At 42.1% G+C, this 103,806-nt stretch overlaps 3 protein-coding genes and 2 long non-coding RNA genes across 7 annotated transcripts; 2 read left to right on the forward strand and 3 right to left on the reverse strand.

The window, feature by feature from the left end:
• The first annotated feature begins 9,355 nt into the window (after positions 1–9,355).
• On the forward strand, positions 9,356–16,520 carry LOC112989774 (uncharacterized). Of its 2 annotated transcripts, XR_010391083.1 has the most exons (4): positions 9,356–9,451; positions 11,214–11,380; positions 13,811–13,893; positions 15,618–16,520. It is a non-coding gene; the product is annotated as an uncharacterized LOC112989774 (long non-coding RNA). The 2 variants fall into 2 exon arrangements; XR_010391082.1 differs by having other exon boundaries at positions 13,811–16,520.
• Positions 16,521–22,684: 6,164 nt separating this feature from the next.
• LOC135329566 (uncharacterized) lies at positions 22,685–28,801 on the forward strand. Its single transcript, XR_010391084.1, has 3 exons — positions 22,685–22,809; positions 24,375–25,575; positions 27,214–28,801. It is a non-coding gene; the product is annotated as an uncharacterized LOC135329566 (long non-coding RNA).
• Positions 23,254–42,858, reverse strand: HPRT1 (hypoxanthine phosphoribosyltransferase 1). Its single transcript, XM_064518323.1, has 9 exons — positions 42,697–42,858; positions 40,409–40,515; positions 38,840–39,023; positions 33,229–33,294; positions 32,142–32,159; positions 29,719–29,801; positions 27,011–27,057; positions 24,777–24,853; positions 23,254–24,124 (listed from the first exon to the last, which is right to left on the reverse strand). Exons 1-9 carry the CDS (start codon positions 42,721–42,723, stop codon positions 24,077–24,079), a joined length of 657 nt encoding a protein of 218 aa, XP_064374393.1. The 5' UTR covers positions 42,724–42,858; the 3' UTR covers positions 23,254–24,076.
• Positions 42,859–54,844: 11,986 nt separating this feature from the next.
• PHF6 (PHD finger protein 6) lies at positions 54,845–81,661 on the reverse strand. Of its 2 annotated transcripts, none has more exons than XM_064518325.1 (11): positions 81,381–81,661; positions 76,007–76,186; positions 75,710–75,811; positions 72,602–72,735; positions 72,280–72,323; positions 62,536–62,702; positions 62,214–62,357; positions 60,860–60,964; positions 59,930–60,063; positions 59,146–59,275; positions 54,845–58,852 (listed from the first exon to the last, which is right to left on the reverse strand). In XM_064518325.1, exons 2-10 carry the CDS (start codon positions 76,142–76,144, stop codon positions 59,146–59,148), a joined length of 1,098 nt encoding a protein of 365 aa, XP_064374395.1. In that variant the 5' UTR covers positions 76,145–76,186; positions 81,381–81,661; the 3' UTR covers positions 54,845–58,852. The 2 variants fall into 2 exon arrangements, with proteins under 2 accessions (XP_064374395.1, XP_064374396.1); XM_064518326.1 differs by having other exon boundaries at positions 62,536–62,699; positions 81,381–81,660.
• Positions 81,662–91,820: 10,159 nt separating this feature from the next.
• CCDC160 (coiled-coil domain containing 160) lies at positions 91,821–92,637 on the reverse strand. Its single transcript, XM_026111040.1, is given in 2 exon segments — positions 91,821–92,504; positions 92,506–92,637. Coding segments are annotated over 2 exon segments (816 nt in total).
• Between the last annotated feature and the right edge of the window lie 11,169 nt (positions 92,638–103,806).

Below are 103,806 nucleotides of genomic sequence, written 5' to 3' on the forward strand. Positions count from 1 at the left end.
TTAAACCATCCAGCACCTTTTTAATATCAGCGCATGCCGGGAGTGAATTCCTCCGGGCTGGAGGGGCAAAGCCCGCCCGGCATGGGGCTGCTTGCCCCGGCACCGCTCTTCCTCAGCGAGCAAAACCGGGCGCTGGGCACTGCAGCGCGGATATAACCGCCTCCGCTGGCTGTAACTGGCCGGCCAGGCTGTTTTTATTCAAATATAGCTCGTGGTCAAAAATAACTCCATGCACTTTGCCACGGTGTTTTTGCGCGGAGCAGACTCGGAAAGGGCTCGCAGCGCCGCGGCAGCGTGTACCGGGCCACGCAGCGATGCAACGCGCACGGCCGGGGCCGCGCTGGGGCTGCAGGTGACTCCACCCGTCTGCACCAGTGCAGCCCAGTGCAGCCCAGTGGGGCCCAGTGCAGCCGCAGCCAGGGCCCCCAGCTCCCAGGTGGGATTTCTGCACTCTTGTGCTCCCTCTGCTGGTCCTCGACCTGGCACGGCCGGCACCGCACCGGCACCGCACCGGCACCGCCGAGGCCTCGCGGCTGCTCGGGCACCCGGGATGCCCCAAAGCACCTTTGGGGACACCCGGCTCAGGCTGGGGCATTGCAATGCTCCACCCTCACACGCAACCCACCCATTTTCTGCCTTTGCAACACTTGCCAGCTTTGCTAGAAACCTCCTCGTTGTTTTAAGGCTGCTTTATAGCCGTTATCAGCAACGGGGGACCGAGGCGGGGAGCCAGCCTGCAGCCGCCGAGCGCCGGGGAAACCGAACCTGCCCACAAGTTTCGGCAAGGAGAGGTTAAAACCTGCGAGGCTGGGAAGGGGCTGGAGGACGCGGGAATTTCTTCCCGCAGGGAAACAGCAGCCGGTTCCCGCGCGTGGCCGGGCTGCTCCCGCGCATCGCCAAACCGCCGCTGCCCCGGTCTCCCGAATGCCTCCCCGAGGCCCTGCTTTGCCCCGGCGGCACTGCTCAGTGCCCGGCGGTGCTCACCACGCTGTCCGAGAGCATCCCTGGTGAAACGAACCCGGCTCCCGGGCCTTGTGCAGGTCTTGCTTTGTGTCCTTCTGCTTTGCACCGCTCATTAAGCAAAATACTTTCCCCAGACAAATTCCTTGTGTTTCCCAGCCAAGCTCTCTGCTTTCTGCCCCATTTTTGTAGATGCAAATAAATGGTTAAAAACACATAGTTCTCTGCTGTTTAAACTTTCTTCGGTATCATCAACAGCTGCTTTCCCCTCAGTGCATGAAACCACAGCGCTGCAATGAGTGAAAGTGTGAAAGAACCAGCGCTCGGATAGTGAAACTTTCCCACTTGAAGGCACATAAAATGAAACAGGGAAAGCTTTCCCAGGGCTGACCCCAACGTACTACCCTATAGCAAGAAGCACAAATAAACTTCAATACCGTTGTTAATCCTTCAGCAAAATTTTTTTTTTTCCAAATCTTCCAAAAAGCGGAGGTGGAAATACGATGCCACCCCTGTGCCCCCGCGGCTGCCCCCGGCCCGCGCGGGCTTGCTCTGCCCGTGGAGGGGGGGCGGCGACCGTGAGCAGTTTCAGCGAAACTCATGCTGGATTTCTCAACTCATGGTATCGTTTACTGACATCACCCAGCTAATTTGGGCTTTTTCTTCTGTCTCTTTACGGCGAGGTATTTTCCCCGAGAGGCTGAGATCTCTCTTTCTCTAATACCAAATTGGATTTCTTTCCTGTAAGAGGTGCAGCAGCTCAGGTTCCCAGAAGCAAGGTTCAGGAATCGTTATTTTTGTTATTAAAATATTTTATTAGCTGTAGTCAGCACGCTCTCGCAGAAGAATAAAAATAAAAACGCAGCCGTCCTGGTAGACCGTCCCGTTGCTGCCTGTCCCAAATTACGGAGGAGCCCGGACAGGGTGGAGGGGGGCACCGGGCGGCTTCGCCCGGGCCGGCACGGCACTCAGCAAGGCCATTCCTCCCGCGTAATTGTGCGGGGAGCTCGCTGCCACGGGATGCTGCCGAGCTGGACCAGGAATCAGCGCCCGGAGGAGAGCAAGGCCCGAGGGTGGCCACGGGAGCCTCAGGGTTTGCTCGCCCTGGGGGCCCGGCGCACGGCCCGCCGCCACGGGAATCCCGCTCCCAGCGGATTCAAGCTAATTAAGCGCACTCGGGGTGGTCCCGCTTCGGCACGCTGCCTCCGGGCTCGGACCGGTTTGGCTGCCGCTTCCCTCCTCCCCGCGTTTTCCCCCATCTCGCTCTCCTCCTCGCCGGGTGCACTCATACCGGCCGGCCCTGCTGCTCCCACCTGGGCGCGGGGGACGGTTTTTTTCCCATCGTTTTCCCAGGCATCCCTAAGGGCACCATTTTGGATGGATTTGCACAGCGGTGCACAGTGCAATCGCACCCCATGGTGCACGCGGGCTTCGGTCTCCCCTTTGCACCTAAAACAAGGTGAGAAATGCTATTCGAAGCCTGCTTTACTGTCGCCACTCCGCTGTGCCTTGCTGCATCGATTCCTGGTGCGAGCCAGCAGTTTTGCATAGAAAGTCAGGTTTGACTGTGTGGTTTCGATTGCAAGGTCAAGCCTGAAGCCTTCAAGCGAGGGAAGACGGGAACAGCGCGAAAGGTCGGACCCCGGGGCCGCCTCTCTGCCGCAGCAGGTCTCAGGATGAGCCGGGGCAGAAGGTGCTTTCGGAGAGGAGCCGGCTTTTCGCTCCGGCTGCCACCCAGCGTGCCGACGTCCGTGCTAGCGGCAGCAGCCGTGCTCCTCTCCAGCTCCTCCCCGGGGCAGAAAGTGCTGCTGGACGGTGTGCGCAGCACACTGCTAAATAATTCAGGATAAAAAGCATTTTATTGTGAAAAAAAATGTAAAGGTGTACAGCACCCTGGCCGTCTGGAAATCTGATTAATGTTCATCCCAGAAGCGACGCACGTCGTCCTGCTCAAGCTCAGCTAAGGGGACAACCAGCTCGTGGCCAACCTGCTCCAGCAGCGCTGTGATTTCCTCCTACCCTCTAGCGCGAAACAGTCGGACAAAGCGGCGACGACCGTCTGAAACCAGCCTGTTACCAAACAGCCCTTTCGCTCGGGAAAAAGGATGAGGAGAGTGGGCAGAAGGGCCTGGCGCTGCCTGGGAGAGCCGGCAGCAGAGGCTGCCCGCGGCGCCCCAGCCCTTAGCCGGTAGCTCGGTGGATGTCAACAGCAAGCAATGCATGGCCTCACCGCTCAGTTTTTGTTTTCACCCATCCTACCTGGCTTTTAGGAATTAATATCTGCCCCAGATAAATAGCCACTGAGCAGCCCCTCTTTCCCAGGAGGACAGTGTCTGAGGACAAGCACTAACTCACTGTTTCAGATGCCTCACGTGTCTAAGGGTGTCTCCCGGAGTCGCCAGCCCCACTTGGGCAAAATAACTCGTGGACAGCACAATTAAATCCTACGTGGCATGCGGCGGATGTCCACGGGATGGTAAAGCAGCTTGATACAAAAAATATTCCGCTGAAAATATCGGTTTTCCTACTGTATCAGCATAACAAGGACTTTTGCAAATGCCTGATGTCAGGACTGATTTGTATTGCAAATGTCCCTGTCTGATCAACGGCCCTGTATTAAATAACACATGGTGTTATCATGCTGTTTTGCTTTGCCAGGAGGGTACAGTATTTACACACACATGCCCGGAGCAGTGTATTTCTGACGGTATCCTGTATTAATGACAAACTGCAAGTTTGGTAACACAAGTCCGAAAAAGCTCCAAACCTGATGGTTTTAGGGAAGTAACACAAGACTGTTTAGACATGGAAAAACTGTGATAGCAGACAAAGTTATTGGGTGCAGCTTGAGTGAATGCTCATCTTCGCAGCTTTGCAGCCGAGCTGGCGTGCTGCTACGCTGCCTAACGCCTCGAGGCCATCTCATGCGTGCGGGAGCTGCCTTGTTTCCAGGGTGCAAAAGGCTCCTGAGTCCCGGTGCTCGCCCGTCCTCTGCCAACGGCACTTTCCCACTCTTGGTTGATTTTATTTTTGTGTCTGGAGGCTCCTGAAGAGAGACCACAAGTTTCCAGGGGAGCAGAGGGGAGCTGGGGCCTTGGCACAGGTTTTCCAGCAGCTGGCCTCAAAAAACAACAGAAAAAAACTTACTTTTTTGACAAAAATAGGCATTTCCTACAAAAATAATCCGGAGGGGGAGCATGGCACGGCCCCGCGCCGGGACGACACGGCGCAGCGGGAACCCAGCTTTGGCCCAGCAAACGCGGAGCCGCTCTCCGCCCCGGACAAGCAGCGACGAGACGGACCGCCTGGCAAACGGGGCCGCAGCGAGATGCTAAACAGGCAGCAGCTATGCGTGACGAATGGCAATGACAAGGTCGCGCTGGCAGGCTGCGCGGCGGGGAACGAAACCCCCGTCCAGACGCGCTGCGCTCCGAGTGCTCCTCGAGCCGCGGGGAGGTGAGCGACGCTGCCCGAACCCCCTTTCCACGCTGCGGAAAGGCCGCGGCCGAGCTCGTGAAAGCCGCGCTCGCGGCTGCCGTGCAATGCCCGGAGCCGGGGAGCTGCGAAACGCCGAGGCTGGTGCCGAAGGCCCCCAAGCAGAGCAATGCGGCTTTTGAAGGAGACCCACGAAGAAACCGAGCGCGGAAGCAATCCTCCGGGCTGGCTGCGAGGAGCCGAAACGCCGCGGGAAGGGTTGCTGCGGCAGCAAGAAGAGAAGGGCATTTTATGTCTCTGCATGGAGTAACGCAACACATAAAACACAATCCTCCCCTTGCTGCACCGCTCTGGCCAAAGGGACACCGAGGGCAGCGCTTGTGGGATGACTCTTACAGACCCAGCCAGCAGCTTTTTGGAGATGATTCCCCCTGGGCCTTCGTCCCCTCCAGTGCCACCTGTCCCACCAGCCTTCAGAGCACATGCAACTCCCGAGCTGCGGGCTGTATTCGCTTTGCATTTGCTGCTAGCAAAGGTGAGCCCATTATTTGGGCTGGCAGAAGAAAAATCACTGCAGAAACGGCCTTGCTCTCTTCAAAGGAGAAGTTTCCTGCGTTCACCGTTTCACCGGCATTTTGCCTCTTGCGGCTGCTCCCCACGGTCCCGGGGACCCGCCGGCCGGCCCTCACGTGGGTACGAGGAGGGAAGCGCTTCAGCGCGCCACGTTCAGCTCCTGCAGCACTGAGCCGCTTATCTTCCACCGCAAAGGCATCGCGGCGAGCTCTGTGCCTTGTAAAGCCGCAGCGCGGCCGGGCAAGGCGGTGGGGCAGCCACGCTGCCTCGGGCGCTCTCCCCCGGGACGGGATGGGACGGGTCGGGGCCCGCGCAGGTGTGCACGTGGGAGGGCAGCATCGCCGGGCGTTTGGGGCTTTCTGCTTTCAGCCCGAGCGGTCGGCAGGGCGCCCGGCAGCTCCGCAGAGCGCCCATCTGCACGAGCGCCGCGGCGATCCCGCTCCCTCCCCCCGGTCTCTGCTAGCAGCCTCCACTCTTGCTCTCGCTGCAGAGCCGGCACGCCGAGTCCTCGCTCCCCAGGAGTATTCTCCCTTTACAAAGCACGATCATAAAGCAGTGACATAATCCAAGCTTGGCAAACACTTTTGCTGATGTTAAGCCAGTGCCTTTCGTGGGTCTCGCTGCTGCTTTTTAGTCTGTGATATAGATGGCGCAACCGGCTGATTAAATGTGCAGGAGCCTCCCCAGATACCATTTCATTTGAAATGCTGACATTTATATTCGACATTCCAATAAGTGTGGGGCTTGGGTTTTTTTTTTTAATTAGTTCTTGCAAGGGTGCGGGTCAGACAAAGCTACACAACAAAGTTTTCCGTAGACGAGGCATGATTCAAACAGATGACTCCTGGCCAGACTTCCTACCCTATCTACCTTGCAGCTGAGCCTCCGAGCCAAATTAATCACAGGCCACCCACAAACAGATGTGAGAGGTAGGTGAATCTTTTTGCCCATTCATTCCCTGCCACATCTGTCGAGATCTCTTCCTACAGGCTAAGGGTGAGTGGGAGGGCTTCGGCGCTAAAAAACGACTGATTCATTTCGTTCTGACACCAAAGCGCCGTCAGGCAGCCAGGAGAAGTAGTGATAGTAAACAATAGTAGTAATGCAAAAAAAAAGGAAAAAAGTATATAAGATGCCTCAATGAAGAGGTGTGATTGTTGGCAAAATCAGTCCTGTTTTAGTTTATGGGATGTAGAGAGTCTTTTTATTAGGGATACTTTTTGCTATTAGCGTAATAAAAAAGGACCAATTGTTTCTGCCATCTGAGAAAACTCTTGGTGGAACAGGCAGAAATCCAGGAATAATTAAGAAAATAATAGTGCACACCCAACAAGAAAAACATTATTTGTTTAAAGATGAAGTCCCTCCAGACTACTTGGTAGTGATTGCATTTCTTTCAAAAGGGGGGGAAAAAACCCTTCTAAATGAAAAGCAGCAGTCATCAGCTAGTTTCTAAGATCTTGAGTGGAAAAAGCACAGAGCTGTAATACCCTTCGGTGGTAAGACTTTTTCCGTTTTCACTGCTGTTATCAGGCTTTGCAAGTTGCAAAATAATAGTGTTTTGCCCTTACATGTTTCCATCAGAGGATCAGAAGCACTTCACAAAGCATAATTAATTGAGCTTCACTGCTCACCTGTGAGAACAGAGCAATTATTTAGCACGGGGGTTTTTTTTGGTCTTTTTTTTTTGAGGGGGGAAGGGTTGGTGGGAGTAAAAACTGCAAGAGCAACATCACGAATCCTCTGGACTCTGCCTAAGTGAGCAGAGACTTTGGTGCCGTGCCCACTCCAAAGGACACATGTGACAAAGCTGAAAATCTCCATCCTCCAGACCTGCGTTTTTTCCTTGGGGAAAAAGAACTGCTTCAGTAATACCACTTTTACCCGGGCTCTTGGCTTGCTGGGCTTCCCACCAGGACACACTGCCTTTCCTCCAAGGTCTCTGACAGCAGCACATCGCAGTAGCAGCCCACACCCAGTACACATGCAACGTGGTTCCCAAAATAATCCTGCTGCGGGTAAGGCGCTAGGCAGAGGGAGCGGGGCTTGACTCTTGTGCAACTTTGGGCAAGTCACTGAAGCTGTACCGCCTGCACGCAGAAACACGGAGAGCGTTTCCTGAGCTGGCGGGCCGGGGAGAGGAAGGTCGCGAATCACTGTTTGTGGAGAACTCAAGTCTCGCAGTAACGGAAAAATTAAAAAAATTGCAAACCCCACTCTGATATCCTGTGCTGTGTTTGGACAGAGCAGTAACTGATGCACACAACCACACACTGAATAACAAGAAACAATCTTTCACTCAAGTTGTGCTGAAAAAGCATCAACCGCTCTCTGTCCCAATCGAGGCCATAAACCATCGAGGGAAGTGGCAGAGGAATGAACCAATTTGCACCCAGGGTAAAGCTAAGGTTACCCACTCAATATCATGCAGCTTTTGTGACATTTTTTCCATTGAGATTCTTCCTCTGAAAGCAACTTTTAGCTGGTTCCAAAGTGCAGAAATGCCAGATTATTGCACTTCCATGCCAGAAATGGCATCTCCATTGCACTGGAGCAAAGCAGGTGACTCTTCTCCGGGTTCCTCCAACATCCTGCTTCCACAGAGCTGCTGGCACCTCAACCTCTGGATCCTCCAACCCTTCTGGAATGAAATCCCAGGAAATCCCACCAATCCCCTCGGCACACAACACAGAAATCCTAAACTGAGAGCACAGGACAAGGACCGCTGGCCTGAAGGCTCCATTTGTAGCTGAGGCCGCCCATGACACTACCAGCAGTCCTGCTGCTGCTGGCCACCAGTGCTCTCCCTGCAGACCGCAAACCACACGCAGGTCCACTCTCTCTCCCCCGCAGCACAGGAGCTCTTCAGGACTGGTGGCCGATGTCCCTTATCTGGCCCCACTTTGCTTTTCCCTGTTTACCTGCACCATGCTCTGTATTTGAAAGACTCTGCTTCAGTTGTGCTAAAGGACCATATTTAATTATTATTTTCACTTCCTACAGAAATATCAGAAGAAAAAAAATCTGGCCCACCACTGAAGAGGCTTCGCCTGGGGAGGACAGAAATCAGCGCCAAACTGCAGCTGCGTGAGCTGTCCGGCACGTCAGGTGAGGAGCCAGCGGGGGCATCTGGAGAGGGACCTCATTGCAGGCTAGCGCAGCCCGGTGTCATGACACAAGCCAACCACCCTCAACCATCGTGCCACAGAGCTGCTGCCCTGCTGCAGATCTCCTGTCCCAGCCCTCCTGCCCTGACCCTGGCCCTCCTCATCCCATCATGGTGTCCCTGCCCTGGCTCTCCTGCCTCATCACAGCCCTCCCACCCCACCATGGTGCTCCTGCCCTCCTACCCCATCATGGTGCTCCTGCTCCAGCCCTCCTGCCTCACCACAGCCCTCCTGCCCCCTCCATGGCCCTCCCACCACACCATGGCCCTCCTGCCCCCACCACAGTGCTCCTTACCCCACTACGGCCCTCCTGCCTCACCACATCCCTCCTGCCCCACCACAGCTTTCCTGGCTCCACCACAGTCCTCCTGCCCATCACGGTGCTTCCTGCCCCACCACGGCCCTCCTGGCTCCACCACAGTCCTCCTGCCCATCATGGTGCTCCCTGCCCCACCACGGCCCTCCTGGCCCCACCATGGCACTCCTGCCCCGCCACATCCCTCCTGCCCCGCCACATCCCTCCTGCCCCACCACGGCCCTCCTGCCCCACCACGGCCCTCCTGCCCCACCACGGCCCTCCCGGCCCCCCTGGCCCCACCACGGCCCTCCTGCTCCATCACGGCCCTCCTGGCCCCATCACGGCCCTCCTGGCCCCATCACGGCCCTCCTGCTCCATCACGGCCCTCCTGGCCCCATCACGGCCCTCCTGGCCCCACCACGGCCCTCCTGCCCCGCCACATCCCTCCTGCCCCACCACGGCCCTCCTGCCCCACCACGGCCCTCCTGGCCCCACCACATCCCTCCTGCCCCACCACATCCCTCCTGCCCCACCACGGCCCTCCTGGCTCATCATGGTGCTCTTTGCCCCACCACAGCCCTCCCGCCCTGGTCCTGGCCCTCCCGATCCCATCGCAGCCCCGCTGCCCCCGCCCGGCCCTGCCGCCCCCTCACGGTGCTCCCGCCCCGGCCCCCTTCTGCCCCCGCCACCCGCTGCAGCCAGCCGCGGCCGGGCCGAGCCCAGGGCGGCGGGGCGGCCCGCCCGGCACCCGACCCTGCGGGGACAGCGGCACCCGCCCCCGGTGCCGGCCCAGCCCGGTCGGTACCGCCGCGGTGGGGCCGGACCGCGCCGCGGGGCCGGGCCGGACCGGGCTGTGCCGTGCGGTGCCGTGCGCGGCGCCCCGCGGCCGCTCCGCCCCGCCCCGCCCCGGCGGGCGGTGCCTGCCCGCCGCCCCCGCTCCCAGCAGCCCTTGCAGCCGCCTACAATGAAATTTGCGAAGTTTTTTCGGTTTCGGCGCCATTTTCGAGTGGACTCGGAGGTGAGGAGGGAGGGCGGGCAGGGCGGCGGGGCCGGGGCGCCGCGGGGGGCCGCCCCCTCCCCCCCCCGGCGCCCGCCGCCCCCGCGGGCGGGCCGTGGCGCGGGGGGTGCCGGCTCCGCGGCGGCGGCCCCGCGGCGGGGGTCGGGGCGCGCTGCCCGCCTGCCCGCCCGTGCAGCGGGGGGTGGCACGACGCGGCCCCCCCCCCCCCCCCGCCTCCGCCCGCCTTCCCTGTGCCGCCGGGGGCGGCGCTGCGGCGAGCGGGAAAAAAAATAAAAAAAAGGCAAAATTGCAAAAAAGGAAAAAAAAATGGGGGACGGGAAAAAAAAAAAAAAAACTTTTTCGTGGGGGGGGGGGCCGCGGTGATAAACACCCGCTGCTCCCTGCCCCCCCCCCCCCCCCCGCGGCACAAAGGCGGCCCCGAGGCGGGGGGGTCCCGGCGGCGCCGGTGCCCGCGGTGCCGCCGCGCGGGGCAGCGGCTGCTGCGCGGCGCCGTGACGCAGCTGGGAAGTGACAGCGGGGGGCGGGGCGGGGGCCCCCCGCGGCCGGACCGTTAGGGCGGGAGCGGCGCGAGGCCTCCGCGCGCGCGGCGGCGGCGCCCGGCCCCCACGTGCGCGGGCCGCGCAGCCCCGCGCGCCCGCCGCGCCCTGACAGGCGGCGGCGCCCGGCCCCGCCGCCGCTCCGCCGCCGTTTCTCCGCCGTTTTGTTTTGTTTTGTTTTCCTCCCCGCGGAAGGCGGCTCGCCCTCCCCGCCGCGGCGCAGCCCGGCGCCTCGCCGCCCCCCTCGCGGGGCCGTTCCGCCGCCTGCAGGTGTGTTTCCCCGCGGCTTTTTTCGTTTCGGGCTTTATTTTTCTTTATTTTTTTTAATAAAACTTTTAATTAACGTTTTTTTTGCCGGCCCCGGGCCGGTTTTCGCCTCCGGCCTGCACGCCCCGGCGGCGAGCGCCGAGTTTGGGTGAGCTCACGGGCCGCGGCGCGGCAGAAATCACGCGTGAGAAAGTATTTTTATATATATAAACGTATTTTAAGTAAGCGCAGAGTAATTTAGCTCACTAATTTAAAATAGTAAAATTTGGCGCCTATTTTGGGGGGTTTAGTTTGTTTGTTTGTTTGGGGGTTTTTTGCTCGTTACTTGCCTTGCACAGGAAATTTGAATATCCTGGCGAACGCAAACTCCCAAGCGGAGCTTTTTTTCGTTGAATTAGCCCCGGTTGCGCATTCGCTGTGATGAGATGCCTGTGGGTTGTCTTTTTTTTTTCTTTTTACTTTTTTTATTCTAAATCCATCGTTTTTACCACGTGTGCGTCAGGTACATGAACACAATTTTTTTCTGGTTTAAGGAAATCAGCTTTCCAAAACTAAAACACAAAATATTTGGGAGGAAAAAAAAACGCGCTTTTTTGTTCTGTGGGTACGTATGTAGGTGAGTGAGCATCTGCCAAGTTTCATCGTCGTCTGCTCGGAAGAAATCAAAAGAAGTCGCCATTGACTGTAAAAGTCTGCATTTAGTTAATCCACTTTGGGAAATACAGTAAAACTGAACTGCTAATACAATGAACATTTGTGAAATATAAGAGGGAAGCTTCAAGTTAATGCTTCAGACGAACTGACCCATATCTATCTATATATCTTTATATATAAAATATATATATTAAACATATATATATATATATAAACTAGTGCATGATTGTTATGTTTTGAATTAATGTTCATCTGACCAAAAAAAAACCTTTTTTTTTCCTGTTCTTAACAAATGAACTTTATAGGATTCGGACTTCCAGATCTGTCCTGTGTTGTTTAAAACTGGATGAGATGACAATGCAAAAAATGGAAGTAACAAGAAGCATCATACTTTTCTTCTGTTCAGCAGTGTTGAGAAAAAACTGTGGATCCTGGAATTTTACTGTGGATTTTACTGGTTTTCTGGAGTACTGTAAGTCGAAGTCTTATCCTGTAGGCCTTTGCAAGTACAAGTAGCTCCGTGTCATGTTGATAGACCCATCTTGATACAGTCAAACTACTAAGATTATTTGGGTCAAAATCAAAGTTAAGTAAAATTAACGAATTAATTTTGTACATTATTTGAATTTGCCCTTTGTAGTAGTAGTTTGGTTTCAGATGTTCTGTTCCATGTAAAGGCATGTTAAAGTTACGTGATTTAACATGCAGAAAGTTTGCTATGCTAAAATTTAAATGTAGCTCTAACGTGCTTTTATTTATCTAAAATGCATGCTACTCCTCTAATCTTTTTCTAAATACGTTAGTGAGGAAGGAATATTTTTAATGAGGTGTATGAGAAATTATCCACTCTCATATAGCTTTGATATACGAGCGTATATTAAAATATATTTTATGTATTTATTTTCTGCCACTTGGGAAGAAGCCTTAGCTGCATAAAATGTGTGTAGCAGCAATTTTCATGTGGTATTTGCACACTGAGGAGATGCGCTATAGATGCCTGTGCAAATGAAAGTAACTTTGCTGTGTGCAGTTCCCACATCTGACTGTTAGTGCTGCTTAATAGTCATTTCTCTTTACACCGCCTTAGCTTAACTTCGACAGACTTCTGAGTCCAGTCGTATCAGAAATGTAATAGCTGGAAACATTTGGTGGTTGTCGATCAAACACTGGGTCTGATTCCAGCTATTAGCCACATCTGTAAATATTAATACATGACCTTGTTTAAATTTCATTGTTCAAACGAAGGCAGAAATGAAAGCAGCGTGATTTTTTTTTTTTCAGACCCAGTCAGATACGAAGTGTTTCAGTGGGTGCTACTCGCCCCTTTGCTTTTGTTTCGTTACCATAATTGCAAACATCTCACTAATGTCTGGGACCTTCAACTGTAATGAGATGATTTATTTTAGTCTTTTTGTAAAGTAAATGCTTTTTTTTTTTTTTTTTTAATTCTTTCAAAAAAGAACAACGTCTTCAGGATTTGTTGTGCCTTTCTCTTGAAAAACAATTTGATAGCAGGTTTTTTTCCTGTGCCTAGATATCTAGGAGATGCTTAATATTGATTTGTCTTTGAGTTTACCTAGCACTGAAGTGGCGAGTGTGCAAGTCAGTGAAGGCTGTGTATGCAAATCTGTCCTGTCATGGGCTCGTATATTTATTTCCTTTCCTTTCCCATGGTGCTTTTTCTCATTTTTTTTTCTTTTCTTCTTTTTTTTTTCTTTTTTCTTTTTTTTTTTTTGTTTTGTTTTGTTATAATGTCAGTAAAGAGGGACTGAGTTGCATTTTAAGGGAATCCTCTATTTCAGGGTGAATTTGTTTGTGTGTGTGGTTGGGGGGGGATTGTTTTCTACTTAATTGCCCAATATACTTTGGCAAGCAGAAGTCACATTGTTTTGTGCAATGGATTTCTACGTGTTCAAATTCCCCAGTTACCGGGAAGATTTAATTAAACCTCTGTAGATATCTGGCTTGTGTATGTGACAGGTAGAAGTCTTAATTTCTAGAAATAACTGGTGGGTAAACAGCAGGCCTGGAGCCCTCGTTTGCTCATGGCAGAAGAAGAAATATGCATGTGACTCACCTCTGGCACTCACTTCTCGTCCATAGGGTAGAAGTGAGCAGTGTGTTTGGGAAGCTCAGGGTTTGTGGAATATTTTGATGCCTTTGCACTGAAATAGAGCTCTCGAGGCTGCCGGAGTGGGGCACGGTTCCTGGGCAGCGGGTGCTGCTGGAGGTGCCCCCAAAAACTGTTACCCCAAATACTCTGTATTTTACCTGCTTGTCCGAGGGGTGGTTTATCTTCTGAAGCAATGTGAATAATACATTTCCCTTCCCTCTGGACTGTTGGTCTGCCGGATCGATAGGTCCCTCTTGCTATTTTAACTCCTTCGGAGGAGGAGGTGTGTTAGGAGGGGGGGGTTGCTGCTCAACGAGCTATTGTGCGGCAGCTTTTCCCATGTGCTGCGCATGGGACCCCGCTCGCCCACAGAGCTGCTGCTGCTTTCGGTGCTGCTTCCGCACAGGGGCCCGGTGGGTGCTGTGTCGGCGCTCCTCGGCGCTGCGGACTGCTGGGGCTCCCAGCACCATTCGTGAGGAACGTGCTGCTGGCAGCCGGCTCGCTCTGATGGTGCCCCTGGCCCCGGCTGGGGAAACAGGGAGAGGGATGCAGTCACTGCTTAAGTACTTCTTTGTGGTCTGGCCTATCTGGGGGGTGAAAATCTGATTTCACCCACCCTGTTCAAAAAGGTTTGTGCCCGTCAGAGCCTATGTATATTATCTTTGTCCTTTGCTTGCAACCAGGCTGGGGGAGAAGATGCTCTGTGGCTGTGCTACAGCACAGGTCACCCCTCTGCAGCACGGCGCCTGTTGGCATGCTTTGTAAACTCTTCTTTTTGTTGTTTTCTAGTTCCTGTTGAAACAGAAATTGCCCTGTGTCAAGCGAGAATCACTTGCCAGGAGGACCTGATGCGTCTTTGCGCTCAGTCAAAGGTGAGTTGGGAAGGTGAGTTTACGTGCCTGCCCACTTGGAACTGCTTGTAGTATCCCCATTCCCGGCACTCTGGATAAATGGAAAGCCCTCAGAAGTGCGTATTCTCTTTGGGTGCTGCGGTTAACACCCAGAGGAGGCAGAGAGAAAACTCTTAGATCATACTTTTCAGTTACCATCGCTCTGATTTTAATACTGAGGATCCAAAACGCAAACAAAGTTTGAAAAAATCCTGAAAGAAACTGAAGTGTGAAGTAGAATGCTTCAAACACATAGCTTTGTATTGTTTAAAATAGTTACTCTCTTAGCATAAATTCACGTATTTTCTCAGATCTATATTTTACTGCCTATCCCAAATTGCCCATTGCTCAATATTCAGTGTGAGTGTTGGTCTTCTCTGTGTCGGAAAAAAGGTTGGTGAATGTGTATTGAACCCTCACTTTGGAAAGTCACGCTTGCTTAGGAGAGAGCTCTTTGCCCCCCTTGTCGAACTAGGTGAAAGACTGATTGTATATAAACATTCATTAAAACATGAACCTCAAACACAATCAGAATGGATTATAGAACTAAGCTTGTTTGCTGTTGCCTTTTTTCTTTTTTTAAGTCACTTTAAGAGATGAAAGAAATAAGACTACACAGGTACAGTCAAGTAGAACATTGTTACAGAAACAAAATGAAGGGTAAAATTATGTGGAGGCTTATTTTGTTTTAGCTTATCCAGGTTTAACTTTCTCTTTGTACTTGTTTGTTTCTTTGCAGTAAGTAGCAATTGCTCTTTAGAGAGCTGGAACTGGTGCTATCAGTATTGAGGACACTGAAGTGGAGAAAAAATAGTGCTTTTTTTAGTTGGCAAATATTTAATTTAAAAACTTGCAATAATCTGGCACAGGTCATAAGAGCTTTCGAAATTCCTATTTTTAAGTTTGCTAAAAGGCAGAGACTAGGAGGTGGACAAACTGAAACTCGGATAACCAGTGTGTTCAGAGACAGCACAAACATTTGAACCCAATAGCACCATTTCTGACATTGTTCAGTTTTTTGTGATGCTGCTTTTTAAGAAAATGAATTGAAGGAAGTTGTCACATAACTGAAAAAAAAGTCAAAAGGAAACACAAATATGTCAGGCTATCTGCTTCTGTACTGGTACTCACATGCTGACGTGTAACTGCCTCTGTTGGCCCTGCACTTGAAAGTTACAGCCTTGTTTGTGCTCTTTTCTGCCCTGCAGTTATTTTCTTCCCTTCTGGTATGGGCAAGGGAGGCAGTGAAGTACCAGGGTATTTTCCATTTCTGGTAACTTGAGTTTTGTCATTCAAACAGGGAATGAGCATGATCTAATCTTAAAAAAAAAAAAAAAAAAAAAAAAAAAAAAAAAGTTGGGGTTTTTTGATTTTTGTTTTTTTAAGATGTCTCAAAAGTCAAAATGATCCAAATCAAAATAACTTTTGGAAAGCATAGAACAGTTTTGCACCGTAGGAATTTGGACTTGTGTTCAGCAGCCCCAAAGAGGGAGGTACAAGGTAGCATTTCCCAAGAGAGCACTTGGAAGGGCCAGGAAGGTCTGCGAGATCTTTACAGTAGATCGGCACATCCGCTAGATCTGGAAGTGTAGGTTTGCTGGAGCCCAAGTGTTAAGTATGTTTGGGGGCTGGGGATAATGGCTTATTTCTGATTTTGTTTCTGAAACCGGTTTGTTTACTCTGTGTAACTGCTTGTTCTTTTATAGTTACAGACTTTCTGATAGCACCCGTGAAGAAAAAAAATGTCCAGTGATGGTAATGCATGCACATTAAATATCTTCATTGTAGAGTGTTCTTCAGTACCTTATATCATGGTTTAAAAAAAAAATCAAAATACCATTTGGAATGTCAACATTCAGTGGGCTTTGAGGAGATGTAGCAGCACATCATGGTTTGTAGGGACAAGGAGATACAGACCATTCTGGGCTGCCTCATTACCTCAAGGATAAGACAAGAAAGTGAGCTTCTGGTTATCATAGATGTGGAAGCTAACACATTCCCCTGTATCTCTTTAGTTCAGTTGAACAGGTACGTGTAGATAAGTTTTCTCGATGCTTGTGTCTGTGCACTTCCTTTGCAGCTGCAAATACATACTGTATGAATTTGTGCTTGTGTGTGTCTGAACGGGGCTGGGCCTGCAGGCAGGAAGGACTTTCAGCTCCTTTTTGTTGTTTTCCAACGTGGGCATGGCTCGATCTTGGCTGGAGCACAATGCCTTCAGCTGGCTTCTTACCCCTCGCGTATTGTTCGAGGTAGCGCTCCTGCCGGCCCGTCCTTTCCCCGGCAGAGGGTTTGCCAGGTACTGCGTTACCCCGCGTGCAGGGGGGTCTGGAGGCCGCGGAGAGGCGCTAGGATGGAAAGCTGTCAGCAGTGCTCTAGCAGCACGTAAATACTGGAGTTTGGGATTGCCTGTTGCTCTCCAGTATTGCATTGCTGCTTTAGTGAGGCTGGAAATCGGTCCCTGCTGCAGGAGCCAGGGCTGCGGCTCGGGGGGCGCCTGGGGGCCGCGCAGCCTCCTCGACGCAGTGCCCGGGGCCTTCCCTGCTGCTGGTCGGGCCTGGGGCTCCCCTCTCCCTGCACGAATAAACCACTGCGGAGGCAGCAAGCAACGAGGGCTCGGTGTCGTTCATGGGGACGGGGTGGGGGCTGTACCCTGGCACTGCCAGGCTGGGGGCACTGCTATGGGGCTGAGCCCTTCCCTAGGGAGGGAAGGAGCAATTGTACTGGGGGTACAGGGATGATGTAGGGCTGGGGTCTACCCCATGGGGTGAGGGCTTGTCCCCTGTACCCTGCTGCAGCAGCTGGGGGGGACCAGGCATATGGGGGGGATGCAAGGGCTGGTGGCAGCCCTGGGGTGAAGCCTGGATGGGGCAGGAGGAGAGATGGGCCCCCCGCCCTGCGTTCCTGGGGTGCTGGGAGCTGCTCCAGCTGCAGGACCCTGCCCTATGGGGCTGGGTGACCCCTGTTCCTCACTGGACAGGTTTGGGGCTGGAGCTGCTGGTGCCTTATCCCAGGGGGTTAGGGAAGGGAGGTGCTTGTCCCGAGAAAGCCGATGCTGGGGGTGGAAGGGCTTGTCCCAGCTTTCTTGTGGGGCTTTCAGGGGTGGGAGCCCCAGCCTGAGCAGCACCTGCTGTAGGGCAGGGATGTGGTAGTGGGTGGGGGGCTCAGCCCCTGCCTGGGTGCTGATGCTTGGAGGCTGGAGCAAAGTCACCTGTGCCATGGGGAGTGGTGTGCTGTGGACTGTCACGATGCTGCAGTCTCCTGTTTGGTGGAGGGGGCTATACAGCTTAGAATGCTTCCCCCCCCCCCAATTATTTTTAGGAATTAATAAAGATCAATAGCTATGGGGGAGGGAGGGAGAAATGTCATCTTGCAGATTGACGGCTTAATTGCTGCTGCTGGTCTGCAAGGTGAGCATTGGTACCACCAACAGAGCAGTGTGAACAGCCCACCAGCATGCAAATACTGCTTAAAGTGTACCGGAGGTGCAAAAGGAGCGTGTGGGGTTAGGACCGGCTTTTAAAAAGCTTGTCTGACCTATTCACCGGGACGACGTGCTTCCACAAACTGTTTTAAGTCACAATATTTGGACACCCAATTAACCTATTTCAAATCAAGACATCTGTATTCTTTCGCTTGCATCTGTAAAGTGGCACGTTCCCACTTTCTACAACTCAAGCCCTTAATCACCATAAAAAAATACTGCTTTCCCACAGGAATAATGAATAGTGACTTAATGAAGAATGACTTGTTTTACAGCGAAATTGGTCAGGAAAGCGATTAATTCCATATTTCTATACTTTAATTTCACATTAGATTTTTTTTTATGTGACCAGGTAAGTTTTACATTGGTAGCATTTATATATGGAGTGTAAGAGCTAAAAAAAATAGGCTTTATAGCTTTTTTTTTTTTTTATAAGACTTCTCTGTTGCGATCAGCTTGATTCTATTCAGCTGCAAAAAGAGATTTCCACCTCATTTGCAGTTAGGAGACTCCTGCTTTTGCCCACTCCAGACTATCGCCTCCAGCCAGGATGAAAACGCTCCGGCGGTAACGGGGGTAAAACCGCCCACGCTGTTTCAGGAACCGCGGGCGAGCGGAGACTTTCGAGGTTAAATCAAGCCCGGGCAGCGCTCTCAGGCACACACCGCTTGAAGAAAAAAAAAGAAAGAAAGAAAGAAAAAAGGAAAAAAAAAAAGGTGGCCCCGCGGGAGCCCCCGGAGAGGAGCGGAACTCCGCCGCTCAGGGCGCGCACACCCCGCGCGGGGCCGCGGCGCTGCCGAGCCCAGGGCGCCTCCAGCCGCGGAGGCTGATGCCCCGGGAGCGGCGGGACCGGCACCGCTGCGGAGCAAGAGCCGTCGAGGCTCCTCCGTGGTTTTGCCGTGATTTTCGTAAAGAAACTGTCAGGCTGCGGTTCCTGGCGGTAAGTACTTACATGCATCGCCGTACGTCTCCGCGTAGCTGCTGGGTTTAAAAGGTAGAAGCTGGACAAAACTATTAATCGTACGCCTTTACACCAATCCTTTTTTTTTTTTTTAATTTCCCCCAGACCGCAACCCTCCCCCTCACCGAGGGTGAGGGTATGTGATCCCCTCGCAGCACCAGGTGCCTCCGTCAGGGAGCCAGCGCTGTGGGAGCCAGGCGAGGTGTCGTGGATTCCCGTAAGCACCAGAAAAAGCAGCCCCCAAAGCCACCTTATCTACCTCCAGGCTTTTCTTGCTCACCTCCTTTGATGCCGAGGGAATTCTGGCAGTGGCCAGCAGCCCACCGTGGCAGCCAGCGTTGTCTTGCTTTCCTTGCACTTCTCGCCCACCCACCGCATCTGCTCTTCCTCGTCTCGCCGAGCGCGCGCGGAGCCGGGGCGGGGGTTGCGCGTGTCGGTGCAGCGCTCCGCGCAGCGGGAGCTCCCCGTGCGGGTGCTGCCAGCGCCAGGTCTGCTCCCCGCACCAGCGGGCAGGCGATGCTTCCCGTGCCTCTCACCAGAGCGATCCTCCCGGCTCAATAACGCGACGCGAGCCGTGTGCCCAGCAGCAGGTGTTAAGCCCTCGGCTTCAGCGGGAAGCGTCCAGTGTCCGCGATGCAAAGCTGCAAGAAGGACGGAATTGCCTTGATTTCGGCGAAACGCGGGGCAGGAAGGTGCGCGGGCGCCGCTCACCCCGCGCAGCGCAGCCCGACGAGGGGAGCAAGCGGCGCGCCCGGCGCCCGCGGACTCGGTGGATCGTGGCAGCAAACTCACCGAATGGACGGAAAAGCCACAATTTCGAATCGCCTCATTTCTGAAGCGAAGTACAATGAGCTGCTGTCAGGAAGCTCTCACGTAAAACCATCCTTGTGTTCTGCTCAAACAACCGACCATGGAAAACTTCCCAAAATACAGCGCAAGAAGAGCAGCCGTTGGCGTATGGACGCTCCGAGGGAGCGCTCATGCCGTGCACGCTGCAAGAAACCCTGCACGCTGCAAGAAAATACCCTGCTCGGCAGGGAAACGCTTCTGATTCAAGTGTGCGTGACTGGTGGGGAAGGTCCGACGGGAAGGAGGAGACGGGGTGTTATGGAAGATGTAGCTGGAACAAGGCGGGTGTTTTTGTTGTTTTTTTTTCCCCTCTTGTTCTTTGCTAGAAAGCCCAAGACGGTTTTCTAACTACAAGCGTAGGGAGTTCACGCTGTAGAGCGCACGGCTGCAGGGCATTTAGTCGGCTTCTCAGATTCCTCCTGGGCACTTTGCATTTTGTGAATGGGAGAGAGAAAAGTGCCAAGAAAGGACTTTAAGGAGAGAAGGGCGAGTTCGCTGTATTGCACAGCGCAGAGCACCGCTCTGTGCCGGGAGGGGAAGTCGAGGCAGCACCCAGCGCTCACGGAAAGCCCTTCGCGGCCGGGCAGGGGCGGCGCGGCTCCCCCCGCCGCAGGGACACCGCAGCGGGGGGGGGGGGGGGTTGCCCTAATTCTCTGCCAGACGCTTTGCCGCTGGCCGCACGTCGGGTGCGGAGCGGCTGCACCGCCGCGGGAGCCCCTGCTCGCCCGACGGTCCCTACCTATCCCCGCACAGGAGCATTAGCTGTTCAGTTATACTCCTGGCTACGCTTGTGCAAGGGGAAGGAAAACAAAATCGCCAGCTGCAGGAGAGCACAGACCATCTGGGAAAGCAAAAGCTACTCTACTGCCCAAACTTGCAGGCATCATGTACCTCGATGTGCCCTGGGCAGCCCGGAGACCCGCGGGAGGCAGCGGCGGGTTATCGTCCTGGTTGTAGTGGGGGGAAAACTAGCCAGCAATAGCAGCCCCTGAAACCGGGTCATTTACCCACAGCTCGATTTACTCATCACAGCGGCGTATCTCACCTGCCAGCTTCTGCCCTGATTTTCACGGTCAGAGGTACTGCAATTCACCAGTCAGTGTTTTAAGAGTGAGGAACAGCGTGGAAGAAAAGGTATTTACAGAAACATCATCCTAATGTAGCCCCGCTCCCCCCTTCGCCAGCCTCGTAACGCCTGGCAGCTCCCAGCGTGGTCCCTTTCTCAGCTTTCGGGGATTAAAATCCTCGCTGCCATCTCCCAAGGTCTCGCTGAATCTTCCTGCTGCTGCTGCACTTCAACTCCACTCTCATCACCTTTGGGTCCACAACAACTGTACCCTGCTGGCTCTGGCATGCTGACGGACTCAGAAAGCTGTTTCCCCATTGAAATAGTTACCAAACCTGTGACTTGGGAAATGCAACAAGTTTCAAGTTCTCGAACGCTACAAAAAGAAACAATAAATTGACCAAAGAGCAATATGACTTCTCATCTGCTAATAAAAGTAGCTATATACAGCTGAGACTGATCTTGCAAGGTGCAACCTTGAATGGGAAGTAAAAGCAGTCGGACACGGCAGAAACGGTCCTTTAATGAAGCATGTGTAACGAGCTCCCGGGAAGCGGCATCAGCTCTTCACCACTGCTTTAATGCATGTGTAACAGGACTTTCAGAGCATGATATACAGGGATACAAAACCAATGTATAATCAGTCAAGATATACAATTACAAGGCAACTTAAAGGTTCTCATTTAGCTAAACTTTCAAAACCAGAAGATTTCTCTTCAAATAAAAAAAAACACAGAAGTGAACTGCCAGCCCAGCTTGTATAAAGACCTTTTGTCCACTCTCCAAGCTCTGCTTAAACCACTTTAGAGTCCAATCAGTGCAAACTTAAAGCAAGACGAATAACTAGTCCAAAGCAGAGCTACACGTTTGTGGTACCAGCTCAGTTAGTGTAAATGGCCTGTGGCAGGCTAGAATTATCAAAATTCCAGATGTCGCAGGGTGAGAGAGTGTATTAAAGACTATAAATATTCAAAAATAATTTTTTCAGCACACATTTGTGATTCATAAAATGTGGAACTATAATGAATTTCAAATGCCACGTAAGTGTTCAAATACAAGATTTTCTTTGTGCTTTCATAATGTTTTAACAATATATGGCTGGATTGCATAAAGTTTGCATTTAATTTAAGCTGGTGTAACAATAACTCAGTCTTTTAAGCTAGATTACTGAATTTAAAATGAAGAGGCTATTTTCAACTCTTTTTAAGTGAGAATTTATCTTCATACAGTGTATGGGCAGGTTCTGCAAAAGTAAGCTGCAAGATGTTAGAACTGTTCTAACAAGAGTAAAATAGTATATAATTTTTTTATTTCTGAACAAATTTAATGCAAAGAAAATAACATAAGAGCTTTTTAACAGGGAACCACTTTGGGGTGATAAACTTCACCTGACAAATGCCAATGTGTAGGAAGTGTGTCCCTCCCCCCCAAAAAGCCCATTCACCAGTATTTCAAATGTGGTAGCACTCAGTAAGACTTTTTTTTTTTTTTTTTTTAATCCACTTCCCTCAAATTTATCAAACTTTTCTATGCGACACAGCTGAGGTCTGCTAGAAGGCAGCCTCTGCTCCTGCAGCACCGCTCTTGTGGGCAGTGTAACGCAAGAGCTCTTGATTTGAGCCTTGCCCAGCCTCCTCCCTGACTGCCCCATGTGCGATTCCAAACATTCCCATCCCCAAAATGCTGGTCATTTCCCTGCTCAAGGTAGTTTTGGAGGATAAATCCATCACCTCTCCTCCATTTCCCAAACCACAGCATTTGAATAACCTTTTTGACTAAGAGAGGAAAGCATTTCAGGACAAACTGCTTTAAAGGTTTAGTCCTAAAAGATACTGAACATCTCAGTTCTCCCTATTTTCATGTGTTAGGTAGGTATTTTTATGCCATCTTTGGCAGCGTAATCTCTCCACCACAGATTTCTTTTAAAAACACTTTTGTGAAGTAGGAACTACTAAGGGCAGGGAAACAGTGCTTCTGGAGACCAAGTCTTAAGTTCAACCAGGCCTAATGAAAGCATGAACAAATGTAATGATTTTGAAGTTCATTTATATTTTTCTGTGTTGATTTTGCTCCTCTTCTTTTGGAGGTGCACCATACATCTTCCAAAACACGGTCCCAGGGACAGTACATGTTCTTGGAAAGGCATATACACAAACAGCATTTAGGACATACAGAAATATATTCAGTTTTTATAGTGCATTTAGAGAAGCTCTTTGGAACATTAACTATAAAATATTAATTATAGCTTAATTATGACCAAGTAGATCTTCTACTGATTGTGGTTATCTGATATAAATAGTGTTGCATAAATTATTCCTATTTCAGGTCTGCCACTAACTACTACAGTTGCAACCGAACACACCGTGGATGAACAACGATGCGCAGTAATTGGAAAAACAGGGAAATGTGATCTGAACTTCAAAAGCAGACACACTATTCAAAACAGGCTGGCAGAAACTTAATTATGTGTTAAGCATCGAACAGCATTAAATCCCAGCATATAATGGAAGAATCCACACACAGCAGTACACAAACGAGGTAAGCCAAGCACCTGAAAAACGTGGCAGAAGGGCAAGGTGTGAGAGGGGCTGCCGCGTTTAGAGTTAAACTCGATGTGAACAGAGATGTTAGTGAAACAAAACCAAATGATTACTTACAAAATGTTTTTTTTCCCACATGTACACATTTAATGAACATATTATCTTCACTCTTCATTTTTTGTCAAAACAGAACAAACAACAGTGCTTAAACAACATTTTCTCTGGAATCTGGTTTGGTTATTGAACATGAGTGTTTTGGTATTTTTTCCCCTCAGCACTTTATCATCTCTCCTATGGACTGCATAATGTTAGCCAAAAGGCCTTTGGAGATGAATGCAGAGAGTCTGCCTTCACTGATAGAAACACTTACGAAAAATACTAGTGGGAAGCAAATTCCAAGAGCACTTTAATATATAGAATGAGTGGCATAGATGTATGGGGCTTATTTTAAAGAGTCAGCCTTTATTTAAAGTACTTTGTTTCGTAGATCTTATAAAGTAAACATTACAATACTTTTTCACAAATATATTAAAATTGTTTAGATTTAAAAGGCAATTCCACTGGCTGATGAATATTTTCAAACAAAAAAAAAATCTAAACAAAAATGGGCAGCTCAACTAAAACTAGATTTTAAACATTCTGTTTTGTCATTCCGTCTCCTTATAGCTCAAAAAAATGAAAATTTTCACCCAGATTTCCTTTCCAGCAATAAGGCAACTCCAGGAGATTTGGATGAGCTCCTCAGAGATTACAGATACTGTAACTGGCTGCTCCTCATGCTTTATAACACCCAAAGGTGCAACTATCCAATAATCACAATCACACTTGTGCATTAAAATATAAAACTTAAATTACAGATTTTAAAAATATTACTAATAGACTTCCCTATCATAAAATGCTTTACATTTACAGTACTTGAACTATTTCAGTTCTGGGTTGATGAGGTTTAAGCAATTTACCACTGCAAGAGTTAGACTCTGGAGCTCACAAACAGCACAACCCAACCAGGGGCAGCAACAGTCGGTAGAGTCATAGTGCAAATCAAAATAAGGAGTGCAGAATTGCACTAGTTGTTTACATTTCTAAAATATAAATGAACAAGACAAGATTCTTATATTGTACATGCAATAAGTTATAGCAAGTATATGACAATGGGGCTGGGGCATTCTACAATTTTAGCTGGTGTACCAGAGTTGAAGCCTGTGAAAGATAGGACTCAGTAAACAAAACAATTCAAAGCTCTGTTGTCACAGCACTTGAAGCTTTCATGCTTTGTACTTCTGTTTCCCCGTCTCGCTGATCACACAGATATGCTGAAACAAAATAAAATAAAAAGCTTCTGTTAGAAAAGTAATGTCTATGAATAAGAGACTGATACTTTACATACTTACTCAATAACACGCTTTTGAAAAAAATTAAAGCATGCTTATATATTTCAGTATTAAATGCAATAATCTTGTGATATTGTTCATGCAAAATAATTTAAGTCTTTTATTGGTCAAAAATCTGAACACTGCCTTCTTTCTCCTCCCTCATAATTATCTCACCCAATGTCTGCCACAGGCTTCGAGAGACCAAGCTGAAGAAATTAATGACTTAGACTAAAAAGTGGACCCCTCCTTGAACTTACAAGGTGTCTCTCCTCTAACCCACGTATAACTAAGCAAATGCACTTATTTGTTGTAGACACCTGGTAAGGTGAGAAACTTTACACAAATTGCCACATTATTTCAAAGACAGTTCATAGGAGCTGTGTAGGCTCCATTCTCTATGAAGCTGAAAACAGAGTGTTAGTTTAAGAGCTCCAAAATACTGTCCTGGTGCTCTAGGGTTTGCTCTCATCGCTGCATCACTAGCAAAACAGATTTGCACGAGGCATGGTTTACACCGAGGAAGGAGTGTGGTGTGAAGAAACTTCTCTTTCTTCCTCCTCCCTAGTTTTAAATGTACAAAAACATTACTTACGTTCAAATCTCTAAAGTATTCATTGTAATCTAGGGCGTATCCCACAACAAATTTGTCTGGCACTTCAAATCCAACAACTGAAAAAGACCATAAGTCACCAGTATGTTAGAAAAAACTTCCTAAAATGCATTAAACCTTTTTATAAAGATAATCTGAAGTTTTATAAAGAAGTAGATATCCTAACTATGTTTTTTTATTCCACCCAAGTATTCTAAGATTAATAATCAAGCTATTTAAATTTTTAATTTAATTCCTTGATTTCATTCATCAACTAAAACAAGATTAAGTAGATTTATTCACTGGCTCCCAAGCAGCAGCACGGTGCTAGCGTGCAGTCTGCAAGAATGAATGAAAACATTTAATCTGCAGACAGGCTATTCTCATCAGAATGTGCAATTCTTTTAAATTTTTCTGCAAATTTGTAAATATATAAAAGAGCCGGTATTTCCCAACACTTGCTGTATCTTTGAAATGCCTTTGCACAAGCAGTGGAGCTGGTGTGCACAGCACGCGTCACCCTGGCACTGTCATTCAAAAGGCTGCGCTTTGGGGAGGTCACTGCCCTTATAGTGCTCTCTATCCAAGGGAATAAGGGGAAGGCATGGTTTAGCCCCCAGTTCCTTCAGAACTACAAATATGCAAGTCCAACAGGACCCTCTGTGAAGAGCTAAGAGAGTGAGAACTGAATAACACAAACATCGTGAAGAACCACCGTTACTGCAGGGAAACCGATCCCTCTTCGTTGAGTAACCATCCAGATGGACTCTGCTCTTGTGACTCACAGAGAGAGACTGGAAATGTAAGAACGTGCTACGTGTATGTATGTGTGTATATATATGTGTATATATATTTTTTTTTTTCCAGAGAAGCTGCCTAAAAAAAGAACACATTAGCCAGTCCACAAATTCTCTAAATGGGTATAACCCTAGCAGGACAGTTTGGAGATGGTCAGGCAGTATCAGTCTGACCCATCCACAAACACTGTAAAACAACCTAGGGAAATTTCCAAATGGCTTTGTTGCCTCAAGCTAAAATTAAAGACTCCTGACCACATAAAAGCTGGGGTGTTTTTCTCTTCTTGGCTACAATGAGGGTCAGGACAGAAAAGATGCAGATAAATCATATAATTCTAAATCATATAATTCAAATGAAAGGCTGTATCCTCTCTTGGAAAAATGAAGGTGACATTTAGAGGCTACTTTGCCATCCTGGGTTAGGGGATGAAAGCTAGGCCCAGCCATAAATGCCTCATTGTCTCTCACTTTTGGAGATCACATGTTCTGTCCTAAACAGGTTGTTGCTGTGGGCAGATGGCAAAACAACCCATCTGCTTCGAGGGGCTCAAAAGCAGACCCATTAACCCAGCTAAGCCTATAATAAGATTTCAGGGAAGAGGAACATCCTTAGCTGGGGAGAGCACCTGAATTAAGCTTTTAAGGCACCTAGAAATTTGAGTTTAAGAATATTGTACAACCTCAGAAAAGAGGAGGAAGAGGATGTGATTCTGCTGCTAAATTCACTCCACTTCCTCACCGAAAGCGCACGGTCCAGGTTAGTAGGGATTCAGGTCTCTGGGACAGGGACAGATCGCACAGCTCTTGCCGAGCCAAGAGCGGCTGTCACTCTGGTAGAACTGTCTGCTCTGGATGCTATCCCTTTCTTCAGAGTCTTGGGACACATAGGAGAAGACAAGAAAGTGTAATCTGTAGTTAAGCATCTGTAATTCAGATGCTTAAAAATAACTGTTTTAGTGCCATTTTAGACACCCTTTCACTATAAAACCTGTGTCAGACCCGCTACCCATTCTGTCCATCTTAGGTACCTGGGGACATCCAAATAACATCAGGCAGCTATGTTTAGGCACCTGAATCACTCCCAAAAGTGTCAAAGGTGAGTTCAGCAAATTCTGCTTGCCAAAAGCATTTTACTACATGCAAGTTGGGAGAATTTCCACCAGAAAAGGGATTAACCTGGACCAAAATATCAGTTTTCTTTTCATATAGTAAAATATGTTACCCCAAAAAACTTAAAAAAAAAAAAAAAAAAAAAAGACTAAACCCATGTTAACTCTGTCAAAATATATTCCAAATATTTAAATCCCCTAAATAAAAGCAATAATCAATCAAGATCATTAGTGAAAACTTCTTTGGAACATTCCTGGACTTTGACCAAACAGTACACAACGCATTGACATACTTTTAAAAATTAGTGATGGTTGTCAAAAAGTCACTTACAGTCTGGTCGATATCCCACACTTCGAGGAGTTCTTTTTACCAACAAACTGTCAAATAAAACCAACATAAAACTGAGACATGGAAAAGCAGCAGGACAAAGATTTGACTTTTAATGACAGGCTGAATTTGGCCTTCAGTGAGACTGAATATGTACAATTGAAAGCATAATTATGTACATCTTAAACATACTATTTTATTTGCAGATGCAGCTGGTCATAATGACAGAATCAAGACTTCTTTAAATCATGAACACTTTACAGCCTAAGAATAACTAATGGGTCTGTGAGAAAGAGGCTAGGAGCTACTGCTCTGGACGGACTTTCATTGTGAAAAGTGACTTAATGAGGTTCTGTGTGTGTTTAGAAACTGCAGGTACAGTCATTTTAGTTTACAGGTGACAACTTGGGACCTGGCCTGAACCTGAAAAGAACAAAGTTCTTTGCAAAAGCATGAGTATTACGAAACAGAAGGTCAGCTGGTTAAAGCATCCTCAATTGCACTTGTGCAATGTGTCCTCAACTGTTTTTCACTGGCAGTACTAATTACACCCATAAATAAAATGTAATCTGTTTTGAGGATAAAGTGATACAACATTACACCAGTTCCACTTTCCCAGAGTTAATAGTTGGAGAAGTAGAAAAAAATGGAGATGTACAGTTGGGGGTGCTGTAGTAGGGAGAAATGCCTTGCCAGTTTAATTTGACTCACTCATTCAACTGAGCATTTCTACCTTTTATAAGAAGTTCCCACATGCCTGACATTTGCCTTTGAGACAGGGAGACTTTGGGAGGAAAAGAGAAGGTGGTTGATGGCTAAATGTAAAGACAGCTTGAGCCGATCCATATTCTCAGATAGCCATCTGTTTAAGGGAAGGGGTCCCTATTGCTTAATCAGAGTATGTTCTATCAGTCTCTGAAATTTAAGGTACTTCCATTTGTGTTTTCCACCGTAAGCTACTAAGATTATCCCGTCTCCTTAAGGGGGCAGGGAGGAGAATCTGATACTCTCAATGCAGATATTCTCCTCAGAACAGAGTCTCTTAGTCTAGAAAACAATATTCATGAGTTCGGAGCTAGCCAGGAGCAGCTGTGCTAGCACAACTCTGCACAAGCACAGACCTCCTTCCCTGCTAGATCACCACTCCAGGTCGGGGGGCATTCATCGGGTTCCTGGTTTCAGTTTTAGACATGCAGAAACTTCTATCAGGAAGACTTAATTTTTGAGTATCAGTGTAGGATTTCATATAACAAACGACAAATCACGTTAGCATTAATTGGCATCACCCTGCTACAACTGCATCACTTGTCAGAGAGCAAATGAAAATGAAAAGCAAGGCAAGTGAAGTAACTAAGAACATCCTTATACTTAAGACTGTCTACAATGATCACATTTACTTTGCTCAGGTCTTTGACAGACCCAAATTGCTGCAACAGGTTTTAAAAATAGGAAGCTGGACTTTGCTCATACTATATTCTACTCAGGAGGTACACTGCAATGACAGGGCACTTCTCAATGACAAACATTTAAAATTTGGCATATTTTTCAGACCAGGGAGAAATCCGAAACGATTTCACCTTCAACAGGTCACCACCAGATTATCAGCAAGAAGAGCTGTTCTAGTAGCTCTAACAACTGTTTTGGTATTGTTATGGCAACACAACTGATTAGATATTATACTCCACTCTGGTTTATCTCTAATCCCCAGCAATCATTATGCTTTTATTGTAAAATACACAACCACAGCATAGCAGTGTGAAAGACGCAACTTAAAAAGAAGTAGGAGGAATGTTGATATTGGTTAATAATACAAAATTATCCTCTACGTTTCTTATTAGTTGTAAGTTATTTAATTAAAAAATGTTTTGAAACTGTTTGATTAAAAGATGTAACTAAGTAGAAAAGCCTGGAAGACCATATGGCTGGTTACTCTCATAGCATGACCTCTAAAGCCCAGCTACACTATGAACACTACACAAACAGTAATGTTAGAGCACAAATTAGTTTAATTCTACAATTAAATCCAGCAAGGCAGACCAAGAAAGATCTCCATCGCACAGGTAAACAACTGCAGTATACAGAAGTGACAAATAAAAAGAAAAACGTTCAGATAGATGCTACATAAAAGACAGCCACTGATATTTTTCTTATCCCAGTTGCTAGGAAGAAAGTCTATATTTATGAACTAATTTGGGGAAATTTGAAAAAGCCTCCACCGACTTCAAGTTTTTGTTTTTTGTTTTTTTAAGCCTGAAAGATTTAAATTCTTCTCTATACTTCTAAACCTAAGCCAGAGTTCAGTGGTAAATTTAAGTTTATAGCTGAGGAGGAACTTCATATTGCCATGCTCACAAAAGATAAAAAAAAATAAAAAAGACAAGAGAAACCCCACAAACCTTGCCATAATATGATATGCCAGCAGATGTACCAGACATGCACAAACCACTCCCTTCTGAACATGCAAATCCTTCCAGTAATAGGATTGGAAAGAAAAGAATATTGTTTCTGCCAGCCTAAATGAACACATATTTTCGTAACAAGCAAAAGTGCTTTTGGAGTTTAAACAAAATACTAAACTCCAACAGATGATGTCATATAAGACTCCTACAGAAATGTTCCCTCCCATTTCTGTTGTATGGAAATGTATTCTATACTATTTTTTCACACTGTGTGTCATTTTTAAGGTGAAATACTCATAATTAAAAGTTTACCTGGCTACTTTCACCATCTTTGGATTGTACTGCTTAAGTAGAGACAGCAATGTTTTCATTGTTTTACCAGTATCAATTATATCCTGAAAATAAAAATCTCACGTAAGAAAGGATATTAAACCTGTCAGAGTAGCATTTTCAGGTTCTTACCAAAGAAATCTTTCAATTGTAATAGCATGAGAATATGCTAAAATACTATTCATAATCAAATATAAGGTGAGATATAAAAGACCATATTATGCTGATGTGTTATGCCCAGCAAAGTGATCAAACATTTTAACAACAGTTTAATTGCTGTGGGTAACAACTTGTGCTACTGCTTTGAAAACAGTTACTGAACTATGGCCTTCTCAGCTCCTTGTGGAGGTTATATGTCTTGTGCTGGTGGCAGCTATTAGACAAAAAAAGTTTAATTGTAATATGACACGAATAATATTAGTCTTGCAGTTGAGTCCAGTTACACAGACAGATGTATACGACAGAAAGAAAAGGAAAGTAAGAAAAGGGAAAATATTTAGAATAATCCATTAATACAATTAAAGAAAAAGCAATGGAATTTACATTACGGATCCAAGAAGTAGCCAAAGAAACTGCAAAGAGCCTGGTGTAATTCTAAAGTCTATTTTCAAACATAGTAAAATGAAGCTTGACACATCATTTTAATCTCATCCACTGCACATAGAAGCAGGAAAAAATAATATACAGGTTAAAGACTGAAGCATCAGAATTACTCTGAGTCTCCCCATTTGAACTGAAATAATCACAAGATGTTTGGAGGGACAGGCCTCCCTGGCCTGAAATCAAGGCCTTCAATATGTGAAGTGATGAAGTGGATAACAGCGAAGCAGTAATGCCCTTGCTTCAGGTTATCTTCCCATGACTCACAATTAAAATAAAATAAAATAAAATAATTCAACAAAACACCTGTCAGCTATATCATCTCTAACACTTAATGCTTCTAGTCATGGCTATAAACTCAAGCAAAGATAAAGATATATAAAAAAATAAATTTAGTGTATTAACAAAATAGTTGCATTACATTTGGTTTACATAAATTTGGTTTACATAAAACCAAAATAAAACCTATTACTGATCTTGGCATTGTTTGATTCTCTGTTTATTGGGGTGGATCTCCACTCGCCAGAGATTTTTTGCCCATCAAAGGGATGCCGTATAGAAAATCCCAGCACTCTGGTGCACAAGATATTAAAGCTACAGTAAACATGCATTTTTATTGTTTGACAGTTAAAATGGTGATATGTAAAAGGGTTCATATTAGACAATGTATAAGACACGTCACTGAATAGATGATTCACTAACAGATGAGAAACTAACCTATTTAGCTGCCTGGGACTTTAAAGACATACATTCATCTGAAATGGAGCAGATACATAATTAAATGCATCTGTCTATCTGAAGCAAAATGCACCCCAAAGGACACCACTGGTCACACAGATGACTGCTGGACACGTACTACTTTGGTAGGAGTTTGAGAACTGAATGTGTTTCCTGGGGAATAAGATAACCTTCTAAAATTAAAAAAGACATGCATAAAAACACACTTGATGACAAAAGGAAGCACTACTCCCTTTTGCTTGCAGAATCAGCTGCCATAGTTGTTTCTCAGCTCAAGAACAAAGTTATTTCCATTATTTGAAACCTTATGACATTATTAAATTGCAAGTCCATTTCTCCTGTCTCTGCTTCCCTATCCTGAGATGAGAAATCTTACTCAAGAACATCCTTTGAAAAAGTAGTACTTACTGAACATAAGTAACACTGTCCATCAAGAAAGAGATATTAAAACACAAATTAAGCAACAATATCCAGCAGAAAATCAAGCTGAGGTGGACTGTACCTGATAACGTCCAAAGAACCACAACAAGCTAGAGGAATAGCAATTTAGCAATAGCATAATGCTAATTAGGAATTAGCATTCTCTGTGTAAACAAATTATAGGCAGGGACATTGGGCTTAGCTCTGTTTTTCACATATTTAAAGATATTCCTATTAGGAAGCTCTTCCTACCCCTGCAGTTGAATTTCCCAGCCTGCCATTATAAATCCAGAACTTAACATGCTTAATTTCGTTTTGTTCAAACTACTTAAAAAAAAAAAATTAGAATTTACATAATCAGAGAAAACTGAAAGCAAATGCAAACAGCAAACCATTTTAAATGGATATTTTCCCTTGTTACATTTGGTACAGTTGGACGCAATTTGAGAATTCAATTTTGGGTTTTAAATGCCCCTAAAAGTAAGAAAACAGATCATTTCAAATTCAGAGACCACTTCCAATGCTCAGACCTGGAATCAGATTTCAAGGCCTCCAGAAAGTGGAGGTTTTCTGGTTTAAGAACAACGTCTATTTGAACTCTTTCACGAGTCACACATTAAAACCACAAAGTGAAACGTAATACTTACTTCTACAATCAAAACATTCTGGTGGGAAGAAAAAAAAAGATAAGAAAAATCCATTAGTGTTTAGAAAATATGCCATTTCTTAGACATGTTATTTTCTGTAACTTATTACTTAATTAAATTTCTAATGCAGTTAAACATTTGTACCATCATTTACATATGTTCACACATGTAACAGCATATTCTATTTAGTTAACATTCCTGATGCTTCAATAACAATTAATTGGCAATGACATTCTCCTCATTATCTCAGGCTGACTACAAATTGGTCTTTAAACTATTCAGACTTGGAGAATTATAGATCTGTGCAAAAACAGATCACAACAGAATCTACACAATTCATATGCTTTTAATGCATGGCCTGTTATTGCAGGGTGTCACACTACAAAGACATGTACAGTTCTGTCAGAACTACATCTTATATATTGAAATGTGATATATATGCCTTAAAGATTGCTTATGTGTAAATTGGGGGAAAGTACTGTGTTCTGACAGAACAAGAGGCATTCATGTTCTAACTGTAGATGTCTAGCTCAACGCTCTCTGTGCACTCAATGGAGAAAAGCAGATTCCCAGTTCACATTCTCTTAATTTCCTTCTCTCTTCATTGCCTTTTAACAGGAAACTCAGCTCCTAACTAAGGCCTGCAAGTTACTCGTCCAGGCAGCAGGAATTCCCTTCACTATTTTAGTGGAGCACCAATACAAATAAATAAATGAAGCCACTCACTTTTACAGGTAAAATTTGTAGACAACAACCCACACAAGTTTACTCTTTTGAGGCACTGCAGAAAAATAAATCTCCTAAAACTTGCTGATATTGAAGACAGTGAGTAGTTATTTTGCAAGTTCAAACTAAACTGATGGCTTTGATGGGGCATATCCACCCAGCTGGTATAAAGTGGACACTTCCAAGTTAGACTTTTCTTTTAAATTTTTGCCTGATAGCAAAACTCTTCAGTTTTCATTTTTTAAACTCTATATAATCTCCACATAACAAAAGAGCAGCCTTAAAACCATACAGGTATTTCTGTTCTTCAGGGCTTTTTGGTTATTTTTGCTTTTTTTTTTAAACATACAAAGAGTCATACCTTCCCGGTCAAAGTTGAAAGGTCATCCCCACCAATGACTTTTATATCTCCAGTTGACTGATCATTCTAATAAGAAAGAAGAGGGGGAGCATTAGCATTACCGCAATTAAAATAACTTTGCAGTTTTGATCATCAGTGAAGAAAAGATACATAATCAGTGAACATCAGGGAGAAGGAACTTCATGCCTTCAGAAATACAGCACCACCGAGTATCTCTCTAGTAACTAAGAAATTACAAGTAATCAAGTTCAAAGATGTTATTCTGGATGAAAGATTGTTTGGCAAGAGATATGCATAAACACAGACACCTTCTCTCATCTGTGATCACTGCAGATATGCATATATAAAAAAGATATTATGACCTGCTACACGTTCACTAAAGACAAGGAAATAAGAAAAGAAACACTTCCGTTTCCAAGCTGCATGTTACTATACAGCAGGCAACTTGCACTTTAAACTGTAATGCTTTATAAAGCCTTACTCTTTGAATAAAAATAGGCAATCATAACAGTAACAAAAATAGCCAGCAGACAAGGCATCCATTAATAATCAGAAATACAAGCTACAAAATGGTCAGAAAAGTTAAGGTTTGCCTACTTCACAACAAATATTAATAACGATCACACTAGTTATTACAGTAACTAAACTGCAGCCTAGGTACACGATCCTATCACTACAGTAAGGCATTTTGCTTCAGTACAACGAAGCTTTGATACAAACGTCAACGAACTGTTATATAAGAAAGTTTTAAAAACTGCTGGGAGAGCCTCACAGCTAAATTCGTGCAGTTAATTTAAAAGCATTCAAACGATTTTAAACCTCGAAGGGGTCTCATAGTTCATATTATATGTATTATATTCATTATGATGTTACTTAGAGATGAGATGTCACAATCCTACAATTTAATCATTTTAGGCAAAGGTTAATATCACATATAAAACCCTATTCTCTTACCACGTATCTTCCTTCTGGAAAACCTGCAGTATTTACCTTGCTGCTGCACCTTAACGCCCGAGCTCCACACTGCCTAATTCTGCAGACACAGAGCTAAACAGCAGCTCCTTCCCAAAACCCGAAGTGGTCGATACAACAGAACGGGGACCATGAGGGAGCACAGAGACAGGTACATGCAGCTTCCTGTTTTTACAGCCGCGTGAAGACAGATACGCACACTACATGAACCGTAGGCAAGAACTAAAAATGTTATCGCAAAAAAGGAAAAACAAATTATTTAGACACACACTGAGTACACGACAAGACGTGCTGGGATGATATTAAAGAGAAAATGCATTAAAATCCTTCGGAGAGTGATGTCAGCATTCTAGGATGAACTCCATAAAGAAGCAGTGACAGCTCTAAGTATATAAAAGCAGATGGGAAGACTAACGGATATTTCCCATTTAACATTTCTATGACACAACAACAACAACAAAGTTATTATTGTATCTTTTCGGTTTTACCCCATGTATTTTAAAGAAAACAGTAGCTCTACCACTGCAAAGCTGCACTGAAATACTATGTTCCGCTACTATAAGGAACATTCATTTTTCAGAAACATTCCCTGTTTCAGTGCTTCCATAACTGCGCAAACAGCAACTGAACTGAAAGCGACCACACCACGCTGCTGAAACAATCCAAAAAAGGATGTCCAAAATGACTTGTCACTACTTGACCCAGCAGACATGCACACCGCTACTGAATGCTTGAGATATTGGTTAGATTAACCACAAAAACGTGATTCAGTTAAGCACTGCATTCATAATGCTAAAGTGCATTTCCTGTGCTCACCCTATCTTAAAATTATCTTAAATGAAAGCTTCTTCTTTAAACTTATCCTTGTTTATATGACAGGATTCTCTTATCTATTTCTACACTAACATGGATTTCATTTTCCTCCATGAAAAGATGTAAAATGCATCATTCTTTACAAAACAATGATGGAGAAAGATGTTGCAGATATTTGTTGCTCTAAACCTATGTGCAGAGATGGCAGGCTGGCACTCAGTACACGTATAAGATCAGGTTGCTAATGATCTGTTTGGCTACAGAGCAACACACCATGCTCAAACATAAATACCGCAAAATTGCAGATTACTGTAGACCTTTGGCTTATGCATATTAAAGTATGATGATCAGCAGAGAAGAACAATCTAACTTGCAAAAGCTTTCCTTCTCCTTGCCACCAACAACCATACAAATTACTACGCTTTTTAATGCAAAGCATAGATCTTCATTGTCCTGCATTCCTGCGTAGGTACTAAATTCCTGAAAAATTAAAGGATAAAAAACAGTTAAAGAATTTCCAACACTAGCTGTAACCAGATTCCACTGGAAAGAACTTTGTTTAATAATTAAGCAATGTTTTAATTATCTTAAGGAGCATGATTTCTGATTTCAGTACTGGTAAGACCTTAATGCTTCACGTTTTAACACACAAGAGATTTATTGTTTAGATCTCTTTTCATGGCCTCCCTGTTGTCACTGCTGAAAAACAATAATGCTTTACAAGATGGTAACCCCTGACAAGTGGCTCAAAAATCACCTTTTAAAAAGACATTTTAAATTCCTTACAGTATTTGCTGTAAGGCATGGCTATCACAAGATCTTTCAGAACACGGTATTGACCAGCCTAGCTAGATTTTACCTCCAAGCAGCAGTATCCCACCAAAAAGCTCCATTTCCCTGAATGACAGTGCAACACACCCATCGTCTTTTGGCTGCCCTTCCTGACTGCACAAGCAACTTTTGCTCATTTCCAAATTTAAATGCAGCAGACTGGTGATATGCAATTCTTCCAGCACGTACAAAATAAACTGTCCGTCAAGAATACAGAGCTCCGGTTTTGTTCACGATTGCTACCTTTCCGTTTCTTAACAGAAGATCATTAAAATTCATGTGTATGGACTCCAGAAGCAAGAGGTATAAGCAAAGTTTACTCATAGCTTCATCATCTCAGTTATCCTAGAGGATCATTTTTGGGTGCAGTCACAGTATGAACATTGCATTCCAATACACAAAGCCCACACAGTTGTAAATATTAAATGATAATTTGAAATAAGAATAGAACATTAATTTCAGGATCATTGCAAAAGTTCAGCTGCTTTGTTTATGCAACCATGGTATTTTTAACCTCTTTTTATCCAGTCTCTAAAGGCAGGCAACATGATCTAGTACTTGTATTCAAAGACAATGACAAGAGAGCTAGCTCTGCTTTCAACACTCACTATGTTTTGTGAGTTTTCCCATCATTAAAATGTGGATTCCTTCATTTAAAAGGACGCTGAGAATCTCAGCTAAAAACTACAGAGAAGGATTTAGAGTGCCAACACCATTAATAACAGAAAACCTAGTCAATCAGTTACACACATGTTCGTGTTAGAACAATCTTATCTAGTCCATCATGTTACATAACCTAACAAACGTAAGTCTGGATATTAATAACCACCAAAGAGTCAACAGAAATGAAACGCTCATAAATACTGTACTAGTAGAGGCATCAGGTAACAGGAGCTCCTCACTCATCTAGAACAAGAAAACATTCTTTCACATAACTGGCTGACAAAACCAAAACCCCTGAAGCCAACACCTCAAGGAAAAGATTCTGCTTACAAAGCTTACTGCCTGAATTTCTCCACATTTCTCTCCACTTACTCCTTATTACGACAAAAGTGTCAGGAAAACAGACCTTTAACTTCCACAAAACTTACTTTGCTGCTTACTCCGCTGTTAATACCAAGGTACCATAGTTCTGGGGTGTAATAAACATGAAAAGCAGCAGTAAAGAAATAAATACAAACATGCCCACAAAAAGATTAATACAGAAAACATACTATGTAAGGCAGCCTTGCTTTTTAACAAAGTAATTTTTCCAAGTTAGTTGGGAGGTGGAAAGAGCGATGGTGGAGAGAAGGTGTAGTTTTTATGTCATTATTTAAGTAAGCCAAATAAGTTAATTGAAAATGTTTCTGCAAGAAAGCAGAAGATAAGAAGTTTCCTGACCAAAAGAGGTGGGAGTCACCATTTCCTATTCTTTAACATATTATTCTGTAAGAGAAACATTCGGGTTTCTATTTGTGGCTTTTACAGGCAGAATATATGTGTATGTGGTGGCTTAGTGGTTAAATGGACTAGCAGGAGGAGCCAGAATCCTTTGGGGTGGAGCAGAAGGAAAGCACTTCGAGCAGCTCTTGCCCGTTATTTGCAAACAGGGTGCACGTGCACCGAGAGTGTCTTATGAGATGCAACAAAAGGGTGGCATGTCCCTTTCTGCCCAACCTTGCCTTCCCTTTAGTGAGTGTAGCTAAACCAGCTGCTGCCTCATGTTCAGCAAATGTGAACGTGGTTTCCAGGAAACCCCTGAAGGGCCAGCCGGGCACGTACCTTGGGGGATCAGGACCACTCTCTGCAAATAGACTAGAGCAAATCCTACCCAATTTTGAGCCATGCTTTAAAGTGAAATTTTAACACATCACTCAGCAGCAATATCCGAATTTATGAAGTCCCTCTACAGTCAAAACTGACTCTTGCAAATAACTTTATCTCTGGTTTCGTGGTTTAATGAAATGAATGATGAAGCTGAACTTCCAATTTAGTAATCTCCCTTTTTTCCCACTGGACTAGGCACTCCTCCACAACTGAGACAAATAGTTTAAACTGCTAATTGGAATACAAAGTTGCTGAGACACAGAGCTAACAGCATAACCTTGTGAAACAATTCATTTCAACGCTATAAAGTGAAACGAAAAAATTGTAATTATTTGCACACTACAGATAGTTTTATGGAATAAATCCAAAATACCTGCAGATACTACTTTGAAAACACACAACTAGGCTTCTGCTAAGTCAGGAAGCATATAGTACTTACATACATCTACTTCTTCTGTTGGCCTGCCTGGCATAGCCTCATGCTTCCCTTTATAAAAGTTATACGTTACCTCACGTTACTGAATGCCCCATTTCCCTGTAAAGTCAAATCCTTCTGTTTAGAATGAAAATGAATTCTTTTCCAAAAACACAAAGCCAAAGCAACCTACATCTAGTCTCTAGAAGTCAGCACTGTATTCACTGGCCACTAATCATAAATCTAGTTTTATTGGTTTAGTATTTCTTCAAGGCCAAAACCATCTGTCATATTATTCATTATTTGATTGAGCCAAACAAAAAACAAGGTAGGGAACTCAGGTATAACTGTTTTTTGCAGCTTTCAAGTCTTCCTATCCAATAAATGATGTCTAAGCCATATAAAATCTCCTAGAAAAAACTTGCAGGAGAACCCTCTGTATTATTCTAGAACAACAGCTTTAGACTTTGGGTAGTGGCCAGCAAGGAAATTGCTAAATAAGGAAAGGGCATGGAAAGGATCTCTTTGCTCTAGAAAAGGGTTTTACTAGGCTGAGGAAGAGAACAAGGTTTGAAGGAAAACAGACAGAGAAACAACAAATTAACTTGTGACTACTTTTTCATAATTATCCCTCCCCCATCCTCTTAATTCCCTTAATTATTCATATAATATTAGCACATTTAGGCAGTAACAATATTAAACCATCTCTCTCAATAACTTTAAGTTGGTCAATTTTATATAAAAATTGCACAGCATTGCAGATATACTTACACAGTAACTCTTCAACCTAATGAAGTCCACGGTCATGGGGATTGATTTGTCACTGTTTCTGTTCAGTGCTTTGATGTAGTCTAATAAATCAGCAAAAAACTTATAGCCACCCTTGAGTACACAGAGAGCTACAATGTGGTGTCCTCCCATGCCCTTCATAATTTCTCGTGCCAGTCTTTCCGTCCTATACAAAAACAAGAAAAAGTCAGCTGTCATAACACATTGTTTGCTTACTAGAGCAGCCCTAGTCTGTATTGTGAACCACAGCAGTAAACATAGGCACCAAGCTCAGAAACAACCTTCCTCTGAAATATTTGCCCACCATTTCAGCTAATTTTAGTCATTATTGGTCAACAAAGTTTTGCTTTTCAAGGTTAATCTAACAGTAACACTGCCAAACTCCCTTGTTTTCCTATGTCACATTCAGCCAAAGCAAACCTGAACACCCTGAAGCTGTTTTACTGTCAGATATGGGACACCTGAAGGTGTTTTCTCCCCTCCAAAAGATAGGTTCAGTTTCCAGGCACAGCGCAATGTAAACTAATACAATGAAAAAGATAGTAGCCCTTAACTAACTGAGAAGAAGTAAGACAATTCTCAAATTTTAAACTAGAGCTCTATGTTATTGCCAAGCTAGAATGCCAGAAACTTGTCCTAAGTCCAAAATGTGATACCTGCAAAGCAAAGCAAGAAAACACGGTGCTGTTTTTCTGCAATCATTGTTTCTAAATTTATCTTGCAATTTATTTTAGAAAGCATGGTATGTATTTACTGTGTATCAGCCAACAACTGGTTTCTCACAGCAAACAATTATAAACTTTACATCATATTACTTAACAACTGTACTTTGTCCATTTTTTTCTATACATGGACAAAGGTTTTACAATAAACATTCCTATAAACTGTTTTTTATTCTAATCAGCTAGCACCATGCAAAATCTAGATGCATTCCCATTTGCAAGATCTCCTGGAAGATCTACTCAGAACCACTTTTTAATTGTCCTTTATCTCCAATAACTCCTCTACTGAATTTGTTTTCACCCTGTTAAGAGGAATTAAGTAACTATCAAACAGAAAGTAAAACCAAAAATGCCTTATAGGCTTTTGTACCCATTTCTGGTAACATGAGATGAAACTGTGAGAGCACATAACAGATTTCAGTGACCAAAGCAGTGACAGACTGGTATTTGCAAAGACTAACATGTTTCCTAGAAAGTAGGGGAATGCTGGATATTACTTGTCTACTATACTAACATGAAAAAGTCTAAGATGATGTGCTTAATAATTTACTTTTATTGCTATCCTAAGGAAATTCAAGACGCTATAATTATTTTCAGACTAAACTAACTCAATAAATTATGACAAATTTCCAAACAATAGTATGACAGCAAATGTACAAACTCTTAGAAGCCATACGAGAAAGAGTTCATTAACACTTGCACATCTTAGTCTCTAATTAGGAGTAATCTATTTAAACAGTCACCAGGCAGCAAAACTGTCACTGGAAGATCGTTTTTTCCAGCGTCATGGAATCAGCTGGAGCAGTGTGCTGTCTGAAGTCAAACAAACCTGTCCATGATGAGCCCATGAGGAATATAGACCTTTTCCAAATCATCTGCATAATGTTTAGGTATGCAGAACAAGTCCAGGTCGTAACCTTGTTCATCATCGCCAATCTGAAAAGGAAATAAGGTGAGATTTCTACAAAGGCCTAAAGCAAGTCTGTGGTGAGAAAAGCTCTGCAAGTTCTTCACTCTGTTCAATAAACTATCGAATCCATTACACCCATCTGGATCACCTTACCTTCCCTCTTTATAAAAGCATCAGTCACACTGAACACAGTGTTTATGCTAACAAAATCTTATGTTTCACAAGAGTTGTTTCAAATACTACATGGGCTGTTGTCCAGCATAGTATGGGGAGGAAATTATTTGAGGTCCTAACAATGTTCTCCCCCACTGGAGAGCAGGAAATGAAACTACTACCCCTCAGTGAATCTCTATTTCATGAAAAATCAAGGAGCTTTTTAACACCTTTGATTCCAGTAAGTGTAATGCAAAACGTGCCTTTACAGCTAAGCAAACAGACCTTTTAACATGGACATCTTCCAAATCTCCACAACACCAAATCACAACAAAACACAGGTGCCAATTTTCAACACAAGACAAGACAGCTATATTAACATGACAAGCTATGTTTCTATGAAACAAGCCTTCTCACACCACAGTCTGGAAACCGTGGAAGGCCAAAATCTTTCAGAATCAGAAATTAAAGCCCTACTTCAGCAACCTGTTCCAGATGGGCAAATTCCCTGTATGAAACAGCTTGCAATATTAGCAAGTGCATATTAACTAGGACGAGGGATCAGCAGATGTATATAATCATACCAAATACTGCTGAGGTTCAGGGTACATTGTCACGACAGCACCAAGAATAGGTTTCCCTGAACCTTAACCTAGCTGCAGTTGGAAAATCGCAACGAATTTTGTCATTATTTCATTTTTTGGTTATGTAGCTGAACACTGGCACATATTAAGAGAACTTAAGAACTGCAGAGGGAAAACTGAAGCTTGTTAATGACAACCCACCAGGGCAGGCATTTTAAGGACTCCTTTTGGCTACGGCTGCCCCTGCAGAGCACAGTCTCATCTCAGCGCCCCAGGACGCACTCACCTGGCCTGCGACCAGCCTACTGTTTAGATGGTTTTTTGCTGTGTAACCTGCAATGAGCATTTTGCATGGAAGCTAGAAACACCCTTCCATCCCAAACAGATGCTGGGTGACCTGCCTGCACGCCCAGTCCCTGAGCTGGGGCCCTGCGATCCAGGGCAAGCTCCGACTTCACGCAGCGAGGCAGGTCCCTTCCCAAAGATGTGGAATTTTCCTACGGTTCGGCCCCGTAATTATATCAAAGGCATCTGATAAACCCTGCTCGCTGCGTTTGGCGAGGAACAGGCCTTTCCTACAGATTTTGCACTCAGATTGCTTTTATTTTTTCTTTTTTTTTTTTTGCAAAGAGCACTGCACGCGTTTACAGCTGCAACTGTACGGTCGGCACAGCTCTAAAGCCGAAGGCACCAACACGTATTTCAAACTACTGCAGCTGCTCGCGAACCCCAGGTGCTGGCTTAGAAAAAATAATAAAAATGAACATGTAACATCCTCAGCAGAGTGCATTTATGAGGAAAAAAATATATATATCCCCAGCATGTTCTTCCTCCAAAAATACATCCTAAGCTACTTACACGGCATTCCCGGATTTTACTACACAAACTAGTATCTCCCTCGCACGCTACGGGCAGCAGGGGAATAGGAAGTTATATCGCGCTGGTTTAATTCCTGATGAGAGTTATCCCACATTCATTTCTGAAGGAGCAGCCCCGGCTCTCCCAGCCCTGTTTTGGCTTTAAATCCTCTCGGGAAATGACCCCAAATCGAGGAAAACACTGCTCCACGCTACCCTCCGGGGGGGGGGGGGGGGAGACAACTTCCCTCCGCACGCTCAGGACAACACGCGGGAAAAAATGAAAAATAAATACAGAATAAATAAATAAGTCAAGCCCTCAGGCAGGGGGACCCCGGCCCGGCCCGGCGGCACCGGCACCCGCCGGACCGCGGCGGAGGGCGGCGGCGGAGGCCGGGCCCCCCTCAAGGTGACACGGGGAGGGCGCCGAGGGGCCCCCGCGCCGCCGCCCGCGCCGGCGAGCGGAGGCGCCTTCGGGGCGGGTGTGGGCCCCCCTGCCCGCCCCCGGCAGCCGGCAGCCGGCAGCGGCGCGGGGACCCCCTGACACGCCGGGGCCCAGCGCGCACCCCCGGCGCGGCGGCAGCCCGCGGGCCGGGGCGGCCGCCGCACTCACCACGATGCAGGGGCTGGCGGTCGCCATGGAGCAGCGCGGCCCGCCGGCGGCTGCGGGCGGCGAGGAGCAGCAGCGGCGGCGGCGGCGGCGGGGAGCAGGGAGGCGCCGCGCCCCGCAGCGGCCCCGGCGCCGCCTCCGCGCCCTCCGCGCTCCCCGCCCTCAACATGGCCGCGCCGCCGCCCGCCCCGGCACCGCGCGGCCTGCGGGGCGCCCGCCGCCGCCCGGCCCGGCCCGGCCCGGCCTCGGCCCCGGCAGCACACGCCTCCCCGGAGGGGCGAGGGCTGCCTGCGAGCTGAGAGCCGTCCTCACCCCGGCCGGACGGGCCCCCCCCCCCCGCCCCCGGCCTAACGGGGCCGTCCCCGGCCCGGCGCGGGTCCCCTCTCCTCACCGGGGCTGTCCCCGGCCCAGCACGGGCTCCTGTCCTTGCCAGGGCCGTCCCCAACTCATCACGGGACCCCTGTCCTCACTGGGGCCATACCCAACCTGGCCCAGGTCCTCCGTCCCCACTGGGGCCATCCCCATCCCATATCCCCTGTCTTTGCCAGGGCCGTCCCCATCCCGGCACAGGCCCTGTCCTTGCTGGGGCTGTCCCCATCCCCGTCCTGTATCCGCTCTCCTCACCTGGGGCATTGCTGTCCTGGCACAAGTCCCCTGTCCTTGCTGGGGCCATCCCCATATCCATCCCATATCTCTTCTCCTCACCTGGGGCATCCCCATCCTTACTGAGGCCGTCTCCATCCCCATCCCCTATCCCCTGTCTTCACCGAGGCCATCTCCATCCCAGCACAGGTCCCCTGTCCTCACAGGGCTGTCCCCATCTCCATCCCATATCCCCTCTCCTCACCTGGGGCATCACTATCCTGGCACGAGTCCCCTGTCCTTGCTGGGGCCCTCCCCATCCCCATCCCACATCCCCTGTCCTCACCAAGGCCATCCCCATCCCAGCACAGGTCCCCTCTCTTCATGGGGCCATCCCCATCTCCATCCCATATCCGCTCTCCTCACCGGGACTGTGCCTGTCCCAGCACGGGTGTGGGTGTCCCCTGGACTGTCCCCCATCCCATGTCTGTGCCCTGAGTCTTCAGTGCTGATTGATGTCCCCCCCGCAGTGTGTACACATGTCCCGTCCCCAGCACACAGGTGCCGTGTCCTCCCTGGGCATCTCCATCCATCCCCCATGCCCTCGGGCAACGTCACTCCTGCCCCAGGGGGAACAGAGCGTGCAACTGCTTCAGTCCCAGAAGCAGGGACAGGAGATGCTGTTCCCACATCTGTTTTGGTTTTATCACACTACCAGCGTTTTATCAGTGGCTTTGCCTTGTGATTTTATCACAAGGTTATCTCATCACACTAACGCAGACGAGCACTCGGGTGTCAGGACACGCACAGGCGGCTGCAACGGGTATGCACACCTTTCCTCCAGGAGCACCACTGGCGAGAAAGCCAGCGCCTGATGGCAACGGTGCCATGACATGTGTAAACACGGCCACAGCACCGAGGGCACACGTACCCTTTGACTGGAAGGTGATGTCCTGCAACTCCCCACTGGCAGTAGGGGTTGGTGACGGAGCGAGGCTTCGTGCACCCTCTCCATACGCACAGGGACAGGGAAACCAGAGAGGCTGATGTTGGCTATGGACCCAGGCGGCTGGTGGTGGAGCCAGCCTGAGTTCAGTGTCCCTCCAGCTGTGGAAACCCTCATCTTCAAAGGCCTCAGGGACGGCAGGGTTGCCTGCCTTGACTTCAGCACACTCACAGCACTCACAGCTTTGTGCTAGGACAATTATGAGTACCAAATCTCATGCTTCAGGGCTTCAGTGGGTCATTTTCAGGGGTCAGGTCCCCAGGTACACAACTGGCTGAATATGTTGTGGGATTTTTCTCCTCCGCTTTCCTTTGCAGCATTAGTGCAGTCGCAGGTGGCAACCGGATACAGGAGGGACACGCTGGCCATTGCTGTGAAGCGGTGCAGGAGACCCGTGTAGCTCCTCTCCACATCTAACAGAGCAGGGAATTGATATGCCTAGAACATATGCACTAATCGGTAATGACTGTATCTTTCCACTAAGCAACGAGATGGGTGGCACTTCCTTTTAAGGCAGCCCAGGCCCTGCTCCTTCCTCTGCTTTTCTTGTCTGTGCCCACCACTGTGGCATTTTTCCACTGGCTTTGCCCTGGGAAGGCTCAGCAGCAGCCCACCGCCTACAGAAGAGTGTAGTGGTGGGGAAGACAAGACCCCCACGCTTATTACTGGCAATGCGCCCCCCACTTTCCTCTGCACAAACGAAAAGGGATCCCTGCGTCCCCATCACCCCCCACATGGCGTGGATGGATGAGGTTTCTTAAGTGCATCTCCATGTGATGATGAGGCTGAACTGTGCCTCCAGTTGCTGGCTACATCTTGTCTGAATAGAGAATTTGGTTTTGAAGTGAAGTAATAAGAAAGTATGGAAATGCCTGTATAGCTCCTGTGGTCTCAAATGGAAAAACCCAGTGCCAACTTCTTCTATAGGTCTGCAATTAAGGACAGTGCAAATGGAAATTCATGTTTTCTTATGTTCTATTACAAAAAAAATGTATCAGGTTGAAGAATTCCCCCTTGTTTCTCTGAGTGGTGGACACCAAGTTGTATATTTTGCTGCATAAGCACCTCATGTCAAGAAAAGGATGACGATTCTTAAAAATGATTTTATTCATAAAGAGCCGTGCCAAGCACTCCTATTATACATCTAGCATTATTACTATTAGCTCAGAAAACGTGATGAACTCAATCTGATTGTTCCTTTGCATGAAACAACCAATTTAAGCAAATCGTAACTACGCAAATAGGCTTGAGCCCTGGCAAATGCAGCTAGGTGTTCAGCTGCAGTTTGGGTGGATAGCTCTGGAGAGGGAGGATCGAGCCTTTATCAAAGTGCCTAGAGCAGCAGAATGAAATACACCCTGCAGCTAACTAATATCAGAGACATGTCATGGCTGGCATATTTCCAAAAGGTTCGGAAAAACAGCAGCTGCCCTGTCAAGTTCATGGAGAGCCTGACATTATTGGACAGTGGGCAATATCTGTAAAGCGACTGCTCAACCACAGAAGTGTTTCAGGATCTGCTTTTATTTTAGTTGCTGAAGACACTTCTCATTAGTAGCCAATATTAATGTCTGTCATTAAAAGTAACATCCAAGGCATCTTCCTGATTGCATGCAAAAGTTGTTGGCAGAAGTTCTGTGTGATTTCTCCTGAGCAGACAAAAGCATTAGTCCTCTTTTGCCCTTCTGGGTGAGCAATTTCTTTGTTTCTCCTGCCAACCGGCGCATTTCTAGATCCAAAGCATTCCTGGTCCTGCTGGCACCCCATTACAGAGGGAAGAACAGATTTACAAAAGCAGAGATATTTGCTGATATTACAGGAAGTTGGTTAGCTGAGTTCAGCAACAGATTTACTAGATGATCGGTTTTGTTCTTGTTGGTATGGGAGCCACTGCGGTTTCCAGCGCAGGGTGAAGGGAGGTTATCCAGGGCTACCTGGAAGCCGTGAATTGTCTGGCTAGATGAGGCGTAAGGTTAGAGAGCCAGCGTCTGATTTCCCTGGGACGCACAGCTTTTAGAAGGCAAGCGAATTTAATAAATATGTTTTTGTCTCTGTGCAGACTCCTATTTTCATAATTATTTTATCCTCTGTTGCTATCGGGAATACCTCATCAGCAAACCATGGCGTGTGAGTGCCAGCTGTATGTTATTGACTGACTTTTAAAAACCTTGCTTGGTAACCAGGTTCCCCCCGTGATGGGGTACCCGGAGATAATATCTGGATCTTCGCTGTTTGGAAACACTTGCACTTGAAATAGCATACTCTGAGTCAGGTCTCAGGTCACTGCCCATCCATCAGCCTCCCCTTCCTTCCTCCTTTTTTCCTCCAAGCTTTGCCATTGCTGCTGGGTGATTCACAGGGAATTAGCAGAAATTATCTGTTTCTTGCAAGGCAAGTCTTCTAAAAAAAAAAAACGAAGCGCACAATGACTTTTCTGTGGATTAATGACTGAGAGAGGCAGGACTCACTTTTGACCAGAAATTAGTCTGTGCAGGAGAGAATGATGAAAAATGGAGAATCTGAGGCATATTAAACCCATCCTGAGATATGCACCAACATTTTTAATCAAGAAGAAAATGAGAAAGGAAAAGCTCATTAAATGACATAGAATGCTCACCAGAATGTGAATTTAGTGTGCGTGTGTTCTGTCTTCATCGTGCCTACAGAAAAATCTCTCCAGTTTGACTAGTAATTTAAATAGTTTAAAATTATTTTTCTAGCCTAATGCTTCAAATGGGAGAGGAAGTAGATGTGCCAAAACAACATTTAAAAGAGATACACCCTTCCTAAGACACAGGGACTAGAGGTTGTTTGTTGCAAGATACGCTTTTAAATATTATTATTCCTGTACTCGGTCTTGTTGACTTTTGCAGAAATTAGTCATCAAAGTCCCTCTTAGTGGTTAGTTTTCATGGATTTTGGAAAGCGGCATGTATCTACCTGCTTGTTTTAAGTCTCAGACTTCCTGGCGAAGTCTACCAAGATTATTCTCCCTGCTCAGCTAATAAACTACAATTAACTTATCAAAATAAAAATGAGCAAAACCTCTGATCCTCTCCACTCTTCCGCTGGAGCTGTAGGTACCTTCCTTTCTCATGTGCATCTTTGGCTCTGTGAAACTTCTCAGGAAAAATGCTTTCAAACCTAGGAGGGGCTGTCAGAGGAACTGCAGAGATTTGCAGTTTGCTCTGTATTCAGACACCGTAATTACGAAATTACTGCAACATACTCAGTGCTGGCTTATCACACATGGATTGTCCTCAGAAACCCCGACCTGGATTGCCACGGAGAACACCAGACTTCGGTTTGGTATTTACAGCACTTACCAGCTTTCATTTGCAAACACATCCCTCCGTCGAGACCCCCCTCGTGGGCCCAGCTCCGTGCCAAGGACGTGCGGGAGCAGAGGCACGGCCGTGTCCGCTGCAGCACGGAGGGGAGCCCCAGGCTAGCCCAGCCCGCGCCCCGCTGCCATGGCCGAGCACGCGCGGTGCGCACATCCTCCCCTCCACGCTGCTCCCGTCTCTTCTCCTCCTGCTCTTCGGGAGCTCTCCGGGCAGCGAGAGGTGCGAGAAGCAGCACGGTGGTGACAAAGGCACGCCTCAAATCCAGAGCCTTGCCCAAGGGACACGGCTTTTGTCTGAACCTGCCCTGACACAAAGGTTGAAGCCTGGGCAATGTAACTTCCAGATATAATTTTCTTTTGATTTAAAATAGCTGGGTTTTGAGGTCAGTGTGAGTCACGAAATGATGTGGCCTGCTGGAGCGCTGACTTTTCATACAGCAAAAGGTGAAAAAACAGGAGTTTGTTTTAACATGAAATTAGCTCTGTGCCTGCCGCTGCTGAGCCTTCAGAGCTGGCGGGGTGCTAACGGCACTGCAGGGCGCCTGCACTCCCCAGCAACGCCTTGCAAAAGCAAAGCAGTAACAGGCCAAACTCTTCTTCTTCTTGGTCATTCAGCAGCGTTTGTATGAACGGAGCCCCTTCCAGAAACCCGGGGCACCCAGGCGTTTCTCTGTGTAACGCATTTCAGTGCAAATCCCACCAAAATTAATGTGACTGATGGCAGCCACGTTACTCTGGGGGCTGATATCTAAGTCGCACAGCGCAGCAGCCTTCGAGAGCGCGGTGGTGGAGCGCTGTCTGCACTGCAACGTGCGTGTGCAGCAACCTGCTGCAACGACGCAGGCGTGACGGGGCCTCCGGGAGACGGACTGGGCACAGGGAGCGTGCTGAAGTCAAGGAGCTTATTTTAGCCGCCAGTTTGGTTAACACACTCCCTATTTTTTCAGCCAGTGTTTAGATGAAAGCGAACTGGCAAGAAACCAAGGGAACCCTGCGGCAGCACTTCATCCCACGTTTCTGTTTGTGCATCTTAAAATCACCTGGGAATTAAGCTGCAAAGGAAGCTGCCCTGCAGCGGAAAGCTGATAGCAACACGCAGCTCCCATCCAGGGGCCTTGCTCTCCGGTTTAGCAATGCTTCAGCCCAGAGTACCCGCACCGGAGGCTTTTTCGTACTGTACCTTCAGCTGAAGTCGGAGGGCAAGGCTGGCCGGCTCCACGCACAGGGAGCTGGCACTGGCGGGAGCTCTTGTCAGCCGGGGAGGGGGAGTGCGGGCGAGACGCCATTTTCCCCCCCCATGCTCCAGAGTTGCTTTCTGAGGAATGAACAGGTGAATCTGCTTTCACCAGGCACCCGAGCGCAGCATCTGCCTGCCAAACCCAGGAGGCACTCCTGAACGGCTGTGGAGGTCGCGTGTCCCAGAGGAGGTGACCGTACAGCTACAGGTGAGCCAGACGCAGGGGCTGCTTAAAGAGAAACTGTGACCTGGTGACACCAGTATGGACGAACGGGCCTGACTGGCTGTCGCGTGAGAACTGGAAGCAGAGGGAAGACAGCGAGGAGGCGGCGAGGCTGCTTCAGCAGCAGGGAAGACGAAATGAGGAAGACGACCAGCGAGAGACCACGAGGCAGCACTCCCATCAGATAACTCGCTGACGGGAGGCCGTATTTGCTGAGGCTCGCACATCCAGCTGGCAGCGTCTCACTGCGGCCTAGGCATCAGGTGGCAGCGCGCACATGCCGAGGCCCCTGCCTCCCATGCGGATCGTGGCAGCCGTTCAAGCATCTCAGAAATCTTCTCCGGGCAGATTACAAGGGAAGCTGAGACGGAAAGCATACTGCAGGCCAGGAGGGAACGGCACTTCAGGACTCCCCTCCCCTTTGCAAGACCTCTGAGTTGTACAGCATGAGCTGGCAAAGGAGCAGTTCAGCTCCTCAAACATTAAACGCTGTTCTAGGAATAACACCAAACCCTGAATCCAGATTTGGGTTAACAGTGCAAGGCCATGAATGAGATGCCTGGTGAGGAGAGAGTCAGATACTTCTGTGGAAGAGCGCTTGTAGAGCCCCGTTTACACTTAAAAGTGGAAATAGTTGAGTTTATAGGATCCCAAGACAAACAACCCGGGACCGGGGGCTAAAATTCCTACGTGCTCTCTATCACCCATCCAGAATCCCACCAGACCCGACAGAAAGCCCCTTCAGAAACTAGCCCTCCAAAGTCTGTAGGACAGGGATGGGAAGGGGGAGAACTGCTCTATAAAGGGCTGTCAGGCCTACAGCAAGGGGAGAAATAAACTTTCTTCTGGGACAGAGAAACAGGACCTCGTCTGAACTCTCTTCGAAAGACTTTTCGAAAGAAAAACCTCAAAGAACATGCTTCTGTCTGGCTCCAGACACTAATCACATTTAGCAAATGTGTTTGCTATAGTCCATTATTTTGCAGAATGGAGCACTTGTACCTGTAACTGCTGAAACGTAAGATACCATAAAGCACTCCACTGAGATGCCAGTAGCAGAATTTTGCTTCAGTTAACATTTTTGCCAAACTCTGTTCTTAATTTTATCTATTCTCTTAACTGAAATCCACTCCTCAAATTGTAAATCTGTGATATCTGATGGGCTATTACAAGTTTTACACAGTGATACCAGCAAGAGTTTTTAAATTCACCAAGGCTTATCCAGGTCTCAGGTTGCTTGGTTTGCTCAGAATCTGAAAAAGTTTTCTAAAACCCAGTTCCCTTCTAGTGTAAATATTGTCCGGCAGTATCAGAACAGCTTTGCCAAGGGGAAGTGAGACAGACTAGAGCTCCTGGCGCTGAACCACCGCCAAGTGCATCTTATGTTACAAACTTCCAGGCTAATAGTACAGTCCTGTTATCGATGAGAGTTTAGAAAGAATGTAAAGAACAATTACATTGATCTTCTGTTTAATTGCCACACAGATCAGGTAATCGGATGCACAGGTTTCAAACAAAAGCTGAATATCAGACAATTAAAGATTGGAAGCAAAAACCCATCTATGCAAAGTTACTCTGCTTTCAGTGATTCCTGTGATGTAGCTGAAAATGACCCAGAGATTTAATTACTATCTTGGAGAATATTCTTACTACAAATGAGAAATGGGGATAAAGGAAAACATGAAGCTTTTTATGTCTAAATTATCAACAACTTTTGAAACAAAGAATAAGGAAGCTTGATATTTAAACTGAAACATCAGTCCTCCAAGTGGAAATGTAATGAAGAATGTGATGTTATTTATTTTATAGCAAAATGTTGGTACCAATAAGTAGATAAAAATCACTGGAAAACAGGGCAAAAACCAAATCACTTACAGACTTCAAGACCTGAACGACCCCCTTCTGCCATCCAATCCAACTACCCAGGTTCGTGTAGCAAGGTTTGTCCTCTTTAAGCTGGTCTACTTTAAGGTGCTGGCCTTCCAATTTCATATTGTCATGTCAGCATTTAAGGATGTTTAGTTAACAATAATTTGGAGAGTTTTAGATCCCTTTTTGCAACCCAGCAACTGCAGTCTTTGCTCCGTAGGAAAGCACTTTTTGGACATGTCACCTGGATATTTCAGCTTTAGATTAAAGGCCTCCTCCCTGCTCTGAACTCTGCAAACTTCAGGGATTGCCAGAGCCAGTCTTTACTATGCTTTAAGTCAAAAAATTTGAACTTAAATCCTAAGTAAGCTACCTACGCTCTGGAGGAAGCCAAAATTGATACAACGCAGCAGGGAGTAGTGAGATTAAAAGTGTTGCTGCCTGTGTTTAAACCTAAGCGACTTCTTGTTTTGGAGAGGTATCTAGGCTTAAAACTACAAGGCAGCTGCATGGCAGCATGCCAGAAGGAAGTTCACAGCAAAGCTGTTTGTGCCGCATCAGCCTATTTTTAGCATATGGCTAAGGAAAGCGTTTCTTCCTCCCCCTGCCCCAGGCCTCTGCAATGCCCTCCACTGGCAGGCTTTCCGAGCTGGATGGAGTCTTTGCACAGGAATATGGGGGTTTTTTTGACCACCAGTGTGAAAAAGGGTATTGCAGATGCGCAAGCATCCTGCACATCTATCCAGGGTATAAAAGCAGGACAGCACTGGCCCTGGTTGGTCTCTTCTCAGTTGGAACACTGTTTCAGGAAAAACACAAGGAAAGAACTTGGTTTAAACAAAGTCAGAGACCACCTCTGGCAAAAAGTCCAATAAAGGTTTAAGATTGCTGCCACGATAATTCTGTAAAGATTGGGTAAGAGATCAGTCGCTCCAAACCCTGCATCACCCCAGTACGTGCATGTCTCAGTTATGAGGCAGTAAGGAATTGTGTGCATGAATTGCATGTTTATATATAATTGTATGAAGTACTGTTGTACTCCACATATTTATATACAATAGAAATGTACTTTCAAGGTATGGTATAAAGTCACTCAGGAACCTGGGTGCTGAAGCACTCCTAAAACATTTGAAAAAGAAGAGTGGAGTGTCGCACTCTGGATGGTCTCAGTAAGTTTGTAATAACCCTGCAGAGGTGGGTCACTCCACAAGAGCATGTCAATCTCCCGTAGATGTTATTACTGTCACAAGCGCTATTTTGAGTAAAAAGCTGAAAAAGGAAACACATGGCTGCGAGCCCTGAGGTCAAGCTCAGGAGCTCTGCCAATGCAGTGTTTTGTACCAGAAAACGTAAGAGAGCTCGGACGCATTTCAGTTAGTGTTACTCCCAGCACCTCCAGCCTGCATCCACAACAGCCCCAACAGATGCCAGCCAACTTTTCCTTTAAAATCTCAAATACCAGAGATTCCACAACCTCCCCAGGCAACATATGCCAGAGCTCGACTCTTCCTACTGCCAAGGCCAACCACCCCATTCTGATGTCCAAGCTAAATTTATCCTGCTGTGATTAAAATCTATTTTTCTTGCCCTAGCCACCGTAGTGAGGAAAACTTTACTTCATTCATCTCTGCAGCTTCCTCTTACAGATTTGAAAACATCCCTCCCACCTCCTTGAAGCAAGCCCAGTCTTTCATCCTGTCACCCTTCTCATTGCTTTTCTCTGGCCTATCTCCAGTTGCTGCACATTTGCCATGAAGAACAGTGCCTACAGCTGGATATCATGTTCCAAGAAAGGCTTTCTACTGTCACATGAGGAAGAGGGATCATGCTGTGTATCTTGCAGACTACATTCCTGTTTATACATTCCACAAAATTTATCTTTGATAACGACATGACGACATGATGCTGTTTAGTCATGTTCACCTGGTGACTTTTCTGTACCGCTGCTACCCTAGCAGCCTGTGCCATCCTGTGTTTGTTCAGCTGATGATTGCTTCCACTGAAGTGCACAAATCTGCATTTATCAAATTCTTTGCTGGATTTACTGAATCACATTCTAACTTTTTTTTGAATTTGTTGAGATCATTTTGAATTGTTATTCTATTTTCTACTCTGTGTTATTTCAAGTCTGGTGCTCCCTACAATTTAACCAGCATATCCTGTCCAAGTTGTTAACGAAAATACCAACCACCAGCAGATTACAGCAGACCCCTAGAGAATCCCACTGAATACATCCTTCCGGTCTGACTAGGAGTAATCTGTAATTATTCCAAATGGGGTTTTCCAAACAAGTTTTCAGATTCTTACCTTTAAATTGGTGTCAGATAGACCATATTCCTCTACTTTCTTATGGACAGTCAGTCACCTAAAGTCAAGTTGTGTCTACGGCTTCTCCTTTGTTCAAAAAGCTTGTTATCTCATTGTAAAAAGAGTGACATTGGTTTGTCACAATTTGATCTTTATTTTTCCCTTCTTCCAGAGTCTCTCAGATAGTTTCTCTGACCCACTACTTTTCCCGTTCAACTTATTGGCCCAGAGTTCTGAACAGAAAGGTAGAAAGCTGAGAGATAGCTGAGCCTTTGCAGAGTTTACCACATCCCCCTCCCTTTGTCTCTAATGCTTGGAAGTAATTTACCATATGGGGTATCTAACCTAGGCATGAAGATAACTGTTTTGCCTATACTATGAATCTCCTACATATGGCAGAATAAGCAGAGCTCATCTAAGTGGGGACATAAGTGTCCTGGAAGTACTCACTACTCTGCACTAACATCACACAATACAAGGACAAAGAAAGTCCTTTCCTCCCGTGTCTATGGGGCCTTCCTCCATTGTTTCAAGATTTCAATGACTTGCTATTATAGTGGAAAGTCATATCCACCAAACAGAAAAGGCTCCTCAACAATATCCTGTACTTCCTTCAAAGATCCCAGTTGACTAGATTTAAAAAAAGCATACAGCAAATGAAGTAAACATGCATCCAGTAAATATTTCCATGGCATCAAAGACCATGTGGTGGAACTGCTCCCAACATTGACTACAAAAATAAAAGACCTAAATTAATCTCATTAGGCAATTTTTGCAAAGGTGGATGTGGAATCATGGTATCAATAATTACACTTCATGAACAGGCCCTAATTATTTGGCAACTCTTATTTGAAGATGATGCGTGATAATTTCTCCCAACAAGTAAGTCTATGCTGACTGGGAATATGACTTCACAGGTCACAGTAAATATCTACTACCCTCATTAAACTGAATCCTTATTTAAGGTGGTGACACTAACAGCATATAGCGGTTTTCAAAAGAAATCTTCATCAATAACATTGATAGTTCCCCTCCTCCTATGGAGTTGGCCCATCACATTTCTTGACATTTAAAAACACCAAAAGATACCACTCTGTCACTCTAGATAGTTATATACCTCGACAAATCCCACCATTTTACAAGTGACCTTCTGTTTTGTTAATCTCTTACACTACATTATGTGGTTCTAATGTGCATCCTGGGTCTATCCGCTCTTCTGCGATGTAACTACATTACACTCCACATGCCCCTTGTTGTCTTAGTCTAAATTAATTCATACGATAGATGGCTTTGACAAGTCCTTGAAAAGTGAGAATGTGACTTTTCAGGGTTGGCCACTTCATATTATATATTTTGGATATATACTTATATTTGGATATATACTTATATACTTAAACAGTGAAGAAGAATACACAAATATGCAGTTACCACTGAGTAAATGACATACTGTAAATATGCATTCTCACTTCTCTCCTGGTAAAATTTTCATGGGCCTGTTAACTCAATAGAATAATCTGCATTTACACATTAAAATGTCAGTTTTAAAGTTATACTTTCGGAAAAAGAACAGATATGCAAATATGAAATTCATAACTCATTTATTGAATATATATATATGCAAGGATACCAATAAAAAGAAACTAATACTGCAAACTACAACTTTGGAAGTAAAGCCAATATAACAGGAACAAAATATACATAACATTGTAGATAGGAATGCATTTACCCTCTTTTATACATTCCTTGTCTTTACACCTAATGTAAATGTACGCTAGAGCAAAAGCTGCAGATGTTAGCCTAACCTGAGTGCTTTTTGACAAGCTACAGTTCTCCAGGATCCTTTAAGGGTTGAGATGTCACTGCTGACTAATGAATGTGCATACATATGCATATATAGAAACTGCTTCAACAAGTATATATAAATTAAGAGCTGTGTTCATTTTTTAACCTCCATCACTCATACAGTTCTGTTTCTGGTGACATGGAAGAAGAGTTACTATTTGCTATAATGTACTTTCAGTTCTCATTTAAGATTAGTTTCATCTAATGAGGATTAATTTTATTGTCAATCTGATTCAGCATATTAATCTTTTTTGGAATGCAATGATTATCACCTGCCAGATAAGTTTGATATTTCAAAAAGATATCACTCCATCTTCTGCTCTGGTTTAACGTAAAGTTATTCTTCATACAGGCAGCAATGAGCAGCAAACTATTTCTTTATATTACATTTCTTGTCTACTAATAGCAGAAATTCAGGGCCAGATTCAGTATAACCATACCTTCCTATATCGGCACAGCTCTTTGTATCTGAAGATCAAACTTTGTGGAGTGCAAGTGATGGACTTATTGCTGCCCTTCAGGAGTTAAGCTGGTGTAACTCCTGCCAGAGCCTTATCACAGAAGCTCCTGTGGATCAACATCTGCTGAATGAGTAGACCTTTTGGACATCTAATCTATTTCATCCATCTAGCTAGCAGCACAGATGGCGGTACTGAACTGCACCTTTTATTCTTCTGCGAAACAGAGTGATAGCACAGCTTACTGCTGTGTTTGATCACGCCTTTGGACTCTGGCACGACACCAGCTGGATCCCCATGTAATTGAAACAGTACCCTTCCGATGCCTGTCCTTCCTTGGTATAGTCCTTTCCTGGTAATATAGTGACACAGTGAGTTGGGGAGAGACCTCCATTATCAGAGGGTTCCAGGAGTCTTTAAACAGGACATACTACTCTTGTGAGAAGAAAAAAAAAGAAGCCCAAAGGCAAAAAAAAAGAGGTGAAATCAGTTTTATATGACAAGTTCTCTTAAAATCAAGACAGTTTTCTGATTGTGAGATGAAAGCAGAAGGTGCCTATTAAAAAAAAATCCCAGGAACAAATAGACTGTATAAATTTAACTAGCTAATTTAAACATACCTATTTCACCTACAGAACACTTTCATTACTTCTAACATTTCTGGGAAGGCAGTAGATGCTCCAGAATAACCTTCAATATATGCTTGCAAAGATTACACTGCTTAAAAAAAAAAAAAGAAAAAGAAAACAAACAAAAACCAAAAAAACCCAGACAGTCTGAAATTCCAAGCTAAAATATGCATAAAGAGACAGCAATGGCAGTATTTTGTCTTTAAAAAAATGATGTAAATGTTGTATACCTATCATACATTGTCATGCTTTTTAAAACTACAATTAAGGACATACGAGATGTACAGTAAATACACTGCTGAGGTACATTTCTTCTAAATATTAACACCACAACAGAATTACTCCCCAGCAGGTGATGCTACTTGGGAACATATAAATACAATTTTTACATTGTAAGGCACTTTTACCCAGCATACATGACAAGTTGAAGTCAGTTATGACAAATTTGAGGCTCAAAACAAAAAGATTTTTGCTTTTGACTTTCAGTTCCCATTAATTAATGACAGTTCAGTCAGGCCATATCAGCACAAAGAGGTAACAGGTAAACCAGCCACTTAGTCGTCTGCTACCCAAAGGTAAAGTGCTGTTCTGGTTCTTAGTGGCATGGAATGGCATACATTATTTCACACCGGATGAATTAGACTGAATAACATATTAAGCAACTGACAATATGATTTAGAGCTCAGTCTCAAATACAATTAGTATGCTGGCAGATCTACCCCATGTATTTGTCATCCAATCTTTGTTAAAAATACAGTAGCTGCAAAGTGCCTTTATTCCATGGGAGAGCCATGTCTGAGGCACGAAACCTAGAAGCAATTTCAAACATTGAAAGATGTTATTTTGCACTCTAAAACTGTTCTGAGTGGCTGAAAAATGTTCATATTCTAGAAGAAATAAACACCTTGATAGACAATTTCAATAATCGATCTGTCATTGCAATTCAAGTCACGCTTTTAATTTTGAAAGTTACAAATACAAAATAAAAATGATCAATGGCATCATGTTTAGAGCAGTAACTGAATATTTTCTGTACACAGCAGTATTTCTTTCCAAAACTGCATTATTCCCCAGGAAAGCAAACAGATTGAATTCTAACAAGTAAAGTGTTAGAAACTCTAAAATACAGTAATTGAGTCCCTCAAGACATTAAGGGAATGCATAAGAAGACAATGACACACGTTAAATTTTTAAAAAATACAAGTAAAAAACGCTACAGAAACTCATGTTACAAATGAACTGTTCTTGCAATACCCATCACAGAAGAACTGTAGCAGATTATAGTTAAATCATTGTATTTCGCTCGGTTCCTTCCTTCAGATCTAGAAGCTTTGTTGGGAGTTCAGAGTTAAACAAGTCAAAACCCTAAACAATGTGATGCGATAGCAACAAACTTGTGGACTAGGCTCATTTTTTTGGTTTTATTTAAGGTACGTCTGAGAATGTGCTTTTAACAGACCAACTGAGAAGCTAATAGCCATTAGAAATGCCACGGTATTTTGAAAGCAGTCAGAGGACTGATCTGTTAGGTTTGGTATAAACTAGATCTGATTATTCCTTAGTAGAACATCAAACTCTAGCACGCAGAATTCCATGACATGATTGCTGACTTGACAGAAAGAAAAAAAAATCACTAAAACAATAAAAATGATAAGCAAAGTTTCTTATATAGTGGTCATAAGATTAAAAATAAATACCAATCTAGGAACAAAGGCTGTTTCCTCATTCTTCTTACAGAATATGGGACCTCTATGCCTATTCTGGACAAAACATGAAGTGTTCCACACAACACAGAACACTTGAGGTATGGACGTCAGATATGGTGGCTAAATTCCATAGTGAGTTAGCATTGTAACTCTGAAGTAAAAGAGATTGGGTTGCAGAGTCCAAACATTTGTATAATAAGCTTTTAATCACACTTAGTGAAGTGTTCTTGGTAAATCAGGGACACAGAGACGTGGGTTGTCGGGGAAAGAATGAACTACAGCCCTTTGGCATGAGTTCTACAGCTCACAGCTCAGAACCAACAGCTGCTCAAGTAAATCTCCCGCAAACAATGCCGGGCGGAATGAGCAATCACAACAGGAACAACCTGAAATGTTCAAGCGTGCTTCGGTGCACACCGAGTCCTTTTCTACTGTGTGCTTTGCAAGCAAAAACAGAGAGCGGCTTTCCCATGTATAGCCTCCATAACTTGTATATGAAGAAAATGTAAAATTCACAAAGTACCAGCTTGTTGCCACCATGAACTTGTCCATGTTGTTAATTAAACTAGCTAAGACCTTCCCTCGTTGCATGAATCCACTAAACAACTTACACATTCCAAATCTTAAGGTTTTTATTCAGTCCAGAAATATAGATCTTACTTCATTTCAATGTCTGCCTTAACTTTTGACACTGTACATATTACATATCATTTATATAGTGTTTCTTTTTTTTCCAGACACTGCAGACTACAAACTACATAATATTGACATGTAAAACTCTGCCACTTACTGAAGGCTCACACACATGAACGTTTCAGGCAGTTCAATGAAATTTCTAACAGAGTTGGGTAGTAAAAAGTTACTAACCCTTTTCTGATTTTAGAAAACAATTTAAAAGAATTAGTAGTTATGATGTCTTAGCCATTCCCAGTTCTATAACTCTGTCCCTTGAACCTGTTTAAAAAATGATGAAAACAATAGTAAATTTAAAATCATACAGAAAAGCATTTAGCAGCTCTGACATTACATCTATATTTAGCGATAGAAATGAGGGCCTCCCTTCTTACAGTTACAAAGTCAGCTGGATTTAAAAAAAAACAACAAATCCTCCCCATTTTTCTACAGTATGCCAATAAAAAGTACTTATCTGCATACACTAGATTTAAATACTTTACTGCAGTAAACTACGTTAAATGTATATTGCGTTTCAGTCTCAGTAACAGATCTGTCAGGAGAAACTTCCATACCTAGTTTCCATTGAGCTGCTGCTGAGGAATGTCATTATGGTCAGTGCCTGATTTTCCACGGCTTTTGCTTTCTCTTTCTTCATCCTCTTCATCTCTTTCATCATTTCCACTATGGTTTTTACAATAGAGTCTAAAACAATAGAAGAAAAAGTGAGGATTTTTACTGAAAATATCTTCAGAACAAACTCTCTTCTCAATTAGTTCTGTGATGTTCTACAGGTAACTCTTAACTCATTCATGGGTTTTAGTCAAACACCAGTTACAATGAGAAACAAAACAAGGTTAAAGTAAAGACTAGCCAACAGAACATCAAAGCTAGTAATTCCAGTTTTCAAGAACTGCTACTACATTGCTCAGAGAATGCCCTCTTGTGGGCACACCACCACTGGCAACTTCAGCTGCAGCCAGGCCATTAACAGAGGGCAGCAGTTGAGTAAGCAGGTAATGGAGAGTTCTGGAGTCCAAAAGAACAAGGATAAGCTACAAAATGCATCCATATGGAGGAATCATAATGTAGATTACGTGGGGTCTCAGCAACGTAAATTACAGATTAATCAAGGGGGAAAATATAATTTCATTCATTTTTTTCTTAATTCTCACACAGCTACATGACCACTACAGAAATTTGAAGTTAGAATAACTGAAATATTCTGCAGAGTCAACAGTTATTTTAAAATATCATTTTAACTGGAATAGTATTAATTTTTTTAATAAGCTCAACTTGACTAGTCAAGTTGGGCAGCAAAAATGTCAAGACAGACTCAAGAATGACATAGGTCCTTACTTATAAATTCCTCGTGACATATTCTCAATGTATTTAGCTTTGTCTTCTACTCCACAGTGGTAATGGTATGTTTTGATGCAGGCTTTAATTTCACACCCAATAGTAGCACCAGGCTGGCTGCAAAGCGTGCATTTCTGTTAGGGGAAAGAGGAGAATTGCACTGTTCAGCCTTTCAAATCTCTTGTCTCTTAATATTCAGTCTAATGTTCATCATGTTTATGGTTATCCTTTTGGAACACAGTAATTTATCTGACAGATCATCATTACAATGAAAAGTTAACCAAAGGTATTGTAAAACAGACACCATATAATACTAATCTGTTAAAGAACAAAGGCTAGGGTTTACATGTCCATCACATTAAAAATAGCTACATGATTGCACATATCATCACATTTCAAAGCAATATTTGATTGCTCCTGAAATTAGTATTTTCACATACTAAGAATCCTAGATTCATTTTTTCAGGGAACAGTATCATTAAGAGGGTTTTTTTTTCTTAAGTTTCTTACCACTGAAAAAAAATCTTGAATTTTAATAAAATATAGTGTGACATTTTACCAACATGCCCATCTCTGGGGGCCTCTCATACTTTTTCATATTAAAATGTCAAAGTAGTTTGAAACAAGTTATTTGCAGGAAGTTATTCTTTAAGTCTGTTTGTAGTTTTATGCAGTATGATTTTTTAACACAGGATACAAAGCTGTTATTCTCTTATAGTTACAGAAAGGCTAATAATCATTTACAATGCCCAACCACCACTAATTTTTAAGATGATTCCTATCTGGCTACCTATTCCAAAATTAAGAACACATTTAAATTTTTTGTTAAGAAACAAATGAAAAGGATTGGTTCACAAAAGGAAAGGAGGCAGAACTATAGATATCTTAGCAGAATCAATAACACATTCCTCACACACTGCAGATACATACCATTCTTTTTCCTCTCTTGATTTCTTGAAGTACAGTTTTAATATCAAAATCACCAAACTCTGCCCTTGATGTTGTTGTTAGCTGGACAGTGCCAGAAGAGAACAACTGGAAAACAAGCAAGTCCAAAATAGTTTCAGAAGGTCACCAACATGTGATTACAAAAAGCTTTATGTGCAGAAGTCACAGAAGGGGATGTTCAGTACTCAGTTATCTCAGACAGGATGTGCTTTATCAGTAAACTAGGAAAAAAAAAACATGCTATCAGGGTGGATTAGCGTGATGAATATTCCTTCTGATACCCACCTGACTAGCTTAATTACATCCGTTGCCTTGTAGAGACATATTTTAAAAGACAAAGCAGTAGACAAAAATTGACTACAATGATAAATATACCAAGTAATAAGTGAGTAATGTCAGTTATGCCACTGAACTTCTTGGGGCTATTCCATTTCCTTCCCTGCGCCATATACATAACTCAAGCTTCATGGCACAGCCCATATCAGCATCCCTAAAGAGTCCACAGAGATGACAATAGAGCATGTAAGTATTATCACCATCATCAGCATCCTTGTATATTAAGCTTAATCTGTCTCAAAACCGAAGCTCAGGCACACAAAAGGGCTAAGAACACTCTAAGGCTCCCAGGCCACTGTCACGCACCAGCTCTCTGTTTAGTGAGGCTAGCTATAGGAAGACACTTTTATTAATATTCCACAAATTGCCAGGGCTACTTACTCATTTTGAGGTACAACAGAAAGTACCAAGTTTGTTCTTTAAAGCCCTACCTCATCCATAGAATTAATTACGTGAGAGACAGCACTATCTACTCATGTTCACTGAAATTCGCAGATTTTTTCAAGCTAATAGTTCTCTAAGTGTGACCATCTAAAGGCAAAGTGTTTCCAGAATTTCCATTTCCTACTCTCTACTTGACTGCCCCAGCCTGAATCCACTGGTCAGAAAATTGAAGAAGTTCACTGATTCCTCCTGGATTTTGTCCGAACGCCTGTGGAGTAAAGATATTAGTATTTCATTTTTGGAGTGGATTCTTTTAGTTTGTGTTTTCCTTTTTAAATATTGTGTATGCATTTAGATGCTAAGGGAGCATTTTTAATAAGCTAAAGAGTCTCTGAACTAATTTTATCTCTTAGCACGTAGTCAACTTTCATCCATATTGCCTGCAGTGAAAATAAATGAATTGCTCACTTCACAACACTTCAGCACTAAAAGAGATCACCAGCACACAGACTATATTAATGCATAATTACATGTGAGGGTACCGTATTAAAATCTAAAAAAGCAATTCAGAGAAAATTCACATAATAGGCTGATTAACAACAATATTGTTACTCACCATGCACTTATAGTGCGCTGCAGCCTTTTTGGCATTAAATATATGAAGCTTTCCTCTAGCTTCATTTTCTTCTTCACCTGCATGACAGAATCCACATTTAGGTTTTGTATCACTGGGGCTGCTTCTGTGGGGAGACCTGTCTCTCTGAAAGAAAAACATTTTACTAAAATATACTGCTGGGTTACAAATAAGGCTGTAATTTTAAAAGCCTGTGGCCACCAGCTGGAGGCTCAGACAAATGTAAATTTTAATAAAAATCTTAATTGCAGAGAAGATATATGCAATTCTTTCCTCTAAGAAGTTTAGCATATTTGCTGCTTACATAAGAACTGCTTTCTATTTCGTCTGTGCCATGTGAGGACGTGGATCTAGTGTCTTCTGTTTGCCCTTTTAAATTTGTTTTTCTTGGCTTTCCCTTACGACCCCTCCTTTTTCCTTTGGGAGGTGAAGGCTCCAACTCATGTTCATTGATACTTTCTTCTAAATCTGCTTTAGAAGTTAGAAAACATCATCAAATAACATTCTCAAAATATTTACACAAAGTAGAAGCAAAAAACAGACAAGAAAAAGTTCTATTTTCTGTATTTTGCTCAGAAATAAAAATAGTAAGTTTTTCCATTTATTACAAACATGCAACCGCAGATCCTGAAAACATTATTTCTTTTATTTACATATCATAGGATTTTGCATCTTAATAATATAACCACACACAACAGGTTTAACATTTCTTACAACTTCTTACAATGCCAAAATGTGTCCTCAGATACATATATTCATCTCCACTGGAAACAAGTCTCATTTAAACTACACTAAAACAAAAAGAAAGTCTTCTACAATGAAATGAGCTTCTATTTATTTATTATTAAGGTGCATTCCCTCAATGTAAATCGCACTCGATGTTATGTCAGTGTTTCTAAACAGTCCCTCTCTCCTTTTTTTATTAACTGACTTACAAAAAAATACTCACTCATTTTGGCTATAACATTAACATCAAGTTTTAAAACTGAAATATATTTTCCCTTTGTGAAACAAATCTACAATTTAATTTTAGTGACAGTATGTTTTTACATCTACAGCTAAAGACAGCAGTCAGTTTACTGAAAAATCATGCTTTTTTGACATTGATAATATCACAGATAAAAGGCCTACAAGTATTTATAGCCCATTATGAATATAGGTATGTATAGTTTTAACGCAGATATACCAAATAGGTCTGACAAATTCCTTTGAAAATGCCAGTCCAATTGCTGAATTGCTACATAGTGCGGTAATCCAGTATTCTAGTCTGTCCTTTTGATTACTCAAAACTACGCAATTAATACAGACTAACTCTGCAAACTTCTCAAGGCTGCTTCCACTGTGATCCAATGAATTTACATTCAATACTGAATAACCAGCTCTGCTGCATTCAGTTGCTAAGAGCTTTCCTTATCATCAACTGCTCATACGAATAGTCTTTTTCTTAATAGATTAAAAAAAAAAAAACCCCACACACAAATTGCAAAGATATTTCAGTGAATCTGTTTAAGGAAACATGCACACACACTGCCAAAGAAATTACTTCTCAAAATCCAAACGACAAACATCAACGAGCCCCAAAATGAATGGATATACTAATCCGAAGATCGGGACCATCTACTTCATACACTAATAAGCCATTTAACAGTTCTATTATTATTATTATAGCCTTGCTAGGGCACTTATCACCATGATATCTTGGTCTCAATATCCAGGCAGGACATCTTGTTTTGAGACTAAAGTTGCTTCACTGAGATTTACTGTCTTTTCATTATCTATAGTATCACATAAAAATCAAATCGCATTTTTTCTAACCTCAGGATCAACAGTGGATAAACTGCACAAAAGTGAAATCATAGCCTTGAATATATTCCATCACCATCAACATTTAGTAGAAAATAACTGAACCACAGGCCCGAGGCCTTGGCATACAAGTGTATCCTATTAAGCTTAGTCTATCATGTCTGTGGGTAATGCCTGAAAGAACTACAACTTCTTGCATATTTATTATTGAAGGAGAGAAAACTAATCCAAATGCATCACGACAGGTTATACTGAAATACAATTCCCCAAAAGCATTACCAGTTGTACGGTTAGAAAGAGGCAAAAATTTGAGAAGCTAAGAAATTCATAGGAATCTGCAAATTATTTTGGGTTATACTGCCACATTCTGCCGCCATAGACACATTTTCTCAAGTCTCTACTAAAATACAGAAGTCCATCTACCACAACATTACCATGCTTCAATACATATACACCACTGTTTCCTAATCAGATGATAAGAGCATCATCATTTACCTTACTCTGAAAAAATGAAATATTCAATCACATAGATTATCTAGTGACACAATCACATAGATTATCTAGTGACACAATCACATAGATTATCTAGTGACACAATCACATAGATTATCTAGTGACACAATACATTTTACATTTTCTTCTCATAATTTACTATCTAACCTAATTATTTAACCTAACTTGCTAAATTTCCCAAACAAGATAACGTAACTTAAGTATCATACCTCTCAGATCATATATAGCAAACTTTACCATAACTTGAAAAGGTCTTTCAAATAAAGTAATTCTATTTCATCTTGTCCCTCATCATATACACGGGCTTTCCACTAACGTATTAAAAATCTTTCAATCTTTGTCTCTACTTTTACATTTACAGAAATCATAGATAGCTCATGTACTTAAAAAAAAAAAAATTGACAATTAAATTGGTGACCCTTTAAATGACATCAGTATGTGAGAAGTTAAAAATATTCCTTCCCAAACCATTCCATGGATTTGCCTTCTATATTTAATGAAGCATAGTGTGGTCTATTCACCTACATTCCTTACTTTTTTTTCCTAAAGTTCCTTATCAATTCTGCCAACCATAATGCTTTCCACCTCAGTTCACTCTTATTTTCTAAATAACATTAAAGCATATCCTGAACTTTCTGCAGCCACACTTTCAAAGCTGAAAATAAACCATAATTGCAAAAAATCAACACATCAGAAAAGCCAATTTTTCATAAGAAATGTCACAGCCTCCTTATAGAATAAGTTAAGTGCTATTTTACTCTATAATTGTTAGAATATTAAAAATTTAAAAAGTAAATAGACTACATTTTTTAAAGACAGTTTCAGTGTAAGATAAAAAAGCATCAAGATTATACAGCCTTCCTCAAGGGAGGACCCCTTTTCTGTCCTCAAAACTAGTACTTCCATTAAAGTTCAGAGTTCATTGAAATCTAGATGCTACATCACCCTTTCACTAAAGTAAATAAAACTCCTTGCAGATTTAGGTCTTCATACTACAAGTGACATGGACCTACAGATTAACACCACTGAGATGTGAGGATCTGCACTACCATACCTATCTGCAAGATCGATACCTCAAAATATTACAGTTTCTCTTTTTTAACAGCACTGTGAACTAGCATAACAGTACAGGAAGAAAGAGATTGTAACCAGATTTAAAACACACCTGCCTTGGGTGGTCTTTACTATTTAATATACAATTTGGTTTGTGCCCTATCCCTCCCCTCAAACCCACTGCCAAGCTTACCCTGTTTCCCTGGCATCTGATGGTTGAGTGTTTCCAACTTCTCATGTCAGCTTGAACTAAGGAAAACACAAAAAGTTGTTCAACTCCTCCCTGACCAGATGAAGTTTTATCATGGATACCACCCATACTCTGAATCCCCTGAGATTACCTAAATATTCTTCACCTGCCCCATCCCATATCCCATTCACTGCATTGTTTTTTTAAATCACCACAATATACTCAATATACCTTTATCTAAACTCTTCAAAGGAGGTCTCTTACGAGCTTTCTTCAAAAGTGCCTAAATGCTGTGTCTAGAGAAGCAAGCTTACTATGCAAAATACTCTCCTAAAGGTGTGGGGGGCAAATCAAGAGGAGTCATTCTACGTTTTCAAAAGCACCTAGGAACATGATACAGTAAATTCAGATGAGCAGAAAGACGAACAACAACAAGCCTCACATTTGCATTTTAGAAATCTATGAGCAGTACAAAGTACCACGAAAAGATGATGAGCAAAATTTTGTATTATATAAACTGTTCACAGGGAGACCCCAGCTTCAGAGAGAAATCTAAAAATTCTCCTTTGATCATGACTAGAAGGAAAAAGGATCTCAAGATCTGTTGCTGTTTAAAAATAACTCTTGGCATAGAAGAGGTTGAGATATCACCAATCTGTTTCTTATTGCATCAGCTTCAAATACACATGGAATCACCTTTTTCCAAAAGCTATGTTAAAGCAAAGTAATACAAAGAATTAAATGATTTAAAGGTAGTGAAACAACAAATAAAAAGAGGATGTGTAAAATAAAAGCTTATATTGCTCGCTGTATCTACCTCCTGCATTAAACAGTAGACTAAGTGAGCCAGAAGCAAAGGAGCTTAAGTCTGTATGAGGAAGATAATTACCAAGACAGATTGGCAAAATGCATTTGCAAGTAGGACTATACATAAAAAGAAGCCAAAATGTAGAATGTGGAAGTGGCTTAGACATGTTATTATGTAAATCTAAAAAAAACACATACAATTTTAAAGTTTTTATGGTGCATTTGGAATAAAAGAGAATCTCCAAAAATTACAAAGAACAAAATCAACCTTACTAGAATTTTAGAAGAGAAATGGAATTTAACAGAGAAAGAAAAAAAGCACTTCAACATGTTAAAGTAAGATGTCCTTAAAATATGACTGAAAAATAATGAACTTCACGTGACAACATAATTATTTTAAATTGAAAAGAAATGGCATAAAACCTAAAAACCTTACTGCTCTAGTATTCAATAATGAAAATGTGAATGCATTTATAAGAAGTAATAAGAATCAGAGATTTGCATAAAAACAGTTGCAAACAAATACAGAATCAGGTAAACAGATTATGAAACAGCAGCTTACATCAGAAAGCCATGTGAAATTAAAGATGAAAATTCTGAATGTAATTTTTAGAGTTTCCTTTTTGAAAATGGAAAAAGACTAAGTCACATGAAACATATCTAAAATAGAGAAAGTAAGAGTGCAGGGGAAAAGTTAAATCACCCCCTAGGGTCCAGTTACTAATACGCTTTCAAAAGTACCAGACATCTCAAGAAACTGATGACCCTTGTACAAAAGCTATTTTTGACTGAATAGCATCTATAGTACAAAGTACTTGGGATTATTTCTTTAGTTGAGTACACTTAACATAGAAAATTAATAAAACAGTCCTTCATAATCATACAATCTAAATGTTTTTTAAGGCAAATAATTGTTGGCAAAGATCAAAGAGATTCAAAACATTTACTTTATCTGCATAATCAGAGAGCTTATGACTAGTGGTCTGATAAATCTTTTGAGTTAGCTGACCAAGTTACTATTTGGATAATGTCTTGCCTAGGTAGGAAGCAGAATTATGATTTAAACACCACAGGGCAGCTCCTCAGATAGTATAAACCACTGACCACATTACTTTTAGATCTCTTTCTTTTCCTTTAGCTGTGTGTTTTTCTTTAAGAAAACACCATTGTGATGCTTCCTCAAAATACCTATTTAGTCTATAATGGACTGGATACAATGCTACTAACTTTTTGACTGAAGCAACTGTTTTTGTGGTAACACTGCATTGGATGCCATATTCAGAGCTGCATTCTCCAGAAGACAGACAACAAGAAGGCTCTGAGTTAGTGGAGCCTAGAAAGAATTTGCAGCCATCCACCAGCAGGAGTCAAATGGCAGAACTGCGATGTTATGGAAACTTTTACACCTGACTGCATTAGTGCATACAGTGTTAGGCAAACCTATGATGAGAACAGTGTTAAAGAAAATGCAACTATGAAGAAACATTAAAGCATCCTAAGATGAATCAGGATATTGCCTAATCCTAACACCAATGTGTTTTGGATGTTTTTCCTGCCAACCTCTGGCTTAAACAGAGCTTTGAAAAAGTAATTGGTCTGATGCAGACTGCAGCATCCCTAAATAGGTCTTCCAGAGAAATATTATCCTGACTCAAATTACTGAGCAATATGAGAAGCACAGATTTCATGTTTGCTCTGAAGAATAAGATAAAAAGAATGCTGAGAGGGAACATTCTTATTCCCATTACGGAAAGATAGTTCCCTGGGGCTTTGAGTACAACTACAACAGGAATTATGGACCCTTTATTTTCTGACCCCACAGTTCCCAAGCATCTGTTTTAAACACTAACAATGGATATAGTCATATGGCTGTCTTCATTATTCTTCGTTATATTACTACGTAACAGATGTAACAGAACAATAAGATGCCGTATTCTTATCTTAGCTTATATTCAACTATTCCTGATCAGCTCAATTAATTGTAAATACAGAAAGGACAGGGCAGCCTTGCCTGCACGTAACTGAAGGACACCAAACTTTAAATTTTTGCAACAATTTTTTTTTGCAACAAAATTCCAATAAATAGTTCCGAAATCTTAGATCAACAACACTCTACTCTTCAAAAAGAATACATGCAATTGTACCAAAACAAATAGTAATTAAACTAATAGAAAGCTGTGGTAGTCTCAAGGCACTAATACCAATTCCTGTAACCTGTTAGGTACTGAAAATTTAGAAGTCTTGCTTAGATTATGAATTAAGCTATTACTTCAAGTTCAGGTCAGATTATTTTCAGTTAGCTTTGTAAGCAGCAAGACAAAAAACTAGACATCAAACTTACAACAACTCAGTCTGCTCCTCTGAACAGGACTCTCAAATTTGTTAACAGCCACTGCCTACTACAAAGTGTTAGAGTACCTCACTTCTACTGTTGTTTTTCTAATTAGTGGGAACACAGCACATTAGAATTAGTCTGAAATATATATATACACAATGGAACAAACAGGAGAAATGCAATTCCCTTTGATATGCTATGTCACCTGAAAGCTAAGCCATACAGATAAATTAGAAAAGAATGACTATCTGCTGACACACGGAATGAGTGTAAGAGCTGACCACCATGCCACCATGTTTCATATTTTTATATTTAAAGAAAACAGAAGATACTTCAGCAACTCCTGTCAATTAAAAAGACGTGAACTCCTATCACTCATTAATTTTGACTTCATGAGTAGTCTGATGCATTTTCTCCACTTGAACGTCATGAGAGCAACGACATTTAAGAGGTAGTTTTTATTAGGCTTTAACTGGATAACTAATTCCAATGTAGGTCCTTCAACCAGTTCTCTGTATAGATCCAGGAAATTTTCCTCACCAGTTATTAAATGGTTATAGAGTTTTTTTTTCTTTTAAACTAGAACTTCTAACAAAAGGTACACTAGCCAGATCTCAGATTTGAGAAACGATGCAAAAAAGCACCTGCTGTCTAGGGAAAGGAAGGAAGGGAAAAAGTCCCAATATTATGTGGCAGTACTGTCAACAGAAAACAAACTGTACTAGACTGCACCAAACCACACACACTTAAAAATTCTTTTACCATCCACTAACAGAAGTGGTGTAATAAAAAATAATGTGGACTGCAGCAATTAAATTCAGATACAGCGAACAAAAGATAAAAATACAGATGTTGCAAACAGACCAAGCCAAGCCAAAAAAAAAAAAAAAGCCCCCAAAACACCCACCCCAAAACCCAGCATCCCAGAGCAGAAGCAGTAAGTTTCCTTCAAAAAGGGCTGACAATTCTAGTGTCTCTGTGATCTACATTGAGTGACGTACCACAGATTAGCTTTAACTATTTTGGCACAAAAACACTGCTGAGAGCAAGGATTCATGAATATCCAAAAACAAAAGAGGAAAAAAAGCTGCTATGTTAGTGTCTAGTAGCCTAGTCTGTTCACTCTTTTCTGCAAGTCTTTTCTGGTTTGATACACCACCGTCCTTTCACATTTACATTCCTCTTTGATATTCGCATCTTCCACAAGAAGCAATCAATAGAATGCAGACACAAAACTTTTCTGACCATCTTACTACCCCACGTCTTCCAGTTACCATTTCACTAAGCAAACTTTAGCATTTAAATATTATGGAACAAACCCTCCAAAGTCCCTTCTTAAATTCTGAAAACCATCCTGTATCTCTTTCTTTATAGACATAACTTCTATATTCCAAAGGTAATTAATTTTCAATGTAGCCAAACACCATTGCTATACAATGTTATTAAGTCATTTCCACAAGAGAGATACAATATGTATTTTTCCTTTTTAATAGAACGGAGGTCTAACATAAAAGAGCTTCAGCCTCTGGCATTACCACATCCATGATTGGAAGTAATGATGTTCTATGGCTATAGTATAGTAAGTTCCCTAAACTGTACAGACTAAAAAAAAAGAACACATTATTTGGGAAAGAGCATTGGATTAAAATCTCAGGTAAATATTAAACAAAAACAGAAAACTGAAATTTGAAGTATAACTGCACAGATTTATAAAAATATAAAGTGCCATGGAACAAAATATTTTAAATAAAATTGAGTGCAAAATTAAACATTAAATAAGATACTGTTGCATTCTTTGGCCTCTTTTTCTTTTTTTTGGTTGATGTTATTTCTTCCTTCTTTTCTTCCCCTTAGTCTGAGAGTCTCTTTGAATGACTCTAAACTGGTTTAGTGTTTAAGAAAATTGTCATGAGTGACTTCTAGGAAAAAAGTCACTATGCCTTTGTACTGATTTTTCCCACGTCCTTTCAGATAGATGTCACATCAAATTTAAAAGCCTCTGTTATTAGAGAATGATGTTGTAGAATTGGTAGTAATGGTTGCTGAAAACGCTTAAAGAAAAGCACAAGCTCAGATCCCGCAAGGAAGTCTATGCAGAAACTGAAGTCTACTGGCACTGAGCTCCATACAGAATTAGAGGCATTTTTTCAATAGACATCAAACACTGTGAGCCATTTGTGAATATGATACTACGTCTAAGTAACAGTTACAGAGTTCACATCTCTTTCTGTGGACTCAAGTGTCCTTCCATATTCTGTTTCTGCTTACAAACAAAACAAAACCAAAAACAAAGAAACAAAGCCCCAAACCACAAGATAATTTGCCCCTGTTTTACTCTTTGGAGAATTAATATAACATCTGTACTGCTTTGCTTGTTTAAATCTAGCGATAGCACACCACAGTATTTAACTAAATAGATTTAAAAAAATTCACTTGGTATTTTCTACTTCATTTGCATCTTTTTGAACACTGAAGTAAAATCCAAACCTTACCATCAATATATCTACTATCAGTAGCATAAATAAGTAAATAAGTAATATATTACCTCAAGCATATATTTGGCAGAAAGACAGAGAAATAACTTACGAAATTTAATCTTCACTAAAAGAAACTGTAATGTACTCCTCACCACTTCAACTTATGATGAAATTTCAGTTGAAAGTAAGGCAAAGTTAAATGACTGTTCATTTATCCGAACTCAGATATAGTAAGGAAAAAGGATAAAAAACCCGCACAAACACACAACTGCACAACTAGTTTGGAATTCTAGCAGACCACATAAATTATCTACTTTTGTGGCATATCACTTCTCACACATTTCACTACTCTCCTCTACAGAGAAGCACAGCTTTTATTAATGTATGCATACAGCTCTTTATCAAAAATATATGAATAAACCCTTTTATTTAATATTGGATCCCTCTTAATTGGAGATTTAAACTGTATATAATACTTCAAGGAAAAAAAAAAAGTGGTGAATGTGTACTAATGTTAGAAATGGCAAAAAATAGCTGTTACCTGACAAAATTAATGCATTTTAGATGTGAATATTTAACTGCAAATATAAGCCTGCTTCTTCCCAGAAGGCAATGCATTATTTCTACCCAGCCTTTGTTTTGACAGAACATCAAATCTTTAGAACATCCTAAAATACAGGTTTGGGGTTTTTTTCCACCTCTATCAATAATTTTTAGAGAAAATACAGAAATCAGATGGGCTTCCATAATCATTATTTCTGAAAAAAAGTAGTTCTAATTTTTACTGAAAACATTTATATTTTCCAGAAAAATTAAATTTAACCAAAGTATCTTTCTACAATGGGAAAAGTTTATATTGAATAATTTTACCTTCAGAGTTATGCGTAGTTTTCTTGTGTTTTCGACATAAAATCCTATAAACAAAGTAGTTGAAAACTGTCAAGTCAGTCACGATTCACAAGTTATTCACTTATCTTTTAAATTCAAATGCCAGTACATTTTTCTCCCACTTGTAAGACTCACTGATATACAAATCTTGCAGTGAAAATGTGTTTTTCTAGCACATCACTATATTGAACGACATGATTGTTAGAATTGTTTTGCAACAGTTTTTCTTAGATTCCAAAGGTGTTTTTACAAAGAATGTGAAATATAAATACAAAAAGAAATACAGTAAATAAATAATAGTTACATGTAAATGCCTTGTGAGGGTTTCTCTCTTATCTGAGCTTTATCATGCAAAGCACAGTAGTAGTGATATGTCTTGTGACATGTTTTCACATCACAGCCAATGGTTGCTCCAGGACAATGGCATAGGGAGCACATCTGCGAAGAAAGAGAAACCACAATTCCTGTTACTGTTGCTTTAATATTTCTGTATTTAAAAATAACATAGTTACCCCTCCTGGTATCAAAACAAATGGAGTTATGGACAGGAGTACTGTTACTCATATTGAGTAACTCTCCCACTCTTCCTGCTTTCTCGTGTTTTTCTTCATAAATTTTAAAAGCAAGGAGATATTTGTTGCAATTATGCAACACTACAATAATCACCATACATTAATTATCATTCAATGAAGAAAATAAATAATTTACTTTTGTGGAATATGACATGTTTGATGGAAGTGACATGGCTGTTCACCTAAATATCCTGCCCCCAAGGACAGTCTGTTTGTGCCAGCCATTTCAGAAAAGTTGAAATCACAAACTGTACCTCGTTAACTCTGAATTACATTATGAAAGTAAGAGAGAAAAAGGACCTCCTGTTGGCAATGAACCTTGCAGAGTCAGAAATACTGACGATCTGCAAATTTATCTTAGCCTCAGCAGCTAACTTTCCTTCCTTTCTCCATACAGCTGTTTCTTTAAATCATTTCCAAAGGACTGAATTCAGTGAAATTTTTGTTAGATACAATGAATTTCTTTCAATTATATTCAATTTCACTTTTATACTTATATTGCAGAAAAGCTTAAATGGAAACCTGTTGCTCTACTCTTCTTTCCTAAGAATGTATCCTTCTCACACTAGACTCGCTTTCTTGTTTAGTATATACCATCTACCATGCTTCTAAATTGTTCACTGCTCTTCTCACACTGTATTAGAAAACAAAATACTGGTATCATCACAAATTTTCCCTCTATACAGACATATCACCCCCAAATCTCAGCATTTCCCCAACGCCCCTCCAAAGACAACCAGAGCTTTGTGTTTGTGTCTCCCCCTCTTCCTTCCCTTGAAAGATTACAATTAATTCCAAAACCTTAAGCATAAATGTGCAATGCAAGAAATTCCCTACCTATCTCTCTGTGGAACGAGCTTTCTGTCCATCACATTACTTGACTCTCTAGCAGAGGCAAGTTCTTCTCATTAGTCTCAAACATCTCAAATAAATTTAAACACTAAAGTTCTGTAATACAGCATTTATTCCATTTTTCAATTTTAACAAAGTTAACTAAACAGTAAAAATGCCAAAGCCTTGGATCATCTCCATTTACTCCTCTGCAAACTCAGAAATGGTGTAGTTACATACAGTTTCCTAGTTCTCATCTAATTTGGATGACTATTTCATCCTACAATTTTGTTATACATTACGATTTAATATATAATAATGGCTGATTAAAGCTACTTATAAAAGACCGGGGTTGAAATTATATCAATCCATTCAATTTTAGTCAGTAATTCATTATTTTTAAACACAGACTTGACTAAAAGGAGGAAACTTTATCTTCATGAGCACCAAGATGCCCCTGTGTGAATGAAACAGACCACAAGAATTTTTATACTAATTTAGTAGTCTATGCTTCCTGGTAGTAAGAAAATATTTATCACACCGGGACAAGTCTCACTCTCCAAAAAGTCACCATCAACAGATTAATTAATTCTCAAGGTGTATCAGGTATATGTGAAGTTTGACAATCTGCAAAATAGATAAGCTCTTTAAAAAACAAAAAAACAAAAAAACCACCCCATGCACAGCTAACAGAAATAATAATGATCTCAATGCACTGTATTCCCAATGTTTAGATTTAACAAGTTGTTATTACTGGCCTATTAAATAGGTTCGAACTCACCAACTTTTCTCAGCCAGAAACTTACTAACATCAGAAACGTTCTACATATCAGCCATTATCACTTCAAGTATGCACTGAAAATTGAGGCTTGTTCTGTAAATTGGTTAGCAGCAGCACCTACTAAAGGAAGGAAGCTACGTAGAAACCTGTCAGCAGACAAATTTAGTACAACCTATCAGTATAACTACTTAAGCTGGTACACCACACAAAGCTTTTTGCTCAGTGTGTTCCCACACAAAAGAACAAGCCTAAATTAAGATCTAAAATTATCCTGTAAATTCCCTCTAAACAGGAAACATCTCAGGACTGCAAATCTATTAAATTGTTCAGCTTTTTGCATAAAACCTGGATCCAGTTAAAGCTAACACCTACAGCTAGCGAGCTCCTCTGTGGCATCAGTGGAAGAACACAAAAAAGATTCACAAACACAAAGAAAGAAACCACCAATGACATAAAAATAAATAACTTTCAAAAACCATTTCAGAGACCCAGTATCAAAAAGTTTATTCGAGTAGTTCTGTTTGCTACCATGTTTGTTGTAAGTTCCAATCACAAAGTGAATGACATGTGAGCAGCTTTTTCTTTACACTTCAGGTAAGCAGAGCAAATCAAGCTTCATGTACGGAAAAAGATTCAAACAAAATACTGTACGAAACACTGGACTATTATTACATAATTGTAGTTATATAATTATATTTAGGACTACTCTTAGTCCAGGAACCAGTAAACACTTAATACAGTCACTGTTGCTCAATTATCACAAATTCGGTGGAGCTGTCACTAGCATTGTAAGACTTGTAAGATGTCTGTATTCACAGGGCCCTCTCTTAAATCAATATAAAAGGAAGCAATAAAAGTATTCTTGGTAGTTAAAGCCAAAGTTTGGCAGCAAAGCCAAATACTGCTAAAGGTCCAATATTACCTTCGCTAGGTCCTAGAATGTGGGGTTCATTCTGAAATCTAGCAGAAAATAGTAAATAGAAATTACTGGATTAGAAACATTTAGGAAATATTGGATTTTTTTTTTATATGCAGCCCATTTGAAGGAACAACAGTTCAGTTTTAAACCACTTTTACTTCAACATCTGTAAGTTCTCCATTAGCTTAGAGTAAATGCAATACTTTTTTAAAAAAGATATGTTTATATTCTGAACAACTTCATGGTAAACTTTTTAGAATATAAGAAAATATTGTCTTCCATTTTTCAGGGCCAAAAATAATGACTTACCAGTTTAGTGCCTCTTTTTATTTCTTTCTGAATATCTTCAATAGAGAATCCACCAAGACTCTCATTATCAGTGTGTGAAGATACCAGTGCAGATGAAAACAGCTAAAATCATAAAAACAAAACTTATTTTAAGGGTATAAGTAATATAGAATATTTACATATTTGAAAACCAGAAACATTTCAAATAAGAGTGGTTAATCATTTGTGCCAATGGCACAACTGGCTGAATTTTTCATTTGTTTGTAGTCTTCTAGTAGTTCACTACACTCGATCTCCTTTTTCCTATAGGTTACTTACCATACACTTGTGATGTGCTGCCACCTTCTGGTTTTCTGACATCAATAATTGTCCACATTCATTATCTTTATTAGATCTACAAAAACCACACTTCCTTTGTCTTGAAGAGACTTTTTTCTGTCCAACTGAGCTTGTCATGATTTTAAATGACCTTAGAATGCCACTTCAATCCTCTCAATGCTACAGAAACAAAAGGTGCAATCAACACGTTAACATCAACAAAAGGCAATTTAATTCACAGTTTTATAAAGATAATATAGGTTACTAAAAATGATCTCTCCCTCTTTACCTGTTTACACTAGTACAATATACCCAAATAAACATGCACCCAGCAGAGGCAGTATTTTCTGAAATCTTAATGAAATTGTATCAGCAAGCAGTATTAGCCTTTTAGGCAAAAAGTTTGAACACTAATATAAAACTTCAAACACTAACATAAAACTTAGAGAGGGGAACAGGAAGAAATAAATGGAAAATACAACAACTACAGCAATCATTAGAACTCCATGGGAAAAACTTACTGCATTGCTTTCATCCCATTCCTATTATTATTTATTACAGCAAAGCCATGTGTAGAAAACACACTACCTCTGCATGCAATAAAATCCAAGCTACTGAACTTCCTCAAAAACAAAACCAAAGAAAAACCCTAGAGTCTAGCTTAGCATCTAGAATAGGTTTTGAATTTAAAAGTTCATAAAGTAATACTGCAGATGAGTAACTACCCCTATGAGATGAAAAGATAAAATGTTACCATTTTAGGTATTACATAGATAGGCTGTGGCTAGTCAAGCAGTGTTATGAACAAAATTTTAGAAGGATCTATGACTAACATGCTGCAATGGAAATGTTTTCAAGACCTACAGCTAATATAGCAATATCATACTAGTAGCAAGTGCCTGACAGCTACTATTCTGATCTAAGTAAATTAAGATTAAACTCAATATGAATCACATACTTTTAATGTATTATCAGCTACACATTTTAAAACGTAACACTGAGGTCCCCGACCCAGTAATAAGATACACACACTGCAAGTTCAAAAATGAAAACACCTAGCAAGTGCATACGCTTCTTGGAGCAATATTGAGTTGTTTGTGTTCATCTGTTCCTACGTGTCTCAAAAAATATTATACAAACATAACGTAGTCTATATAAGAAACACCGCCTTCTTCAAACAGATTTGCTTACAGCTTTTTACTTTAGAGATTTGAGCCTTACTGTCACACTGAATAGACCACAACACAATAAAAATAGCCTCCTCCACCTTTGCCTACAGTAGACTCTCATCTAAATTAGAAAAGCTACCATGCAGTCTGACATATCTCTTGAAAAGCAGAGGTGCAATACATCTGGATTGCATTATAATGGCTATTTGCATGAAAATGCATGACTATTTTTTTAAATTTGCAATCAAATCTGCCTGCTTCTAAGTGTAATCAGACTCTCATAATAGTAATATCACTATTTTTATAACAGAAAGCAGAGAAATGTTAAGTTCCTGCTGACACACACTTTCGTTAACAACAATCCTTTTAAATTCTCACTCTACTGTTTTCACAGATTTTAACACTGAAACACTTATTTAAGACTGAATTTTAAGTGTTTGTCTAGCTACAAAATTTGCTAACTACAAAATTCATACATCAAAAGGTATGTGTCTGTCCTGTATCTATTGCCTTTGCTTTATCAACAGCTTCATTCACTTTCTTTTATCAACTCAAAGCAGTTTACTAGCCGATGACGCATACTCATAAGAAGAATGCATAGATTTCAGATCTTGCTGATTTGCACAAAAAATGTGCCAATCTGGATAAAGCAGTCACACCCTTTTGCAGTGGCAATAGAGAGGCCTTAAGTATTAAACACAAAAGAATTACTCTACTGTATTCTTCTGAAGAAAAAACAAAATAAGACAATTCTGTAATCCCTTTTTGAGTAAAAAAGGAGGACTGGTTTTAGAAAGAAGGAAACAGAGACTTTCAAATGTTCTTTAATTTTTTAAAACTTAAAAAAGATTTGGAAGCAGGAAAAAGACCTACAAAGGAACAGTAGGAAAGAATATCACAAAAAGATTTCTTGTTTTCAGACATTATTCAGGAGCATAAATCACAACAAGACAAATCACACAGTGATGGGTTAAAAATAGATTAACAGAATGATTTAAAATTCAAGAAGTTCTGCGATATAGATAATTTGATACATACATATATACACACACGCACACAAACACACACTCATTTGGGTCTATTTGTATTAACAGTGCATGCCTTCCATAAACTGTTCCTGTTTTACATTCAGATTATATTATCACTAACTATTTTGACAGCAATGATAATGGCTCTTAATAGGAAGATCAGGGATTTCCTTGAACATATATGCACAGCTTCTACTGACTTAATAAGAATCTTTTCCCATAATAAGAAATAATGGATATGGCTGTTCCAGACTTTTGTGGCTACTATACAAACAGGTATCCTTAGCAAATTCATGTTTTAGAAAATGCAAATAACTTTTAAAACACACAAAAAATTTAAGAAATTCCTCATTTCATCTTTAACTTATAAGAACAGTAACTTTGCAAGAAACAAGATTATAAAGAATCTTATCATAGTTGACTGCAGTCAACTGCCTTCAGCCTCATGTCTGATAGTGCACTTGAACAGACACATGAGAAAGTACATCATTATAGCATGTACATCTGATATAACCTCACTTCTTGAAATACTTTTGCATAATTAGATTTTTTTAAGGCTCACACTAAGGTTAAAAATAATACCAATATTAACTTGATGATACATGGATGTTGATGTTGTAATGAAAAAATTAAATTAGCAAAAATTGTTTTGAAAAAATTATTCAATTATAAATTATTTAACACTTGAAAAATACTCAAACGACAAACAAACCAAAAAAAACCAGAGTAGGCCAGAAAGGAAACATGCATTCTTCTCGCCAGAATATTTACTCTGAAAATATTTTAAAGAGATATCTAAAAGTTTTTTTTTTCAATCCTGTGTTCTTTGCATTTGTCTTTTCCTTATCACTAAGCATTAACATTATTTATACATTTCGAAAGACTGCAGAAAAAACTGAGCATCAGAAAACACTTCAGAAGCATTTTATTCAGAGACCTATCTCTAAATTATGTTTGATTTCTCATAAATATCAGAAAACATTATTTTGATATAACCGGGATCACCTTTCTTTGTGCTGAAATCCACGTCTTACTCTGTCCCTTTAAAAATACCTGTTTTCTGAGAAAGATGAACCAAGGTATGCAGCTGTATCACAGACCCAGAATGCTGAAGGTAAACACTCAAAATCTTCTTTTCACCACTAGAATAAAATCTAAGAGCAACTACTAATCCAATTTGCTAAGTATCAAGCTACATTTCACAGGAATGAAAAAAACAGCACAACTTAAAAACACCTCAATGTTTCTGTTTTCATTGTTTAAAAAGCTAATCAATAAATGGGATTTTTAAAACAGCGTTTAAATATATTCTTGACAGAAATCTTGCATGTCACCTTTGTGAGAAAAAAGTTTTATAGACTGGCTTGCTGAAGGGGATGTACTATGGAATCACTGACTACAAAGATCAGGCATTACCTCTACCAAAATGGAACACGTGTACTACAAAACAGCTATTTTATTACATATAAATACATGTTCCGTGTGCTTGGTCTAAAAATGGAAGGTTATACCTACCTTAAAATAACAGATGATGATACTCATTCAGTGATTTTTCACTCAAAATTTTTGGTTCATTTGCATTTATATTTCTTAATGACCACTAAAGTATTTAACATAGTGCTTTCCCTAATACATCCTTATTTTATCTTAAAGGAAGCATGTTTGACTGTAATTACAATTGTTGTACTGTATATTGATTTTACTGAGTGCTAAACAGCAAATTTTGGAAACGCAAAGAAATGCAAAGAAAAAGTGCAAGTTCAAGGACTCTCAGGCAGAGAAAGAGGCTTCTTAGTATAAGAGACATTGTTCAGCACCAAGGAAGGGAAAGTAACCTGGACTCTAATTTCTGTTTATCACTTGAATATGTTTCAACAGTTACAGTTCGTTTACAGAAGTTAAGCCTGAGTTTGTACTTCCAGCAAAGGACAGTAATCTAAATGCTACACTTTCTGACATAAAGTTTGTTTTGATGTGGCCTATACAACTACAGAATTATATTAAAAAATATTTAGGATTTAAATTTGTGTGTCAAGAAAACCTCAGACATCCAAATGATCCCCCAAAAGAAATACAGAAACTTAAAAAAAAAATCCTTTAATGTGTTAACAAAGTGATTTGGACACTGATAGGAAAACCTATAGAAAATATTTACATAGATATTTTTTAAGATGACTAGAGATTCCAGGTTCTCTGTTCAAGAAACTTTCATGTGCTTTATACTCCCTAGGGTCAACCATTTATTTGGGGGAACATTTTCTAGGGGTAGGGGGGTGAGGCTAGGGAGGTGAGGCTAGGGAGAAGGAACCAAGATTCTGTAGCTGAAAACCCAAAGTGATGAGTCCCATGGAAATTTTAGCCAAGAGTCACATTCAGTATCCTATAGCCAGTATAAAAGCGGGATGGGGGCTTTTCCATGCAACTTCCCTAGAAAAAGGGAACCAAAGGGGGCGGGGGGAACAACCCTGGAAAGTCTAAACAATAGAGTAGGTAACTCAAAATTACACAAAAAGAGCCTGAGGTAAGGAAGATCTGGCAGGCAGCACAGACCGATCTTCAGGAAAGTTTACATACTCCCACGGGGAGCGGGAGATGATCCGATAAAGGCACCTCCGATGCTCACCTCCCCACGGGGATCGATGAGGCACGGCACCGCTTTGAGGAGAGGCTGCAGCGATTTCCCTCGCAGCAGGCCAAACAGGGGCCCGCCGCAGGCACCGGAGGGCCCGACCCCCTCCCCCGGCGGAAGGCCTACCCCGGGGGGCTCGGCGGGACCCGGGCCTCCCCGGGGAGGGCGATGCCCCCCTTCCTCGCCACATTTTGGGGGAAACGGGACTCGCAGACAAGGGGGGGCGGATCCTCCAGGGAAGGAGGGAGCGGGCCGAGGCGGGCGGAGCGAGCCGCTGCCCGCCGCTCGCGGGGAGGCGGGTAACGGCACCGGAGGGGGCGGGGGCCCCCCGAAGAGGCAGCGCGCGGCGCCGGGACCCTCCCGGGGGGCGGGCGGGCGGCTCGCTCCGGCCCGGGGAGCGGCGGCCCCCGGCGGCCCGGCAGCGGGAGGGCAGGGCGCGCAGCCCGGCCGGAGGGCGGCGGGGGGCGGGCGGGCCGGGGGAGCCGTGCCTGCCCCGGGCGCGCGGCAAAGAGGCGGCTGGGCATCCGACCGGTCACTCAGTCACTCACCCGTGTGGACGGGCGGGGAGCCGGGGAGAGGAGCAGCTCGGGGACACCCCCACCCCCCGTCACCGCCGGTCGCTCACGGCCGCTCGCTCGCCGGGACCTTCCCTTTCATTCGGGGCAGGGGACGCTGCGCCGCCGCCGCCGCCGCCGAGCGCAAGCACGCACGCACGCACGGGCCGACGCACGCACGCACGCACGCACGCACGGGCCGACGCACGCACGGCACGCACGGCGCGCTCGGGCCGCGACGCCGCGACGCTGCGGGGCGGCGCCCGATTAGCACGCGAGGCGGCGCGGCGGGAGCACGCCGGCCCCTGCGGCCTTCTGCGCACGCGCATCGGCGCGCGCCTCCGCCCTCCCTGCTTTTTTCCGCGAGGCCGTGAGGCGAAGGGAGCAGGGAAACGGAAGGAGGCGGGGCGGGGAGAATCTGCGCGTGCGCAGCTTCCTCCTGCAGCCGTTGGAGCTCGGGGGGGGGGGGGGGGCGCCGATGAGGCTGCGCAGACGCAGTTGGCCCCAGGCGCGCGGCCAGGCGCCTGCGCAAAGTCTCAAGGCGGGTGAGGAAGGGCAGCGGCGCGCTGACGAGTGGCGCATGCGCACAGCTCTCCGGCCCAGAGGGGCCGCCATGGGGCGGCGGGCTCGAGGGCGGCTGGCGCTGCCTCAGCGGGCGGCCGCCGGCGGGGCCCGGCCCGGCCCGGCTCCTGGGGAGGAAGGGAGGGGAGGCACGGTTCCCCTGGCCGCCAGCTGCGAACCCGCACCGGCGTCGGACTTGCAGTGGGAGGGAAAAAGAAATCAGGGCTCTAGCCACAGCTTCTTGGTCACAGCCGCTATGGTAGCACTTTGGGCCACCAAAGAAGGGCCTGGCTGGGCTAAACGTTGTACTGAGGCAGCAGAGCGAGGCTTAAATACTATACAGCAGCGATAACGAAGTATCATCTTGATCCTAGTTCCCCAGCGGGGTTCCTGCCTACATGTATCTTGCTCAGAGGATCCCTAGGAAAGGTGGGGCCAGGGAGAGTTGTGTGGCCGCATCTACCCCTTTGCTGTCAGCCCAGAGAACTGTCAAGAGTCCTCTCTTGGCAGCCACAGCTGCAAAATCATTCAGAATGCTTACAGAAAATGGGCTGTCACTTTGAACTGATACGGGGTAAAAAAATGTCAACAACCAGAGTGATCTGAGCTGTAGGCACATACTACTGCTTAGCAGATACACATTATATACATGTGTGCACACACTATACAACTGTATTGAGAAAAAACTATCGTAGACCTTGTGCCTGCAAAAGTGCTTTCTTTGTTTTTTCTTTGCGGAGTAGTGGTGATTTTAAAATACTGGTATTGTGCTCGTTGTTAAGAGCATAGTTGCATCTGCACTAAGAATATCTTGCATAAGAAATCAAACCGATTAAACACTTTTACTGTGGCTAAAACATTTAAAAATATTTATTTTGATTTTAAAAAGCCTATTAAATGTAGTTGTTGCAATGACTAAATAGAAAAATGTGAGACAAGGAGATTATATATCCTTCCCAAACAGTAAGAAACAGAAATAATGCTTTTTTTTCATGAAGTGGTCATCATGTTGTTTGTGTTCAGTCAGCCTGCGTTACACCATAGTGAGAGACTCATATACTGACACATTTAAATAATCTGCTGCCATCTTACTTCATTATACATAGAAGATTAACACTTCTGTCACTACAGAAATTATTCTGCAAGCTTATTATTTTGTACTTTATTAATAAAAAGTTTTCACTGAGTTCCAGAAACTATTTACCCTGCATGTCTTGAGAACAACCTTTCCTTTCTCTTTGGTATTCTTTGATTTTTTTACCTTGTTAGTGGATGTTCACTGAGTATCAGCTATTGAAAAAAAAAAAGCCACAAAGACAATTGCTTTGTTTTTTGGCTGAAAAAACATTCTTTTTGGTGATCATGCTTCCTTCTCAAACCAGTAATTTTTGTCCCTCTGGCATTATTTTTGTCCTCCCTCGGCATAAGGAGTTTTAAGAAGTAAAACTGAAAAAATACACAATAAAGATAATTGTGATTATGGTTTTATTTGGCTCCTGTGTGAATATGCGCTATGCAGCATGTTGCTGTATAGCCCTGGCACCTGCAGAGCTAAGCAGAAAAAGCCTTCTGTGGAGGACCCTACTGATTTCATGCTCCAGTAAAAGGCTGAGAACCAAAGGTGTGGAATGCACCATGGAGGGGGGCAACATTTTGTATGCATTCTAAGATACTGATGTTTAGTCTTATGTTATTTCTGATTTTCCAAGCACTAACATATTTTCCTTTCTTTCTAAAGGAACTTAAAATTAACATAGCCAGTTGCTCTGTTCTTTTACAGCAAAGCATTTAAGAGCACTCTAGGGATGCTGTACCTCACATGAATACTGAATTCTGACATACTTAGTTTTACTGAGAGGCTCAGCAAGGAAAACAAATTAATGAGTTTTGGAAACAGCATATCCAGCTGCCTTAATGTTTTATCATTGTAAATTTTTACAGCCAGAGATTCCATGAGCAATGGTCACATGCAACAGTATTAGTTTTGTTTCTAATAACTAATGCCTGGTTTTAGCCAGCCAATTGATTGCAGTGGCCAAATGACAACACAAGGAGATTCTAACTTTATGTTAAAATATTTTACTGTGTTGGCAAGGAGCCCAGCAGGCATTAACAACTACAGGAGCTTACAGGACTTCTTAGTGCCTTGTGTTTGGCAAGCTCATCACCCACAAACTCAATTATTTACTTTCTTCCATTTCAAGAAAACAAGAAATGTCATAATCAAGAATCTAAAAAGACTGAAACTACGAAATAGAGCTTGTCATTTGTTCACAGATACAGCATTAATCCAGTTGCTTTACGGAGCTCAGACTTACATAGAAACCATTCATCTTTCATCAAAGACATGATCAGTTTTTTTGATTTTCTATAGCCCAGCTGTAGTGGAGTACATTTTACAGTGACTTCAGTGTGGGGAGCTAATTTTTTAGTTAAAATTATGGGAAATAAAACCTCATTTATTTCCCACAGAGCTGTGCCTGATTAAAACAAAAAAAAAGCATTGTATAAGCTCTGTAAGAATATACCAGAGGGGCTATTTACAAAAAGTCATTTTGGAAGCAGGTTGAATCCTCAAAAAGAATCTCTTGAACTCCTACATTTCCTCTACATGTTTTAAGTACAGTCCAAACAAATGCAATAATCTTACCCCTTTCTGCAGTATAGTTTTATGTACAGGATGTGATTGACATTAAACAAGATGAGATCCATATCATCTGTTCAAGGCTGGCAGCTTCCAAGAGCACAGCCAAAAGAAACAGCTCAACCAAAACCCCAGCTACTTGCTCAAACAACCCTCATATCCTTAGTATCTGGACAATGCTTTGAACTTTATTAACAAAGGCAATGTGTTTACAGGGTGAGATTTCAAGACAAACACCGCCAGCTTTGCTTTCATGATATCCGCAAAAAGCTGACCAGGAGAGTTCAGGAGAGAAATCAAGAAAAATGACGATGAATGGAAAATGGCCTGATAAAAGAGCCTAGTGAAATATTTAGCCTTCTTGCAGATACCCCCACTTTTAGCTCAGCAGAAAAAAAAAAGTTCCTATGATTTTATTAAAGGACATTCAAATGTAATTTTAAAATGATAATAAGTAATGTTGAAGGTACAACCTAGTTTGTATGCAAATATGGACATCAAAGGCCTGTGCCAAAGGAAAGTGTGTCCACCAAGCCTTAGGATCTACCACAAAACACCACAGGCAAGCAAGTCTTATTGTTTCTGTGCTTTTAATGTAAAACGGCAGCTCAATTTAAAGCTTTAGAATAATTCTCTGCCAATATGCATTATACACTTAATTGCATTTGCTTGTTTTTGTACAAGATCATTAAGCTTACACTCTTTTATTCTCAAACAGATATAAAAGTTCCAGTCTTTAAACCTAAACTGACACTAAACAAGCCCTCATAAATCTCCTTGAAAAGAACAAATGTTGCCAATAGTGACTGAAACCTTAATTCTTTTACCACTGATTATTTTAGCATAAAGATACATATAAGGTACTGCATTCACAATCCTGAAGTAGCTCCTTTCATCTTCAAGGATTACAAAATAGAGATGTTCCTTACTCACTTAATTCACATTAATTGAGTTCAAAGCACACTGCTGCAGACAATGCTCCAGTACATCAGCATGTTAGTTCTAAAAGATGTTACGGTGTGCACTAATGTGTGTATCTGTAAGGACACTATTTTAGTGTTCACTCACCTTAATATATGTATTTGCTACCTGACACATTAATACTGTTCTCCTGTTATTCTGGGACAAAACAACTGCAAGTATTCTGTTAGTATAGAAACAGGTGCTTTCCACTGACCTATGTCTATTTTTGTCTTTCTGTAGGGCCTAAAAAAAAGACAATTTATATTTTGAGCTTTCACGTGATTTGTGCTGTACCCATAATTAGGATCTCATGCTACAAATCACTGCCAAACATCTCTGCAAGATGAATGTCACTTTATCTGCTGCTTCCTATCTTGTCCATATAGATGGCAAAGGCTTAAGAGCAAGAGCTGCTTCCTTCTATGCATTTATATAGTGCATAGCATAGAAGCATTCTGACATTTGCTAGGGCCTCTAGCTGCTATTGTTATACAGGTATTTAAGAGTTAACATTTTCAGATGTATGGACAGAAATTTACATATCAATTGTGGTTGTAAAAAACAATTCACCTCATTTAAGGACGTCAGATTCATTTTTTAGATTTCTTACCTTCATGATGGTGTCTTGTGGAGTTAAGCATCATACCTACTACTAAGTTGGTCTTGCTCCCATAGAATTCACAAACTGATTTTTAAAAGGAAATGAACATTACAAACTAGTTATAATGAAAAAAAACAGAATGCTAACAAGAAATAAGGGTCTTACATCATTTATGAGACGTGAAATAAAAAATCATTGTTCAGATTCTTCTTTTTGAAATGCAGAGAACTGCATTAAAATGAAGGCCCTCAGTACTAATATCAAGAACACTGGATTTTGTAGAATTTTAATTCTAAAATTTAAAGAACAATTTTAAACAAAATAAATACAAAGAGGATTAATACAAGTCATACTTATTTTGATTTATGAGGTAGTTAACTCACACTGCACTCTTGTTTTAAATACACAACAGATGTTTGTGGTTACAATCACTAACTGGAACATACAAGCTGTTGAGGCTAGAGGTGAGATAAATTTAAAGATTAGTGAAGGACAGCTACATTTTTGGAACCATTTGAGTTCTAGTATTTTAACTAATACTCTCCATGTTATACTAGCACAGAGATAGCTAATGATACTGTCCTTTAAGTCACCATCTTTAGGTTTTTGAATTAAAGCAGTTAAATTCATTGGATGGTTCTTGGAGCTATTGTCAGCGCTATTGTTTCAAGCCATCTGTGGCTTAAGGAAGAACATCTCATTTTCATGTTCAATATACTGTAAAGACCATCAGCACTTCCTTAAAAATAAATAAACGAATCTTAAGACTGCAGACCTCACTTTTACACCTAGAAGAGTATTTCACTGCTATGAATTTAATACACCGTGGTGTTTTTTGAAGTGCTAGAACCATCCAAAATACATTCTTTACAGAGAGACCATAAAGATACTTTAGACCAGCAGCTCCCAAACTTTCTGAATCAATACAGTTTGCCTCTTACTATGTTAGGGATCACCATCAAACTGGTAACTGAAAACACTGGCTTGTGAGTACCTGCAATGGCTTTGAAGACCATCCTCTGGGAATACCTGCATTAGGCCAGTAAAACACCAAAATATAGGTAAAAACGAATTATTAAAATGACATTCAGAGTCAGACATTCAAAAATTAGTGAACACAAAATTTTGGTCAAGCTTCCTCAAAATAAATGTTCTATTTGTAATATTCAGGACTTGAATTTTGCATATCCTCAGCTAATGTCTTTTACCACAAAGAATTTACGTCCTTATCCTTCTAACTCCCAAAGAAAGTGCAGTTGCATGATCATCTCTGTCTTTATTAACTGTGTCTGTGGGGTGAAGTTTTTAGTCTTCAACCAGATCAGCAACCCAATCTGACTCACTTCAGAACAGCACTAGTGCCAGAGTCAGGCAAAGACAGAAACATGTTGCTAGGGATGGGACTATCACAGCGGCACCACAGTCCTAGATGGATTTGAGCCAACTGTGGGAAAGGCATTTTTTAGGCTGTTTTTTAAACTATGATAGGACTCTTTCAGTTTACAGTCCAGGTCAGCCTGTTGCTTGGAAACCCACCTGGCCACACCACGTAGCTTTCCGAGAGCCTCAAGCTCTCCCTTTGAGAAAGGTGAGATGCCTGATTATTCAGAAAGTATCAGTGATCAGCAAACTGGTATCTGTCACACAACAATGAGACATGACTGACTTGTTGCCAGATCTTGTCACAGATGCTGTTGGCCTCCAGCTTAGCTGATATAAATCACCCTGCATAGCTCTCAATTACTTTACACTCCAGCAAGTGTCGTTTGAATGGTGCATACCAGCTAGACAGAAAAGCTCTAAACAAAACATACATGCTGCCAGTGTGTTTTATTGCAACATCTATGGTTTTCTGAACAGAAATTGTGGACTTTCCAGCAAGTTACATCAGCACTACTGTGTAGTCTTTATGGATCACTGTTAAATACATGGCCAACAGCACAGAAGTATTTAAATATTGTCCAAAGTGCTTTCCCATTTTCAGTGATACTTAAGAAGAACTGCCAAAAACAATAACGTGTGCTGCCTTTGTATTCTTCTATCTATCATTTTAGAGAGGATAAAATTTAGTTATCACATGAACTACTGCCTGGCAGGAACCCAGCCCTCTGACAGAGGTACAGCAGAGGCCTGTAACAATATCTGTGTGTGGCCTAAAACTTTTCAGGATTTTACAGTTGGTATCAAGCACTTCTTGCCAAACGGTTTTTAGCTTATCACTTCATACGAACACTACACTGTAGTTCTCTGAAACCTATTAAATTCAATTTTAAAAAATGAAAAGCAATTCTCAATGCAAAAAAACCTGTTAAATATATTTGAAAAGTAATGTATCAATTACAAATTACATTTTATGATCTTTCTTCTAGCAGTAGCTATCACACTAACAATATGACATTTGGGACACTGGGAATATTCAAACTTGATAGTCTAGCCTAAGGACTACAGTAAGCTTTAATAAGACTATAAAGTCATTATCTTGAGTACCATTTAACACTGTTTCACTTGACACGAATCAAAGATGGACACTACTCTAAAGACCCACACATGAGATCCTCTGCTACTGTATACTGCCATACTTCCATGGACTGAACCCGACTATGAATTCTCATAAATTCCCCAGAAGTATGAGGAGCCTCTGTTTATTAGATTAAGTACAATGTTGGATATTTCACTTCAAAAGAGTAAGCCTTACCTCAAACACATTAAAAATGTAACAAACTGTAATAGGGTCAAATATGTGTTTATCTCACCTTATTTATGTAGGCTAATTTGATGGCATCCTCTACACAACAAACAGCTGGAAATAAAGCCACTGAAGCATTTAAAGAACCAAGCAACCCCCACCCCCACTCCCTCCTTCCCCAAATCAATCACTCCAAACAGGCTTTAAAAGAAGTTAGGTTATAAACTTGTTTCAGGTCTCTCCTTCCACAACAGGCATGATGGAAGAACGTATACACTGGAAAAAGTCTGCGTGTGGCAACAAGGACCCCAAGGACCGAAATCAGCAAAAGGCCAAGCCGGGGAGGCAAGTTAGATAGCTTTACTGCAGGGGGAGGGGAGAAGGAGGCGGTGTTGGTACCAGAGAAGTCAGGGAGGAGATTAGTTTTCATTTGTTTTAGCTTTAAGTCAAATGGGCTTCTAAATCATCGGCGCAGAGACATGAATACACGTCTGACTGCGTGTTTGGGAGGCAGAGGAAAAGGGAGAAGATTGGCAGCAAGGATGCTCCCAGCCAGGAACAAACACAGTTTTGCTTTACAAAAGAGATGAATACGCAGTTGTGCAGAGCTCAGCTCGCCGCGCAGCAGCATGCAGAAGACAAGCCTCAAACACAGGGCAGGACAAAGGCCAGAAGGAAAGCGGCTTCAGCCTCCGAACACGGCGCTTCTGCTAAAATATCCCAAACCATTCTGCAGTCTCCCCTCCTGCAACCACTTACCCAGCTCAGACTTGACTGTAGTACAGCTGTAATTAAAAAAAAAAAAGTTTGAATCTGTGCAGTTCACGTTACTTTCTTGAACCAGTTTTTGGTTCAATCTGACTCTTCCCAGTTGTTTTGCAAGTTTGAACTCTCCCTTTCCTCCTCCACCTCCCCCCAAATACCATCTCTTTATAGGGTAGTTTGGTCCTACAGCTTCTTACAACTTGATTTTTTTTTATGCTACCCATTGTTTAATTACTACTTTGAAGTCAATTTAGCAGGAAAAAAACCCTAGTTTAAGGTAGCTTTTTGCATCCCCACCATGCTATTCAGCAGGGCATTCATCCAGGATACAAAACTGGGTTGAAGCTTTAGGAGCTGAATGGATCACTCCAGTAGAGATTTAATTTCCATGAAATTCCTCCATGAAAATCCACTCACTGCTCTTAGATCTGACAGACAAGCAAAGACTAGCCAATACCTTTGAACTGGGTAATTTTTAGATGTACCCCACGCCTTTTTGCCCCCCCAAATATGAATTGCTGGGGCTCAGAGCACCCTGGTAGATTTTAAAACAGTTGCTCATCTCTTCCCAAAGCCCAAGGCCGGGGGGGGGGGGGGGGGGAGCCAAAGGCTATCTTCCCAATTTAAATACATGAAGTCCTTGACGACTAAACTTAGGCTGGTTACAGAAATTAGCCCAAAAGCCATCTGTTTGCAAGTTCTTCCTCTTACAGGTAATTCAATAGAGTAGTTTTTTCAAAGAATAAAAGCTCATGTGGTATCAGAAGGCGCCTGTCTCACCGCACGCCTTCAGGACAGTGGTACACAGGAAAACGCTGCCTCAGCCACAAAACAAAAACAAAGGGGAAAAAAACCCACCCCCAAGCCTTGCTTTTTAAATGATGTATTAAAACCCGGTGATGTACAGTCTACCAAATCTGGTATTGCGTTTCACTGGGCGTATGCAGAAGCTAAGCTCTTACCCAAAATGTGGATGAGCCTAATACTGGAGCCTGGGGCGTTTTTGTTGTTGTCAGCTATTATTATTATTATAAGTATTATAACACTTTATTAAAAGTATTTTAATAATAAAAACAAAACTTTATTAAAAGTTGCTGTTTGAATGCTTAAATTAACTCATTGTTAAAATGGAATGCATTTGATACAAGGTACTTTTTAGCCACGTTTTCTTTTCTTTTTAAACCATTTCTACAAAACCTGTTGTTCATTACACATAGCCAAAAGGCTGGCAGAAACGCCTCCTCAAGCCAAACGAAGCCCGCCGCCAGATCCCCTCAGCCCCCTAATAAACGACGCCTTTGACAGAGATGGAGCAGCATTTACCGAGCCATTTCCGCCACTGCAGCCGACCTCGTGGGGAAGCGCAGCGACCACGGCCCGCAGCGGCACCGGCGCCCCCCCGCCGGCGGCCCCCATTTCGGGCGGCCCCCTCCATTTTGCGGCGGCGGCGGCAGCGGCGGCGCAGCAGCCCCTGCTGGGCGCCCGCGGGGCTGCCCCGGCCGTTGGCGCCGGCCTTAACGGCCGCCGCGGAAATGGCCGCCGGGCTTCACGGGCAGGGGCAGCGAGTGAGGAGGTGTCAGCACCTCCGCGCTGGGCCGTTGCACGTTTTCGGTTATCGCACTGCTTTTAATAAGAATATGTAATGTCAGTTGCTTACTCCCAACTGTTGCGTGCCAAAATTGGTTTGTTCAGCATTTGGCAGGGAGTGCCTCACAGAGCGAGGAGGAGATGCCTCAGCGCTCAGGCCGAGGTGCACAGCGGCGGCTGATGTGAGTATAAACCAGCACCCCGTTTTCGGAGACCCACTCTCCAGAGGAAGGGAGTGTGGAAAGACCACGACCCGAGGGTCCCTCACGATGCTCTGCCACAGAGTAAAGCAGTTACCCCACATCCAAAGCTTTTAGCCAGATGCTATTTCACTGTTACACTTTTGTTAAAAGTCAAAAAGTTCTACATTTCATTAAACCAAAAAGGGTTTAAAAGGTACAAACCGAAATCAAATGGCAAACTTGGTTGCTTTTTTTCTTTTTTTAACTGCAACTAAGAAGGATTCTTTCAAATTTTTTAATTGTACAATATATCTACCCTGAAGTCATGAAATGTATCACTTGGTGGTTGGACCAAAATTTTTTCCTGAGTATTTCTAAAGCTCTAATATTCCTAACACACAAGACCTTTTCAGCATTTAGTTCACTGTAAACACTAATTCAGTCTTTATTTTCCTGTTTCTGAGTTGTAACACATATTCACCTTTTCCATGGAAGTCCTATTTCCAAGCTTATGTTGCTGTTTTAACTTCTTAAAGTCCTGTTGTAAATCTTTGTTCTTTAGATTTAAATTAAGAGTTTCTTTTCTTGCCTGGGGCAACTCTTCATTTAATCTTCTTAAGTTTGCTGATTTTTCATGTAAGTCGTCTTTTAAACCTTGAAGCTCAAGACCTTTTTTAAAGCTTGCCCTTTGACTCTGCTTTAACTGGATAGTTTTGCAGCAAACTTAATTCTTGTAATTTAGCTGTTCTTGTTCAGCGTTTTCAAAGTCCACTTCTAATTTTTTATATTTAGTTTTGAGTTCCACTAACTGTGCACTGAAGAAGAACAGATGAAGTTTCAGAGAAACTCATTCCAAATGGTCCTTGTGCATTTCTTGTTGCAAAGCTGCTAATTCCTTTGCATTCCAGGCACAATGACCCTCTGTTTCCTTTAAGCTTTCTTCAGTTCCAACATCTAAATTACCAGCCCCACAGCAGGCAGAATCCCCTTCTGTTTCCTCCTTTGAAATGTTTATCTTTGCACCTACCAACTTAGGTTCGTATTCTTGAACAATGAGTTTGGGAAAACATTCCTTCCTTTTGAGCCTTTTTTCTTCTTGAAATTTTGTAATTGCCATATTGTAGATTTTTTTCCACTCTCTTTGCTCTCTCTAAAGCCAATTTTTCAGACATCAGTGATTCAGATTGATTGGCCTGACTAAAAAAGTTCTGTGCACTGAAATTAGGAGAAAATAACTCCTTCTCTCAGTGTTTTCTCTCCATTCCTAAGGTTTGTTTCCTATTAAAGGCGGAAAAAAATCAGTTGTTAAAACAGTATTAAACTTTGATGTGAATGCTAAATATTTTTGTTGTAAAAAGACTTAAAGCTTTTAATATGTTTCTTCAGGTTAGCAGTTCTCATGTAAAGTTGTAGTGGGAAATACACACCAACGTGAGTTTATTCAGTATAAGTAAGGGTATTAGCAAACTTGCGGCTAAATACCCAACACAGGAGCTCAACTGTATTTTAGCTGATGGTATAATATTAAACTAGTTTGTTGGAAGAAACCTTTTAGATTTATAGTTTTTTAAACCAAATAAATGTGTATAGCTGATATATGAGGCAAATCTTATTTTTTAAATTAAGTAGGTTTTATAGGACCTATATTTGAAAATATTTACATTTATGGAATGAGGACTACAAACCATATTTATTGTAACCTGGCTTCTTTGTTTAATCACATCACCACTCAAACTCTTTAAAGGTACCTACCTTGTTTTAACATTTGCACTGGGATCTGAATATATGAAACACTGCAGTGCTTTAGGTGCTAGCTGTTATTTAAGAACTGTGGAGGTGTCAGACCTTATTATGGTGAGTTACTAGAGAGCTATACATAGTGTAGACAGGCAATATGTACACTGCCTCTGGTAACCCTGACAATTGCCCTTTAATCCTGACCTACAGGATTCCTGATATTCCAGTCATAGTCCATTCTTTGCATACAAACTGGGCAGAGACACAATTACGCAGAATCATGCAAGTTTTGCTAGAGAAACAGACTTCAGTAGGAACTTTATGGTATCTCCAAATACATATCACTAAAAACTAAATCAGGATTTGAATCAAAATCTATAGAGGTGAAAATTTTAGAGTAGCCCATTATGCTGTTTACTCAGAGTTATTTGTTCAGGTATGTTTCATTGCACCGTAATTACTGAACTGAAAAGATGAAGCTCCGTTTACTTTGCTGTTATAAAAGTTAAAATTGTATCTGGATTTACATTAAAATCCCATAAGAACAACAGCATGAGGTGAAATACATTGAAAAAGGATTATGGTGAAAGTTTGGCTATTAGGATTGGATAGCCTAAGTATCATTTAAAATTTTATGAGTAGAAATATAAACCGGATGTGAACAAGATTGTTGATACTGGGGTTATATTTATGGGTGAAGAAAGGTAATTACTAAATGATAATAAAAGCAGTAATATTCCACTTAACCAAAATCAAACAACTGGACAGTAATGAGTTCAGAGATGCTTTATTATATGTTAAGGATGATTGGTATTTGATCTGAGTAAAAATAAATTGAAATACAACTACTCCAGGAAGGATGTATTCTAGCTTCACTTCAACAAGTCCTAAAATTCTGTCCATGTTTAATGAGCATTAATAATTATGGAATCTGTTTTCCTCCTCTCTATGATTTTCATTTTCTTTATCTAACAGTTATTAGAAAGTATTGCAGTTGTTTCAGTCCTGTTTCTAATGGACAGATATCTCTATCATAGAGTTCATCACTATGCCAGTGATTAAATTAATCCAGAAAGGCAGTCTAAAGGTGGAATCATACAGGTCAAGCTCTTATTAATCATAAGAGAACGGCAGCCTCACCTAAAGTTGTCCTTTCAGAACAAGAGTGACATACACTAACAGTGTACATAACAAACTTATAGCCTATTCTGTAGTGAAGGGTTGCTCATCTTTAGAGCTATTAGAAGGGAATTTCAGGAGTGGTACATTCACATAACAGGTTAGAAACAAAAATGCAGTTGTATTAAAAACAATTAATTAAATGAAATTTAAAAGCTATTAGTTACGCATTATGATGCTAAGCTTTGAATCATTCCAACTGTGTGTTCCAAAAATCAGCTCCAAACTTTGGAAACTCAGGATTTCTGACCACATTACCAATGAATACAAATAGCCATGACACATTTATTTCGTAATGAAAGTATACTGACTTACAGTGCAACAAATAAACAAACTAAAAACAAACAACAAACTTGCATTTAATTAACACTGAGAGGTGCAATTTTCAAATACACTGAGGATGTAGTATCATGTAAGTAAAAGGAGTACTTATAATTTCCTCCCCCGCTCCTTGGCTGTACTTTTCTGTATCCTTCCTTGCTCAGACCCTAGCAATTGCTTGATGCCAAAGTCAGCCAGTTGAGCTCCCTGATCCTGTGGAAAATAACATTTTGGGGTTTTTTTGTTCTCTAACAAGTCAGCAAGATGGACCAACTCCCACTGTACCTGCATGAGCAGTAGTGGCAGGAATAAGCAGCTGCAAGATGATGAGAGACCGAAGGAGAGTAGCAGGACAACCCCTTGTATTGGCATCCTACTTTTACACTGAACTGGGCATAAAGGAATCTGCTGTGAGCACCGACCTAACTCTGCCACCCTGGTGTGCCCCAATGTCCTCAACAGGAAAGACAGAAAGTAACTTGATCTCAAAACTCTGGATCTTTGCCTGATAAATCGATGAGCTATAGCCACACTATCCCCAGTGGGGTACAGGTACTCTGTGTAGCTCAGTCCTCATCTACTACAGAAGTAAATTGTACCAGTTATAAGCAGCTGGCATGATTTATAACTCCCTTTGGAATGGCCCCTACTCAGACTGGAGGAATATTACACCGGTGCTGATGGAGTCCCTCAACTTTGCATTAGCAAATCCTCAAACTATCCACCATCAGTATTAGTAGAAGTAAGAAAGAAGGGCTTGAAAACAAGATAGATGAATTTCAAGGCCACTTTTCATTGCCTAATACTGAGGTTTCTGGAATTCCTTGGGCACGTGTGTATTTATGTCTGAGCGTTACACAGCCTTTAGTGGTTTTAACCTCCCCACACTCAGCTGAGGAGCTATGTGGCTGTGAGCAAGAAAGAAGAGTGGGAAAAAGCATGGGCAGCAAGCCTTGCTGCCTCCTTTCAACTCAGTTACCTGTGATTTCCTGGCCTTTGCCATTTATCGGGAGTCTGTAACACAAAGGTAAATAAAATCAGGTCTCTGTCTAGATCTAGGATCATCTCTTTTTCTCTTTTCACAGACCTGGTCTCAATTACAGACTTTACATGTGTTTAACCTCAATTCTGAGTCCTACCATCAAACCCCTAGGTTTTTGCCACTTATGTTAAACTGGGTCCTTAAGTGGTGCAAGTCCTGTACAGGTGATGCAGGACCTGCCTGGCCGTTGCTCTGGCAATCTTGCATCAGTTCTCCAGCTACAGGATGTTGATGCCGCTACTCTGTAACTGCAACTACTCTGATCGCAGACTTTACTCCTGGGACTGGCAGCCTGTCCTCTTTGGCTTGCCCTAACATGGGCTTTCTTACATTATATGCTGTTACCTCTGAGCTAAATTGGTAACTAAGGAGGACAAGAGAGGAGGGAAGGAGAAATTCGTAAAGTTTCCTGCTGCAGCCTGATCTCAGAGGAAGTCATTATTTCCTGCAGCTTGGGGCAGAGGAACACTACAAGCCAGCTACCTAGTTGCTTCAAGAAAGATACCTGTTTAGATAAGTGAAAAGCTGGGTATGACTGAGCAAAGAGCAGTGCTGAACAAGGCAGTAAAGAACAGCACCAGCACCAGAAAATCAGAAATCAACATATCTGCCATTAGTATTTAGTGGCATCTATGTATGTGCCATCATAATGGACATTGCCATTGCAAGAACATGGTTTATCCACAATCAAGCCCTATATTTCTGGAGTCTCTTCTTCCGGTCTAATGACAAGCACGTTGCAGAAAGGAATACAGAGGATGTGGACCTCGTAGACAACCAAGAACTCTTTGTGACTGAGGTAAATTTGACCTAGACACCCTCTAAGAAAGAATCTAACAAAAGAAGAGAGGAGCACTCTGGTAGGTTTATTTATCTTTTTCTTAATTTTCTTTATTTCCCTCGCCACTGCCCTCACATGCTTTCTCCATCTAAATGCTTTCCCTTCCATATTTCCTCCTCTCCTAAAAACAGTATTTACCAAATGTCTCCAGGCAGGGAACAAAGAGTTTGCATTTTGAAGTAGCTGTTGTATTTTAGGAGCATGCACTGGCAAAAAAAAGCCAAAAAATAGAACCTACTTCAAGCAACAGAAATACATTCCAAACTGTTTCAAACGATTTATTCCGTTTGACATTTTTTCTAACAACAGAACAAAGATTCCAACAATAAAAAAATACAGTTACAAACTAGTAACTGATAGTGTGAAAGAAACACCCAGAAAAATGAAAAGAATTCACAGTTTCCCATGAGCAGATCAGGGACAGTCCACAATACACGGCAAAAGCTCACTGCAGGGTAGCATGCAGGATGGTAGCCAAGGATGGATGGGATGCTTCTCCTCACTGCCATTGCACGCTCGCAGGAAAGATGTCCTGCAGGAGCAGTGACAGCCGTGTGCAAACTCTCCAGCAGGACTGTATAACACAGCAAAAATGCATCTACTGAATCCATGTTGGCTAAAGCAAGTCTAAAGGAATATTGCTAATCAGAGTTATTCTAGATTGACAGCACTGATCTGAGCAAAACAAGCAATCAAACCACAAACAGAACTTAGTGTTGTGCCATGAATATAAACATCATTTTATATTATTTTTAATCACCTGTTTTCACCACTGGTAACCCTGTTTTCAAGCTCTAAAACCAAAAGACTGGAGAGAAAGAAAGAGACATTCTTGTGTTCCCTTTCTAGGGCAGTCATCTTTCTCCCTCAGAAATGCTCTCCTTTCGAAACATGGGCCAGCCAAAATCCATTTGAGACAAGCAACACTAAAATAACAATAAAAATAAATCCAGTATACTAATGAAGCAACATCTCCTATGCTCTGCTGAAAGAACAGGTGGCCCGGTGACCTACTTTTCTCATTTTGCACTGCCATGTTGCAGTTGGCCCCACACTGGCCCCAAAAAATCAACTTCCATGCTTCCCCATGTACTGTGCCTCCCACTATGGAGGAGCTACCTGTGGGTGGCTCATTAGCCACCTCCAAATACCTCCTAAAAGCTTTGGTGGAAACTTCTGAAATTTGATAACAGTTTGCCTGCTGATACTACTACCGCCTGTCACACTGATAATTATTGTTTCCCAGTGTTACTCAACTTTCTGTATCTATCAATACTCAGACTGAAGGTCTTATGGTCTGAAAATGCAGAGCAGATCTGCAACTTGTTCTTCTGGAGAAGCATGCACACATTAAATGAATTACTTAAAATACAGAGAATGACCTCTGTAATCAGCCCTGCAATCAAGACCAGCGCTGATCCTATTGCCTTAAAAATACTAATATCCTGACTGCCCCTGGGCTCACTGGCCCAACAAGGCTCTGGATCCTGAAGCAGGAGGATTCTGTAGGAAAACAAAGGACATCAAAAATACTGCATCACTGACACACACAGAGCTACCAGAATATTTACAGGGAGGCCCAAACTGAATCCTCATTAAGAAAGGCTATACCCCCTCCTCTTTTGTGCCCAGAGTTCTTCCAAAATCAGTTATTAGCAGTCAGAGAAGCTTTGCGTGCTGCCACAGAGGTAGTACTTCTTTCCAAGGACACAGAAATCTGTCAGGTAGACAACATTTACAAGAAATTGGCAGTAGAATATTAGAAGAAAGGTGTCTGTCTTTTCAGTTGCTGGATTTCATGTGTGAGACTATGTCTTATGCACTCATACCAGCAAAAACCCCAAACCAGGGAAGAAAAAAATGATACAGCAGGAGGACGAGGAACAGGATAGCACTGCACGAAGAGACAGAGAAAGTCTCCAAATGTTTTAATTTTCCCTTTATTAACTCTTCCCTAGTGCACAATTTCTATTTGCACCATGAACCCCTTGTGAAATATGCTAGTCATTTTGTTTAATGTACTACTGGAAGGTGTTTGGACATTACAGATGGTGAAGATGGCATGAATGCCTATATAGAACAGAAGATTATCTGCCACTAAATTTCCTGAGAAGGTTTCCTGGAGAGAAATTAGGCCCATTCACTAATTCTACTGAGTGACTGCTTAGTTTTCCATCAATTCTGAAAATTCAGCAAGAATCTTCTCAGGTTTTTCATCTGAAAAATGATACATTGAGAGCGCCAAGAAAAGGCAACATTAAAGCTTTCACTATAACTAATAAAAATTGCTTGAATCAGAACCAATTTTTCCTGCAGCTTTAGGTAGTGCATGACACAAGTTCATCCCATATAAAATGCAAGAGAATCTGAATTATCAAGTCACAGCCTTTGAAGACATAGTTAGGAAGCATTTTTGAACATTATAATAGAACTATTTGTTTTGAAATTTCATATGGGACTAAACATATTCAAATATTAAAGATTGCAGATTATGATGAATTTCACTGTAGATATTAGACACCAGAGGAAAAAACACGTGTTTTGGATAATACTGCAAAAGAATCAAATGCAATTCAAAAACATCTCAAACACTTTTTATTATAATTTGCATGTTGAAATCATCTTACCATGACTACCTTTGGGAATCAAAGCTGCACTTACCTGAATGAGGATATCTTAATTACATCTGAAAAAGTATTTAGGAAAGCAGATGGATAAGAAGATAAGATGCAGAAAATAAAGATGTTATTTGACTGGAAACTGTTGCTGTTCTTGATCTGATTGCTGGAGATATTTGGACAAATGCTACAAATATCTGGGAGCTATATGTGCGGATGCTATTTATCTTTAGGTCTTGTCCTAATCCACAAGAATTCAAGCTCACTGCGTAGATGCACCAATTGCATCTCTGCAGAGAGAACTGCTTGGAGAATTATGTTGTGCAAACAATACTGAAAACCACATACGGGCTATGAATGAGGCTACAGGAGAAGCGTATTTTCTAGAGCTAGGAGAGCCCTGAAGATTTTTCCCAAGGTGGATGTTTTTCTTGCATGCTTTTCTCCAACAGCTAGGAATTTAACCCAAACGCTGTACTGCACCGTCCCGGCAGCTTGGCCCACTGTATACTCAAAACCAAAAGCAGGGGGATTTGTGAGTCAGTTTGCTCTGACTTTGACCTCTGTTGAGGGAGGACCAGGAGGCTGATCAGCAGAGATGCCCCCATAACTGCAGGGAGTGTGCCCACCCTCCTCTGGCCAGCAGGTCAGAGTGGGACTTGTCCCCAGGTTTGTGGTCTGCTGTGGCCAATGTTTGCTTTTGCTGGGGCACCAGTTGTCCCCCACAGCACAGAGGCTTCCAAGGGTCCAATAATAAATGATGTTAGTTTGCATAACACAAAACATTAGATACGAAATTGTAGAAATAATATTTAAAATCTAATTATATGGGTTCAAATGTATTTTATATGTGCATTTCTTGTATATGATGTTGTTTTATCCTATCCATATGTATTATGTCACAGAAATGTGTGACATTATATTATGTTTTGTTTCAGCCTCAATATTTACATAGCCAAGGATCGGATAGAATAGAGCACCTGATAGAATAGAGCAGCACCACTTTGCATCAAGTAGTCAGTGACTGTTCAGTGCTGAGCAAGGGCCAAACCTACGAACATTCATTGGAACAAGCCTTCTCTCTCAATTCTGTCAACTCGTTTTTTGTAAAAAATGGGAGCACTGAACAAAACAGGGATTAACTTTAGTTAGCCCCAAAGCCCATTTTTTGTTTTGGTATTAGCTTCTATTTATTTTATGTGAGCTTACTTTAAACTACCCTTCAGACTGCTGGAGGTTCTGGACTGAGATGAGCATATGGACATGGCAAGTCAGGTTTAGGAAAACAGTAAGATCGAGGAAGACTAGCAGGAAGTTAGGTAGCAGGTATTAATTGACCCTTCGTTGGAAGTTAAATCCTCACTTCACTCACTAGATGTCATAGCTACTAACTGCAAAGAAAATTATCTTGTCATAGCATAAAAGAGTGTAATCAGTACATTGAACCAGAGAAAATACATCTACTATTAAATATCAGTGAATTTGGTATACGAATCTAGTCATCACTCGCCACTCTGGTGTTAGATATAGCCGATATTTCAGCATTCTGGTTGCTGATAGACTGGTTTAGTTTAATTCTGCTAAATTAGAAGCCCTTTCCATTTCCAAGGTAACAAGAAATCTGAACAATAAGAACAAAAATGTCTTTTGGACATAGTCTGTTTCACAGGGTCTGTATAGCCTTCACCTTTCTATTTCCGGGTGCCTTCCTTTCGGTCTTAGAAAAATCAGCAAGCACCTTGAGAATACAGGGTTGAATTCTTTGAAAGGGGAGGTAGTATAGGGCATCCATAAAATATCTTAGAAATACCCTCTTATCTTGTTTTTCAGGGAAGATTTAAGGGGCTTTGGTATACATTTCAGGACAAAAACATTCATTTAAAAAATGAAATATTTATGTTGGTAAATGTGTCCTGCTCTTGTCTTCTATAAGCAAAATGGCTTTATGCTGATACACCACAGATTCTTGAGGAAAAAAGGGAATGTATCACAGAAGCCTCTATCTGCCTCATGGGAATTTGGCTAAAAAGGAAGATGAGAACATGAGGCAATCCTCTGACAAGTGTCATGAAGCTTTTCCAGATCAGACTATTCCAGGTTTCACACACTTAATTCTTTTTCATTAGGAAAATAAACAGAACTCCCACACTTGCACAGAGATAATGCACTTTTCATGGAACATTTCAGTTTGAGAAATACCTAATTTTCTATCTTTAAAAAATGTGATCAGTCTTAGTAGTAAGCACAGGGGTGTGTGACACTACACCACAGGCTCCGGCGCTTAGTGACGATAAATGAAGTAGGTGCCTGACCTCAGCCTCTAAAACTACTGAATGACTCTTCTCTTCCAGCCCATCTCTCCCTGGCACAGGCTGTGTCCGATCACCTCCCCCCCCTTACAGCCCCACTCCAGGACTTCTCCAGCTTCCCATCGTGTGCTGTTCTCCACCCAGGAGATGCTATTGCTCTCATTAGGACCTTGAAAGCAACTTTAGACCTTTTAGATGTGCATATGGGGGGAACCCAAGAGCTACTGCCACCTTTCTGCTTGGACAGTGCTGACTTTATCCAGCACACAATACTGTCACGCTGCGAGTTCCAGCAATTGGATGCTGGGCTGTACCTTCCCTTAAAGAGCCATCTTGTATGAGAAACATGAAAACCTTGATACAGTGTGGCAGAATGCTGCAGGAATGTTAGAGAGATATACTATTATATATAAGAACGTTTATTTAGTATACATAATTTTATTTTAAGATTGAAGTACGTATAAATAAGGAATGCAATTATTTCTTTCTTGAAAATTTTCCCTGATGGGCTATTAAAATTTCTGATAGAAAATCAGTTTTCATTAATCTTTTTGAAAGAGTAAAGGGTCCTTAAGAATGATGATTTAATTTAAAAAATAGATAATGATTTATTAGTGCAATGCATCTCAATAACATTTCAAATACTTAGTAAAGCTCTTTTAAAAGGATACTACAAAATTAAATTTAACATTTTCTAATTACACTTAGATATTAAAGTAAGGTTGGATTTTTGTTGTTCAGTGGCCATTATTAATTATTTGAATGCTAAGAGATATTTCAGGATTAGTTCTGTGACTTTATTAATAGGTAATTGGTAATGTTTGTGTTTAGTGGTATCTTCTTTCTTGAATTGTAATCTTAACTGTAATTTAACAAAGCATGCAACGTAAGTTTTGCTGCACAAAATACCCTCCAAGTCTTAACCAAGTTTAGGGTTAGGGTCCTTTAACTGCCTTTTTATACAGAATTTTAGGCTAGGAGGAACAAAAGGATGCACTTTTCACGACCCTGGAACCCTGTGACCACTGGGAAATCAAAAGGGTGGTGACACGAAGGAAAACTATTGTCCACAAAAATAAGCTCTTCAAGGGGCACCAGGAATGCACAATAAAATCCCAGTTTCCTTTGTGTAGCTGTTTATGCCTATGTCTTGCATCATCCAAAAGCTCAATGAAAGATCTAAACTAAAAAGGAAACTTGGTTTCTAAGAAAATTCCGTATTCCCCTAAAAACAAGTTTGTGAAATAGAATGTTTTAAGAATTCAGCATCTCTTCACAAATTAAATATGTAACTCCAAGGTAAATAAAATCCTTTAGCCTGCTCTGTGGGAATCACAGGCGTAGATTTAAAAAGTGATTCTAGCAAATAAGAGCAGATGGGAAAATAACCTGATTTGTCAAGACTGGAGGATTTAGTGAATTTGTTGCCTTCTAACTCTATCATTACTAGAACGTAGCAGCATGTAAGAGCTTAATTAGAGAATCAGTTCTACTTTGACCTGAAAACGTTTCAAGTAAAAAGAAAAAAAGAGGACTGGTCCTAAATTCTTAATTAAGCAAAGCTGCTATTGAAGCCTGTTCCCCACCCCCCCATAGAGGACTGCAAAACATGGAAAAATAGCTCTATCTTACAAATAAAAAATACAGATAAATAAAATTATGTGCAAGCCGCATGATAGTTTCACAAAATAATTCACAGTGTCATATATTGTTATATAAAATGAAAAATGTTACTAACTGTTGTTAAAGTCTTCTTCAAAGACTTTCTAATTCAACTTGAAATCAGTGGAGAGAAAATTTTCCATTGACTTTAATAAGCTTTGTATCAGGACGTTGTCTGGTAATTTATGCAAAACATTATAATTTTCTTTTCATAAAATCTGTTAATAAAAATGTGTATAGGTAAAATATGCAGTTAGGACAGTTTTGTTTGTATATAAATATTATTCAGGGATCTGCAGAGTAAAGTTAAAGTGTTGTGCTAGTGGAACAACTTTAGACAATGAAAATGCCTGGATAGTGCTTGTAAGCTAAAGTGAAATCAACTGATTTTTCCTTCTTAAAGACTTGCAAAAAAAAGTAAACAAAGGCATATTTGGAGAAAAAATACCATTCAAAAGGCTGTAGTTTTAATAGTTTGCATTTTAAAAAAATACTTTTAAAAAGATAATATAAAAAGACATTTAAAAAAAATATACCATTTTCAACTTTATAATTTAACAATTAAAAAAATGACTGTGAGAATTTATTTCTGGGGAACCATGCTAAAAGTACTGATAAATTTTATGCTGCAGCTATTGATCATCTGTGCAGAAACACACAAAAAAAATTTTAAAAAGCAGTTAAAGAGTCCTGAAAGCAGTAAGTTTTGATTTGCTAATGCA

Source organism: Dromaius novaehollandiae, chromosome 11 (genome assembly GCF_036370855.1).
Source record: "Dromaius novaehollandiae isolate bDroNov1 chromosome 11, bDroNov1.hap1, whole genome shotgun sequence".
Taxonomy (NCBI): Eukaryota; Metazoa; Chordata; class Aves; order Casuariiformes; family Dromaiidae; genus Dromaius; species Dromaius novaehollandiae.

Excerpts from the sequence above, each read along its gene's own strand:
- HPRT1 (XM_064518323.1), bottom strand. The coding sequence starts at position 42,723 with ATGGCGACCGCCAGCCCCTGCATCGTG. Across the intron at positions 40,516-42,696 it reads CCGCCAGCCCCTGCATCGTG|ATTGGCGATGATGAACAAGG; the intron begins GTGAGTGCGGCG and ends TTTCCTTTTCAG. Across the intron at positions 39,024-40,408 it reads CATGGGCTCATCATGGACAG|GACGGAAAGACTGGCACGAG; the intron begins GTTTGTTTGACT and ends GTTTTTGTATAG.
- PHF6 (XM_064518325.1), bottom strand. The coding sequence starts at position 76,144 with ATGACAAGCTCAGTTGGACAGAAAAAAGTCTCTTCAAGACAAAGGAAG. Across the intron at positions 75,812-76,006 it reads CAGCACATCACAAGTGTATG|CTGTTTTCATCTGCACTGGT; the intron begins GTAAGTAACCTA and ends TTATGATTTTAG. Across the intron at positions 72,736-75,709 it reads TAAAAAGAGGCACTAAACTG|ATGTGCTCCCTATGCCATTG; the intron begins GTAAGTCATTAT and ends CTTTCTTCGCAG.